The sequence below is a fragment of the Schistocerca serialis genome, chromosome 7 (assembly GCF_023864345.2).
Source record: "Schistocerca serialis cubense isolate TAMUIC-IGC-003099 chromosome 7, iqSchSeri2.2, whole genome shotgun sequence".
Lineage (NCBI taxonomy): Eukaryota > Metazoa > Arthropoda > Insecta > Orthoptera > Acrididae > Schistocerca > Schistocerca serialis.
The window spans coordinates 82,479,978-82,601,873 of NC_064644.1; the positions used below are offsets into that span (position 1 = coordinate 82,479,978).

At 40.8% G+C, this 121,896-nt stretch overlaps 1 protein-coding gene and 1 non-coding gene across 2 annotated transcripts; one reads left to right on the plus strand and one right to left on the minus strand.

The window, feature by feature from the left end:
* Nucleotides 1-14,898: 14,898 nt before the first annotated feature.
* Nucleotides 14,899-14,973, minus strand: Trnas-uga (transfer RNA serine (anticodon UGA)). Its single transcript has one exon. It is a non-coding gene; the product is annotated as a tRNA-Ser (tRNA).
* A 48,536-nt stretch (nucleotides 14,974-63,509) lies between these two features.
* Nucleotides 63,510-121,453, plus strand: LOC126412624 (NEDD4 family-interacting protein 1-like). Its single transcript, XM_050082299.1, has 5 exons — nucleotides 63,510-63,651; nucleotides 63,882-64,013; nucleotides 113,827-114,049; nucleotides 118,069-118,254; nucleotides 120,164-121,453. Exons 1-5 carry the CDS (start codon nucleotides 63,625-63,627, stop codon nucleotides 120,265-120,267), a joined length of 672 nt encoding a protein of 223 aa, XP_049938256.1. The 5' UTR covers nucleotides 63,510-63,624; the 3' UTR covers nucleotides 120,268-121,453.
* Nucleotides 121,454-121,896: the final 443 nt, after the last annotated feature.

A 121,896-nucleotide genomic window follows, 5' to 3' on the forward strand; every position in this document is an offset into this window, starting at 1 on the left:
GGAGGGCGTCGCGCGTTGCAAGCTGTTCGCCAAGGAAATGTCCCATATTTACATATTTCTCAAAATACCGGCGCAAATTGCCGTGTTTAGGATTGAATGGTTCAGGATCCACAATCTGCCTACTAAGTCGTTCCTGTACAGATTGTGACCAAAATTTAGATAAAAAGGCTCTCGCAAATTGTTCTTACATGATGCATCTGTCGGCTTCATTATACGCCCATACAGGTGCGTCGCCTTGGATATAACCGACAACGTAAGTTATCCTCTTTCGGTCACCCCACGCACGAGGAAATGCATTTCTGAAGGCTTTAAGAAAGATGGCAGGATATTCGGTCTTTTTTCATGTACCGGGTGATCAAAAAGTCAGTATAAATTTGAAAACTGAATAAATCACGGAATAGTGTAGATAGAGAGGTACAAATTGACACACATGTTTGGAATGACATGGGGTTTTATTAGAACCAAAAAAATACAAAAGTTCAAAAAATGTCCGACAGATGGCGCTTCATCTGATCAGAATAGCAATAATTAGCATAACAAAGTAAGTCAAAGCAAAGATGATGTTCTTTACAGGAAATGCTCAATATGTCCACCATTATTCCTCAACAATAGCTATAGTCGAGGAATAATGTTGTGAACAGCACTGTAAAGCATGTCCGGAGTTATGGTGAGGCATTGCTGTCGGATGTTGTCTTTCAGCATCCCTAGAGATGTCGGTCGATCATGATACACTTGCGACTTCAGGTAACCCCAAAGCCAATAATCGCACGGACTGAGGTCTGGGGACCTGAGAGGCCAAGCATGACGAAAGTGGCGGTTGAGTACACGATCATCACCAAACGACGGGCGCAAGAGATCTTTCACGCGTCTAGCAATATGGGGTGGAGCGCCATCCTGCATAAACATCGTACGTTCCAGCAGGTGTTTATCAGCCAGGCTGGGGATGATGCGATTCTGTAACGTATCGGCGTACTTCTCACCCGTCACTGTAGCAGTTACAAAACCAGAATCACGCATTTCCTCGAAGAAAAAAGGCCGGATAACGGTAGATGTGGTAAATCCAACCCATACCGTGACTTTCTCGTCGTGCAATGGAGTTTCCACGACAGTTCTAGGATTTTGTGTAGCCCAAATTCTGCTGTTGTGGGCGTTGACAGACCCTCGGAGCGTGAAATGAGCTGCGTCGGTCCACAACACGTTACTCAACCAATCGTCATCTTCCGCCATCTTTTGAAACGCCTACACCGCAAATGCCTTCCGCTTCACTAAATCGCCAGGTAACAGTTCATGATGCCGATGGTTTTTGTACGGATAGCATCGGACGGTATGCCTAAGTGCCAACCAAACAGTAGTGTAATGGAATGCCGGTGCGACGTGCGACTGCACGAGCGCTCATTTCCCCGTGCATAGACGAACCCGCTACAGCAGGGCCGGCCAAACGCTGCACAGTGTGCAGACGTGCGGAAGTGCTGCACATGTGCGCACGTGTGCGACAGCGACATCTGTTATTAGACATGTGTCCTAAATGAACGGCGACGGCTCCACTTCCCTGTTTATGTGGTACAAGCAAGAGGAAAATTGGTCATTAAACCGATTGTTTCAATGTATACTTACATGTAGGGTTTTTTTTTTATGTGTGAAGGGCTACGCTCAGCTGAAGGCGATGAAACATAACATTCATCTAACTGTCGGTTATTATGTAGATTTCAGACGGAACTGATGAAAGATGTAGCAATAATGGTATTGAAATAACAGGTGATCATCGAGAGATCTGCGGTTATCATTCTGTTCAGAGGTCAGTGAGACTGAAATTATGTGGGTGTAACTGAGAGCACCGAGAATTAGTTAAAGAAAACCTTGCATTAGTTTAATGTTATTTGAAATCGTGAATAAGGTTCGTTAGAAGTCGCTAAGTGCTCTCTTTCTTAAATACTAGCTCAAAAACATTACGCGTATTTACGTGCCGTCAGTCAAGCTGCCTTCATAAAAACCCACGGTTGTTAACTGTATTACATGTCTTACTGGGTTAAACTGTTAACATAAAAGTAAATGTCTCAATGAGTAGACTGTGACAGTATTTTAAATGTTTAATGGCTCTGAGCACTATGGGACTCAACTGCTGTGGTCATAAGTCCCCTAGAACTCAGAACTTAAACCTAACTAACCTAAGGACAGCACACAACACCCAGCCATCACGAGGCAGAGAAAATCCCTAACCCCGCCGGGAATCGAACCCGGGAACCCGGGCGTGGGAAGCGAGAACGCTACCGCACGACCACGAGATGCGGGCTTAAATGTTTAATACGCGAAATACCTTCCCATGGTTGGCTTGCAAGCTGTGGAAAGAGCACTAGAATGCGCCGGTACAGAGTATCCCAGCATGTGGATAAAGCGACATCTGTGCGTAGAAACATGCACTACGTGAACGCTGACGGCTGCGGCGTGCACGCTGTGACCCGGAAGTTGCGCATGTGCAGGAGCACCGCACGCGTGCAGGATTTCTGGCCGGCCCTGCGCTACAGTCTCCGGCCGGCTGGAGTGGCCGTGCGGTTCTAGGCGCTACAGTCTGGAGCCGAGCGACCGCTACGGTCGCAGGTTCGAATCCTGCCTCGGGCATGGATGTGTGTGATGTCCTTGGGTTAGTTAGGTTTAATTAGTTCTAAGTTCTAGGCGACTGATGACCTCAGAAGTTAAGTCGCATAGTGCTCAGAGCCATTTGAGCTACAGTCTCCATTTCTTCCTGAACTGTCTCAGCAGCATTACGCCTTGTGCTCAGTCCGCCACTACGGGGTCTATCGTCTAAACAGCCCGTGGCCTCGAACTTCGAAATCATTCTCGCCACAGCTGCATTTGTCAACGGACCTTTACCCATTCGATTCCTCTTCCTATGGCGATAGGATCGTAACGCTGAACTAGCACATTCCCCATTCTGATAATAGAGCTTCACTAAAAGCGCCTTTTCAGGTAACGTCAACATGTTGCGACTGCTGGTGCATCTGATTCTCTCTCTTATTACAGCTTCATTTATACACGATTGTCATGTGCAGTCACTGACGTTTTGCTATCCAGCGCCATCTGTCGGACATTTTGTGAACTTTTTTTCTAGTAAAACCCCATGTCATTCCAAAGTTTTCAAATTTATACTGACTTTTTGATCATCCGGTATAAATGGCTGAAATTTTCTGTGTTTTATGAGGCTCTCCTCTTCCTTGGCATTATAGTAATGTTTAGTTTCAGAATGATTACTGTAAGGTTCAACTGGCGAATGGCAAGGAAAATGTTGATAATTATCACGACTGCAATGCAGTGTGTCATGTAGAGGTGCGTACTGTTGTGAGTACGTAGTGTGCGGTGTGTATGCGTCATAAATGTACTTGTATTCATTGCCAAACTGTGTGTTTTGGTTGCTGTTGCACACTGGTTGTACGTAATTGTCAAACTGTTTCGAGTGCGCAGACTGTGCTGCTTTACTGAATACTTGTTTGTTGTTATTTATAAATTCCGCGACAGTGTCGTGGATAACAGCAGGTAATTGTAAGTACTCGTCAAAATGTCTTTCTGCTCTACCCAACTGTGAAATTCTCAATTGGTGCATGAGAAATTATTGTCAGTGCGTAGTCTTACTTTATCAGAAAGCTGTTTTGTCAATGGTGTCAACTTGTTTTCGACATCGGCAATACACGTTTTTATATCATCATGCACTGCCGGATAAGATTTAATCTGAGTAACTACAGAATCGCATGTTTTACTGAGATTGTTTACTTGTGCTTGGATATCTGTCACATCTTCATTAGTGTTTTCTTGTTGTAATGAAAGCTCTGAAAATTTCGCCTAGAGGTCTGACACTTATCCAGTCATTCTGTTATTTATCTCCTCAACGCGGCTACACAAAGTGTGTTTGACGTTTTAAGTGCAGCTAAATCTGATTTAATTTTATCACGTCGTGTTTTTATCTCATCATGAGCTGTTTTCAAAGTGACGCGTATAGACGTCATCTGTTGGTCGATACGTGCGTCAAAGTCCTGTTTATGTTGTGTCATTTGATTCATAATAGCATCGAACATTCTGGCAATACTAGTGATTTTTATTTATTTACTTACTCATCAAGTTCCGTAGGACCAAATTGAGGAGCAAATCTCCAAGGTCATGGAACGTGTCAGTACGTGAAATTACAACAAAAAGTAATAACATATGTGCATATGTTCCGCCCCCGCCAAGTCGTTAGACATGACGTCAGACACCCAAATGGGTTCAGAACTAGATTTAGGCATATTACTGGTAGACGAATTTCATCATTTAATGGCATGTCAGAGTCGGATTGCGTCTGTGTTTGCAGTTTCTGGTTCTCCATCTTTGCTAATTGTTTTCTGGTCAGTACCACGCCACCCGTAATGTATGACGCAATGCAAATTTAAACTCGTTTGAGTAATCAGAATAAATGTAGAAATTAATCTCGCTGTGCGATAATGTTTGAACAAGAAAATTAATTGTCGAAAGTAATGGTGGAATTTTGAATACAGATGGCTCCATGCCATATTACGTCGTACAAAACTAAAGTCGGCCATATTGTGAACTGATAAAACTGTATTGTTGCACTGTATGAATAATGAAAATAATTTTTGAAACCACGATGTAGCTTAAAATCACTGCTACAGAAACGGAAAATTGTGATAGATCTACCAAGCAAGCTACGGTAATACAAAACGCTTGGACAAGATTGCTGATGTTAAGATGCTGTGCCTTACCTCGTATCCGCGACTGCAGCATAATTTCAGGTGTCGACATACAACCCAGTAATTTGTCTTCAATGTATTCCAGTCTCGAGTACCGTTTGTAGTTTCCAATAAACATGTAACAAAAGGAAGACAATATAGTACATATAACAATGCGTCCAGACACGAGTCGCCAATTTAATTAATTTTTTATTTTATTTATTTATTTATTTTTTTACTCATTTGTTCCTGGATCGAGGCCATACAATGAATTATAGTAATGAATATTAAAAATAGAGATCAAACAAGTTTACGGATTGGTAAGATATGTTTCATACAAACTCTCGGGGCTTGAGCAAGTCTTTTTCTGTTAATGGTCCATCCATGTAATTTTAACCGTGTTTCTTCTCTCTGTGTTTTCACTAAAATCCGACTTCGTAATAAGACAGCACCCGAAGACGACGGTAAATCGAGCTGGACGAATTTTACTTAAAGTGCGGAACCTTCTGCCATGCCAAGTCACCCAACAATCTTACAATGACTAAAGATACAAAATAAAACATACATAGGTTAGTAATAACAATATATTCTGAAATAAAAACACAATTTAAATTATAACACGTTATGCAATTATGAGTGTCGTTTGGTTGCAACTCGTGAATAAAATAATGAAATAATGCAGTATTAATAGCGGTGTGCCACGTAAGTCCAATCTGGACAAGACCTAGAAAACAAACGCTGACTCTTCCTCTTTCGTCAATAATATGACGATCAAAAATCTTCAAATGTTTCCAGCGGCCGCATACAATATTTACACAGCGTGGATTATATCTATGGCTCAAATTTTTCTTTATTTCGTTACTTATAATTACGTTTTTTGCTAATAAAAGCTCAGCATGCAAATGTGCCTTTAAACGTTGAAATTGTGTTTTTATCACGAAGAAGTATCCTCGTAACCTGGTGAATGTTGTAAGTGATCTATTTGACTCCTGTAAATTGTTAAATAATTAATTTGATAGGGTAGTTCAAATGGGCTATTTACATCTATTTTTGATATCGAAATTGCTTCAGCTCTCTCTTTACCTCCAGCATTAGACAACTGGAATACAATATTATGAGGAGAGATGAAAACTTCTGTCTGCATGTTTGGAGACGTTGGTTCAGACACACAAACAGGAAGTAGCCTCTTGAGAGGGACAGTGACAGGAAACGAGTCTGGAATTTCCCGATAAACATAATGCTGCCACTTGATGTTTTGTTTGGGGCCGCGACATCAAAGGACGCCAACATCCTATCTGTGGTCGGTGGTATTTAGCATCATGCTCTCTAATTAGGACACTGATCGGTTTTTGACCTCCGTGGCAGCGCCCCGACTACAAAGACACGCGTAGGAGACCCAAACGGTGGGGAGTATACCACTCTTCATTCCATTCCTCATTGATAATTACGTCATGGGAAGCAGGGTTGGGGGGGGGGCAGTTCTACAAAAGTGGGGAGGTCCTGTCTCCTGCAGATCGATTAAATAAAGAATATGCATCAGTATATTTTTGACACTGATTTGAATTTCGTCTTGTGAGATCCTTCTTCTCCGGCACAGATCAAGAGTCTTTTTCCTGCCAATTTTTTCTTGGTGGTGGGGAGGGAGGGGGGGGAGGGGGGTGGTCGAAAGTCCTCTGGTAGTGGCGCTGGGCACTAGCTCAGTAGATCCCTGCATAACAAGGTGAGCCCACAAACAGAAATTTCCCCACAAGACAACATCTCCAATCTGCAGAAGTGTGCAGTTACATAATTAGGACATGTAGTTGTTGGATGTGAGCTTTTCAAGTCAAATAAAGAGATAAAGCCCCTGAAAATAGAGTTTTATAGATAAACAGTAACTCCTTTACTTTGTAATTAACGATGACTTCAATGTCGTATCACCAGATCTTTACTCTCCAGCACAGACTGAGTCTTTTCCCACCAATATCCAGATGGAGGAGGTGATAGAGAGTGGGCAATGAGGGATTTCCCAGAGGGAAAGGGTTTAATTAATTTATCAATTTAATTGATTGGTCAATTAATTTAATACCAAAAGTGTGCTTGTATCGGTGAGGGGGGAGGGGAGAGGCGTTGGAGATTTCCCAGAGGGGAGGGAGGGAGGAGGAGGAGAGGTATGGGGGGTTTCTTAGAAGCTTGGATTATCCCCCCAGGGGGTCATAAACAACCCTCAGGCGGTCATGAGATGAACCACATAGTAGAGGAGTAGGTTAAGGTCATAGATCAATCAACTGTCACAATTTATTTAATTTTCGTATCAATTGATATCAAAAGATCACCAGAAACCCCTAATCCCACCACTAGCGCCCACTCTTCACACCAAATCAGGGTTTGGAAATTATACTATACTCCCATCAGTCCTTTAAAATGACTGTCAGCAACGGAAAATGCATGAAACAGCTACATTTTTATGAGGAAACAGACAAATGCATAGCAGCTGTACTTGGCATGTGAAATTACACACCACTCTGCACTAACTCCATGAACAGAACACAGTCTTTTCCAAGCACACGGGGGACAATCATTGTTCGCATCCGTGACACACCACAAGTCGTAAGTCACACATGTCCTCTGGTTGGTGCTAATGAACAGTCACTTTAAGGCAAATATCTAAAGCCAAGACGCAGAGGCAGCCAGATAATCTCAAAGATCTCCTGGCTAAAATGAATCTGTCACAGGACATGGAAATACACGGTTCTTCTCAAGATCCTCCAGCTATAAACCTTGGACCGGTCATCATGATATGTCAAATCAACACTGAAGGCATAAGTAAATCCAAATGCCAAGTATTTCAGAAGATTTTATCAAAATATAACATCGATGTTGTTGTTGTTCAGAACAATCATACTGAAAATGAAAAGCAAATGAATGAGAGAGGAAAAATTCCTGGCTTTGAATTACTAGGAGCTATGTACCACCATGCTTATGGAGTGGCAACATACGTGACGATCTTCAACCAAGAATGCACATCTATGCTCTGTATCTGATCTCAATGACACCCATGAAGTTACTGTAAAAATAGAAGAACTAATAGTAACTAATGTATACAAACTCCAAGCTATATCTTAGCCTCCAAAGGTCATTCCAGTATCACAACACCCCGCCATATACCTCAGAGATTTTAACAGCCACCATACTCAGTGGAAGTACAAAGAAAGTGATAGAAATGGTGAAGCCATTGTAAATTTGGTAGAAGACAATAGCTTACATTTGGTGTTTGATGCAAAGGATAAAGGAACGTTCGTTTCAGCAGCTTGGAGACAGCAATACAATACCGAACTATGCTATGTAACAACTAATGAAAGTAAATTACCTCTCCAAAGTTCGCAGTTTGTATTACAAGCCTTTCCACACAGTCAACAATGACCAATCTTAATTGAAATAGGGACAAATATCCCACCCGTTTCATCCTTTCCACGACCTAGATGGAACTTTAGGAAAGCAAAGTGGGATGTATTTGCTAAAAATCTGGACAATTGTCTTGGCTGGATTCCCCTAAAAGCAAAAACCTATGAGAGGCTTACTGGAGCTATGATAAGTGCAGCAAAGAATGCAGTCCCTACAGGCTACTGGAAGCAATATACTCCAGGTTGGAGTGAAACTACTGAGAAACAATATGATGTATCCAGAATGAGATTTTCACACTGCAGCGGAGTGTGCGCTGATATGAAACTTCCTGGCAGATTAAAACTGTGTGCCCGACCGAGACTCGAACTCGGGACCTTTGCCTTTCGCGGGCAAGGGCTCTACCATCTGAGCTACCGAAGCACGACTCACGTCCGGTCCTCACAGCTTTACTTCTGCCAGTATTTCGTCTCTTACCTTCCAAACTTTACAGAAGCTCTCCTGCGAACCTAGCAGAACTAGCACTCCTGAAAGAAAGGATACTGTGGAGACATGGCTTAGCCACAGCCCGGGGGATGTTTCCAGAATGAGATTTTCACTCGGCAGCGGAGTGTGCACTGATATGAAACTTCCTGGCAGATTAAAACTGTGTGCCCGACCGAGTTCGAGTTCGAGTCTCGGTCGGGCACACAGTTTTAATCTGCCAGGAAGTTTAAGATGATGTATTTTTAAAAATCAGAGACCCAGAAATAGCGGATAACCTTCCTCATAACGATACAGCCAGGTGAATTAGGTGGACAGAGATTGTTGAGTCACTCAATGTTCAAACGTCAAGTCGAACAGTGTGGTCTCTACTAAGGAAGTTGGATGGAAATAAAGTTAAAGTAAGATCAGATAATAGGATTGCTCCACACCTACCGTCCACATCAAGAGCACCAAGGGATAAAACTCGTACAAGGTACATCGGATGCAAACTTAAATTGCTCAAAAATAACACGAAGGAACAATCTGACTTCTCAAGAACTTTGTCGATATCTGAAATTTCTGCTGCTCTTAAAGCTCTAAAACCTGGAAAGGCACTGGGAAGTGACAGAATCCACCCAGAATTTCTTTTGCGCAGTTGGAAGTATGCTAAAAGATGGCTGGCGGATTTCTGCTCTGATACTATGATAGCTGATTCAGTCTCACAAAAAATGAAGCAACAAAAAATCATAGCAACACTCAAGCCCAGCAAGACACCATACCAACCTAAGAACTACCACCTAGTCGCACTATTGAGCACTATTTATAAGTTCCTTATAAGAATTCTGTGAAACTGGATTAGTCCAGTGATCTTCCAGAACCTTCCTCTTGAGTCAGCTGGATTCCACCCAGGACAGAGCTGCGCTGATCAAGTCTTATCCTTAACAACATTTATTGAAGCAATACCAAATGAAGCAGAAAACATCGGTTTCTTTCATCGCTCTAAATGCAGCATATGATACAGTTTGTAGGCACTGACTGCTTTATAAATTATTGCAACTTGTCCCAATGCAAAAGGACAACAAAACTAATTGACAACATGTTAACTGGCAGGACATTTACTATAACTACAGGAAAAGACGCTAGCTGCCCAAAAGTATTGAACTATGGCTTTCCCCAGGGATCTGCCATTGCTCCTCTCTTGATTAATCTATATATAACTGATATCCCTCCCACACAGTCCAGGAAGCTTCGTTATGCAGACGACTGCGCAGTAGCTGCCCAACACAAAACTTCTGAAGAAACTGAGGAAATCCTAACTTCTGATCTACATATCTGAAGCCACTATTTCCGCAAATGGATGTTACGTCCAAACTCAAATAAAACTGAAGTTCCATGTTTTCATCTGTCCAATAGATTGGCACACAGAGCCCTCGATGTCTGTCTTGAAGGATACGAACTTCATCATAATATGCACGCATAATACCTTGGCATCACATTAGATAGGACACTTGCTTTTATGGAGTACTTGACATGAACGTCTGCTAAGGTCAAAACCAGAAACCACATTCTCCATAAACTCTGCGGCTCTCGTTGGAGATCGTCACCAGACACTCTCGTGGTATCAGCACTCGGTTTGGTATATCCAGCAGCAGAGTACGTGCGCCTGTCTGGCTTAATAGTGCACACGTAAGAAAGATAGACGTACAACTTAACGAAGCCATGCACAATCTTAGTGGGCCAATATAATCTCCCACAGACTGGCTACCTATCTTGAGCCACATTCCACCTCCTGATACCAGACGGGAGAGCGTGCTCTTGCGTGAATACCAGAAGTTTGCTAATAACACCGACCTTCCAATAATGGACGACGTATTCCCTGCGGAGCGCAAAAGACTAAGATCGAGACATCCCATTCTCATCACAGCCAGGACTCTCGTGGAAACTGAATTCAATCCCATCGATGAATGGAAACGCTGCTGGCAACAAAACTGTTTCCCACAATGCCTAAAGCAGCTCTGCATCCAGAAGACCCCCCTGGATTCGACAAGGCTCAGGCAATTTGGACTATCTTGAACCGCATCTGAGCAGGCCGTGGACAATGTGCCGACACTCTCAACAAGTGGACCAGATCTTCATCACCATCCTGTGACTGTGGAGCCGAACGACAGACAGTTGCTCATGTTTTATCGATATGTCCCGCACGTTCCTACTAGGGTCCTTTCGAAGATTGCCTCACAGCGACGAGTGAGGTTATAAAATACATAAAAGACCTTGATATCCATCTATAGCTGTTGTTATTTGTGATATTTTGTGCTGGAGAGCTGTGCTTAAATGTTGATGTATAGTAATTTGTAATCTTTATATGTGTATTGCCATATGATAAATAAATCCAAATACAACAATTGTGTAGCAAATGTATACACAGTGTTTGCAATACTTCACAAACCCTTGTCACTAACTTAGAAAAGAAATTTGAAATATTTTATGTAAATGACATGTGCTAACAATTCTGAAGTATTTATCCAGCATATGGTATCCATACCAAGAAGGTATCTTAAAGAGAGAAATGATCACTGAACATAAACACATTCCAAGGATTACACGGTTCTGCGTTTAACCATGCTATAATGCTAGAGCTGTACAGTTTTCGACCTATTAGCTGTGTGGAATGCGTCGTTGTTAATATTCCAATGCAAGAAATGTATTTCCAGCGCATGACATACATTTTCCCTGCAAGTTTCTCTCCAATAAACTGTAGTGACAAACTGTAAGGTGATAAAACAAGTACCTTGCACACCAAAGAAGACATCGATTCTTTAAAACGCAAACACTACATAGGCTTCCGGCGGTGCACGACGTCTGCTGTTTATGAAGTTCAAGCCCGATTATGGTTCAGAAATTAGATATGTTCACAATAGTCCTATAAAATGAGTGTCAGCAACTGAAAATGCATATGAAGAAACAGCGACATCTTACGAGGAAATAAACAACACGACCAGTAGACAGAGGAGACGTAGCGCTCTTATCGCAGTTTACCACTGACCCTGGTAGCCTTCCTCTTGCACACACAAGTCATGGTCCGATGTTAGTCTGTATTGCTGATGTGCGGGATAATATGGTCCTTTCGCCTTGACACCACATCTCTAGAATGTCTCCTCTTTCCACTGTTAAGGTGTGTATGTGTTGCATGAGTCCACTCCAGAACACGCAATTTTATTGATTTTGATCAGTACTCATTTCACGGTATTTTTTCTCTAATTTCATGTACTCGTATCCTCAGTCAGTTTCCCTTATTTTGCTAAGTTTTCGTGGTTTTACATATTTCATCGTATTTCCCTCAATTTTACATATTTCACATTAATTTTTCGTGATAATACCGGATCTTCCTCGAATTTTAGCAATTTTGTGTCTTTTTTCATATTTTTTCGACGGTTTTCCATATGTACGAGGGATATTCGGAAAGTAAGCTACGATTGGTCGCGAAATGGAAATCACTGTGAAAATCAAGAATGTTTTCTTTGTAATCGTAAGCTATGTCTTACAGCTACTTCTCTACATAGTCGCCCCTCCGACTTAGACATTTGCCGTTGCGTTGTACCAATTTCCCAATACCCTCGTCATACAAGGCAGCCGCTTGTGACTTCCGTCAATTCTATACCCTCGTCTACAGCTCGTAGTCTATGCCAAAATTTAGTCCTCATATCCAGCGGTTCATGTCAACAGAGATGAAACTCAGAATGAACCAATAACGGGCTGTGTTGTGGTTGATCAAACACTTCCCGTCGAAAACGCTCCAGGAGCATCTTCATCGCCCAGGCAGAGTGCGGTAGAGAATTGTCATGAAGAACGAAACGCATGACAGCTATGTTATATGGGCTGCACGCCATCAGGCGAAATCTCTCACTACCTGGCGGAAAGCACTGTTCTCTAGGCATCGTTACGTGTTCACTGTGCGCTCAGAATTGAGAAGAGCAACGTGCTGTGATCGACGGGTATACTGGAGACACTACCCAACATTTCTGTACAAAACTTCGTCTGATTTTCAGAGTGGTTTCCATTTTGAGACCGCTCGGAACTTACTTTTCCAATAGCCCTCGTATATGGTCATATTGCTGACATACTCTTGTATTGTTTAATTTCGTAGGGGAATAGTCACGTGTCTTATACACCAACCTACTAAAAAATCCTAAGCTTCCCCTCTTCTCGATGATCCAAATGTTTGCATTTTGGATAGGAAAATCATGAAAAGTATAGTAACAGTTGCTTCATACCTATATGAGGCAGATGGTGGATGTTTTGGAAACTCGATGTCTGGAAACAATTCCGTGAACTGCTCCAACCCATAAGAGAGCTTGTCTGCTGCACTTGATGGAAGAAACTCAAAGTCTGGAAACAGTTCTACATGTTCATTTGACTTCCACTAAATCGTGTAAGAATCTGCAACAGGGAGTTGACATGTGTACATAGTTGATTTCTATTGTTGCTCAGACTTTTCTCCCATAAGTGTATGCTGTTATTGCATGTGCCTCATTATTTCTGTTTATACCTTCCAACTCTGATATACGAGGGTTGTTTTTTAAGTAAGGGCCGTTTTTATTTTTAAAAAAAGATACAAATACTTTTGTAAAAAAACTTTTATTTTCTGATTCTACACACTTTTACCTATTTTTCTACATTGTTGTCTTGTTTATTTAAGCACTTGTCATACCGTACAACTAAGTTTTTAATTCCCACTTCAAAGAATTCGGCCGCCTGCTCCGACAGCCAAGAGTTCACGGCCGCTTTCACTTCATCGTCGTCATTGAAGCGCTGCCAGCCAAAATGGTCTTTCAGGTACCGGAAAAGGTGAAAATCGCTAGGAGCAAGGTCAGGGCTGTATGGTGCATGGTCCAAAACTTCCCAGCCAGAAGAATCAATCAAATCCCGAGTCTTTTGATAGGTGTGAGGCCTAGCGCTATTGTGCAGGAGCAAAACTCCTTTTGTCAGCATCCCACGCCTTTTGTTTTGAATTGCTCTGCGGAGCTTCTTTAGAGTTGCACAGTAGAGATCTGAGTTGATTGTCGTTCCTCGTGGCATAAAGTCCGCTAGCAAAACACTGCGCCGGTCCCAGAACACAGTTGCCATAATCTTGAGCTTTGACAGCGTCTGTTTGGCTTTGACCTTAACGGGTTAGGTTGGGTGTCGCCATTCCATCGATTGTCGCTTGCTTTCGGGAGTCATATGGGATACCCATGTTTCATCTCCAGTGACAATTTGACTCAACATGTCATCCCCTTCTTCCTTGTAACGAATCAAAAAGTCCAATGAAGTGGCAAATCTCTTCCCTTTGTGGTCCTCTGTGAGGAGTCTGCGTACCCACCGAGAACACAGATTCTTAAAGTTTAGGTTTTCAGACACAATTTTGTACAAAACCGATCTTGAAACTTGTGGAAATTCCAAAGAAAGAGTGGAAATTGTGAATCTTCTGTCCTCACGAATCTTTGTTTCGACTGCAGCCACCAAATCATCAGTGATCACAGAGGGCCGGCCTGAGCATTCTTCGTCATGGACGTTTTGACAGCCATTTTTAAACTCTCTAACCAATTGACGCACTTTACCTTCACTCATTGCATTCAAGCCATAAACTTCTGTTAACTGACGATGAATATCTGCAGCTGATAGGCTTCTCGCGGTCAAAAAACGTATCACTGACCGTATCTCACACGCGGCGCGCGATTCAATAATCGTAAACATTATAAAGTAGCACAGCGATGCGTACACATCAGCTACAGAGCTGCAACTTGCATCAGTGTGAATGGGAAGGATGCCGGCAAGTGGCGCGGTGGCTTGTTGCGGCGTCCGCGTGAACTACGGGACTATACGCGCGAACGGCCCTTACTTAAAAAACAACCCTCGTATACCCACAACCCTGTCAGGACATCTACGAACCATAGCGTTCGAGTATTTATTTTTATTAACCTATTAATGAGTTCAAAATGAGATTTTCACTCTGCAGCAGAGTGTGCGCTGATATGAAACTTCCTGGCAGATTAAAACTGTGTGCCCAACCGAGACTCGAACTCGGGACCTTTGCCTTTCGCGGGCAAGTGCTCTACCAACTGAGCTACCGAAGCACGACTCTTGCCCGGTACTCACAGCTTTACTTCTGCCAGTACCTCGTCTCCTACCTTCCGAATTTTACAGAAGCTCTCCCGCGAACCTTGCAGAACTAGCACTCCTGAAAGAAAGGATATAGCGGAGACATGGCTTAGCCACAGCCTGAGGGATGTTTCCAGAATGAGATTTTCACTCTGCAGCGGAGTGTGCGCTGATATGAAACTTCCTGGCAGATTAAAACTGTGTGCCCGACCGAGACTCGAACTCGGGACCTTTGCCTTTCACGGGCAAGTGCTCTACCAACTGAGCTACCGAAGCATGACTCACGCCCGATACTCACAGCTTTACTCCTGCCAGTACCTCGTCTCCTACCTTCCGAACTTTACAGAAGCTCTCCCGCGAACCTTGCAGAACTAGTACTCCTGAAAGAAAGGATATAGCGGAGACATGGCTTAGCCACAGCCTGAGGGATATTTCCAGAATGAGATTTTCACTCTGCAGCGGAGTGTGCGCTGATATGAAACTTCCTGGCAGATTAAAACTGTGTGCCCGACCAAGACTCGAACTCGGGACCTTTGACTTTCGCGGGCAAGTGCTCTACCAATTGAGCTACCGAAGCACGACTCACGCCCGGTACTCACAGCTTTACTTCTGCCAGTACCTCGTCTCCTACCTTCTGAACTTGGTAGAGCACTTGCCCGCGAAAGGCAAAGGTCCCGAGTTCGAGTCTCGGTCGGGCACACACTTTTAATCTGCCAGGAAGTTTCATATCAGCGCACACTCCGCTGCAGAGTGAAAATCTCATTCTGGAACCATCCCCCAGGCTGTGGCCTGTGGCTAAGCCATGTCTCCGCTATATCCTTTCTTTCAGGAGTGCTAGTTCTGCAAGGTTCGCGGGAGAGCTTCTGTAAAGTTCGGAAGGTAGGAGACGAGGTACTGGCAGAAGTAAAGCTGTGAGTAGCGGGCGTCAGTCGTGCTTCGGTAGCTCAGTTGGTAGAGCACTTGCCCGCGAGAGGCAAAGGTCCCGATTTCGAGCCTCGGTCGGGCACACAGTTTTTATTAATGAGTTATTCGTTAGTCTACAGTGTGTCGACTGCAGGTAGCATCCTGGACTGTAAGAGCCTCTCTTCTCTCTCCCTCTCCCTCCCTACAGTGTGTGTCTTCTTGGCAGAGTCATTTATACAGTCACCATCCGATTAATGTGCTGTTCTATCTCGTATATAAGCATGATACTCACGAAGTATTATCTCCCTTCATCCAACGGACATCTAGCACACAAAACAGCGTGATTGGGGTTGTTGTGGGCCATCATCGTGGATGTTTAGAGTATAGAAGGATGTGTGACACGCCCAGTAGATCGCCTTTGATGGTTGTAATCTAGAAAATCTTGTTACAAATATTGGTAATACAATATATCAAGATGTTATGCTCTTCAGCAGGATGCATTTAAATGTGCTTACATCCGCTGCAGGACCGTTTCGCGAAGAGTATTTCGCTATTTGCAGAGCTGTAGCACTGTCGAAAATAACATACAGGTGCTTGAAATCGAGACTTCACGATTGGTAATATGCGCTCAAAGTCTCTATGTGTAAGTGTGTAGAGCTGTCAGCGATGTATTATTGCGGTTTCGACGCATAACTTACTAACTATTCATCTATAAATGATGCTGCCAAGGAGATGCACTGTATAGATAGAGAGAAAAGGGAAGCTCTTATGGTCCAGGTTGCTACCTGCAGTCGACACACTGTATCGGCTAAAAAATAACTTATTACTAGGGTAATAAAAATAAATACCAGAACGCTATAGTTTGTGGATGACTTGACAGGGTTGTGGGTACGTATCAGAGTTCGACGGTATAAACAGAAACAGCGAAGCACGTCTGGTACGCAATAAGAGCACATACTTATGGAAAAAAATCTGAGCAGCAACAGGAATCAAGTATGTACACATTTCACCTCCCTGTTGCAGATTCTTACACGATGGAGTGGAAGTCAAATGAACTTGTAGAGCTGTTTCCAGACTTTGAGTTTCCATCAAGTACTGTGTCTGCAGGTGAGCTCTTTTATGGGTTGGAGCAGTACACGGAATTGTTCCCAGACTTCGCGTTTCGAATACATCCGTCATGTGCACCACTCGTTGAGCCTCATATACATACGAATCAACTGTTAAAATACTTTTCATGATTGTCTTATCCGAAATGCAAGCATTTGGGTCATGGGAAAGAGGGGAAGTCAGGATTTTTTAGTAGGCTGGTGTATAAGACACGTGAATATTCCCCTAGGCAATTAAACAGTACAAGGGTATGTCAGCAAAATGACCATATACGACGGCTATTGGAAAAGTAAGTTACGAGCGGTCTCAGAATAGAAACCACTGTGAAAATGCGACGAAGTTTTGCACAGATGTCGATATTTGCGCCGCGTACCAGCAGCCTTTTCAGTAGTTGCAGGGGCAATAGTCTGGACGATTGACTGATCTGGCCTTCTAACACTAACCAAAATGGCCTTGCTGCTCTGGCACTGCGAACGGCTGAAAGCAAGGGGAAACTACAGCCGTAATTTTTCCCGAGGGCATGCAGCTTTACTTATGATTAAATGATGATGGCGTCCTCTTGGGTAAAATATTCTGGAGGTGAAATAGTCCCCCATTCGGATCTCCGGGCGGGGACTACTCAAGAGGACATCGTTATCAGGAGAAAGAAAACTGGCGTTCTACGGATCGGAGCATGGAAAGTCAGATCCCTTAATCGGGCAGGTAGGTTATAAAATTTAAAAAGGGAAATGGATAGGTTAAAGTTAGATATAGTGGGAATTAGTGAAGTTCGGTAGCAGGACGAACAAGACTTTTGGTCAGGTGAATACAGGGTTATAAATACATAAGCAAATAGGGGTAATGCAGGTGTAGGTTTAATAATGAATAAAAAAATAGGAGTACGGGTAAGCTACTACAAACAGCATAGTGAACGCATTATTGTGGCCAAGATAGACACGAAGCCAACGCCTACTATAGTAGTACAAGTTTATATGCCAACTAGCTCTGCAGATGACGAAGAAATTGATGAAATGTATAATGAGATAAAAAAAATTATTCAGGTAGTGAAGGGAGTCGAAAATTTAATAGTCATGGGTGACTGGAATTCGTCAGTAGGAAAAGGGAGAGAGGGAAACATAGTAGGTGAATATGGACTGGGGCTAAGAAATGAAAGAGGAAGCCGTCTTGTAGAATTTTGCACAGAGCATAACTTAATCATAGCTAACACTTGGTTCAAGAATCATGAAAGAAGGTTGTATACATGGAAGAACCCTGGAGATACTAAAAGGTATCAGATAGATTATATAATGGTAAGACAGAGATTTAGGAACCAGGTTTTAAATTGTAAGACATTTCCAGGGGCAGATGTGGACTCTGACCACAATCTATTGGTTATGAACTGTAGACTAAAACTGAAGAAACTGCAAAAAGGTGGGAAATTAAGGAGATGGGACCTGGACAAACTGAAAGAACCAGAGGTTGTACAGAGTTTCAGGGAGAGCATAAGGGAACAATTGACAGGAATGGGGGAAAGGAATAAAGTAGAAGAAGAATGGGTAGCTTTGAGGGATGAAGTAGTGAAGGCAGCAGAGGATCAAATAGGTAAAAAGACGAGGGCTAGTAGAAACCCTTGGGTAACAGAAGAAATATTGAATTTAATTGATGAAAGGAGAAAATATAAAAATGCAGTAAATGAAACAGGCAAAAAGGAATACAAACGTCTCAAAAATGAGATCGACAGGAAGTGCAAAATTGCTAAGCAGGGATGGACAAATGTAAGGATGTAGAGGCTTATCTCACTAGGGGAAAAATAGATACTGCTTACAGGAAAATTAAAGAGACCTTTGGAGAAAGGAGAACCACTTGCATGAATATCAAGAGCTTTGATGGAAAACCAGTTCTAAGCACAGAAGGAAAAGCAGAAAGGTGGAAGGACTATATAGAGGGTCTATACAAGGGCAACGTACTTGAGCACAATATTATGGAAATGGAAGAGGATGTAGCTAAAGATGAAATGGGAGATATGATACTGCGTAAAGAGTTTGACAGAGCACTGAAAGACCTGAGTCGAAACAAGGCCCCCGGAGTAGGCAACATTCCATTAGAACTACTGACAGCCTTGGGAAAGCCAGTCCTGACAAAACTCTAACATCTGGTGAGCAAGATGTATGAGACAGGCGAAATACCCTCAGACTTCAAGAAGAATTTAATAATTCCAATCCCAAAGAAAGCAGGTGTTGACAGATGTGAAAATTACCGAACTATCAGTTTAATAAGTCACAGCTGCAAAATACTAACGCGAATTCTTTACAGACGAATGGAAAAAGTGATAGAATCCGACCTCGGGGAAGATCAGTTTGGATTCCGTAGAAATGTTGGAACACGTGACGCAATACTGACCCTACGACTTATCTTAGAAGAAAGATTAAGGAAAGGGAAACCTACGTTTCTAGCATTTGTAGACTTAGAGAAAGCTCTTGACAATGTTGATTGGAATACTCTCTTTCAAATTCTGAAGGTGGCAGGGGTAAAATACAGAGAGCGAAAGGCTATTTACATTTTGTACAGAAACCAGATGGCAGTTATAAGAGTCGAGGGGTATGAAAGGGAAGCAGTGGTTGGGAAGGGAGTGAGACAGGGTTGTAGCCTCTCCCCGATGTTGTTCAATCTGTATATTGAGCAAGCAGTAAAGGAAACAAAAGAAAAGTTCGGAGTAGGTATGAAAATCCATGGAGAAGAAATAAAAACTTTGAGGTTCGCCGATGACATAGTAATTCTCTCAGAGACAGCCAAGGATTTGGAAGAGCTGTTGAACGGAATGGACAGTGTCTTAAAAGGAGGATATAAGATGAACATCAACAAAAGCAAAACGGGGATAATGGAATGTAGTCGAATTAAGTCGGGTGATGCTGAGGGATTTAGATTAGGAAATGAGACACTTAAAGTAGTAAAGGAGTTTTGCTATTTGGGGAGCAAAATAACTGATGATGGTCGAAGTAGAGAGGATGTAAAATGTAGACTGGTAATGGCAAGGAAAGCGTTTCTGAAGAAGAGAAATTTGTTAACATCGAGTATAGATTTAAATGTCAGGAAGTCGCTTCTGAAAGTATTTGTATGGAGTGTAGCCATGTATGGAAGTGAAACATGGACGATAAATAGTTTAGACAAGAAGAGAATAGAAGCTTTCGAAAGTGGTGCTACAGAAGAATGCTGAAGATTAGATGGGTAGATCACATAACTAATGAGGAGGTATTGAATAGAATTGGGGAGAAGAGGAGCTTGTGGCACAACTTGACTAGAAGAAGAGATCGGTTGGTAGGACATGTTCTGAGACATCGAGGGATCACCAATTTAGCATTGGAGGGCAGTGTGGAGGGTAAAAATCGTAGAGGGAGACCAAGAGATGAATACACTAAGCAGATTCAGAAGGATGTAGGCTGCAGTAGGTACTGGGAGACGAAGAAGCTTGCACAGGATAGAGTAGCATGGAGAGCTGCATCAAACCAGTCTCAGGACTGAACACCAGAACAACAACAACAACCATCTTTGGTTTGGTGCATATAGTTTCCACCTAGGGTGTCGGTCGGTTGTTGCGGACGAGGGGAGATATCTCCGCGCGGTGGACTCGGCTGGGGCCGCTGGCAGCCCCTGTGCAGTGTCAGAGCGAGTGTGGAGCTGTCCGATCGCTACGAGCTTCGTGGTTCACCGACCCAGGTCGTCAAAGTTAGGTAGTGGTTTCAACAACACAAGCCACTTCCATTCATGTTGTGGTGGTTCGTTTCGGTGGTTTGCTGTTGGGGAGGCTTTCCTGTGGGCAACACCAAGTGTTTCTAGTGCTGAAATTTAGCCACCATGTGGTGCAATTAACTATTTTGGTCGACTACAATTTGAGTGCACCAGTAGAATTTTCTGTCTTGTGGCCGTTAATGTTCTAGTTACCTACCCTGGGCGCTGACGTAAATTCAAGCAGTTTTCTTTTGAGTGAAGTTAATTATATTACCATTTTTCAAATTCAAGTGTACCAGCAGAATTTTCTGCCTAGTGGCCGTTAGTGTTCCGGTTACCTGCCCTGGCCACTAACATACTTTCAGGCAGTGTCCTTTCCTCACCTGTTTTCGCTGTCCAACATGGTGTGTACCTCTTGAAAGCCACGGGCGTCGGCAGGTTGCAGGGTGTGACATAGGGACCGATTGTGGGTTATCCACATCCATGGGAGTTAGCAGAAGGGAACCCAGGCGTTGTTTCACATGCGGTAGTTCAGCTCATTTGGTACGCTCTTGTGATCAACGTCGTCCTCTTAGAGCTAATAGGTGACACCGGGTTGGTACGTGAACCTGGGTTCCAACTTTTAGGCCTTGGTGTACTCGCATAGTCACGCCCGCATCATCCCCTTTGCCTTTGTTTGTTCTCGGATAGGTGGCAAGCCCATCAGCGCTCTCTTGTATTCTGGTAGTTTCGTGTCATTATTGAATTTTAGTGGTTTTTGGAATTTGGACATCTTACTAGACTTCGTTTGGTCCCATCCCCGGTGCAGAGATATCGGGTGGCCAATGACCAGGTGTTACCTTTGGAGGGTCAGGTCCGGCGGAGTGTATAGGTTGGCGATTTTTCCTGGCCTGTATCTTTAGCCTTGGTTAAAGGATTGCCTGTTAATCTGATATTGGGGTGCGATTTCATTTATAAAACCGGCCTCATTTTGGATTATTTCGGACGCACCTTTTCCTTTAGGTTCTCTCCTGCCGAGAAGTTTGGCCTTTGCAAGTGCGCTAAACCTGGTGCATGGCGAACTGCCAGGACCTTCGGCGTACAGGTGGCAGCTAATCAATTCGATCTGGCCCACCCCTTGCCTAATCAGGCGTCTCAGTTATGCGATTTGTTTCACAGTTTTTCTCAATTGCTCAGCGATAACCTGGGTGTCACCAGTGTTCTTGAATATCATATCCGTTTGTCCGGTTAGGCAATCTCCATACTGCCTCTCACTCCCGAAGGTTAAGATATCTCAGATGTTGGAACAGGGAGTCATCAGACCCTCTACCTCTGCTTATGCTTCTCCAATTTTTCTTGTACCTAAGGATCAGGGGCGAGATTTTAGACCTGTTGTTGGCTACCGGCGTTTGAACGTCAAGGTTGTACTCGAATCAGTACCCTTGCCGGATTTGCTTAATTCTTTTACCTGGTTTGCCGGCGCTAATTGGTTTACTGTTCTTGATTTGAATCAGGCCTATTATCAGATTCCGTTGGCTGAGGAATGTAAAAATGTCACCGCCTTTTGTACTGATTAGAACTTGTTCGAGTTTAACAGAATCCCCTTTGGGTTAGCTACCGGAGCGGCGGTGCTTACTCGTTTATTGGATAATATTCTTGGGGATTTGAAGTTAGTTTGTGTCTATAATTATTTGGGCGACTTGGTTACCTATAGCCGTTCGCTTGAGGATCATTTGGAGCATATCCAGCTAGTTATTTTGAGGTTGCAGCGAGCTGGTCTGACAGTTAAACCTAGTAAAATTACGCTAGCTAGGCGGGAGGTATCCTTCTTGGGCCATATTGTCTCAAGTCAGAGTATTCGCATTGGCCAAGAGTAGACGAAAGCCCGGGCATTGCCTCCTCCTGCTGATAAGTGGGGAATCGCTAAATTTATAGGCACGACGAATTACTTTGGACGTTTTGTGCCGAATTTTGCTCAGTTGGCGGCACCCTTAAATCAGTTACGCCGTAACGTCGTGCGTTTCGAGTGGGGACATGCCCAGGAGCATATTAAGACTGCGACAGCCAACCCGCCGGTTCTTGGGGTACCCGATTTTAGCAAGAGGTTTATTGTGCAGACTGATGCTTCTGATGCCGGTATTTCAGCTGTTCTCCTCCAAGAATTTGAGGGGCTTACGCGTCTCGGCGGTTAACAGATGCCGAGCTTAAGTACTCTGTCTATGAGTGCGAGGCTTTGGCCGTTTTGTTCGCATTACAGAAGTATCGGTTCTACCTTGAGCATCGGGTTTTCCAATTTGAAACCGACAATCAAGCGTTGAGCTGGGTACTAGCGAGGCCGCGTAAGACTGGCCGTATTGCCAGGTGGGCAGTACGTATCTCGGCATTTCAGTTCGAAGTTAAACATGTGAAAGGTTGTGAAAATGTCTTGGCGGATGTTCTCCGCCGGATATTTACCGAAGACGTGTCTAGTCAGGGAAGCAAGCAGGTAGACGGTTACAATATTAATTGTATGGTGTTAGGTGAAATTCCCCTTCTGTTTCAAGACACTGCGCACCATCAGCATCAGGACCCTGTGTGGGCTGCTATTAAGCAACGTGTATTGGCCAGAGAGCGCTCGGAAGAATATGAGATTCAGAGGGGGATTCTTTGCAGGAAGGTGGGCAATGCTAAGCAGTTTAAGATCTGTTTGCCTGCTACCTTGGTGCGTCCGGTCTTTCGTTATTTTCCTGATTCATTGGTGGGCGGCCATTTAGGGACTTATAAGACGCTCCAAAGGATCAAGGAGCATTTAACTTGGCCCTATATGGACCATCAGTTTAGATGAATGGTAGCTCCATGTCGCTTGTGTAGCATAGCCAAACCCAACAATGCCCTTCAACAAGGCTGGTTGAGCTCTGAACGAGAGTCCTCTCCCATGCACAAGCTCTATATTGATCATTTGGGGCGTTTGCCTCGGACCAAAAGGGGTCATCGATATGTACTCGTTATGATTGATGCATTTTCTGGGTTTACTTGGCTCCTTCGGAGCCGCAACGTTGCCGCTACCACCTCGATTAATCAATTGACTAGTGTCTTTAGTGTTTTCGGGCCGCCTAAGCAGTTGGTTAGTGAAAACGCTCCAGCCTTTCTTTTGGGCCCCTTTAAGGCTTTCTGCTTTCAGAATGGAGTTAAGAATGTCACCAGGGGTCCTTTGCGGAAAGGGTCAATCGAAACTTCCAGTCCGCATTGATCATTTATCATCAGAAAACGCCCAGCAAATGGGACTCCAGTCTTCCCTGGCTCAGTTTTGCTTTAATACCGCCATTCATGAAGCCTCGCGAAGTACACCTGCATCCTTGATATTGTATTTTAATCTTGTTGATTTTTAAGATTTCTTGTTTTTAAACATTCTGGCCTTCTGCCTTTAAAGGTATATGGTAACATATTCTAAAATTTTAAAATTTAATTGTGGCCCTCAGCCATTTGTATTGCACTTTGCATATGTTTGCTGTTTTTTTTTAAATTATTTTAATGCTATCTTAACTGGATGTTTATCTTGTTGATTTGTTAAGATTTCTTGTTTGGAGGCCTTCAGCCGTGAAAGAGTTGCAATCGGTAAAGATTCGCTTTGGTTGTACAGGTTATTAAATTATAATAAATGACAATTTGAAAGAGAAACTGACCTCAACCTTTGGTCCTTTCCACTATTCTACTACCTGTTCTGCCCAGTGGGTTTAGTGGGCGTATCAAATAATGCAGAAGTGTTAGCACAAATGAATTACATAAAATATTTTAAATTTATTTATTTATTTATTTATTTAACCTGGCAAGATTAGGGCCATGAGGCCCTCTCTTACATCTAACCAGGCATTCTACTTATTTTACATTCATATGTTTTAGTAGGCATGTTAAACTACATCTAGTACAAAAAGTGAAATAAACAATTAGAAAGGTACACCTGGAAAAATACATACATATAGAGTTTATATACTGTTATAATTAGACATTATTGAAGAGACAGATTTTATATAGGAGTGCTGGCAGCAGGGAGTATGAGGGAGACTCATGGTGAAGGGAGGAGAAGAATAGAGAGACATGATCAAACATAAAGGAAACATAAAGGAAAAGAAGATTGCATGGCTAATAGAGATAGATGAAGAGGAAGGCATCTCAGGAGCAAGATAGGATACGCTAGCTTTGCTATTTGACAGATGAGAGGATTGGCCTTGTACATTAATTTTTGTGGAGAACTTTATGAGGATGATAGTAGGAAATGCTTCAACTTCTTCTTAAAAGCAGCAGGAGATTGAATTTTGTGCAAGGTAAGGGGCAGTTTGTTCCAGAGGTGGACAGCGGTAACTGAGAAGGAGTTTGCAAAAGTTTTTGTTTTGTGAGTGGGCACAGTTAGGATACCAAATAAGAGTGACCTCCTGTTTCGATTATGATGGCATGACAGGTTTTTAATCTCTGAAGCAAGGTACTGGGGTGCTTGCGCGACGAGGAGTCGGTGAAGTAGACATAGAGTGTGGTAGTCACGCAATTTGTCTGGCTGCAGCCACCCTAGCTCGGAGTATGAAGCACTAACATGATCATATCGGCGAATGTTGCAGGTGTAACGCACACAGGCATTCATGGTTAGCTCTAGCCGTCTTTTGTTTTCACTACTCATGCCTTATTGAATCACGTCACAATAGTGGAGGTTCGGTATTTTCGAGTGCTTGCACGAGCTGGCGTTTCAAGTCCTGTAGAAACATGTTCCGAAACTTTTTGAGAGCATAGAGACAAGCAGACGTCTTTCGGCACACTGCGACTGTATTCTCCGCCCAGTTGAGATGCTCATCCAATGTTTCACCCAAGTTCTTCACTGTTTTCTGATATGGTATTGGAGTACTGTCGAGCAGAATAGGAGGTAGCCGTTCGCGGAAATCTGAACTTATTAATTTCTGATGGGCTATTAAGATTACTTGCGTCTTTTTTGCATTTAGTTTAAGCCCCAGGTTTTTCGCCCATGTCACTACTGAAGACAGATCATCATTCATCTGAGCGATTGCAGTGTTTACATCTTCAGGTCTGACGCTTAGGTAGAGCTGGAGGTCGTCGGCATAGAAATGATATTTACAGGTGGACAGAACCGACGAAATATCGTTGACATATAAAGAAAACAAAAGTGGTCCTAAGACTGATCCTTGTGGCACTCCCAAGGAAACATGTTTCCAGGAAGATTTTTCATTTACGCAGACAACACATTGCTGTCTGTCTTTTAAGTAGCTTTCAAACCATCTCATTGCACTATCAGAGAAATTAAGCTGTTGCATTTTTCTGAGCAATATGTCAAAGTTAACAGTGTCAAAAGCTTTGCTGAAGTCCAGTAGCGTCAATATTGTTGCCTTTCGATTGTCGATGGCATATTTCAGGTCATCAGTTACTTTAATTAGAGCAGTGTTTGTGCTGTGATGTTTACGGAAACTGGATTGAAAATTGTCATATAGGCTGAATTCATGCAAGTGTTCAGTGATTTGGTCATGAACAATATATTCAAGTGCTTTGGAAACAGCAGGCAGTATGCTAATTGGTCGGTAATCACTAGGCAGTTGCGGGTTTTCGATCTTAGGGATGGGTCGAATTATGCTTCTTTTCCATGCAGTGGGGTATATTCCGTTCAGGAGGTAAAAATTAAATATGTCAGTTAAGACAGGTACTAAGATATCGGCAACATTCTTAATCATGGTTATACCGATACTGTCGTTGCCTATTGCATCAGAAGAGATTCTCATTATTGCTTTTCTTGCCATATTTGCTGTTACATGTTTTAGATGGAAGGTATCGTTGTTAGTTATCCTGTCTGGGGATTCTTGTGGACTGTAATTATCAGTCGTGCGGGTATTCAGAGGTGCAGAGAAGAATTCATTTAATTCGTTAGCTGACACATGAAAAGTAGTTTCCGATTTTGCCTTTCCGACCCCCAAGCTACGGAGATTCTTCCATAGAGTCGTGGGCGTCAGATCGCTGCATACAAGGGAGCGAGCGTGCCTGATTTTAGCATTGCGAATGCATTGTTCCACTTTGTTCCGTAGCTTTCTATATTCTTCGAAACGCTCGGGTTTCGGATCTGCCTTGAAACGCCTGTGGGCAGCATCCCTATTAGTCATCATCTGACGTAATTCAGCTGTCAGCCACGGAGCAGGAGATTTTCTTACACGGATTGTGTGCACAGGTGCATGTTTGTCTTAGAGGGCAGTGAGTTTATCACCAAGTTCATTAATTTTGCCGTCGATTGTAGGTTCTCTGATTATTTGATGCCATGAGATTTCTGAGCAATCGGCTGTTAGAGTGTCAAGGTCAATACGTTTCATGTTCCTACAAGTTATGTAACGCGATTTGATCCTTTGGGGCTGCACAGAGTAGGCCAGGAATATTACATCATGAGCTGAGAGGCCAGGGGCCGATGTTTGACCAACATCTCTTACTTTGTCAGTCTGTTTCGTTGCGATTACGTCTATAAGAGTGACAGTGCGCCGTATGGTGTGTAGGTTGTAATGGAAGAATCTTCATGCTATTGCAACTAAACAGTCTTCTTAGGTTTATTGCGGAGGGAGTGTCTCTTAGCAGGTCTATGTTCAAGTCACCCATTACGATGAAATGTTCATATTGACACTGAAGTGAATGTAATTCCGACTGGAAGGAACTCATTGAGCTTATTTTTGGCGGCTTCTACACGACGCCAGTCAAGAATTTCCGACTTTGTATATTTATTTCAATGAACATGAATTCAGCCTCTTTTTCTTCAGCAGGATTTGACGTACATAAGAGTTTCACTTTGAGATCTGTTCGTATATACGCGCCGACCCCGCCACCTCGCTTTTTTGATCTGTCTGCCCTAAGAAATGTGTACCCTGGGAGATGAATAGATGCAGAGGATATGTGTGGTTTCAACCACGTTTCGGATAAGAGGATTACGTGGTAGTTTAGTTGGTTGAAGAGGAGGCTAAGTTCTTCGTAATGTGCAGGTAAAGACTGGATGTTGCAGTGAGCTGCTAAAAGCTCTGACGCATTCCGCTGAGCAGCCTGGAGTAGGGTGGCAGACTGGTTTGTCCCTTTGTTAGGCACTACCTGCCGCGAGGGGCACTGGCCGCTGCTTCCGCCAGGTGACATAACACAGGGGTGTCCGAGATTTTGCGTGCCCTGTTTGTGACTCCGCGAGTGCCGAAAGAAAGGCGACTGCAAGAGATTTCCTGAGGTTGCGAGAGTATAGAAAATGGATTAGTGGTATTCGGTGCAAGGAGAATATGACCAAAATAGTGACAGCTGTGTGTCACTGTGTACCCTATGTTGTAAGAGAAGAAATGTAATTAGCGTATTTGAAACAGCTTAGGGTGGAAATAAGGGAAAGGGGAGTGATTTATGAGGCCGATGCTGCCAGCAGAGAGAAGTAAGCTTAATAATTAATAGATTATCGTAGGAAGCTAGAATTAAATTGAAATGTACTAAAGTGATACTGGTGGAGATTATCGTAGGAAGCTACAATTAGATTGAAATTTGATAAAGTTATACTGATAGTGATTTTTGTTATGAACAATTTAAACCGAAGAGATGGATGATTAATGAACTAAAGGAGAGACTAATAATTGCAATAGAAAATGAAAAAAGTATTAGCAGTAACTAAAATTAAGTAACGGTTAGAACTACAGACACAAAAAATAGTAAAAAGTTAATACAGTTACAAAAACAATTAGTTGAAGGTACAAATATGGGTATAATTAAAAAGTTAATACAATTACAAGACTATATCTGAGTATAGGGCTGCTACAATTTTAAAATGGTGTTAAGTTTGCACTTTTGGCTCGAGTAGCTTCACTTAATACTATTCAGCTCTGTCATGTTTGTGACTGTCTTCTTTCCGGCTGCTGTCTTAATGATTACTCTGCCATCCTGAGTCCACACATTCTAAAGACCGAAATGGGATATGGCACTGTTTAAAATCTTTAGCCGTTCGTGTGTCAGATCTTCCCTTATTGTAACCCCTGTCCTTGCTAACTTCCTCTTCTGGGTAAAGATCTCTGCCCTTTTTCGGTATGAGACAAATTTAATTATTATTGGACGAGGTTTGGTAGCACCTGGTAGTTTTCGTCCCAGCCGATGGCTCCTGTCAATGTCTGCCTTGGTCACTTCAACGCCTAATTTTTCACGCGCAACCTGTATAAGCAGGTTGTCTGTGTCTTCTTCCATGTTTTCTGCTACTCCAAACAGTCGTAGACTATTTCGCCTTTGGTACTGTTTTAACTCGTTTGTTGCGGCAGATAGTTTCACTTCCAACTCTCGTGCCTTTTTCTCGTATTCAGACACAGACTTTTTTAGTGCTGTAATTTCGGCAGTATTGGCCTCAACAGTTTGACGCATTTTGGCCAATACTGCTGCCGTTACAGTATCTGATATAGTGCCTGCTATCAGATCGAGATTGTTTTTATCGCGAAGCGCAGCGTTTACCTCAGAGCGGACCAGCTCCGCTAGACCGGGAGCCGCGGCCGCACCTTCCGCCAAGAGCAGACCCGCCGCACCTGCTGCTTCCCCGCTGCTGGAGGCGCTGCTGTCGACTCTTCTGTTTACCATTTTCTCGAAGATATTGGCGGAGCACAGAAAAAAAATAGCACTACTGCACAGAACATTGTTGTTTACACGATTTCCACTTGTACTAGACAACACCACCTGCGAGAACACCTTCAAATTCGACTAAATTTCGCGAGCCGAACTTAACACGTGTTACACTCCAGCCGCCATGACACTCATATTTTTATTGTATAGGTTAGTGACTGGGGTTTGTGAAGTACTGCAAATCCTGTGTACACATTTGCTTGACAGCTGTTGTGTATGGAAAAGACTGTGTTCTGTTCATGGAGTTAGTACAATGTGGTGTGAAATTTCACATGTCAAGCACAGCTGCTACGCATTTGTCTGTTTCATAATAAAATTTAGCTGTTTTATGCATTTTTCGTTGATGATGATCATTTTAAAGGACCAATGGAGTATAGCATAATTTCCAAACCGTAATCTGGTGTGAAGTGTGGGCACTATACACCTCCAGAAATCTATGTAGCGCATGTATAGCAATGAACCTATTTTATTCCTTTGGTCTAGAATGTAGTAACTTTTTCACCTTAAAGTTTTTCACAATAATGATTGAGGTACAAAACTTATGGGGTAGCTATATGTGACATGTTGGGAATATATGTATTTCCGTACGAGTAATGTATCAGAAACCCGCACTGCTTTCACATAATAATGTGTTTAATTGCAGAACCCTGTTGTTCTAGCATAACAACAAGCGACAGCATGAAGATGAAGAACGCAGGAGCAGAGAAGGCTGTGAGACGAAGTCAGCCAATAGTCTGCTGACTAGGACCACATCACAACCGGACAGCCTCTATCCGAAGAGAATATAAGCGCCACTCCAACCAGCCTTGGCTGGACGGTAGTAAATGGACACCAGTAGACCCGGACAAGAAACCACATTGTACACAGCAAAAGACATTTATTATTTGCATGTCGCCCAATGATTGTGACAACTCGTTGTAAACCAAAGTTAAGTATTATCAATCTACTTTATTGTAATGGAAACCATTAATGTGATTTGCTTGAATTGTTGTGTAGCTATCTGAGAAGGCAGCATCCTTTAGTCACCCTGTAACAGTGTTGACAACTTAGGGGTTTTCCCCCAAATTTACGGAGAAGATAGATGGAAAGGGTTTTATGTAGGGGCTTCATTTTTATGGGAGAATTTTTGGGGGTCCTCTGATAGAAAGACAGAAAGTGCGCGCGAACGACAGCGGTTGAGATCATGGAGACTAGAGCAAAGGAGTGTGCACAGCATGCTTCAGCACTGGACACGAAATGCCTACCTCTTGTGGTCGGCAACATCTAAGACGTATATATATTTAGACGGGGCTATGATGGGAAAGGTTTACTCTATCTCCAAGGCAACGTGAAAGAGCTTCGTACCGCGCAAGCGCTGAACGGTATTGTACTGCTATTGGTGGATGTTGCCCATCTTCGCGCCGCTCGCGGTAGAACACGGATACAGTAAAGCTTCACTGGTGCATCGGAATCTAATACTGGTCTCGCAGGAGCCGCTCAAAACACAAACTCTTAGAAGATTCACTCTTCTCGTACTGAAGTCGGCATTGTCCCCTTTGTATTCAATCCCGATGCAATTTCCAGTATGCTGGTGCCACGTATTCTCCTATCCTGTGCACACTACTTCACTCTAGTCTCCTTCATTCCATTCTACTCTTTAAAATTACAAAGTAAGTTATAATTGTCTTCCTAATGTACCACGAAATGAACAAGAACATCAATGAATAACAATTGGTGCTTATATTCATTCTAGTATGCCAAAAGAAACACGAAACGATATCAACAAAAATATGTGAAATGTTGGGAGACGGATACAGAAATCAAAGGTTTGTAGCCAAGCTTTTTTAAAATTGGTATAAAAATTGTATGTAATATATCGCATTCTAGTGGAAATATTATATTCTCCTCATCATACTCTGTCCGAGGAAAAGAATAACCGAATGTGATCACGGAAAATCTAAATTGAAAAGTAAAATGAGGTTAGGGACATAACCTAATTTCTGCAGTCAGATTGTTTCCTTCGCTCATTGTTTTGCAGCAATACGTAATGAATAGTCATGTAAATCTTGATTCTTTCAATAAATATTTATTATGCAAGAATTTCTTCAAAGCTTCCAGACCAGAAGACCGGCCAAGATTTGCGCAACATTTTCTTTAAAAAGGTAAAATACGCTACTGGCCATTAAAATTGCTACAACACGAAGATGTACTACAGACGCGAAATTTAACCGACAGGAAGTAGATATGCAAATGACTAGCCTTTCACAGTATTCACGTAAGGTTGGCGACACCTACAACGGGCTGACATGAGGAAAGTTACCAACCGATTTCTCATACACAAACAGCAGTTGACCGGCGTTGCCTGGTGAAACGTTGTTGTGATGCCTCGTGTAAGGAGGAGAAATGCGTACCATCACGTTTCCGACTTTGATAAAGGTCGGATTGTGGCCTACCGCGATTGCGGTTTATCGTATCGCGATATTGCTGCTCGCGTTGGTCGAGATCGAATGACTGTTAGCAGAATATGGAATTGGTGGGTTCAGGAGGGTAATACGGAACGCCGTGCTGGATCCCAAAGGCCTTGTATCACTAGCAGTCGAGATGACAGGCATCTTATATGCATGACTGTAACTGATCGTGCAGCCATGTCTCGATCCCTGAGTCAACAGATGGGGACGTTTGCAAGACAAAAACTATCTGCACGAACAGTTCGACGATGTTTACAGCAGCATGGACTATCAGCTCGGAGGCCATGGCTGCGGTTACCCTTGACGCTGCATCACAGACAGGAACGCCTGCGATCGTGTACTCATCGACGAACCTGGGTGCACGAATGGCAAAACTTCATTTTATCGGATGAATCCAGGTTCTGTTTACAGCATCATGATGGTCGCATCCGTGTTTGGCGACATCGCGGTGAACGCACATTGGAAGCGTGTATTCGTCATCGCCATACTGGCGTATCGCCCGGCGTGATGGTATGGGGTGCCATTAGTTACACGTCTCGGTCACCTCTTGTTCGCGCTGACGGCACATTGAACAGTGGACGTTACATTTCAGATGTGTTACGAGCCGGGGCTCTTCCCTTCATTCGATACCTGCGAAACCCTACATTTCAGCAGGATAATGCACGACCGCATGTTGCAGGTCCTTTACAGGCCTTTCTGGATACAGAAAATGTTCGACTGCTGCTCTGACCACCACATTCTCCAGATCTCTCACCAATTCAAAAGTCCGCCCCCAGTAGCTGAGTGGTCAGAATGTCAATCCTAAGGGCCCAGGTTCGATTCCCGGCTGGGTCGGAGATTTTCTCCGCTCAGGGACTGGGTGTTGTGTTGTCTTAATCATTATCATTTCATTCCTATCGACACGCAAGGTATTTCAAGATTGTGATTCCGCTGGAGAAAAGCGTTTTGGAAATGTAGCCAAATTTTCAATGGCACTATTCGCGATACAAATATCAAACGCAAGTGTCGAACGTGCTTTTGTGACATACAGTGTAATTAAAAATAAATTACGCAATAATCTGTCTCCTGAAGTACTTCAAAGCACCGTGATGGTACGATTTACATTGCAAAGAGACTGCGATTCATGTGTCAAATTCGTTCAATCCATTTGTATGCTCGAATCGTTCTACGTCAATATGTATGATCACAAACGCCCAGGCAATAGTAAAACGCAACATGATACTCAAGCCTTTGACGAAATATTCGATGTTTTGTAAGTCGAAATTGGAACACATTTTTATCATTCCCCAAATATTTTTGTTTCATGTTTAATTAGAAAAACTCGTACTGTGCTTTTTTTCCATTATCATTACTGTCTTAACTTTCAGATTTACAAACCTCAAAGTTAGGTAACAAATAGCATTACTAAGTTTTTCAAATAATAAAAATCCTTGCACAAAAATCAGTTAACATCATCACAACGCTTAAGAATTAGTCGAAAAAATTCGCCAGTGTCTGCTTATCATAATAGGGTATTTAGATTATAAGTTGATTTGTATAAAAAACAACTACATAGATAAAATCACCATTTCTTCCTAGTCAAATGTTTTTATTAATACTTCAAAGTTTCTATCAAACACAGATGCCTATTCGGAATTTTAGGGGGTTCGAAGAAAAATTTATGGGGATTTCGAATTGATCCTAAGGGGAACGTTTTTTAGGAGTTGGCAACACTGCCCTATAAGAGACGAGTGGACAGGAGCCCACACCTGTAGCCTTTGGAATGTATGTGTTCTAAGATCACTTCTTTCCATTACTGTCTTGATATGGGCTCCAGACACTACGACAATGCTCGGAAATTGATAAGATAAGTGATTTACATAAAGTGTTCAAACTCGGTCAGTCTGGAGACCCATCATGCATAAACCACACTTTTCTTCTTATTATTAACCTTCAGTTATATCACCACAACATTGTAAAATGTTTCTGGCTCATATCTGTTATACCTCATCAGTAAGCATGAATCTAGAGAGATCACGTCTACTTGGATGGATGCCATGAGCATGACTGGTATCGAACAGTCTCTGCTGAGTGGTAGTTACAATACTGCAATGAGAATGAAAGTCTGTATCACTGGCTTCAGTCGGTTGTGCCTGTGTGGAACACGCATTATGCTCTTTCGAAAGCAAAATATCAGACTGTATTGATTACCTCTTCCAGTTTCCACATGTTGTAATATCATCCACATTTTTGAAAGATGGCAGGCCTTCTGGTTCCTCCACAAGATGCGGAAAAGTCATATAACCCGACCCATCTTCCATATTTAGCGATAATCGAGTCTCTTTGCATATCGATTGCATAACGCAGTTGGGTCAGCGTGATAGGGTAAGAGCAATGAACAGAGGCTCCGAATTTGCATTTGAGGAGTCTGTATGTGAATGTGTAAGAAAAACCATTTCTTGTTCACAAAGCTATATCTTCTGGCTCTCCTGCAAAGCTGGTGAGACGAGACGGGCAGACTACTCAGAGAAAGTACCACGGGGCCATAATTCGAACATGCACGCACCCTGTAGCCAGGCAATTGGCACTGGCACCTAAGTATCGGCCATGTGGCGAGGGGACTGTGAACTCACCCACCCACCGGCGGTTTCTTCTCAAGGTTCCGAAGCTCAAAATCCTGGCGCCTCACAAAATAGCTTCCATTCGCACTGCAGACGCTGTGAAACCGCGGTTTGTGTTAAAGAAGAGGGACAGGAAACGATACTCGAGTCAGCAAGACACTGTGATACGAATTCTAGGAAGTCGATCCCACACCACGGTGTCGCGTAGAACGTACCAGAAAAAGAGAAGCATCCCACTGACTTACACTTCAGCACTAGAATAGGGCCGCCGACGCGAGGGGCGGGAAGAGTATCGACTGGTAGAAAATTTGTTGCAGAGCAACGATTGACCCCTCTCTTGAAAAAACAGAGTAGCTGCTGGTTGTGCTGAGGAGAGAAGTTTAGGTGAGATCTATCATGGTCGTCACAGCAACCGGTTGTTTTCTGTACTCTTGTGTACTTTGCATAAGGGTTTGAATTCTCAGTTTTGGTTGTCCGCATCTGCGGACTATCGATTTCCGTTGCTAATTGTCTATTCCAATTGATAGTGTAGGTGTGATAGCGCCATACTGGGCACTCACAATCTTCATACTCGACCAACTAGAAGTATTGCCAGCATATTTGATGTCTCAAGTTGTCAGTGAATGAATTTTCTTTCTGGAAAATATTCCAATCATAACCAACTTAATGTACAGTTTATGAGAAAGTATCATTTAGTCGATAAATCATTGTTTATTAATGAATTACGGCATTTCTCCAATCTGTATACACTATTCCCTGCCACTGCCCACCTGCCACCTTCTGTCTGGAGGGGAGAATCACTTAGGTAGGCAGTAAGTAAATGGAAATAGTCATACTTGTTGTGTTAAGTTAACCAACTCACCCAGAGCTGTGCTGCGGGTTACTCGATAGTCCAGATCACCATACACAACAGAGGTGCACTCTAAGTGAGTGTGGAAGGTAGCTCACAATACTAGCTTACACAGGCAAGTGATGGCAGACGCCAACCGTAGACCAACTTACGAGTACATTTTGTCAATAAGAAACATCGCCTCTGTCTTTTGTTTCTACAACCCTGTGTGCATTGTTTGAACACCTTACCTTACACTGTGTAATGTCCGGATTAATGTGATAGTCAATGGATCTTAATGTCAGTTTAGCACAGACCTCGAAATAGTGGTGGAAAAGAAAACAAATTGTCTGACTCTGTACAAAGCTGTTGTTGTACACTGCTTGGCTGAATTACAGCGAAAAAACAGTGCACGAAAGCGCTTACAAAGCTATAACACAAGAAACCTCTCATTTAATGGGATCACAACATATGCTCGATGCCAACACACTCACTATATTTGTTTTCGACGTATCGGAAAGAGAGACGTGGTAAAAGCTCATCGAGTCCTCTACCAGACGACGTTAGCGAAGTGCTACTACAGTGCATGGTATGGAGTTTCAAAGTTTGGTTGCACATAGTTCGTAGTTTCTCTGTTGGATGGTAAAAAATAACAAGGGGTGGGTGAGAGAGAGAGAGAGAGAGAGAGAGAGAGAGAAAGAGAGAGATGTTTGGGTGACGGATATGAATGCACCCTGAGAGATGCCGATTTCCATCAAACTGCAATGCTGTAAGTAGTTTGCAAACCCACTGCAATGCAGCAGCAAAACTCTGGTCCTTCATTCAGTTCCAGTATGATGTGAAGTCTTCCTAATTTCCCCGATAAGAAACATCACCATAGCTGCCCATACTGTCTTTTCTTCTACCTCATGTTGCAGGAAAAAGCTTCGTTTGGCGCTAGCATTACACGTTTTACGCGGTTGTCAGAACTATGACAACATGTTCCCATCTTCATTGAATGGTCAAAACATGGTGCTGTCTCATTGACTCAGCTCTTCCTGTTTCTCCACAGGATGAAGAAGGTGGTAGATATAACACTCCCCGACTTCCGCTCAGTTCCAACATAAATGGGAACGATCACATGGGCAAAGCTGGGGAAATGGCGGAACAGAGACTGAGGAACAGTTACAAGATGCAGAGGGAGTGTCTAAAACAACGCTGGAGTTTTGCTGCATGTGCTCCTTCGTGGATAGGTTCGAGAAAGGTGACCCGTTTCAGATATGAGAGTACCATGAATATGAGTTACTAGTGCCTGTAATCATTAAAAGACATCTCTATAAGATCCAACACTATTGTGTGGTTGAATGGAGAGACTTGATTCCAAATCGCAGACAGCATTTCTACCAGAAAGCGTAACACTATAGATCTGAAAAACCAGTGTACTGGACATAGGATTTTCTACATTTCTTACAACTTCAATCTAGCATTGCATTTTTAAGTGATTACTCAGCTAGCACACCATCTACTGTATGTGATCATTCTCGGTCAACCATCGCCCTCCGTCGCCTATAACCCCGTGGATATATCGTGGAACCTCTGTTACACGGTCTGCATGTCATTGAGATAGAATGCATTACAAATACTGTTTGTTGGTGAGAGGAATATCTAGCAGCTGCGTGAGGGAGTTCCAAATATCAGCTTAACACCACGTTCCTTCGCTGAATCAGTTTTTAAATCCGGTGAGAATGGTGATTTTAGTGAGAGCTTACACCGCTGGCGACGTCTGTTAATACAAACCGCAGCAATCACCATCTGTGTTCAATGTCGTGGTATTTGTATGGAAGACCACTTCATTTGGAAGCAATACCATACCTCTATTTACAAAGCATGTATAGATTTTAACATGGATATCGTAAGCAATACTTGTGTGTGCCTGTAGAACAACGACCGCTTTTTATGCAGGCTGACAGTTGACATAGTCGTTTGCGATCGTGTTTTTAATAGCTGGTCGCTTATAAGGCAATTACGTCTCTCTTCCTAAGACACATTTGTACCAAATGTTTTTTTATTCCAGTCTTCGATAACAGTACCAGTTCCGTGGATAAAAAATATTTGACAGTGTTGGATCACTGTTTGTATACGCGACTATGTCGCAGCTGGTGAAACGTTGGTACCACACGAAAGTAAAACAAACAGAGCATGTCCTTCCATCGCGGAATTTTCGCTCAGTGTTATTTGGTGCCACCAGCATTCAGTTATTGGCGAAGTATTATATATAGTAGGGAATGTGTAATAGATTCGCTGTGATCAGCAGGCTTATAGAGTATGTATTGGTGTGTAAAGTTACTACGGTCAGTGTTCCGACTTGTGCAAAGAAAATTACTACTTCTGGTCTTAAGGGAGGTACGGATCTGACTTAGAAGATTGCAATTTCAGTGCATCGATCTACATCTACATACATACTCCGCAATCCACCATATGGTGCGTGGCGGAGGGTACCTCGTACCACAACTAGCATCTTCTCTCCCTGTTCCACTGCCAAACAGAACGAGGGGAAAATGACTGCCTATATGCCTCTGTACGAGCCCTAATCTCTCTTATCTTATCTTCGTGGTCTTACCGCGAGGTATAAGTTGGCGGCAGTAAAATTTTACTGTAGTCAGCTTCAAATGCTGGTTCTCTAAATTTCCTCAGTAGCGATTCACGAAAAGAACGCCTCCTTTCCTCTAGAGACTCCCACCCGAGTTCGTGAAGCATTTCCGTAACACTCGCGTGATGATCAAACCTACCAGTAACAAATCTAGCAGCCCGCCTCTGAATTGCTTCAATGTCCTCCCTCAATCTGACCTGATAGGGATCCCAAACGCTCGAGCAGTACTCAAGAATAGGTTGTATGTGTTTTATAAGCGGTCTCCTTTACAGATGAACCACATCTTCCCAAAATTATACCAATGAACCGAAGACGACTATCCACCTTCCCCATAACTGCCATTACATGCTTGTCCCACTTCATATCGCTGTGCGATGTTACGCCCAAATATTTAATCGACGTGACTGTGTCAAGCGCTACACTACTAATGGAGTATTCAAACATTACAGTATTCTTTTTCCTATTCATCTGCATTAATTTACATTTATGTACGCTTAGAGTTAGCTGCCATTAATTACACCAATGACAAATCCTGTCGATAGCCGTAAGGGGGATGGAAGATTTTACCCGGAAAATTATTTCCAGTCATAAGAAGGATATAGATTTACGTGAGCAATTGATATTTCCAGAGCCACAGCAATCAGGCGGAGGTATTTGTGACACTTCGATAATTGTCGAATATCACCAGATTGTAGCTGCAGTCGTAATATTTAATTGTAATTACACTGTAAATATGTGGCTGGTTTCCTAGGATGAATCTGCCGCCATCCGGGTGCGTGTAAGGGGTAGCTGGTGACCGGAACGAACTGACATTTCCAGCTTAAAGTGTGAGCCGTCACTGAGTCTCCCAAACCAGGGAGGTGGGAAACAGGAATGCAGTTGACCTAACCATGTCACCCTCTGGGCTCGTGAATAGTGAACTAATAATCAGTATGTGTTGGGCTCCTTCGTGATTGCGTGTGTCGCAAGTATTCTCCGATTTTTAGTGGGTATTTGAGAAGATTCAATATCAGTCACTGACAAGTGTTGCCACTGGACGTTTTGATAACATCCGAATTCCTGCCGCTGCGGTCAACGTGGACGCTCTCCACGACCGGGCGGTCCTCTCTGGCGGCTGCAGACCTGGCGCGAGACACGCTTTCACAGCAGCAATTAGCAGTGTGCGACATCTGGCCTGGGGCACTGCGTGTGGACATAGAGACATGAGCATGCAGAATGTGCGAGTGTCTTAGCGACCTCTGACATCCAGTCCTGAAAACTACCGCTTCTCAATACGGTCTGATGGACTCTGTCTTCCAGCAGAAAAGTGGGACTGGTATTCATTGTTGTTACTATCCAGTCATGAGATAGATCTTTCCTCCTTCTCTTCCTTCTCACTCTTCGTCCTTGTGTAACTGAAAGAATAAACTTAAGAGACTATATAGTGCTTTAAAAAGCCAATTGCACCATCAAATTCCCGATTGATCAGTTTATTGTTACCGATATTTGTACTGTGAGGACACACATCAATCCAGTCCCTCCACTGTTTTTTTAAGGACTTAGCATGCAATTGGCCTGAAATTTGAAACTCTCAGATATCTCCAATACAATGGACTTCCTACTAAAGGACCCCCAACCCTCATGAACCATGGACCTTGCCGTTGGTGGGGAGGCTTACGTGCCTCAGCGATACAGATGGCCGTACCGTAGGTGCAACCACAACGGAGGGGTATCTGTTGAGAGGCCAGACAAACGTGTGGTTCCTGAAGAGGGGCAGCAGCCTTTTCAGTAGTTGCAGGGGCAAGAGTCTGGATCATTGACTGATCTGGCCTTGCAACACTAACCAAAACGGCCTTGCTGTGCTGGTACTCTGAACGGCTGAAAGCAAGGGGAAACTACAGCCGTAATTTTTCCCGCGAGGGCATGTAGCATTACTGTATGATGATGATGGCGTCCTCTTGGGTAAAATATTCCGCAAGTAAAATAGTCCCCCATTCGGATCTCCGGGGGGGGGGGGGACTACTGAAGAGGACGCCGTTATCAGGAGAAAGAAAACTGGTGTTCTACGGATCGGAGCATGGAATGTCAGATCCTGTAATCAGGCAGGTGGGTTAGAAAATTTAGAAAGGGAAATGGATGGGTTAAAGTTAGACATAGCGGGAAGTAGTGAAGTTCGGTGGCAGGAGGAACAAGACTTTTGGTCATGTGAATACAGGGTTATAAATACAAAATCAAATAGGGGTCCATGCAGGAGTAAGTCTAATAATGAATAAAAAAAATAGGAGCACGGGTAAGCTACTACCAACAGCATAGTGAACGCATTATTGTGGCCAAAATAGACAAAAAGCCCATGCCTACTACAGCAGTACAAGCTTATATGCCAACTAGCTCTGCAGATGATGCAGAAATTGATGAAATGTATGATGAGATAAAAGATATTATTCAGGTAGTGAAGGGAGATGAAAATTTAATAGTCATGGGTGACTGGAATTCTAGAGTAGGAAAAGGGACAGAAGGAAACATAGTGGGTGAATATGGATTGGGGGAGAGAAATGAAAGAGGAAGCCGTCTGGTGGAATTTTGCACAGAGCATAACTTAATCATAGCTAACACTTGGTTCACGAATCATAAAAGAACGTTGTATACATGGAAGAATCCTGGTGATACTAGAAGGTATCAGATAGATTATATAATGGTAAGACAGAGATTTAGGAACCAGGTTTAAAATTGTAAGACATTTCCAGGGGCAGATGTGGACTCTGACCTCAATCTATTGGTTATAAAATGTAGATTAAAACTGAAGAAACTGCAAAAATGTGGGAATTTAAGGAGATGGGACCTGGACAAACTGACTAAACCAGAGGTTGTACAGAGTTTGCAGGGAGAGCATAATGGAACAATTGACGGGAATGGGGGAAAGAAATACAGAAGAAGAAGAATGGGTAGCTTTGAGGGATGAAGTAGTGAAGGCAGCAGAGGATCAAGTAGGTAAAAAGATGAGGGCTAGTAGAAATCCTTGGGTAACAAAAGAAATATTGAATTTAATTGATGAAAGGAGGAAATATAAAAATGCAGTAAATGAAGCAGGCAAAAAGGAATACAAACATCTCAAAAATGAGATCGACAGGAAGTGTAAAATGGCTAAGCAGGGATGGCTAGAGGACAAATGTAAGGATGTAGAGGCTTATCTCACTAGGGGTAAGATAGATACTGCCTACAGGAAAATTAAAGAGACCTTTGGAGAAAAGATAGCCACTTGTATGAATATCAAGAGCTCAGATGGAAACCCAGTTCAAAGCAAAGAAGGGAAAGCAGAAAGGTGGAAGGAGTATATAGAGGGTCTATACAAGGGTGGAGGATGTAGATGAAGAAAAAAAACAGGAGATATGATACTACGTGAAGAGTTTGGCAGAGCACCGAAAGACCTAAGTCGATACAAGGCCCCGGGAGTAGACAACATTCCATTAGAACTACTGACAGCCTTGGGAGAGCCAGTCCTGACAAAACTCTACCATCTGGTGAGCAAGATGTATGAGACAGACGAAATACCCTCAGACTTCAAGAAGAATATAATAATTCCAATCCCAAAGAAAGCAGGTGTTGACAGATGTGAAAATTACCGAACTATCTGTTTAATAAGTCACAGCTGCAAAATACTAACACGAATTCTTCACAGACGAATGGAAAAACTGGTAGAAGCCGACCTCGGTGAAGATCAGTTTGGATTCCGTAGAAATGTTGGAACACGTGAGGAAATACTGACCCTACGACTTATCTTAGAAGCTAGATTAAGGAAAATCAAACCTACATTTCTGGCATTTGTAGACTTAGGGAAAGATTTTGACAATGTTGACTGGAATACTCTCTTTCAAATTCTGAAAGTGACAGGGGTAAAATACAAGGAGCAAAAGGCTATTTACAATTTGTACAGAAACCAGATGTCAGTTATAGGAGTTGAGGGACATGAAAGGGAAGCAGCGGTTGTGAAGGGAGTGAGACAGGGTTTTAGCCTGTCCCTGATGTTATTCAATCTGTATATTGAGCAAGCAGTAAAGGAAACAAAAGAAAAATTCGGAGTAGGTATTAAAATCCATGGAGAAGAAATAAAAACTTTGAGGCTCGCCGATGATATTGTAATTCTGTCAGAGACAGCAAAGGACTTGGAAGAGCTGTTGAACGGAATGGACAGTGTTTTGATAGGAGGATATAAGATGAACACCAACACAAGCAAAACGAGGATAATGGAGTGTAGTCGAATTAAGTCGGGTGATGCTGAGGGAATTAGATTATGAAGTGAGATACTTAAAGTAGTAAAGGAGTTTTGCTATTTGGGGAGCAAAATAACTGATGATGGTCGAAGTAGAGATGATATAAAATGTAGACTGGCAATGGCAAGGAAAGCGTTTCTGAAGAAGAGAAATTTGTTAACATTGAGTATAGATTTAAGTGTCAGGAAGTCGTTTCTGAAAGTATTTGTATGGAGTGTAGCCGTGTATGGAAATGAAACATGGACGATAAATAGTTTGGACAAGAAGAGAATAGAAGCTTTCGAAATGTGGTGCTACAGAAGAATGCTGAAAATTAGATTGGTAGATCACATAACTAATGAGGAGGTGTTGAATAGAATTGGGGAGAAGAGGAGTTTGTGGCACAACTTGATAAGAAGAAGGGACCGGTTGGTAGGACATGTTCTGAGGCATCAAGGGATCACAAATTTAGCATTGGAGGGCAGCGTGGAGGGTAAAAATCGTAGAGGGGGACCAAGAGATGAATACACTAAGCAGATTCAAAAGGATGTAGGTTGCAGTAAGTACTGGGAGATGAAGAAGCTTGCACAGGATAGAGTAGCATGGAGAGCTGCATCAAACCAGTCTCAGAACTGAAGACAACAACAACAACAAACAAAGGACCTAACTGCATCAGTATCCACTAATAGGAGATCAGGGAATAAATTCAGAAGGATTTGGAAAGTTGGTGGTTGCAGGATCGAATCCCACCAAATGTACCAGTCCTATAATCCACCAATAGGATGCAAGGAAAAACTGCCTGCACACTAAGGGTATCAACTTAATGCATTAGTCAACCAATCTGATAGAGTGACGGAATATTTCCAAGACACTACAGCTGGGGAATTACCAGATATCGACTACTTTGATCAGGACAAAAGAGGTTTAATGCAGTACACAACAGACGCTCACTAGGTAGGTAGTAGCCACCTGAGAGAGAGAGAGAGAGAGAGAGAGAGAGAGAGAGAGAGTGAGAGAGAGAGAGAGAGACAGAGAGAGAGAGAGAGAGGGAGGGAGGGAGAGGAAGAGGGAGAGAGAGAGAGAACACGTGTTTCAACGGGAATTTCTTAGGTATCAGTATCAAAGAGTGGCCGCCACCCGATGCTTTGTTCAGGAATAAGAGTGCCTTCTGGTGTGCATGCTGCACGAGCCGTCCGTCCTGTGTGCACGCCTCTCTCCTGATCTGTGTGTGAGGCAGCCAGCACATCTGTCTTGCAGTTGGTGGGAAGATGTGATTGGAAAACGTTTAATAATGTAATTATGTGTAGTGTGAGGCTTCAAGATAGTATACCTTGTGCAATCAGAAAAAAGCACTGCAACTGTTTCAATATTTCATACTGCCTTGTCACCAACAAATTGTTTAAATAGACAGTATTCCATACACAGTATTTAATTTCAAGACAAAACCTTTAAATAAATAAATAAGCCATGTTCCACACACTGCCTTGTATCCCATTTATTATTTAAACAGACAATAGTTGACACATTGCCCTGTCTACTGGAAATTGTGTAAACAATATTTCATACACTAGGTAGCCAATCAGTCAATATTTCCAGTAGAGGGCATTATCCTCCAAGGAAAGCTGTCCCACGTAAAACGTTATCGATTTTGTTAATTAGTCAGTAAAACTGATAGAGTAGCAGAGGGCTAATCGAATAATTCAGTCCTGAAAGTGTGGTTGTACCGATGAGGGGGGCGGGGTAGGGTTGGAGGTTTCCCAGAAGGGTGGGGGAGCTGGAGGGGGAGGGTTGGTGGGGCGTTCTCACAAGGGAACCTCCCCATCGCACCCACCTCAAATTTAGTTATAAGTTGGCACAGTGGATAGGCCTTGAAAAACTGAAAACAGATCAATTGAGAAAACAGGAAGAAGTTGTGTGGAACTGTGAAAAAATAAGCAAAATATACAAACTGAGTAGTTCATTGGAAGATAGGCAACATTAAGGACAGTGGGACCGCAGGAGCATCGTCGTCTCGTGGTAACGTGAGCAGCTGCAGAACGAAAGGTCCTTGGTTCAAATCTTCCATCGAGTGAAAAGTTTAATTTTTTATTTTCAGTTTATGTGACAAACTCTTATGTTTTCATCACTTTTTTGGGAGTGATTATCACATCCACAAGAAAACCTAAATCAGGCAATGTAGAAGAATCTTTTTACTCATTCGCCGAGTGTACAAGTTAGGTGGATCGACAACATATGCCTGTCATGTGACGCACATGCCCTCACCAGTGTCGTATAGAATATATCGGACGTGTTTTCCTGGGTAGGAACCTGTTGACCTATGACCTTGCGATCAAATGTTTTCGATTCCCATTCGAGAGGCACGTCCTTTCGTCTACTAATCGCACGGTTTTGCGGTGCGGTGGCAAAACACAGACACTAAACTTAATACAATGAACAGAGACGTCAATGAACGAACGGACAGATCATAACTTTGCGAAAATAAAGAAAATTTTTTCACTTGAGGGGAGACTTGAACCAATGACCTCTCGCTCTGCAGCTGCTCACGCTAACCACGGGACCACGGCGTTCCTGGGCTCGGATTATACTTGATGTTGCCTATCTTCGCATGGACTACTCAGTTTGCATATTTTGCTTATTTTTTCATAGTTCCACACAACTTCTTCCTGTTTTCTCGATTGGTCTGTGTTCAGTTTTTCAAGGCCTATCCACTGTGCCAACGTATAACTAAATCTGAGGGGGGTGCGATGGGGAGGTTGCCTTGTCAGAAGGACAGTTTATCCCCTGGTGGTCATAAATCAAGTAGCATAACAATAGGTTTGCCCCTGAATGTATGCTTGCTTCTGAATGTATGCAGCCAACAATATGGGTCGATACCCTCTTGCCCTACTACTCCTGTGGTCATCCACTGTACACCTCATTCCAAAGAAAGAGGGAGTTTGGCGTCCATGTGGTGATTGTCATGTACTCAATGTTAGAACTGTACCTCATCACCATCCCAGGCCTTTGGTATGTGACTACAATTACACTTTACATTGAGCTACAATATTCACCATTTTAGAGTGCACCAAAGCTTACATGCAGTTTCCTGTGGCGGAATAAGACTTTTTGCAAACAGCAGTTATCACTCTGTTTGGACTTTTTGTGAGCATGTTCATGACTTTTGGTTTACAGGAGGCAGCTAAAATCTGCCAAAGGTTTATCAATTCTGTCCTGTAAGTTCTATCATTTTGCTTTGCCCATGTCAATGATGTACACATGTAGTCATCTTCCAAAGACCAACACCACCAGCATCTTAAAGAGGTATTTAAACATTTGGAGCAGTATGGTGTGGTGCTGAATGCGACCAAATGCATGTTTGGATAACCTGAAGTCGCATTCCTAGGCCACCAGATATTATATGCAGGCTCCTTACTATTAACAGAGAAGGTGAAAGCCATCCCGTAAACACTAAGACCGACCCCCATTAAATAATTACCGCAGTTCTTAGGGAAGGTAAACTTCTTTTACTGCTACAGTCTACCACATGCTGTGGAACTGCAGATACCTTTAAATGTGACACTTACCGTCCCAAAGGTCAGAGGGGGTACCCCAGTAGTGGTATGAGAAGATGTGCTCTGCTTTTGAGGCTGCAAAGCAGGATATGGCGAATGCAGCACTCCTTGTACACGCAAAGCTTGATCCACTTTTGGAATTGGTGGCAGACAGAAGCCAAACAGCTGTTGGCGTGGTATTACAGCACTTGTCAGATGGCTCATGGCAACTGCCTGAATACTTCAAGTGGAAATTGTCACAATCATAGCAGCAGTGGAGAGCATATGACCATGAACTACTGACTGCATACAAGATGGTTAAATACTTCTGGCCACAGATTGAAAAGAGAGAATTTACGGTTTACACAGACCACAAGCTGCTAATCTATGCTGTCAGGCAGAGTAGCATCAAATGGTCTCCTAGGCAATACAATCACTGGACTTTATAAATTGGAAATTTGTGATAAGTTCCTGTGGGACCAAACTACTGAGGTCATTGGTCCCTAGGGCTACACACTACTTAATCTAACTTAAACTATCTTACGCTAAGGACGACACACACACCCATGCATAAGGGAGGACTCGGACCACCGACAGGGGGAGCCGCACGGATCGTGGCAACGTGCCTTAGACCGCATGGCTACACCCTGTGGCTAGAGTTTATAAACCAATTTACTGTGGACATTAAACACATTTCTGGCATCGACAATGTAGTAACCAATTGTCTCTCGCACATTAAGTGTGACAAGAACTGAAGACTTTTCAGAACTGTCAAAGGCTGAGTGGGACGACCAGCAGCTCCAGACCTTTATCAGAAACGCCGCATCAGGTTTGGAATTACAACTTTTCAATGTTTCTGGTGACAATGACCAAATATACTGTGATGGTTTGCAAGGAAGATGGCGCCCATACCTGTTGACCGTGATTCTACAGCAAGTTTTCGACAATTTTCACAATCTGTGCCATTGTGAAACCCATCCAACCTTCTCTCTAGTGTCGCAACGTTTCGTATGGCCTAGGATGGAAAAAGACTGCCGGGAGTGAACACAGATGTGTCACTAATGTCAGCATTATAATGTGACCTGCCACGTTCACGCACTACACTCCGCGTCATGTTAAAAGGCGGCCCAAATTTCAGCCGTTCTGCGCATCCCCCTCCACCAGCCACCGGCAGCCAATAATATTCACTTTCTTTCCGTGCGGCTAGCAGCGAGTTACAGCCAGACAGCGAGAAACTCGCGCCTACGTGCTGCACTGTTGCTGTACTTTGTGACAACTGAATTATTCATTCAACTAACAGTTCTTTTTTGTATTTTTTCTTCTTGTAGCAGTATAGGTGTGAAGGTGTATCTGTGAATGTTTAAGTGGAATTTAAAAAAGTCAGGTGATGGCAATAAATGTGAAGTACTCACAAGCAGGCGAGGGGGATTATTTACCGCATTTATGCCTTTTTCAAACGTGAATTTGAAAGCAAGTCTCCTACTGTTGACATCTGAAGACGCAAGAATGGACTCCAGAACCAAGAGAACTGTAAAAGAAAGTTTCAGAGCTCTAGGAACCATAGAAAAAGTTGGTTTCCTGTCTTCTGGAAAGCTTTGAAATCGCAAGGAACCTGTAACACAAATTGATAGTTTTAATAACGATGTTTTAAAATGCTCCATGTGACTGATGGATGCTCGACATCACAAAAACGTGTTACAGTTATATAGGAGAAAATTACTTCAATCGTAAGCGCTTCTTCAACGTAAAGAATTAATAAAAAACGTGTGTTCCTGATATGTTAAGACGAGACTTTTAGTTCAAAGAAGTGACATAGGTGCAGCATGAACTACATCCCATATAAAGATTCATGATACAAGAGAAAGACATAATTCAACAGTATATTACCTTGAACAAACATGCTCAATTAAAATCATTCCGCCCGCATCTCGTGGTCGTGCGGTAGCGTTCTCGCTTCCCACGCCCGGGTTCCCGGGTTCGATTCCCGGCGGGGTCAGGGATTTTCTCTGCCTCGTGATGGCTGGGTGTTGTGTGCTGTCCTTAGGTTAAGGTTTAGGTAGTTCTAAGTTCTAGGGGACTTATGACCACAGCAGTTGAGTCCCATAGTGCTCAGAGCCATTTTTTTTAAAATCATTCCAGGAAGATCTGCTGGAAAATGAGTGATGATTTTGGCAGTTTTAAAGTTTTCATACAAATAGGTTCTTCGATAATTATTCTGCATGCTCATTCTTCTTCTGGTTTTGTTTCTGAGAGTAAACTTGTATTTACATGTAAGAAAAAACAGCAGTGACTACCATTCGAAAATGAAAGCTGTCAGTTTCGTGACGTGATTCACAATTCTTGTCATACCTTGCTTCGAAGTCGGTCAAGGCCAGATATAATTCTACTGCTACAGAGAACACATCAAGTATAAACACCAGAAAAGCGGATATTTTTCCCTAGCTTAAAAATAAAAATATTGAATACAGTATAAACCAGACTCGTGCATATCCCTTGCAGCTCGTTAATTTATACAAGTCACATGCAGAATGTACAAACATGACTTCCTTGCACGTAATGGGGCCACAGAGTTTTGCGTTTAGCCATGTGTCACTGTCAGTTTAGCCCTATTGAATTAATTTGGGCAAAGGATAAGGCTGTATTGGAGGAAAAAAACCATCCAAGAAAACATTCGCTGAATCGCTTGTGCATGAGGAAATAAGCAACATCCCACCTGTAGCGTGGGCACAGTCTGTGTGGCATGCTGAAAAGCTTCAGAAAGAATAATTTGACAGGGAAGTGATGATGGATATAAGCCTTGAACCTATCATCGTAAATTTACAGTCAGATTGTTCGGAAACAGATTCATATAGAAGTGACGATGGTATTGTGATGCAGACTTTGGAACAAAATAATAATATATCTTAGTTTTAAAGACTTATGGTTTAACAAATGTGTTTGTGAATATATCTGTTGCGTGTATAAAAATGAGAACTCCTAGCCTTTTCGATTGGGACTTTGTATCCTTTGAATTATGCAGATCATAATGTTCAACATATTGTCCAAGAAGACGTTTCCCACTATGTTGTATGCTCTATTAATGTGCGAGAATGCAGCTGGATAAATTTGTCAAAAGTCCGATATTTCCACATGTAAACCCCTGTCATTTCCAAGGCACAAACTGGATAAGGCCCTAACTTGACAGTAACTGTTTATCGATGGTTTTCGATGTTATCAGTCATCATTCCTCCAGAGTTATTCGCAGATGATGGTTAATTGTTTGCTTGTTCAATAGAGTATAACTTTGGTCTCTCACTGTAACGTCGGACCAGATAGTTTACACTCATTATGCCTGTTGATAGCAAAAGTATGACAATTTACTGACCATTTTTATGGCAGACTTTTCATTAGTCTTTTCTACCACTAATTATTTTTTATGCGTGGTGATTACACTAAACTACAGTCAAACACATCAACACACACATCTTACACACAGTTTTAAAAATTCTATTGAGTAGAAGCAGTTGTCAAGCAAATATAATGACTTCGGTTTGTACTTGAAGTTAATTTTGTTGTGCATTAAATTTTTACTTATAATATTGTACTTGAAGTTAATTTTGATGTGCATTACATTTTTATTTATAATAAAGTTCAAATCGCAATAAATGATAATTATTACAAACAGTTTGAATGATCTTGTAGTTAGACAATTGTCATTTTGAGAAAAAATTTATTTCACAAAGCTGTGTCAGCTGTTCACGCCTCCCGACTTCAGGCACACCAAATCTCTGGAGCAGTGGATGCAACATTGTCACAATGCCAATTAATATTTCTCTGATGACGACTGATCGAAATTGGTTTTAATATTTACTGTTCCCCTCATAGATTTGATCGTAGAATACGATGTACCATAGGCAAATGAGCCTGCCTGTTGTTCACAGCAACGCAGTTTGGCAACATGGACTTTGTTCGCCCACTATCTTTAGCCACACATGCGCAGTTCACGTCCCTTTACTGCTCCGCCTCTCTACACGGAAGTGTCATCTTATGTGATGCATGCTATAGTCAACGATTTTCTGGAGGGAACTGTATGTTTTGCATATGAACACCTTGACATTGTAGGTTTGCTTCCTCTGTCAGATGGTTAGTGGTTTTTGGTGACCACGACTGATCACTTCACAAGACAAACACCTACATCCTGCCAGTAATACTATTACTGTTAGCATCGTTCCCTGAAGGCGGTGCTCATGTTCCATCAAACCACCTGGACGTCTGACCATCTGGCAGATCTCCTTGGCCTACAAACCACATGTAAGCCGGACATTGACTCCTTGGCTGTGGAACTGGCCTATGGCGAACCGTTGCTCTTTCCTGGGAACTTTTTCGATGCTACTCGTAATTCTCTACAGACGTCAATGCAAGACCAAAAGGATTCTCTTTGCTGGCTAAGAGACCACATTGCTCAGATCCAACCTCCCAAGGCCTCCAGACATGCTACGCCAACCACTTACATGCATCGCGATTTAGACAACTGCTCGCACTTAACGCTCCAAACTGTCAGTTTCACGCCACCTCCACAACCCTCCTCTCACTGGCCCATATCGTGTCTTAAGAAAAAGAAACGCAGACGCTCGACATCGCCATAAAAAACAAGTCCACAACTGCATCAAGACCGCATCATCTCCTGCACTAGCGCCATAGCCTCCACCAGAGTTGCAAACACTGGCAGCTAGCTGACAAAGAACAACGACAAGTTCGCGCAGCCCAGTCCTGGTGACATGTGTGTTTTCCTGTCCATTTCCAAGACAATGCACTGCTTACACGAAAGAGGGTGACGTAGCGTCTGCTACGTGGGTCGGAGCGTCAGACGAGATTCACGCCAACCAGCGACGCTACGTGTATTCAGTGGTGTAAAGTCACATGTGCACGGCGACAAGTAAATAGTGACGAGATAAATCTCGCGCGAACAGCCTGGTGTGAGTGTACAAAGGTGGCATGTGCGTTTTCCTGCACAACTGATGATGGCTACAAGGTCGATTGCCAAAATATTGTGTCCTTTGTACACTCACACCAGGCTGTTCACTCGAGATCTATTTCGTCATGAAATACGCCTGGATAAATTGAAGAATCACAAGTGAATCGTAGATATCAGGCAGTTCCGCGCCTGCAGCCAGGGGAACTGTGTTTTGTATATGCCTTTATGATTTCCGCATGTTGTTAATTCCTTGATGTGTGAATTTTGACATGCTTTTGTTTGTTCCATGTGTAGTTGCTCTGTACTTATTATTTGTCGTTCCTCGTTACAGTAGTAACAACTCTCCTGCTTTTCATGGAATATTCTTAAGCTCAGGAACGTTATTGGTATCACTGAATAGTTTGTGATCTTCTGATGACCTCCTGTTGCGATTGTTTTTCGAGTTAGTAAATATATTCAGTTATTCATCAACATAGAATTTTAATCCAGCTCAGTTACTACTCTCAGAATGAATATGTCATTTCAAAGGCCAGTCGGCCCAAATTACATTGACCCTGACAAGGTTTTCATATATCTCCAGCTGATTAGGGAATGTTTTGTATTGAATGTCCTCTTATTCTGAATGCAATGCAGTAGATCGTCTGGGAATAGAGTATTTGTATGTATGTCTTACAGCCGCTGCTGAAAGACTATATGTATTATGTGTTTATCCATCATAACCAGAGCTAGTTTCACTTTGACTGTAACTGTTGAACATTAACAGCTGCATTTTATTTTGTAGTTACTTTGGACATTATCTGCCACTACCTTATACCACGACCATTTCTCTGATGATGTAAAACATGTCAGAAAGTTGTCTGGTTTGCTTCTGTGTTGCTTCAGTGTTGTCTGTCTGTGGTATTCTATTTCTTTGGGTATATCAATTGTGAATTAATCTTGGGTCAGTTGTTGCAGCATATACCTTGGCTCCTCTTGGGGACAGAGGTAACATCATACTGTAAAATCTACAGCAGAGTCGTTTAGCTAAGATCTTAAACTACAGTATGGCATAAAGGTATTGTAGTACATGTATCACTTCTTGTACAAAAAATGCAGCATAGACAAAATAATTTTCGTAATGAAAATTTGTGGGTCATGTGTCTTTTTGGACGAGTCATCACTACCTCAAAATATTTTACCACCTTATTGGCATATGGGAGGTATTGATAGAATATAAGAACACTTTTAAAGACAAATTAAAATATCTTTGTTTGACAACTGTTTCCTCTTCATACAAGAAGTTTAATTTTTCAGTGGATAGTCGCTCTTATTCTTAATTTATCTCTCACTCTTTTTCACGCCCCTAATATTTTTATAAGGAAAGCCTGCAATCAAAGCAATTGTGTGCAGAGTATGGAAACATTTTATGGCCACAAATCAAGTGAAAACAAATTGCTCCTAAAAAAGTAGACAATAGACTTACAGATCACAGTGCATTGCAGTTCAGTGAAGTGTGTGTTTGTGTGGACAGTGAACAGTGTTGTGATACAAATGAATAATGTTTGAGGATTTTTATAGGATAATATTCTTGTATGCATAAACTAGATTTTTTAAAAATTGTTTCCATTTTTAATTAAGATAACATGTTTGACATCATTTTGTACCGAGTGAGGTGGCGCAGTGGTTAGCACACTGGACTCGCATTCGGGAGGACGACGGTTCAATCCCGCGTCCGGCCATCCTGATTTAGGTTTTCCGTGATTTCCCTAAATCGCTCCAGGCAAATGCCGGGATGGTTCCTCTGAAAGGGCACGGCCGACTTCCTTCCCTGTCCTTCCCTAATCCGATGAGACCGATGACCTCGCTGTTTGGTCTCTTTCCCCAAAACCAATCAATCAACCAAACATCATTTTGTAAATCATCTATGGATGGATTAACAACTAACTAACTACAAGAAAGCCAAAACAGACTTTCAGTGTGGTTTTCGATGCTGTGTTAATGTATTTATGGAGAATCTCTGATAGTTCTACGAATGTGATTGTAACATTTGCTATTTTTGAGTTTTTTATCAAGCTCTCGACACATATATGGCTGAAGCATCAAGTTGCAGAAAGCTATTGAATCTTAAAGTAGAGATCTCATCACTGAATAATGCTAGCTGTTTGGATGTAGACACAGTGCTAGACTTATCCGTATGCAGCTACATAATGGTACAGTAATTCCAAAGACTTAATTCACTAAAAAATGTATACTTTAGTGCTGATACAACTGTCAGTGTGATTATTTTAATGCTCTATTTGGAGAAGGCACATGATCATAAATTGTACGAAATTCAGCCACATTAAAAATTATGCAAGAAAAGGAAGTCTGAAGGGATTCTTCCAGTGATATTGGTTGGTGTATCTGTGCTAAGCTCAAAGAGATAGAGAGTCCATATAGAGGCTGTGGCGTGTTATTTAGCGCTCCCTGCGGTGTCACATGGTACTACTCATAGTCATTTTTCAGGAAGCCATTCTGCGGGTGTTTTAAATGTTAGAGAGTTCGTTTATGGTTTCATAAGCTACACAGTTGCTGAGTTTCTTTTTAGAGTCGCGTGTGCAGTGTGCACAGAGTATAAATGGACGCATATATATATATATATATATATATATATATATATATATATATATATATATATATATATATATAAAGATTGAAAATTCGAGTCATTATTCTTATGATTGTGCTCTGTAACTTCTGATTTCGTGTACAGTGATGTATTTGTTTACTTGTGCAATAAAGGTCGTTTGATCTAAGTTCTTCAAAGCATATTCCGAAAATTTTGTGATGTTGGAGAAGCTAACAAAGGCCTGAATCATACTTAGTAACATTGCTGATCCATCAGGACCATGAAATTGTACCGGTAGGCATTTTTGTTTTGTTTTTTGTGACTACTAACTTAGTTGCTGGTTGGAAAGTGTGGTCAATTACGTCCGTTTTACGTGACTCAGTTTCTTGGCAGTTGCAATGGGCATTACTGCAGTAACTATTTTTGTTGCTTTCTGAAAACTGAAACATGCTTTCGAATTAGAAAACATAGATTACAGGAGGCAAGCTCTTTAATTCCCTGTGAACAAACAGTTATTTGTTTTAAATTATAGCTTCAGCTTATGATAGAAGCCCTTCATATGCAAGTATAAAGTACAAATTACTCCATTAGTAAATATTGGTATGACTTTATACAGTGATAGTTGTTCTCCAACGCTTCGATCTATAACAGGTAGCTAGATATTTTAATTTATAGCTTCCAATCATTATGTAGATAAGGTACAATGTGCAATGTGTAAATTAATCTGGTACAGAATCTTAGAAATCGATATGTGGAAGGGTAGTCATGGGACTAAAGTACGATATTCGCCCCTCACCCTCCCTCCACTTCCCTCCCTTATAGTGAGACTGACCTGTAGCAAAGCTTGATTTTACATTCACCCCTTATTTAACTGCACTTTGCCTTATTTAACGCATTTTCCTCATAACAACTAAAACTGCCATGCAAGTACGGAAAACATATATTAGATAATGGGCAAGTTTCCAAGTGTTTTGCTGCAATTATAAAAATATATCAAAAATAAACTACGAAAAATATAAGGGGAGTCTTCTACGCAACTTCGCAAAATTTGGTTGTTTACGTAACTTCATGTAAGCAAAGTAATCTGATTCATGGGAAAGAGAAAGGCGTAATTTGTCTATTATTTTAGTAAATATACATTCAACTATAAACTTCATTGCGTATTCGACTGCCTGTGTGGCTTAGATCGCAGTATACCTACAGTGTGGGGAGGTGCCTCCATGCTCAGTGCAACACAGTTTTTACCGTGAAAGTGAAGTGAACGACACATACGACCGAAATTAACGTAATATTTCTGTAGAACGTCCTTCTCTAAAATGACTGTTATTCTTCGAAAGTTCTCTGTAGAAAAGGGTTCACTGAAGCACATGGAGATGGATACTAAACTAAATTTTACAGACCGCATCTCCTACTTGTAAATGCTCTGCTAGTGACCACCTGGGTTTACAGTATTTAAATGCAAGTTACAGACACTGATAACAGATGATTTGTATAAACTGTAATTGCGCTATACGTAAAGAAAATACTGTTAATAAACGCTAATAGATGCAATGTCGTAATTTCCTTACGCACTGTCATGTACCATGCCCTTTCATTTGACTTCCAGAAACATGGCGGAGCCTTCATCAGTTTTCTTCATTCTGGTCGTGGCATTGCCTCTTTACGGTATTCTATCTCCATGGTTAAGGTCTACTGGAAAAATATTGTTTCAAAGACTGGAAATTCAGACCATACGAATCTTCTCTAAGTCACAAGGTGATTTTCATACCGGATATTAATTCTCGACTGTCTTCATACGGAATTCCATGAACATGATTTATCGCTTTGGAAAAGATGGCGGCGAGTGTAAAAGTAATTCGTGTATCCCCACGAAAAAAAGTAAATTTCGGTAGTAAAAAGAATACGAGTGTAAATTGTAAGGACGAGATCTCGAAGCTAAACGAACGAATATCCAGCTTACAAATTATAGTCGGTGCTTTAAAGCTGGACATAAAGAAACTTCATGCGGAAAAATGTGAGTCGCTCAAGAAGCAAGGGGACTCGACCTCTGCAAACAAGTGGCAAACAATGACGGGAGACAACTGCACTCAGAAAGTACAATACCAAAATAGCAGTGAAACTTCAGTATGTATAAACAGTGGGGATAAAAACTGCACTTAGAAAGCACAATCTCAAAGCAGCAGTGAAACTTCAATGTTATAAACAGTGCAACTTTAATGCATAAAAACTGTCAAACTAGAACGTATAACGACCTTGTGGGAGTATTCACTACTGAAGATGCAATGAACACGCCAGCCGAAGTCGAAAAGTTACGAAGTGAACCACAAAAAGTAAACAAACCGTTGCTCGGTGAACTTTCGACTGCTAACATTGTAAAATACGGAAAAATATATGTGTTAGGCGATAGCCACGGCCGTGGAATTGCCGCAGTGCTGACGTAAAAATACAATTACAGGGCAAACGGTTTCGTGAAGCCTGGGGCTCCATTAAGTGAACTGAAAAACCTTACAAAATTACGTGAAGTAAATAGTCTGTATAAGGATGGCTTTGTTGTATTACTGGGAGGATGAAATGATGTATATAGAAATGAGTCGTTCAAGGCTAGCACAGAATCGAGAAAATGCCTCAATAATTTATCTCACACGAATGTACTCGTTGTAAATATCCCGTATCGTCACGATTTACGGAGGTGGTTGTGTGTAAACAGTGAAATTCATGATGCAAACAAGAGTTTCAGTGAAACATGTACTCACTTCGTAAATGCAGACGTTATTGACGTAAACAGTTTGGAGTGAAGGCTCCACACAGTTCACAGTCTTCTTTTAAATGCTTTAGGAAAGGAGGTACCTACAGAAAAAAATTTTACTCGTATTTAGCGGTGCAATGGAAGTACCCAGGACAAGTGGAAATCGATCACAAGTAACAAAGCGTTCTTTTCATGCTGCGAACAATATAGCCATCAATCAGTGTCAAATCACAAAATGGTTTAAAACCAATAGGCCAGAAAGTAACATTCAAGCTGGGAAACAAACTCAAATTATGAAATGGTTCAAGGCAAAAAGAAATGAAGCACAAATTTTGCAAGCTCCAAAAATACTTAGAGACAAACAAGCTGCTGTATGTGTGTCTTCCAGAACAAGGAAAGCTCCAGAGAGGAACAGTGATTTTTTTTATGGCTGGCACCAGTGAAATCACTTCAGCACCATCCAGATCCAGTGCCATCAAGAATGTAACTGTGGATGTAAGTACACAATAGCAAAGTGACAAAGAAATGTACAAGCCAAGTGAGCAAGCTGATGGGCTGCTACAGAAGAATCCAGACCTACCCTTTTGTGAGGATGGCTCGTTATTAAATATTAGGTCTTTAAAAAATAAAATTGATGATCTTAGTAGTAACTATATAATGTATTGTAATATAAATGGTTTAAGTGCTGAATACTCATGTAACAGAAGCTCTAAGTTTTTATCTGAATTTCTAAATGTTAAAGTAATTTGTTTAAATGATCACTGGCTTAGTAGTGATACCATAAAAATCTTAAATAAAATTGAAAACTTCAAGGTAGCTACCAGCTTTTATAGGATAAATAAGTCATGAGGAGGTTCATGCATACTCATCCATTCTGATTTAGATTACCATGTAAGATGTGACTTCAATTGTTTTAATGAAGAGTGTATCTTTGAGAGTTGCTGTGTTGAGTTAAAGGACTTAAATGTTGTTATAATATCAATTTATAGAATCCCAGGGAAGAGTGACAACTGAGCATTTCCTACGTAAATTTCAGAGTTTGTTAGAATACCTCAGTAAAGAAAAGAGGAAAAAAATTATAGTTGCTGCTGATTTCAACATCAATGTGTTGAATGAAACATGTGAGTTATCAAAATTAATAAAAAAAAATATGGCTTCAAATTAAATTTTTCTGAATCTACAAGAGAGAATGCTCCGTCAGCTACATGCATTGACAATATTTTAATGAATTACGTATTTGAAGATGGATATAAATTTTGTCTAGATCTAGGAATTTCTGATCATTCAGCATTATTCATTGAGCTACCCAGAGCAGGTAGAGAAGTCCCATGTAAAAAAGCTTATGTAAAAAGGATCTTCAACCAACAAACTTTGACTCTATTCGATTATAAGCTGAAGGAGACAGAATGGCACTTTGACAAAAATATATTGTGCACAGCAAATTTTGAAGCATTTCTAAGGGATTTTCTAAGTGTTTTCAATGAAATGTTTCCACAAAAAACTTATTTTAATAAAATGAGAAAATTAAAATGGATCACTAAAGGTATAAAAATCTCCAGTGCTAAGGAAAGACAGCTACATAAAGAACTAAGACACAATGAAAAAATTGAATCTATTGAATATGTTAAACGATACAAAAGTACATTTAAGAAAGTTGTCAAAGCAGCAAAGCAAATGACAAATAATAATTTAATCTTAAAACATGAGAATAAATCAAAGGCATTGTGGTCAGATATAAAACACAAATTAGGTATCAAAGCCTCTAGACATGGAATTAGTATAATTAAGCTTGAAGATGAGATCAGTGTAAATCTGGCTAAAATTTCAGAATGATTCAATGACTTCTTCATTAATGTAGTGAAACCAGAGCCTAATGTTGCAGATTATGAGAACAATGTATGTCCATTTGAACTAAATCATAATTCTGAATGCCTCACAAAATTCAAAACAGTTTCAACAATAGATGTAGAAAAAATTATATTAAAACTAAAAAACAAAAATTCTGCTGGTTGGAATGGAATACCAGCAAAATTCCTTACATTTGTGTGTAAAATAATACGATACCCACTATCTAAAATAATAAACCAATCCTTTGAACAAGGAAGTTTCCCAGAGGTGCTGAAGTATGCAGAAGTAAAACCGTTGCACAAAAAAGGGTCAAGAGAGGATATGGGGAATTACCATCCCATCTCCCTCCTTCCAGTCCTATCAAAAATCTTTGAAAATGCTGCTGCTATGCAGATTAGAAATTTTATGGAGAAATATGATATTATTACATAAAACCAATTTGGTTTCCAGTGTGCCAAAAGTACTATTGACGCAATTAACAAGTTTATCGACAAGATCAGCACATCATTAGACAACCATAATAAAGTTGAAGGAATCTTTTGTGATCTCAAAAAAAGCCTTTAACTCTGTAAATCATGCACTGCTCATCTACAAGCTGGACAAGTATGGGGTCAAGGGTAATGTTCTAAATTGGCTTACTTCATACTTATCAAATAGGAAATAAAGAGTGATTGTCTCATCAAATGCAGCAAATTACTATTCAAAATGGAAAACAGTAGCCCAAGGTGTCCCTCAAGGCTCGGTTCTAGGACCTATTTTGTTTTTGTTCTATGTTAATGATTTTCCAAACAATATAAATACTCCATCGATTTTATTTGCAGATGACACATCTGTATTAATTGAAAACCAGGAGCCAGAAAACATCCCTCTCTACATAATAAACACATTGAACAAACTAGAAACATGGTTCCAACTGAATGGATTAAGACTGAACATCCCCAAAAACCACATGGTCCAATTCAGAACAAAACAGTCAAAGCACCAAGAAATTAAAATAACTCATAAAAATCAAGATATAGAAGAAGTGGATTCTGTGAAGCTTTTAGGGTTAAATCTAGATAAATTTTTTTTGGAATAGGGGATCAAGGAAGGTGCCTCCACGTGTGCATTTTACTTACATGCTACATAGAAGAAAGTAAAATGCCGGCGCTCCCCGGAAACGTTGCCCAATGGGACAACGGCCAAACCTTCCACCACCGGAAACCAATGCAATCAAAAGCCAAAAACAAAAACAGGTCCTCTTCAGGTCCAACCCTGACGATCGTCAGCCTGAACGTCGAGGGAATCACTAAGAATAAGGAGGATGTAATATCGCAACTATGCCGATCAGAAAAGTGGGACATTCTGTGCCTGCAGGAAACGCATAGAGACGAAACAGTAAACAGACCCAATATCAAAGGAATGCGCTTGGCAGTAGAAGCACCTCACAGAAGGTATGGGAGCGCAATATTTAGCAGACCCGAGATGCTGCTCTCTTCCATGAGTAAGACAACCACCAATAACATTGAAGTGTTAGCGATAGAGAGTGGATCATTTACAATATGCTCCGTATATAAACCCCCCGGCCCGAACTTACACACTTCAACGCCAGAAAGCTTCAACAACCAAAGGACACACTTCGTTGTGAGCGACTTTAACAGCCACAGCACCACCTGAGGCTACGATGAGACAGACGCCAATGGTCAGCTGCTAGAACAATGGGCTGAGGCAAATAACCTCTCACTTCTCCACGACCCCAAGCTCCCCTGCGCCTTCAACAGCAAAATTTGGAAGCGAGGTTACAATCCCAATATTTGCTTAGTCAGCCGGAACATCTACGACACCTGCTGCAAAAGAGTATATGATGCAATCCCAAAGACACAACATTGACCTATTGGAATCCAAGTCTACTCAACAATCAAAACAACCAAAATATCTTTCCGTAGGAGATTCAACTTTAAAAAGGCTAGGTGGTCAGAATATTCCCAAGCGCTGGATGAGGAATTAGCCAGACTGACCCCAACACCAAATAATTACCTTACCTTTGTTGAGACTCTGCGAAAGGTATCTAGACAATATATTCCTAGGGGTTGCAGACAACACGATATCCCAGGGCTCTCAAATGCCTCAAAGGGCATCCTGGAGAAGTATCAAGTATTGTTTGTGGAAGACCCATTCAGCGACGAAACCATCACCTGTGGCACAGCTTTAATGTCAGCCCTCAGCGAGGCACGCGAGAAGAAGTGGATAGCAACCCTAGAAAGAATGGATATGTGCCGAAGTAGCAAAATAGCCTGGAACCAGATTAAGAAACTGGATGGTGACCCAAGGCTAAGCAAGGCCCCGGCCAACATAACTCCAAACCAGGTGGCCAACCAACTCCTTCTATACGGCAAGTTCAACTCCAAACGTCAGAAAACTAAAACCACATGCCTACTGACAATGGAAAACACCAACTTCCAGAAACCATTTAGCATGAGAGAGTTGAACAATGGCATAAATACCATGAAGAATGGGAAAGCCGCTGGGTTTGATGATATTTGCGTGGAACAGATTAAAAACTTCGGCCTTGGCGCCAGGGACTGGATACTTGGACTTTTTAACGTGTGCCGTGAAACCTTTCAAATCCCGAAACTGTGGAGGAAGTCAAAAGTGGTGGCTCTCCTTAAACCTGGGAAGGACCTAGAGTCTTCGAAGAGCTATCGACCCATAACCCTTCTCTGCCATCTATTTAAGCTCTATGAAAGATTGATCCTCAACAGAATAGAGAAGATCGTTGACTCGAAGCTAATTCCACACCAAGCAGGCTTTAGACCTGGAAAGTCCTGTACCAGTGAAATTCTAGCATTGACGGAACATGTCGAGAATGGGTTTGAGAATAAACTAATCACCGGGCTGGCACTAGTTGACCTAAGTTCCGCCTATGATACAGTACATCACCGGACACTACTGCATAAAATCTACGAGACCCTGAAAGACTACCACCTAGTCAAGATAATCGAATCCCTGCTCCAAAATAGACAGTTCTTCGTAACGCTTGAGGGGAAAGAAAGTCGATGGCGGAATCAGAAAAATGGGCTCGCCCAAGAGAGCGTGTTGGCGCCAATCCTACTCAACATATATACAAATGATCAACCAACTCCAGACCAAACCAAAACTTTTGTATATGCAGACGACCTGGCAATAACAGTTCAAGGCAACAGGTTTGAAGCCATCAAGGAAAAACTAGAAACCGCCCTTTCTATAATGTCAGCCTACTACAAAAAGAATTCTCTAAAACCCAACCTCTCCAAAACTCAAGTGAGTGCATTCCATCTGAACTCGAGGCAGGCAAAGTACAGGCTCAATGTTACCTGGGATGGGACATTACTAGAACACACAGATACTCCCACCTACCTTGGCGTCGTGCTGGACAGAACATTGACATACAAATATCATTGCGAAAAAACACGCAAAAAAGTAGAAGCACGAAATTCCCTAATAAGAAAGCTGTCCAACAGCAAATGGGGTGCCAAACCTACCGTGGTCAGAACTTCAGCCCAAGCTTTGTGCTTCTCAACTGCCGAATATGCCTGCCCGGTATGGTGCAGATCCGCCCACGCAAAAAAGGTAGATATTAGCCTGAATGAAACATGCAGGATAGTGACAGGCTGCATGAAACCTACCCCCATAGAAAATCTTTACAGGGCCGCAGGTTTCACAAACCCTGACTCACGTAGGAAAGCCCATGAACATACCGAGAAGCTAAAACAAACCTTTGATGCTCGTCACTCAATATTTGGCCTAGAGTGTGGCCCCAGCAGACTCAAATCCAGACGCCGTTTCCTAAGTTGCGCCTTAGATGAGCCCCCCATCTACTATCCACTAAGAGAGAACCCACCAAGCGGCGTTTCTGGTGATTGGAAAACCTGGAGAATGCTTAACCGCATCAGAACTGGGGTGGCTCCTGTGAAATCTAATCTGATCAAATGGGGTTTGTTGGACGAAAATGACGACAAATGCGACTGCGGCACTCGACAGGACATGGAAAATCTCCTACAATGCCCAGCCTGCCCGCACAGATGTACCCTCGACGATCTATGGCTGGCTAAAGAAGAAGCATTGGACATTGCCCAACATTGGGCAAACAAATTGTAGTTTCCGCACACGAAAAAGTAAAGTAAGTTTTTTGGAATAAAAATGTTGACTACCTGTTAAACAAATTATGTAGCTTTGCATTTGCTATGCAAATATTAGCTGCTGCAACAGACATGAATAAAAGGAAAATTGCATACCACAGCTACTTTCAATCAGTTGTAAGGTATGATATTATTTTTTGGGGAAATTCAAGCAATATATTGTGCATATGAAAGTTACAGAAAAGAATAATAAGGGACATGTTTACTGCCCATCAAAGGACATCATGTCGCCCACTATTAGAAAAACAACAGTTATTAACAGTTCCCTCCTTATACATCTATGATATTATCATCTTTCTACATAGCAAATTTTAGTTATTCGAGAAAAACTGTTTCAATCACATGTTTAACATGAGAAACAAAGACAATTTTATGCTTCCCACTCATCGCTTAACCTCTATACCCAGTCTCCTTAGTATATGGCAATGAAAATTCGTACCAAGCAAAAAGGAAAGAATGTTCTGAATATGAACCCAGAGACACTGAAAACAAAGCTATATGATATACTTGTCAAACTCTGCTACTACGCTGTTGAGGAGTTCATGAAGGATGAACTGAAGATTGAGCAGGATAAATTTACATATAGTCTTGTGTGTAAATGTAGCTGTCCTTCACAAAAGCGAGGAAAGAAAAATAAAAGTTTATATTAATGTTAAAACTCTTTATACCAATTAGGCCTAAGTTGTGTGATGCATTTTTTGACGTGTCTCCGGTACACTAATCATATGATTAGAAATTGTATGTTATGAAACGAATAAAACAATATTCGCTATTGTTTATGACATTCGTCTTTTTCATTGCAGTTTTTGATAGTGTTATCAGGCAAAGCTTTTACAGTTTTTTCCATTAAATATTATTCCTCATTGTTACATAAGTCCTCTTGTCATGAGAGTTCTCTGAAAGATCCAATACAGTGTCATCGCAACAGTTCTGAAACAGAGATGACGCTGATGGTCCGTAAACACTCATCAAATGGATACAGACAGTCTGCCTTATGGAGTTGAGGTCTGACAAAGTGAGCCCACAAAAAGACGCATAGGCAATCTGTGCCTGCAAAAAGACTCATAGGATGCAATGTCCTCAGACTCAAGAGTGAGACACAGAGTTTGATCGAACACAATTAAATGGAAGAAGTAAATCGCGCGACTGCTGGGATAGCAGAGCTGGATGATATTTGGCTGCACAGTTTGAAGGGTACCCTTAAACCTCACTACTCACGTGCGGAAACATTATAGAAAATATCGTATTGCCATGAGATTGACCAGGCACAGACATTAATGTGGCAACTCCAGTAGCGTAAAGAAGCTGTGTTCAGGAAATGAATATTACGATTACTGTCGTCAACAAAAAACTTATATTTAATTCTAATTACAAACAAAAACTTCTTAAAAGTGTAATTTTGCGTTCCAAATCTATAGCGTAGCCTCAAATTTATCTTGTAAAATATTCAGTCTGGGGACGCTGGTCACAGTAATAGTGAAATGCCAAGAGTAATATGCCGGCAACGACTGATAGTGACTGCGTCAGCGATTGCAGAGACGCACAAACGGTACAACAGTCACACCCTACTACTGTCACTGCCGAAAACCAGTTATTGTAGTTAGAAACAAATCAACATTTTCAATTAACATCTAGCAGTGCATGATACACTCCATGTGCTAATTTGTTCGAATTTGAAACATTACAATAGGCTACTACAATGCAATTGAAAATACCGTATGACAACGAAGTAAAGGTACAACTCACTGGAGAGACAGTAGAAATGCAGAGAAACTGCATAGCACATTATGGAAAATCGGATTAACTGGTGGAATTTGTGCTGATTAATATCGAGTGCCTTCCGTTAATCGTTTCTAGGACCGGTACATTTTTACTAATATCAGTCGAAATTTGTATGACCTGCGATATCGCTGCATCTTTGTTATTGTATAATGTCTGTGGCTGTCAGCCATCGATTTGGGAAGGGTAGTGATTGTTATTTATAGTTTTGTTTTAGTGTCACTTGTAATAAAAATTAGTAGTTTTTTAAATTAGTGTAGCTAAAGAGATTGTCATGGAAGTAAACAATACATATGGCACAGTGAGTAAATGTTACCTCAAATCCTTATTTCGGAAGCGAAGGTTCATTTATTGAGCTTTCGTGGCTATCAAATATTTAACATATCTTGTCCCCATATCTATATATGAAACATTGTCAACCTATTGTCCGCCCATATAAATGGTTTTCTAGTTGACGTAACTTGCTTGAGCGATGCTTTGTCTTCGAACAATGTATTGTATTGGACACAATTTATTTCTAAATACCAACAGGCTTCGGCTCCTAGCGACGCTCAGCATCCGACAGTACCCATTAATTTGAGTACATCATTACCTACCAGTAATATATTGCATGATGACACCACGCTGAATGCAGCATCAGCACCGCTATACAACGATGATATGGTAAGGTGTCAACCTCTTTTCTTCATTTGGTTATTTTAGCTGCACATGAATCAAGACGTATCTAGTAGACATCTATATAATGGAAAAATATTTAAAAAATGTATCAGCTAAACATATCAAGTTTTCGAAGCACATTGTGTGTAGGAACAGTTCAGTCATTCACCCATCGTGTTCTGTAAATCCTATCATGAAGAACAGTTTTTAAGGGCTGTGGCACAAATTAAGTTATATAGTGAAAGCCAGGCAACTATAGCGTGCTATGTCTGTAAAGTATGCTCACAACAGATGAACTGACTAGTACTTATGTACCCACTAATCATGATAGTTAGGTAGGCCTACATACACTTGTTCGTCTTCGCGCATACCGCCATCAGCTGTCTGTATACTGATAAAGTCAGGATATCGCTAATACAAATATTAGACTTGTAATTATGTTCATGAGCATATTCATCAGTATTCTGATAAATTTTAGGAGTGCTTAATGATCTATTCTCTTACTTTGTTTTTAAATATTTAGGGATATTCAATTTTCTTTCTGATTTTCAGTAGCAACCTGTTATATATGTTTGGGTCTAACTGAAGTGTTGAATACTGCTTCATCAGCCGACTGTCAAACTCTGACGTTCCAACCCAACCGAGACCAAGGCTATTCTATAGATCAGTCTGTCATTAGAACCTGTGTTTCAGATAGTAATATAGATAGACACAAAATAAGTTTAGCCAACGTTCAATTCTCTTTATGTTTGCGCACATGTGGCATCACGTGCCACATCATCGTCATGCTTTGAGACAATGCCATCTTCAGGTATTGGCAGGTTCAGACAACCTAATTTTTGCATCGGGATACAAAACTCCATTTTGAGAAAGAGACACAAAGTCTGTTTGGAAGTTATTTCGACTACTAGTATTGAGGTTGTGAGTTACTGAGTTCATCCTAAATTCACTCTTGTTGTTAAACACAAGTAGTATTGGGGACTTTAAGTATTGGCATGCAAGTGTACAAATCCCTAGGTCACTTAAAAGGCTTCTGCAAGATATTCAGTTATCAGCTGTGCACAATATTCTTATTGCATTCTTCTCTCACATAAAAACTCTCTTCACATCAGCTGCAGTGCTCCAGAAGATTGTCGTAAGACAGAACTCAGAGCAAATATGCGAATACATCAACAACACTGTGTGCAGATCAACAAAGTGAGAGAGAGATTTCTGAGTGCAAAGAGGGGGAACTGAGCTTTTTGGTTAACTTGTCCAGATGCTGTTGCCATGTATGTTTATAACTGGAAGCCCATGAAGAAGGTATATGGAGCCTCAACCAATGTGTGCACATTGATTTCTACTTGTGTTAAGTTTTTAAATCTTTTTCATTTGTTTCATAAAACAAAGGATTAAGCTGTTTTGCTGTGAACCAGTTTTAAATCTGTTTCATTATTCTCATGGCAGTATCAGTTATGATGAGTTCAAGTCCTTTTTGAATATAGCATACCTATCAGCAAGTATTTGAAGAGCCCTCCAGTATCGTGGGTAAATCATTTAAGATGATCAAGAACAGGAATGGACCAAGCACCAAACCTTTTGGCACACCATATGTAGGCCTAATGTTTCCTCGCTCTGAATTGAATCTTATTCCTGTTGTGTCATTTGCTAAAGTGACCCTGTTTTTTCAGTTGTTAAGAGATGACTTGATCCATGCAAGGGCAGACATCTAATGCTATAGGCCTACCATATTAGTTTCATTATCCGAATTCCATGACCTACCAAAGATTTTACAAGATCAAAGAAAATTACTATTTTTATTGATTTCTTTACAGAAGTGAAATTAAGCTGTTGTTAAGAGGTAATTCTCAGAAAGAAGGGTCGGGTCAATCTAAAGTTTTCTGCTTTGACCCGTGATGTAACTGTGTTACGTTGTCATGCCACAATGACATGGTGTTTTTCAGACAGATTGTATTTGTAGATGGCGTGTTGTAGTATTTATGGTGCTCTCTTGTCTTGGATGTTTGTTTCAAATCTTTTTGTTAGGTATGTTGGCGAGTCATTTGGCGTTGAGAGTGGAGTGTGTCAAGTCATTATCAGAAGAGTTAGTGCTGTTTTGCATGTGAGTTGTTTCGATTTTGCATATTATGGCTGATGGATTCGTGTTTGAGTTTGGAATGATCAGTGCCATGTGTTTCTTATGGTCGAGATTTAATGTTTTTTTTTTTTTTTTACTGGTCACAGATACTACAGAAATTAACTTCTAGGTTGGCCATTTGAGAGGTTGTTTTCGTGATGTATTATTTTTGTTATTGTTCTTTTTGCAGGGAAGTTTGCTTGCAATTAATTGTTTTTAGGGGGAAATGGGGAGGGGGAGGGGAGAGTTCTAGTGGAAATAGATGAGTCACAATTTGGGAGAGATGGTCCTTGTATGGATTGTGGTGGGGTGGGGAGCTATGTCAGGGAGCGGGTTTTCAGATGTTTTTCAGATTTAGAGATAGACTAAATGGGTATTAGTGGGTTTGATTGAGGATTATATTTAGAGGGGTAGAACTAGTTTCTGACGATGGTTCTTTTTTTTTTTCCTAGGCATTTAGGGAAAAGAGGGTATCAACAGTTAGGATTTAATCACACTATTCAGTTGAAGGATTGCAGTACTGAGGCTTGTACAAATATATTAGAGGGGTATTGTGGGTCTGTTAAATCCATTGTAGAGAAAGGGAAGAGGCACTGTTCCATCTAGTTGAATACTTTTGGCAGAAGAATGTTACGGATGATTTTTGTCCATTTCATTGAGTACTAAGGACTATAGGGTAAATGTTTAGGCCGAGGGTCATTAGTCAAAGAGCTTTTTGTGGGGGGGGGGGGGGGGGGCGCATATAATGTGGTTAATGTGGGAAGAGGGTGAATTAGGAGTGATTTAGCTCTTCTTTTGTTTGGAGGGGGTTTATTTGGAGAGCATTGGGTTTGGAAGTATGGGTGTAATTATGGATTTCGTTTTGCTTTTTAGATTGGGGTGGGGAGGGGTGTCTTTGGTTGGTAAGTATTTTTGTGATTTTTATTTTTTATGTGGAATGCTATAGTGGGTGTGTTTATACTTGTAGTTGTATGTATACATAGAAATGTGATTATGCAAGTTTTCATGAATTTCAGGGTTTTGTTGTTAGTGTTCGGTAATTGTGTTGGATTGTGGTTGGTAGGTGTTGTGTACATTGGTTATGATCATTGGTTACATTACTTTTTGTCATTATGTGAACGACTTTTGGTTTATTGTACTGTAGACTTCGTTTTAGATGGATAGGTGAAGGTTTCAGTAATGGATTTGATGAGTTAAGTGTGTTGGTTTGTGGTACTGAGGGCTTTGTTTTAACTGTCATGGAAGTGAAGTGAAAATTGCAGTATTGTGTTTTGTGCAGGTTCGCAGTATCAAGGGCTTCATTTGACCTATACAGACAGTCAAATTAGCAGCTCTGGGTTTTTCTGCTGTGTGTGGGTTACTGATATTGTAACCCACATATAAAGGGCATGCGAATTTCAGAATACTTACTCTTTTTTTTTCCAAGAACTTTGAATTTTGTGCGCTTTATTTTTGGATTATATTTGTTTTGCAATTGTGTCACTATTCTTATTGTCATATATTTAGTTTTTTCCTGCCCAAAACCCCCTACTGCCCGCGTAGTTGTCTTGTTAGTTTCATTCTATTGCTGCAGTTAAATATTTAGCATGTTATTTATGTTTGTTCATGGGTGTAATGAGTGATGTCATGTTCATCATATTATATATGTTTCGCACTATTGATGATGTCACGAGTTGAAGATCATGGGTGGTACTGCAATTTTCGGGTTTGCTGAACATTCAGTATTCTCGTGTAAATTTGTGAACACAGAGGGCTCACCACCTGGATAGAAAGGTAACACAAGGGTGTTACTACCAAGTCAGCATAAAATTGTAATACTTCGATTGAGATATCATCATAATCGGTTACTACTCTAGAGTATTTTTGCAATATCTTTCAACAGGTGGCGTGGCAAATCTGATGTTTGGTGATGGAGTATGCATTACATGTATAATTTAGTTTATGGGATCTGCTTTTGATACCATTTTCGTCCATGTGTTATAAATTTCTGTTGGGAAGAATCCACTGAATTTAGCAGCTAGTGATTTGAATTTCATATTACCTTAGGATTGACCATTTCCTCCAGTTCCACTCATTGGCGTTGACCTATGTCATAACTCTTTTGTGTTGTGTGATGCCAAGGAGGTGCGATGTTTTTGAAATAGTTCGTGCTTGTAGAGGGCGTTTTGTAGCAAGCAGTGGTGCATCCTAGTGTGGAATGTTTATCTTTCTAAATCGTTTGCGAGTGGTATTAGGGTGTCATTGGACCTAATGCTGTTGTTACTTGGTGTTTTGGGTGTTGGTTTTTGTTGTCAATGAGTTATTTTAATGCCATTAGTTATTGGCTACTAATGTTTTTCCATTTTGAAATTATTAGTTCATTGTGTTGTTCATTGTTGGAAATTTTTTACTAAGTATGCATCTTACAATAAAGTTTACTAGTTGTTCATTTGTTGCTGCTGCTGGTACTGATATGGTATCTAAAATAAAAAAATGGCTCTGAGCACTATGGGACTTAACATCTATGGTCATCAGTCCCCTAGAACTGAGAACTACTTAAACCTAACTAACCTAAGGACACCACACAACACCCAGCCATCACGAGGCAGAGAAAATCCCTGACCCCGCCGGGAATCGAACCCGGGAACCCGGGCGTGGGAAGCGAGAACGCTACCGCACGACCACGAGGTGCGGGCTCTAAAATAAAATATCTCCAGTTATATTGTCTCTGGTTGGAATGAGTGACATATCATCAGTGCGTGGAAATTGTGAAACTGAGCAAAGTCTTTGCATCTCAAACCAGGAATGAGTATATATCAAGGTGTTCTCATTGAGTTTCAGTAATTATATTTGTGTGTGTGTGTGTGTGTGTGTGTGTGTGTGTGTGGTGTGTGTGGGGGGGGGGGTGCATGCATGCATGTGTGCCCCAATTAGATTCATTTATTAGGTGATTTTGGGTGTAAGTACGTTTTTATGCACTTTTGGTCCTTATTGTAAAAAGTGTATTGTGTTTCTTTAAGTTCATAATTTTCTTTGAGATGAGATGTGGGTATCGAAATTGGTGTTGGAGTACTTTTTTTGATTTTGTGGTTTGTAGCTGAAGTTCATATTTAATAGTTTACCCTGGTGCATATTGTGGAATGTGTTGTTATTATTTTGTCTTGTTAGTTTTTTTTATAATAGCTTTGCTACTTACGGGTTGTTGGTGCGTGGTCCTCATTTGAGCTGAGCTACATTGGTGAAGCAAAATTTACAGTACCAGGTTTTCAAGCTGTGTGGGAGACCCTGGTATCACTTTCACCATTCGAGCTGTATAGGTCAAGTGAAATTTCAAATTGTGTTTCTTGTGCACTCTTTTTTTGGGTTTGTTTTGGAGTGATATTATTCTTATTGATATATTTTTAGTTTGTCATCACACCAAAGTCCCTAATTCCTACAGTTCTCCCTTTAGTTTCGTTTTATTGGTAAACTGAAATACTCCAGATGTTACTTATATTTGTTTGCGAGCATTACGATCTATCTTGTGGTTGCCATCTCAAATGTGCTTGAAATCTGGGTGGCCAGCGTGTTGATGGCATGATGGGACAAAGCATGCAGGTAGATTTGTATTGCAGCTACTGTCAAGTTGGACTTACGTTCATTTGTGTTCCACTGTTTCATGCCCAATAATGTTCCAAAATGCTTGAATTTTTGGTGCATAGTACGTGGTTTTTTGTCTTTCTGATGACATGCTGAATGTTGTAAATGAGAATCTGTGCCTCTGTAAATTATGTATTCTTTGCAGTTAATTTCCATGCATGTTCTTTTTTCTTGTATATGTTCATGTGTTCTGAATATTACATGCATGCATTAGTACAATAAACTTACCACTATTGAAAAGTACCTTTCCCAGCATCCTTCAGACTCCAAATCCGCTACCTCATTCCTCATATACCTCAATGCCTTTATCCTAATTCACAACTACTTCACCTTTGAAGGGAAGGTACACAAACAAATCTGCGGCACAGCCATGGATGCCCAGTGAGACCCTACTATGCCAACCTGTTTATGAGCTATCTAGAGGAGATGTCCCTAGCCTACCAAAATGGCAATCATGTAGTCTGGTTCAGGTTCATTAATGATATCTTCATGATCTCAACTCGGGGCCAAGATGTCCTATCCTCATTCCTTCACAATCTCAACACTTTTTCTCCCATCTGCTTTATCTGGTCCTCCTCAACCCAGCCTGCTACCTTCTGTGACATGGATCTCTTCCTCTTTGATGGCTCCATTCACACCTCTGCCCACATTAATCCCACCATCCACCAACAATACCTGCATTTTGACAACTGTCATCCCTTACACACCAAAAAATTCCTCCCATGCAGCCTGACCTGAATGTCTTCAGTGAAGAACTCCATTGCACAGTATGCTGAGTGTCGCATCAGGGCCTGCACAGTCCGCAAACAGATCTTCTGTGCTATTGCCTCACACACCCCCAATCCTTCCATGAACCAGCTACAGAGGAGTACTCCCTTAATCACCAGGTGCCACCGTGGTCTGGAACAAAAGAACCACACCCTTTATCAGGCCTTTGATTACCTGTCACCACCTCCCCTCCTAAAATTATGTTTTGTCACCTAACTAACCTCGACAACATTCTAGTCCCTATGCCAGTCCCAATCCCTGGCCACAGGGATGACATCCCTGCGGAAAACCCACAAGCAAGACCTGCCCAATTGACCCACCCAGCACTTCCCATTGCACAGTTGGGCGTTATCATTACAACACATTCTCTGCTCCCGAAATTATCACTGCCTCAACCTATGGTAACCTACTGTCCCAGCACCATCCACCTAACAGTTTCCACCCCGTCCGTCCTATCACCTCCTCCCTATTCTCGTACTCCCATACTTTTTGTGTGCCGCCATCATCCAACGCACCCTTCCCCATTCCTTTCCTTTTGCGCTCCCTGTCCCCCCCCCCCCCCTCCTCCCCCACTCCACGCCCCACAGTCTCTGGACACTGCACCTGTTGGCAATCTAGTCACTACATGCTTCGACAAACAGTGCTCTTCTCTTTCCCCGCCCTGTTATCACTACCTCACCCCCTCCAGATTGCTGCTTCCATTCTACATCACAGTTGCACTCTGGTCTGAGCTGCCAGAGATGGCGGTCACATGTGCATGAGGTGTGCGTGCTTCTGTGTGTGTGTGTGTGTGTGTGTGTGTGTGTGTGTGTGTGTGTGTGTGTGTGTGTGTGTTTTCCTTTTCTGAAGAACGTTTTGGCGGAAAGCCATTATGTAAGTGTCTTTTTTTTGCCCGTCTGCAACTCAACATGTCATCTTTATGTGAGTAGCAATCTGTCTTTCCTCATATCATTGATATTCCAACCTGGAGTTACTTTTGTTAGATGCAGACTTAGTAATATAGTGGAAAAGGGACATTTCATCACCACTGAAATGAAACTGTTGATTAATGATAAACAAAAGAAACTATTTGCAACAGCAATGCTTGATAGTGGCATGTACAAATTGGATAAACCAGATAATTGTTTAGTGAAAGTCACACGCATATCACTAATGAACAACACAAACTTGTGGTATAAAAGATTAGGACGTTTAAGCCCTGACAGAATGGAAACTTTGCAAAAAGGTGTGGCTAAGGGCAGTAATTACAGAGTAGCTGTTGCTTTTCCATGTGTTATGTGCTTGGAAGGTAAATAGAGAAGATTACCTTTCGAGCATTCTGCGTTGAGAGCAAAAGGTATCCATGAATTAAAACATTGTGACTTGTGTGGACGGGGGGAAACAATATCAGTTGGAGTTACTAGATGTTTTTATATGCACTAAATGAAAAACATCACGTACCAGAAAGTATTAGTAATTTCAAGGAGCCAGGGAAAAATAGACTGGTTGTAAAATTTACACATTGTGCTCAAACAACAGGAATGAATAGGTGAACCAAGAACTAGCAGACTTCTTAAAGAATGAAGGAATAATTCATCAAACTACAATATCCTAAACACCGCAATAAACAGACTAGCAGGAAGGTGTAACAGAACATTAGTAGAAAAAGATAGGCACTTGTTATTTGTTGCAAGTGTACCATTAAAGCATAATTGAGAGGCAGTCACTACAACTGTTTATTTCATTAATAGATCACCTAGAAAATTTTTAAAAGGCATGACATCAGAAGAAACTATTGTCAGAAGAAAACCAAACCTTCGGCATTTAAGAATATTTGGCAGCAAGTCCTTAATCAGTCTACTTGAAGCAAGTATGCATAAATGGGATAAGAACAACATTGAATGTGTATTTTACTGGTAGGATACTCTGAACGGAGCAAGGCATGTTGGCTATTTCAACCCAACTAACAAAGAGGTGATACATAACAAAAATACTGTACAGAAGAATGATATAACATTGCAAGTTCTTAGGAGCAGTTATTTCTGAAATTAAGCAGAGTGAACTAGAAGTAATTGAATCTGAACCCATTACTGATGAGAATAATGATGGCTCAAGATGTACTTTATCCAATCAAAGCAGCTCAGAAAATTGAAATTCATGAGAGACAAATAAAAATTCTGTTTCTTCGCAGCAAAGTCAAATGCTTAGAAGATTATCAAGAATTCCAAAACCAATAAGAGTGAATGATTACATGATCTGCTATCCTACGGACACAATTGCGTTCAAGCAATTAAAGAAGAATTGCAGTCACCTGCTGAAATTCAGACATGGAAATGGAATTTTTACCCTCAGATATAAAGCTAATCGACGCCACGTGGTTTTTCAAAACTAAAAAGACTCTCCAAGGATACAGTTTCAGGTGTGAGGCACAGCTGGTAGTTCAAGGATGCATATAAACAAAAGGTTTAAGCTGTGGAGAAACAATTGCTCCAGTGCTCCACAATAATTCCGTAAGCTATCTGTTTGGTTTAGGCACTGAACATGACCAAAATATAGATCACTTAGGCATAAAGAGGAAGTTTATATCAAAAGCCAAAGAAATTGATATTAACACTACAACTGTTCATGATAGATGTATCATGAGGCTTAAGAAAACAGATTATGGATTACAACAAGGTAGTCACAACTGGAATTATAAGCTAAATGAAGCAATCTTAAATTTTAACTTTACAAGTAGTATATAATGGAACAGTATTACTTCAAATTGTTCACAACGTGTTATAATAATATTATTTGATTGATTTATGAATATTTGATAATGCTAATATGTAGAGAGAGGTAATCAACACCTTGTGAAACTATAAGATGATTTGATAACATCTGTTTATCTATTGTTCTAGCTGTAAGCATATACGCAAACATTAAATGTATAGCAGCCATTAGGCTGGAAGACAGCCTTCTTGTTGTGTTCTGGAGCACTTTCTCTACAAAGAGAATTATGTAGTAGTTTGACACAGCAAACAGCACTGAGAAAGGGTAATATATAGGCCTTCCCACTTTCAGTTTTGTGAATACCATTTAGGCAGTATGTGGTTTAGTGCAGCCTTGAGCTGTAGGGAGTAGCCTGCTAACAGTGATAATGGCAGGTCATGTGACATGTTTTGAAAGACATTTGAGCTATCCTTGGTACAGTTGATGGCAACATGAGTAGTAACCAACAGTTCTGCAAATGAAAGTTGTCTCTATAATATCATTATTTTGAGTGCAAGAGTTTTCCCAGCAAAATAAGATGTGTCTAATGTAGCACCATATCAAGGGTAGCTATTATGGTTTTTTGATTACCCAGTTTATTAGAGATGAGAAGAATATGCAGGAATATCTTAGCACCATGTCCTCATCTGCACTACATCAGCAAAGGAAAGGTGCAGACAGTTTATGCTATATTACTATGTAGGAGAGCCAGACTCGTGCTGTTTAAAACTGTGTGAAAAGTGATTTTGATTTAAATACATAGATTGTGAACTGTAATGAGTGTTACCATTTCATTTCAAGCACCTATTTCATTTCATTTAAATCCTGTGTTAAAGTTACTAATTTCTGGTTGGAAAGTTGCACCATTTGAAGCAACAGTGTTGGTGTGCATTAATGCGAGAAAATGAGTCTCACAAATTTGATGGGTCACATTGTTTCATCCTTTGCCTGACTCTTATTGGCTTAAATTCATTCACTCAAAGTTCCATATGAAAGTAAATGATGCCTAATGACCAGTAGTAACTTCAGTTTTGCTTTCAAGTTTTTAAAGTAATTTTGTATGTGAAGTAATTTAGTCTGTAGATTTCATTTTGGTACCACAAACATCACTTTCATGAAACAATAAATTCAGTATCGCTTCTAAGTTGAATTAATAAGTTGACTCTACCCAATTCATGCCTTCAGGACTTTGCGACTCTTTGTAGCAAGTGTTCAATTGTTTTTCAGAAGGACCATTCGCAAGGTGAGTCAGTATTGATCCTAACCTAATAGTGTATGATGCACTGTACTTTAGTGGAAAACATCATTTCTCGAAACAATTTGTTTCACAATGACTCGTAGTTTGTCCAATTAACGATTCAGATGCAGCAAGATTCCCTAGTTAATTTTCAAAGAGGTACAAATGCAGTTAATTACAGTGTGAGTGTGCATGTTATATAAAAGTAGTGTTCAAAATGTATGTATTGTTGGTTTAGTTGCAAGTCGAAAGTTATGGGTTAGGAAAGGTAACCGAAATGGTGACACGGTCACACTGCTTTGCAGGAACAGCCAAAAACTCGTCACATAAGACGGTTTTAGAATGCTATCTTTTACAAATAGGAGGAGGTTGGTAGGGTTGTGACAAGATCAGCAGAGCCACATGTTTATCTAAGGAATAATGGAATAATACGAGGGTTGTTTTTTAAGTAAGGGCCGTTTTTATTTTTAAAAAAAGATACAAATACTTTTGTAAAAAAACTTATTTTCTGATTCTGCACACTTTTACCTATTTTTCTACATAGTTGCCTTGTTTATTTAAGCACTTGTCATACCGTACAACAAAGTTTTTAATTCCCTCTTCAAAGAATTCGGCCGCCTGCTCCGACAGCCAAGAGTTCACGGCCGCTTTCACTTCATCGTCGTCATTGAAGCGCTGCCCGCCAAGATGGTGTTTCAGGTACCAGAAAAGGTGAAAATCGCTAGGAGCAAGGTCGGGGCTGTATGGTGCATGGTCCAAAACTTCCCAGCCAAAAGAATCAATCAAATCCCGAGTCTTTTGAGAGGTGTGAGGCCTAGCGTTATCGTGCAGAAGCAAAACTCCTTTTGTTAGCATGCCACGCCTTTTGTTTTGAATTGCTCTGCGGAGCTTCTTTAGAGTTGCACAGTAGGCATCTGAGTTGATTGTTGTTCCTCGTGGCATAAAGTCCACTAGCAAAACACGGCGCCAGTCCCAGAACACAGTTGGCATAATCTTGCGCTTTGACAGCGTCTGTTTGGCTTTGACCTTGACGGGTGAGGTTGTGTGTCGCCATTCCATCGATTGTCGCTTGCTTTCGGGAGTGATATGGGATACCCATGTTTCATCTCCAGTGACAATTTGACTCAACATGTCATCCCCTTCTTCCTCGTAACGAATCAAAAAGTCCAATGAAGTGGCAAATCTCTTCCCTTTGTGGTCCTCTGTGAGGAGTCTGGGTACCCACCGAGAACACAGTTTCTTAAAGTTCAGGTTTTCAGACACAATTTTGTACAAAACCGATCTTGAAACTTGTGGAAATTCCAAAGAAAGAGTGGAAATTGTGAATCTTCTGTCCTCACGAATCTTTTTGTTTAGACTGCAGCCACCAAATCATCAGTGATCACAGAGGGCCGGCCTGAGCGTTCTTTGTCATGGACGTTTTGACGGCCATTTTTAAACTCTCCAACCCATTGACGCACTTTACCTTTACTCATTGCATTCAAGCCATAAACTTCTGTTAACTGACGATGAATTTCTGCAGCTGATAGGCTTCTCGCGGTCAAAAAACGTATCGCTGACCGTATCTCACACGCGGCGGGCGATTCAATAATCGTAAACATTATAAAGTAGCACAGCAATGCGTACACTTCAGCTACAGAGCTGCAAATTGCATCAGTGTGAACGGGAAGGATGCCGGCAAGTGGCGCGGTGGTTTGTTGCGGCGTCCGCGTGAACTACGGGACTATACGCGCAAACGGCCCTTACTTAAAAAACAACCCTCGTATATTAATTAAATATTTTTGGAAGGTGACTATCAACAACCATCAGGTAATGTATAAAATGCATGTTTGACCGTCAGCTGCTTTTATTTTAAACCCAAATATCAACCAATTTCAGTCAGGGGCCATCTTCAAAGATAAGTGTTAAAATGGTTTAAGCCACAACATTACATTTGTAGAAGCAAACATACAAACACTAGTGTACACAGAGCAGACTGCTCTGTGTACATCTGCTGATTGGTTTGAAGAACATTCTGGACAATTCAAGCAAATGATTTGGCCACCCGGATTGCCCAACATGAATCCCATCGAGCATTTGTGGGACATAATTGAGAGATCAGCTCATACACAAAATCCTGTGCTGGCAACACTTCCGCAACCGAGCGAGGTGGCGCAGTGGTTAGCACACTGGACTCGCATTTGGGAGAACGACGGTTCAATCCCGTGTCCGGCCATCCTGATTTAGGTTTTCCGTGATTTCCCTAAATCGCTCCAGACAAATGCCGGGATGGTTGCTTTGAAAGGGCACGGCCGACTTCCTTCCCCGTCCTTCCCTAAACCTATGAGACCGATGACCTCGCAGTTTGGTCTATTCCCCCAAAACAACCCAACCCAACACTTCCGCAACTATGGACGGCTATAGAGGCAGCATGGTTGAATATTTTTCCAGGGGACTTCCAACGGCTAGTTGAGTCCATATCACATCGAGGTACTGCACTTTTCCGGAGAAAAAGAGATTCAATACGATATTCGGAGGTGTCCCATGACTTTTGTCACCAGACCAACTTATGGTAAGAACGCTAAATGAAAACACAGTTGCAAAAGCACAGGGCTTTTCATGAGCCATGGTGAACTCTTACTGCATGCAAGAACAGTGCTCACCATTTATTCCTGTGTCCCCTGTGGGAGAATTAAAGACAGTGTATGGGGCCAGGTCCACCAATCAAGGCAGCAAGAAACAAGACCTAATTGAACTCCAAAGTATGACCTGATGCTACAGAGGCAGATGGAAACTGTGACACTCTAGTAGGCGTAGGCATGCTCTACAAAGTTGACATCCACCATCCAAATTCGGTGAGTTGACCTACATGGCTAGCAAACTGCAAACTCAGACTACTATCCAGACAGACACTTTCACTGATGGTCAACCCACAACTGACCTCTGCCGCCACCTACCTTGACACCACAGAAGCCAATGAGAATGCATACATGGCTCATTTCTCCCCCCCCCCCCCACTTCCCCCCTCACCCCCCCCCCTCACTCCACTCTCTCTTAAACGAAAATGGGGGTGGGAGGGGGTGATAGTGGCAAGACCCCAAAATTTGAAGGTCTACCTTTGTTTCAGCATCTCAGTTACTGGGACTACCTCTGCGCTAACTTAAATGTGCCATGAACTGTCTCTGACCTGAACAAGAAATCTGATTGAGCAGATCACCTTTGATGGTGTATGCCTCCACAAAGTGAGGGTGCATCTTAGTAGTAACTGTACTACTTTGTAGGAGCCCAGAAATTCTTTAAGAAAATAACACCAGCCTTTAATGAGGAAGGCTGCCTGCCCGTCATACCCGATAGTCTCCCTCTGGTTTGCAAAACAAATGTTGTTCCTTGCAGCATCCCAGTTTTCTCTAATGACATTGGGATTAATGTCCTCAGGAAGGTGGTCAATAATTGACCACAGGGTTTGATATAGGTGTGTTAACTGGAAGCAAAAACATTAATTTGGCAGGTGCTGTTTTGTGGGTTTCATGCATCTCTGTATTAAATGTGAATTTAAAGCTAGTTGATTGACTGCTCCCACTTCACCTGAGACTGTGCACGGAAAATAATCGGGGATGATTTCGAGATACAATAACTTGTTACACAAATTATGGCTGTGGGTAGTAGGTAATAGGCGGTGATCATGGTGTGAGAAATCACACTATTAAAAGAAAAACCATCTTAATTCCGAGGACAAAAAGATTGGCACAGCTCTAGATTTCACATTGTGTCTGTTCTTTTGGACATATCTGAGAGAACAGATGCCACACATCCATGTAAATCGTCAGCAGCTTATCGCTTACTGAACTGAAAATATTTTGGCCAGGTGCTGAATAGTAACTGCAGATTTCACAGATTGAGTTTAAAGCAACCGAACAAAATGAGTAAATGCATCAACCACAACAAATATGTATCAGTTACAGTTTTTAATATGGGGAGAGGCCCCAGATAGTTGATAAACACTTTATCCATAGGGTTTAGGGTTTTCTAGCTGACTAGAAGCCAGACGGCACCAGCAGGTACAACAATTGGGTTTAGCCATTCTGCATTCTTGATTGGGTGATTCAATTCCCTATGTCAGCATTTAAATTCGGCCAAGTTAAATGCCCTGTAATGCTTATGACAATTTTTTGGTACCTAGATGTCCCCACATACAGAATAGTGAAAGCACCTAAAAACTGCTGGTACCAATTCCTTCAGAAGACAAATCTTCACTTTACCATCACAGTGGGTATGGTAACACAAGAAGCTTTTAGTGATGTGATATTTTGACACCTGTTGACTGTCAAGTTGTTGCTTTGTGTTATTTAATTGAGCATCTTCATCTTGTTTCTGTGTTAAGTCGTCAAATAATCTAGGTTTCTCACCTAGGACTGCAGAAACACAAACGTGTTGGTGGTTAATTTGTGGGGGGCTCAACAATTTACGGGTCCACTGGAACATGCAACTAAGAGCGTCAGCAACTTCATTGTCTGCTTCTCTGACATGCTTCACTTAAAAATGGAAGATGGAATTTCTGACTGCTTGGTGGACAATACTGCTTGTTTTACAAGGCCTAGCCAGTACCCAGGTCAGAGCCTGGTTATCCGTTTCGAGCTGGAATAGTTTGTGCTCGAGGTAGCACTTAAATTTCCTGAGTCCAAACAAGACAATCAAGGCCTCCAGCTCATATAAAGAGTACTTAACTTCGCAGATAAGGACTTTGAAGCATAGGTGACCGACTTCAGCTGTACAGCACACTCTTGGAGTAACACAGCAGCAGTCTGCAAGATAAACCCGTGACTAAAATCAGGAACAACCAAGTCAGGAGCACTAGCCAAGGCCATTTTTAGTGCATCGAACAAAGATTGGTGGATGTTGGTCTAATGAAAATTTTTTGCCTTTTCTGGGCAAGTGATACAAAGGTGTGGCAAATTGGGCAAACTTATAAGGGAATGGTCAGACTAGTCATGCCGAAACATGTATTGCTTTTTTTAGCACTGTCATTTAACTGTGCAAAAGGTCCGTATGCAAAATTGTAGCTGCTGACATGAACTGGAAGTCACCTAAAAAAATCACGAACATGGCTGTTTTTCCTGCTTGGCGCTTGCAGTGACGGCTGGCCACCCCTGGAAATGGCGAGTCGCGAGCGTTGTGCGCATGGTCGGCAAGTGCGGCCGTCTTATCGCGGCGTTCACTAAGGAGGAATACCGCTGCAGGGTTTTGGTGGAAAGGGGAAACGAATATTCGTTTCTGTCGCATGCGCGTCCTTTTAATTTCTGGTACGTATTTCGAAACATACCGTCCTGAAACTGGTTAGATATGTGAAAGATGTTCTGTATATGTTCATCTATACTTCGCAAGCCACTTTACGGTGAACGTCCGCCCTGGTAGCTGAGTGGTCAGCGTGACAGACTGTCAATCCTAAGGGCCCGGGTTCGATTCCCGGCTGGGTCGGAAACTTTCTCCGTTCAGGGACTGGGTGTTGTGTTGTCCTAATCATCATCATTTCATCCCCATCGACGCGCAGGTCGCCGAAGTGGCGTCAAATCGAAAGACCTGCACTAGGCGAACGGTCTACCCGACGGGAGGCCCTAGCCACACGACATATTTTTTTTTTTTTTTTTTTTTTTTTACGGTGAACATTCAATCTTCCCTCACAGGTGATGGCGAACCCTGTAAATGTTTTGCTGCTTGCCATGGAGATATACCACAGACGCCAAATGAAGCAATCAACAGAAAACACGCGTGAAGACTGTGTGTTGTGCGACATGGTTGTTAAACTTCTAGACGAGCATGTAAATGGCGCAGACACCGACGGAAGTTGCACTCATGAAGATTCTTCGAGTGGTAGTGCCACGTACCATCATCAATTATCTCCGAAAGTAACACCAGCAACTACAATTACCTTATCAGACAATGAAAAAGCGATGACGTATTGGTTGAACGAAAGTGATAAGAAACGCCTACGTGTCACTACTGTTCAAAATAAGTATCACTTTATCCGTTCTGAATGTGAATTGTATAGATGGAGAAAGGAAGTCGCTGGACGACGTAAGAGTCAACTGGAAATTACGACGGAGACAAATGCGTGACTTTTTGGGAGGATGCTAAGTTCACCCAACCTGGATTTGATGTGACGTCATTATGACGTGTATACGCTTTAGTCGATTAACACACCTATCGACTTTTACGAACGTTCGAGATTCTAAACTGTCGTCAGCTAGTGGTTTGTTTTGACACGTGAGATTCTGAAAACAGCTCATTGTGGCAGCGTATGTGTATTTCGCCAAAATAAAAGAGCTGGATATTAATAGAAATATTCCTGACCGTGGCCTTGAAAACACAACATAAAAAAGTGAAGTCTTCTTATGTCCCGACCAGATTAGATTGTGTGATTGTTGTATTGAATGCTTACGCCGAAAATAATATTTATTTATTATCAACATTTTAGTATGGTTTCATACAATTGGTCTTGTCAGTACATATTAGATTGTAGCAGCATACTCTCGCTGACTTTCTTTTCTTAATTTATATAGCTGAAAGAGAACTCGTGCAAGTTTGTTAGCTAAGTAATTTATATGTCCATCCCAAGATAGTCTTTTATCAACCATAATTCCAAGCAATTTTACACTCGGACCGCAGAGACAGGTACCTTAGTTTCCAGTAATGACTGATGTGCAGAATGATTGAATTTCGAACTTAAAAAGAAAAATATGAGGCACTGTTGAAGAAAAATCGTCGACCGGAGATGAAATACGAGGGGAAGTGGATTTCTCAATGTAATCTTAACCAAAGGTTAGTGTCTAGTACTGATTGACGTATGAAATGATTGCAGTGTCAAAGCATTCCATGGTGGTATGATAGTGTCAAAGCATTCCATGGTGGTAAGCTTTTCTCTCATTAGTCTCTCGAATGCTGAACACATAATTAGAGACGAGCAAACGAAAAACAATGCACAGGACACAAACACAGTACAATACACGATTTAAACGCAAGGAACGCAAAACACATTTAAACAAATGGCACTGCACAGCTCTACCCTGTCACAATCTCTCGAAAGTTCACAAAAGTCGAATAGTCGATATACGGTTTCTATCGTTTTCGATGTAGCGTGTATACGTCATAATGACGTCACATCGTATCCAAGTCCGGTGAACTTAGCATCCTCCGACTTTTTGAGGTATTTACCGATGCCAGACAACAGTCATTTAGTGTCAGCGATACAACTTTGCGTGACTGGGCGTTAGAGATTGCCAACGCGATAGGAGCTAAAGAATTTACAGCTTCTCAAAGTTGGATTAGTCGCTTCACAAGATCACATAAAATTGTGGCAATAAAAATAACAAAATTTGTATCGAGAAACAGGTCGGAAAATGAAGTGACACAAATCGAAATGATAGAAGCTTTTCTTACGAATGCAAAAAATAAGATCGCTAGTTTTAGTGAATCGTACGTGTACAATGCAGATCAGTCAGGTTTTCAAAAAGAAATTCGTGCGAAAAGAGAACTGTCATTCAAAGGGGAAAAACATATTGAGGTGATTGCGCAATCCACGACTGCACTCACCCATTCATACACTATAATGCCCATAATTAGTCTGGATAGTTCATTGCTGCCTAAACTATAAGTGTGTCTTCATGAACCAACTGGACGTTTTGGACCACGTGTCAAAAGAACAATGTTCTACGCAAACAATCTTCTCTAGACGCATCGAAGTCTGGAAAAATGGGTAATGAAAACGTTACACTTTTCATGCGTCATGCTTTTCTTCCGTTCTGCGAGAACAAATCTCTTCTCCTTCTAGATTCGTGGTCAGGTCATGAAAGGTTTGATTCATTAAAAGCTGTATTTCGAGCCCACCCTGACAAAGAAGTAGAGATACTTCAGATTCCATCCGGCACGACGAACGTAATTCAACCTTTAGACAGAGTATTTTTCCGTCAGTGGAAGGCATTTTACAGAAAACAGAGAAAATTATTGTGTGCAGATCACTGCAATTTCCTGTCTATCAACGTGACAATATTCTTAAGCTGCAATCAGTAGTACATTATTAATTTTCCTCCCCACGGTTTCAGAATTCGATTAAATATGCGTGGCACTCCTCGAAATATACTGATAATAGGCCTGATTCATTCCTAACACCAGCCCAGTTTTGTCACGGACAACATATCCGTCATATTTCTCAACGAATGCTGAATTATCATACGATCGGTTTCACTGGGGAATCAGCTCTCACTGCTGTGGCAAGAGAGCGGCGCATAGCTAACGCCACCTTGTCCCTTAGTATAACGTAGCGAGAGAGGTCAGGGTTGTACAAGGGGCAGTTATAAGCTCGGAAACCATGCGACAATAATGTCTTACTTCATAAAATTGTTTACAGACTTCCAGGTCATGTCAGCAGCTAAAATTCTGCATACAGACTTCTTGCAATGTTAACTCACAGTGGTAAAAAAAGCAACACAGGTTTCGACATGACAAGTCTGACCATTCCCTTGTTAGTGATAAATTTGTGTAAAAAAGAACTTTCCTTTCCTATAATCCTAGTCACACACTTCTTGTGTCTAGGTGGAGTGAACTGACAGCCTTAGTGCAATCCTGATCAACCCCGATTCCATTAGACCTGATTTATCCCAAAAAGGAAATCTACTGACAGTCCAAATTTGCCGTGGAGGTTCTGCAGTCAGTCCAGCTTTGGGTTAATGGCATAAGACCTGGGGTAAATAACAAAGACATTCAAAGAATTTCAAACTGTATATTAAATTATCATCTACATAATTGTAAACACATTTAACGTTAACTCACTTAGCTTAGGATCCAGCAAACACACAACAAACAAACAAGCCATGGTGGCCAACCCAAAAGGGACACTATTATATTCAAACAGTTTGCATTCAGCACAAAACGCAGTGAGAGGCTTTGACTGTTCGGCCAGTGCCACCTGATGATAGGTCTTATTAAGGTCAAGAATGGTAAAATAACAAGCTCCTGAAAACTGGGTTAAAGGCGCTGCAGTCTGGAACCGCAAGACCGCTACGGTCGCAGGTTCGAATCCTGCCTCGGGCATGGATGTTTGTGATGTCCTTAGGTTAGTTAGGTTTAACTAGTTCTAAGTTATAGGGGACTAATGACCTCAGCAGTTGAGTCCCATAGTGCTCAGAGCCATTTGAACCATTTTTGAAAACTAGGTAAAATAATTATGAAGGGCAGATAAAGGCGTTGATTCTAATACCACCTTTCAAGTAATGGAACGCTAATCAACCACTGATCAATAACCATTGCCACTGAGCCCAGGAACTAGAAAAATAGACAAGGCATATGGTGACACTGATGCCTAGTCACACCACCCTCCAAAAGTTTATCAATAATCTTACGTAGCTTCTTCATTTTAAGAGGAGAGAATCGATGGAACTGTGGTCACCAAACTTTTTTTCACAGCAGGCCAGATAACTGACAAAATTATGAGCATGTGTCACATCATCACCACGTGTAAAATACTTGCAAGCCTAAAAGAAAGCTCTCGGAAAAAGAAGAAAAACTGAAGTTCAGCATTCCATGCTAATCATGGGTGAAGTGGCACGTAATGCACAAAAAACAACTAACATATTTATTTACTAAAATAGTTGTCAAATAAGGTAAAATAAGCAAAAGGATAGTTACATCAGACCTAGTATATGCATATTCGAATCTCACAAACTATCCAGCAAAAAACGTTACTGAGATTTATGAACCTGTGTTTAGCTTTTGAGATGTCATCAATGGTTGGTTTGGTATTGGTGCATCCAGTCAAGAGAATTGCTCTCAAATCTTCATCATCAATTTCATTCAATGTGCCGAGTTCACATACTTCATTTTTGAAAATGTTTGCTCAGAGGCATAACTTGTTCCAAACACTGATACCATACCAGCAGCAAATTTCTTCAATTTCGGAAACTCGGCATCAGGTAAGCAGCGATAAAATTCAACAACAATAAGTTGTTTGCTTGAAAATCAATCGGCTCTACCTGTAGGTAAACTGGCACATCAAACTAATTGTGGAACAGAAGAATGTTATTCTCAATTTTGTTAAGGTCTAAAAAGTCTCCAAATGCTTCTTCAAGCTACATGTTTTTTAAATTCAAGATTGACATATTTGAGGAATGTAGCTACAAACTCTTTGAAACAGTGAAAATAGAAAAGTTTTCTCCTTACAGTTGTTTTTCAAACAATGACAACGTTCTCCTAAAACCTTTGATAATTCTGCTGAGATCAAAGATGGCATTACCCTTTTATAAACGAACCCACCAATATCCCAATTCAGCTACCTGTTAAATTCTTACTAAACTGATCATGTGGAGCCGAACACACAATTTTGTTGTAATTGGTATTAAACTTTTTAATTATGAAATAACAAGTATGAGTTAATTGGAATGATATGCTTTTGCTTGCAGCAATGTTTAAATATTGCACAGGATCACACTGTTAATGTCTGGAAACCACAGTCTATCTTGCTGGCTGTGGCTTGCAAATCAGTTGGGACAACGTGTGGTTCATCTGCATGTGTGTTGTAACAAAAACCACTGTTTGTGACATACACTGTCCCTCATTTCAGGGCTTATGATAGGTCATCAGAACCCTGATGAAGAGCTTTGATTATCTATCATGGTGTCCTAAAATGAGGGATCTCCTACCCAAGATTCTCCCCCCCCCCCCCCACCCCTCCTGAAGCGGTGTACTGTTGCCCACCTAACCTGTGAAACATCCTAGTTCATCCTTGTGCCAGTCCCAATCCCATCCTCTTACTGCAGGGATCATATACCTGTGGAAGACCCATGTGTCAGACTTGCCCAATCCAACCAGCCAGTACTTTCTATTCCAGCCCCAATATAGGCTTATCCTGCCCCATCAGAGGCCATCCGCTTGTGAAACCAGCCATGTCATATACCAGATCTACGGCAATCATTGCAGAGCTTTTTATGTTGGTAGGACTTCTGCCAAGCTGATACGCTCAATATCAATAGCTGTTTCACAATCTGGATCCTCCGCTCCTCCACCAGGTTTCTGAACTGTGCAGATGGGAATCATCCTGGCCTCATACAATTACCTAGTGTTTCCACACCAGTTACTGTTCCCACACCTTTCACCCAACAGTTTTCACCCCCGTTTCCTATCATCACCTCCCAATTCACGTCACCTCACCCTCATTGTGGGCAGCTCTCTGCCAGTGCACCCAGTGGTCTTTTCCTCTCCTTTCCAGCTCCCCCTCCCTCACCCACAGCTTTCTGACACTGCGCCTGGCAGCCTTGTCTTGCCACCTTCTACTCCCTATACAGTCTGATGGGAGCGCTCGCTTTTCTCCTCCCACCTGTTTCCTGCTATCTCTCTCACTTTCCCTCCCCACTCCAGACTGCTGCTCCCGTTCAACACAGTTGCATTCTGAATGGAGTGGCTGGAGGTAGTGGGCATTTGTGCGTGAGAGGTTTTTGCATGTCTGAATATATGTGCATGCTTTCTGAAGAAGACTTTGGCCAAAAACTCAATGTGTAACAGTCTTTTCATCATTCCATGGAGGAAATTCAAGTAAATCTTCCACTAGCCTTTTTGATTTTTCATTTCTCAGTATCTTTTCTGGAGTAAAACCTGTACTCTCATTGTTTAAAATATATTAATAATAAATCTATAAAACTGTCGTGTCTGTCTTGTCTGTCTGTCTGTCTTTGACATGCTAATCTCCAAAAGTACTTGATGAATTTTCATGGCATTTTTGCAGGTAACTTGAGTGTAGTTTGTGCACCATTTACCAAAATCAGATCAGGGAAAGAAAGGTATTCATATATACTATAAAAATGTATATATGTTCCACATCTACCCAAAACCTCTGGTCTTATTTCAGTCATATGTGATGCGCATATCACTTACTGTCTGGAAAGAATCACTGTGGTGGTGAGGACCACCTACTTATCAAAGGGGTAAGGGTGGGGGTGAAAAAGAAGTGTAGGCCACGGCACGTGAATACTCAGGTTTCCTGCATCCAGTATTTGAGAATGAGAGCACTTGGTAACTTGTAACAAACACTACAAATATTTTTGAACCTTTACAAAACTTTTTTTCATGGGTGCCACCACATAATGATGAAAGGAAACAATTCTATCAGGTACTACATTGAAACTTCCTGGCAGATTAAAACTGTGTGCCCGACCGAGACTCGAACTCGGGACCTTTGCCTTTCGCGGGCAAGTGCTCTACCATCTGAGCTACCGAAGCACGACTCATGCCCGGTACTCGGGCACACAGTTTTAATCTGCCAGGAAGTTTCATATCAGCGCACACTCCGCTGCAGAGTGAAAATCTCATTCTGGAAACATCCCCCAGGCTGTGGCTAAACCATGTCTCCGCTATATCCTTTCTTTCAGGAGTGCTAGTTCTGCTAGGTTCGCAGGAGAGCTTCTGTAAAGTTTGGAAGGTGGGAGACGAGATACTGGCAGAAGTAAAGCTGTGAGTACCGGGCGTGAGTCGTGCTTCGGTAGCTCAGATGGTAGAGCACTTGCCCGCGAAAGGCAAAGGTCCCGAGTTCGAGTCTCGGTCGGGCACACAGTTTTAATCTGCCAGGAAGTTTCATATCAGCACACACTCCGCTGCAGAGTGAAAATCTCATTCAGGTACTACATTGTTCGCATCTGGCATGGCATTTTAATTTACTACTTCTTTACTATTAAATGTGTTCATGATGCAGTATGCAGACAGTGTTCGCATATACCACTGAGTGTACCTTCAAGATTATATTGTTATATCAGAATAACACAATAACATCCAAAATACTTAAATGATTTATTCACAATGATACCGGTTCACAATAGCACTTCTCAATTTGTAGCAATTACACAAGTCCAGGGCACTCCAGTTCACACCCAAGATAGTTGAGACAGTATCCTGAGTTCCACAGGCTTTGTAGTACGTGGGTTCACTAGTCACAAGACGTAGGACTGCCTGTACGGTGCTGCTGCAGTGGCCTATGTATCGTCCTGGTAGTCTAGGAATACGGTATGTGGTGGCACCAGGGGCCGAGTGGAGGCTAGCTTCCAACTCTGCACGCTGGCCTTGTAGTGCTCATCTCGAAATGGACTACACGGCCAGTCGTGGAATCTTTATGCCTGGCCCGCGTGTATTATTTTTGCAGCTGCACGGCTGGCCTCGCGTTGGCACCTGCCGCTGTCGGCTGAGTGATGGTGGGTGGATACCATATATATCATTTTAAGACACATCGTTCAGGAAACAATAGGTCATAAACAGTGAGATGCGTGGAGAACTGCTGCATCATGCATCATCTTTAAATTTATTATTACTAACTTGCTCAACCAATTTTGATGATATTTGGTAAGGAGATAGCATGAACCCTTAGAAACTTTATAAAGTTTGTGTCACAAGGTATTCATTGAGTTAAAGAATATTACATGAACTAGAAAAAAAATGCTTCCTCTTTGAAAAATATTTACTCTTTGAATTTTGAACTTCATTATATTTGTAAAAATGCTTTTCTTGGTTGATGTGTGCTGTGTGATATTATTCAAAATAATAAATACAATGCTTACACAGTCTTCAGTGTATTTAATCCATGCTTTTACAGGGAGAGTTCCACACTTATTTGTTGCATAATGTAAAAGTTGCACAATGTATAGCTACTACACAAGCTACCTAGTATTTGAAAGAGAGGCTACTTAGTGACTTGCAATAAACTACACACAATCTGAAATCTGTAGGAAAATTTTTCCCCCTTACAACTCGCACAAAATGATTAAAGAAAAAAATTGTATCATATATTACATTTTCGCTCTTCATGCAGTAAAACTGTTGTATCATGCATGACATTTTAATTTATTACTTCTTTACTAATTACTGCATTCACAACACATTTTGCAGACAGTTTTCGTATATAGCACTGAATATATATGCAAAATATCATTGTACGGCGCATAGGTCAAGCTACATGATCTAATAAACATGAACAGTTTGTAAAACTATCGCATCATGCATGACATTTGAATTTGTGACTTCTTGGCTACGAACTGTATTCACTACACATTTAGCACACTGTATCCACATATGCCACTGAATGTACCTACAAAGGGGGGGGGGGGGGGGGGGGACAGAGAAAGGGCAGAGGAGGAGATAAACTAATAGAATTGAAATAAATAAATAAATAAATACATACCTGGGCAACACTGGGTACGCAGCTAGTGTGTTCATAATTTTCACGACAGTCTTCTTGTCTTCCGCATGTATCTCTCTGCTGTGTTATTTGAAGGACAGTAAACGGATATATGAACAACCTGTACATGGTTATCTGCCTTTCCATCTTTTAGAGCAAACTTGAGTGCCGTTAACAGATAACACACACTGAATTCATGAAGTAATCCATGGCTATTTTACTACATACTGCTCTATCAGTTGCTTTTGTCAATGACTACAGTTTTATAAATTTGGAAGAGAGCTCCAGAGCTACTAAAGTATATGAAAAGTTACCCAATGCCTTTGTTAATGGACTGAAATTATCCAAGGTAACCACACACACCATCATCATCTAGTGTAAATTGTTTGCATTGGCCATCTGTTGGTAGCATTTGACAGTTTGGCCTTTTTAACAAGTGTTGCATGATCTAATTCTTTGCACGTTCTCATCAAATTGTTAAATGTTACGTACTCTAGAACTTTTTCAGGGCATTTTTAGGCACCACAGTGCCTGTACGCCAAATGAAAATGATCCACAATTTCATTAACAAACTGTGAAGGCCATCAAATCCCCTATGTACCAGAATCAATTGCACTCTTTAAATACAACCCCCCCCCCTCCCTCCCCCGTATAAGGTACTCTAATATTGACGGCATCAGCATTGTCAAATTTGACCTTTACCGGTTTCAGGTCCTTTTCTGCATTCTGGTATCATATCACATTATGACAAGAATCCATGATGACATCCAGCCATTCTATAACTTTAAATTAGCTAAGCTGGAAAGTTCTGTCATTTTCCTCAATCTTATGTGGCACTTCAGCATATTCCAGTAAACTTTATAATGCATAAGGTACATAATTGTCAATACTATTGTTATATCTAATTTCCGCATCAAATTGTTGAAGAAACAGTGCCCATCTAGTGAGTCTGTAGCACAACAGTCAACAATCCTTTAAAAAAGTCAGAGCCCTGTAGTTGGTATGTATGATGGTCTTATGCCCCATGAATTATTTATGAATTTGTTGAATCCCCACAGTATAGCTAAAGCCTCTTCCTCAGATCCTGCGTAAATCTTTTTAAGATTTACTAAGGATATTCTGACAAAAGCAATCGGTTTATGTTTTGCCTTTCCATCTGTTTCGGTTTCCTGAAATACTGAAATTACCAACCCATAATCTGAATTGTTTGTAGCCAAGTGAAATGGTATCCTTAAATCTGGATGGAATAATGAAATACCCTTAGCCAAACTATCTTTCAACTTTTTGAAAGCTACAGTGCACTACTGAGTCCATACAAATGCACTGATCTTTCTGAGAAAATTACTAAAATTTGGATCGTGAAATACTTGGTGGTCTACTACTTGTGATAAAATGAACACATGCCTGAAAAGTTTTACTGTTGGTTTCGAGATTTTTGTCTCTGACAGTTTTATATGGCTTTCATCTTTTCAGGACTTTTTTCAGTACCTTTGATGGTACCAATGTATCCCAGGAACTTTCTCTCTTTCCTTATAAAATCACACTCCTTTAATCTGTGTGTCATTCCCCCTTCTATTAGTGCTTTAAATATCTTACTCAATAAAGTTACATGTTATTTCCGTGTGTTTATTGCAGTTCTCAAATCACCAATATACATGGAAATTTGAGAGTTTATTTCACTATCTAAAATTTGACTCTATGCTTTAATACACACAAATAGGGATTTTTACCTTCAGCTAGTAGTGCCTTTTCTAATATGCCTACAAGCCACTTGGCACTTGTAGATCATCCAATCAGTTAGATGTAAAACCCGAAATGGACCCCTGCCTTCCATATGTTTCATCAAAAAAGAATATTAATACATAATTATATACCCATGAACCATAGATCTAGCCATTGGTGGGTTTCAGTAGTTTGCAAGGGCAACAGTCTGGTTGATTGACTGATCTAGCCTTGTAACATAAATCAAAATGGCCTTGCTGTGCTGGTACTGTGAATGGCTGAAAGCGAGGGGAAACTACTGCCGTAATTTCTCTTGAGGGCATGCAGCTTTACTGTATGGTTAAATGATGATGACGTCCTCTTGAGCAAAATATTCCAGAGGTAAAATAGTCCCCCAATTGGATCTCTGGGTGGGGACTACTCGGGAGGATGCCATTATCAGGAGAAATGAAACTGGCGTTTTATGGAACGCCCTGTGAAATGTCAGATCCCTTAATTGGGCAGGTAGATTAGACAATTTAAAAAAGGAAATGGGTGGGTCAAAGTTAGATATAGAAGGAATTAGTGAAGTTCGGTGGTAGGAGGAACAGGCCTTCTGGCCAGGTGAATAACAGGGCTATAAATACAAAATCCAATAGGGGTAATGCAGGAGTAGGTTTAAAAGAATAAAAAAATAGAAATGCGGATAAGCTACTATGAACAGCATGATGAAGGCATTATTGTAGCCAAGATAGACACAAAGCCAACACCCACCACTGTAGCACAAGTTTATATGTTAACTAGCTCCACAGATGAGGGGGAAATTGAGTAAATGTATGATGAGATAAAAGAAATTATTCAGATAGTTAAGGGAGACAACAATTTAATAGTCATGAGGAACTGGAATTCAATAGTAGGAAAAGGAAGAGAAGGAAAAGTAACAGATGAATATGGACTGGGGAAAGGAATGCGAGAGGAAGCCACCTGGAAGAATTTTGCACAGAGCGTAATTTAGTCATAGCTAACACTTTGTTTAGGAATCATGAAAGAAAGTTGTATATGTGGAAGAGACCTGTAGACACTAGAAGGTTTCAGATTGATTATATAATGGTAAGACAGAGATTTCGGAACCAGATTTTCAATTGTAAGAAATTTCCAAGGGCAGATATGGACTCTGGCCACAATTTATTGGTTATGAACTGCACAGTAAAACAAGGAATTTAAGGCGATGGGACCTGGATAAACTGAAAGAACCAGAGGTTGTCGAGTGTTTCAGAGGGAGCATTAGGGAACGATTGACCAGAACAGGGGAAAGGAATACAGTAGAAGAAGAATGGGTAGCTTTGAGACATGAAATAGTGCAGGCCGCAGAGGACCAAGTAGATAAAAAGATGGGGGCTAGTAGAAATCCTTGGGCAACACAAGAGATATTGAATTTAATCAATGAAAGGAGCAAATATAAAAATGTAGTAAATGAAGCAGATGAAAGGGAATACAAATGTCTGAAAAATGAGATCAGCAGGAAGTGCAAAATGGCTTAGCAGGAATGGCTAGAGGACAGATGTAAGGATGTAGAAGCATATATCACTAGGGCTAAGCCAAATGCTGCCTACGGGAAAATTAAAGAGATCTTTGGAGAAAAGAGAACCACCTGTATGAATATCAAGAGCTTAGATGGAAAACCAGTCCTAAGCAAAGAAGAGAAAGCAGGAAGGTGGAATTATATAGGGGCCTATACAATGGATATGTCCTTGAGGGCAACATTATGGAAATGGAAGAGGACACAGATAAAGATGAGAAGGGCGATACGAGGGTTGTACCAAAAGTAAGTTTCCCTGTAAGCTACAGCCTCAAGGGAAGGTGCTAGGCTAAATCCGACAACAGTTCCGTGTGCAGTGGTTCCCCTACTCGAGCTTGCCCATCCACAATTTGCTATGTTTCTCAGTGTTGGATTGGCAGCCATCAGAGATGGAAGTGTTGATTGCTGCTTCCTCCAAGTGTGAGATTCGAGCAGTAATCTGATTTCTCCACGCAAGGAAGTTACCACCCATGGAGATTCATCAGCAACCAACTGTGGTTTATGGTGAAGAGCGCAGGTCCATTCAACATGTCCGCAAATGGTGCAGGGCATTTGCTGAAGGTCGCACAGAAGTTCAGGATGAAGAATGGAATAGAAGACAGCCGGTTTCAGATGCGATTATCCAGAAGATCAACATTGAGCTGCTCAAAGATCGGAGGGTCACTGGGATAACAATGAACTCAGACAGATATTGTGAAACATTGACCAAACTCCGGCGAGCAATCCAGTCACCAGAGAGAATGACTGCAGGAGGAAATATTGCTTCTTCACGACAACGCTTGACCCCACGTCGCTCGTCGAACACAGGAGCTTTTGAAGAAATTTGAGTGGACTGTTATCCCCCGTACAGCCCGGACTTAGCCCCCAGCGATTATCACCTCTTCCCCAAGCTAAACGAACACTTACGTGACTAACACTTCAAAAGTGACCCTGAAGTCCGTGCAGCCGTCACTTGCTTCCTCAACGGGGTTGAGCAAGATGTAAAGTTCAGGGTGTATACGACCCGGGAGATCCGGGAAAAACCCGGGAATTCTTTAGAATTCCCGGAATTTTTCGTTCTTTTAGTTTTCAGTTAAATTTTTGTAATTTTGACCTGTAACTACTGTATCCCGCTACTGCAGATAATACTGCAGCAATAAAACACGAACGAGAAAAAAAGAAAATAAAACATAATTTGAAAAGGACGTGTGCCATCCATATACAACAACAAAACACAGTGCTCATACAAGTGTCTGCCAACAGTGAAATGTGTCAAAGGCTTTAGGAAGACTACGCAATGCTTCATAACAACAATTTGGCTCCGATTAGCGTGACGTCACAACTGTTTACATTAGATTCGTTTTAACAGTTACGAGAGGGCGCATGCGCAGTTGAGTCGCGTATGAGTAGTACCCTTTCCCGCTTCTGGCTACTGGAATGTGGCTGTTGACTGTGTAAGCAGCTGGATACAACCGGGAAAATTTACTGGCGCGCCCAAGCTACCAGATTCACGCATGCGCAGCAGGCCCGTATCTATGAGGGCGGGAGGGGTAATGCGGGGGGAGGTGCCAAATTCGTATTCTTGAGGAGAAAAAACCTTATTTCACAAAGCGCCTAGCATCAAGCGCACGTTGGTCTATCGATTGGTCATATGATTTTTAAACGCATCCCTATTGGTTTTTGAACACACACTGTAAGTTGATTTCTGAATTAATCATAAGTTGATTTTTGAATGCGTGCATAGTATACGTGATGTCCCTATGAGGGGAATCCTCGTCGCATCTAGAAATAAATTTTTCCTGCAGGCAAAAGGCGGCCGGCTATACGAGCTGAGCGGAGTAAATCCGAAAGAGTGAACGCCAATCGCTGTCTGATTATGTGGTTGAATGGGCTTGCGAATGATCAGCGTTGTTATAATTATTAGTGAAATCCGTAGATTCAGACTACCAGAGTGGAAATAAACGACTAACAGGAGTAACAGGTAAGAGAGATTACGTATTATCTTCTCGGTGTATCGAAAAAAATGAAATTTTGTCAGAAATTTTTTGGGCTGCCGCTATCTAGTATCGTCTCGGTTCGGAAATATCGTACATTCGGGGCTGATGCGCAGAGCAGTGAGAGTTATAGTGGGGAAATGTGTAGTCTCCACGTGACCCCTGTTTACATTTAGTGATTTTGCTGTTTCCTCTTCGTTTACTGCCCTCACGTCAAATGAAAACAAAACGGATTTCTGTGACCGGGAGCTATCAAGTGGATTAAAATATAGTCACATAATTACGGAAGGCTAAGATATGTTATTAGTTTCAGATTTTATTTTATCTCCACGTTTCTGACAGTGATGGATTTATCGCCTTGTAGAACAATGAAGTTATTTTTGTCGGTTTGCTATAGAAATCTGGTTTTTATTAATCTTTTACGCTGAGGCAGTAAATGTATTTGAAACGAAGTGTTTAGTTCCACACTATTGGCTAATTTCAACTGCTCGCTGCATTCCAAGTGCACTTTGTCATTTTCTAGCAAGTATGGCATAATAATCAAAAATGAGTTAATACAGTACTGGAACTCCAATAAAATTTACATCTCGAAACCCACACTGAAAAGCATAATATCAGGTCGAGGCCTACTTCATACGGAATCTGGAAATACGAATGTGCTCTTTGAGTATGCACTTTAAATGTGCCATTTTAGTATGTTTCACGAAATTCCGATGCTCTTGGATGATGTCTTTTTTCTTTTATGACGTAAGACCTTTTAATGCTTTACACGTACGAACATACGGGCTTCCTGGGTCATAGTAGCTCTTAAAGCGCGGTGGCACCTGTTACCTAGCGCTCCCTTACAACTACCGAAACGTATCTATTTCTAACTGGGCGCGGGAAAATATTGCGAATGGTGGTTTGAAAAGCGTTACTTTCAAAGTAAATTTCCTTTTACGCAAATTGAAATATGCCTCGAATGTACGATGAATTTCTTAAATCACAGAGCGTTTGATGACTAGCCATTTAGGAGTATTTAGAGCCCAGAAGATAAGACATTCAGGTCGTTATTATGAGCAAATTGATGTAGTGCTGCGGGAAGCTCGCTCTCTTCTGCGGTAGCTAATTTATTTGTGGAACGCTTTGAGGACAGGTCCCTGGACTCGGCTAAAGATTTTACTGGCACATTTGTGTGACTTATCTTTAAGTGTAACGCCGGCCTGAGTGGCCGAGCGGTTCTAGGCGCTACATCTGGAACCGCGCGACTGCTACGGTCGCAGGTTCGAATCCTGCCTCGGGCCTGGATGTGTGTGACGTCTTTAGGTTAGTTAGGTTTAAATAGTTCTAGGGGACTGACGACCTCAGAAGTCCCATAGTGCTCAGAGCCATTTGAACCATTTTTTGAAGTGTAACACGCGCAAAGAAGATCAACATTATATGTGAAAGCTTAGCTTCTCTTGCAGCTTATTAACCTTAGAGACCAATATTATATCTGAAAGCTTTGCTTTTCTTGTAGTAAAACTGTGTATATGAATTTAAAACATTAACTTTTCCTGTTTGTGTGTCCGCGCTACCTAACAGTGATGTTGCTATTAGCTGACTACATCACCTGTCCTGTGGTCTGAATATCCTCTGTCATCGTCTGGCGGGATCACGTGACATGAGCTACGATTGGCTTACAAAAGCGGATCGCAATCTCGATTTCAGTGGTTCAGAAAGTAACATGTGGTGTTTGGTGGAATTCTAATTTATGCTTTCGTAATACGAAAATATGCAGCGTACATGTTGCTGCATATCAAAAACCTTTCCAAAAGGGGTTTTCTTCCGTGAGTTTCGTTTTCTAAATTGACGGGAAATTCTACGCCCGTGTATAAAAACATAACCCCCTGATAAGACACGTAAAATACCCTCAGACTTAAAGAATAATATAATAATTTCAATTCCAAAGAAAGCAGGTGCTGACAGACGTGAAAATTACCAAACTATCAGTTACAAAATACTGGCTCAAATCCTTAACGGATGGATGGAAAAAACTGGTGGAAACTGACCTTGGGGAGGATCGGTTGGATTCCGGAGAAATGTAGGAACACGTGAGGCAATACTGACCCTACGGCTTCTTATAAAAGATAGGTTAAGGAAAGGCAAACCTACATTTATAGCATTTATAGACTTAGAGAAAGCTTTTGACAATGTTGACTGTAATACTTGCTTTTAAACTCTAAAGGTGGCAGGGGTAAAATACAAGGAGTGAAAGGCTATTTACAGAAACCAGATGGCAGTTATATAAGAGTCAAGGGGCACAAAAGGGAAGCAGTGATTGAGAAGGGAATGCGACAGGATTGTACACTACATTATTCAATCGGTATATTGAGTAAGCAGTAAAGGAACAAAGAAAAATCTGGAGTGAGACTTAAAATCCATGAAGGAGAAATAAAAACTTTGAGGTTTGCCGATGACATTATAATTCTGTCATAGACAGCAAGGGACTTTGAAGAGCAGTTGAATGGAATGAACAGTGTCTTGAAAAGATATAACACAAATATCAACAAAAGCAAAATGGGCATAATTGAATGTAGTCGAATTAAGATTAGGAAATGTGACACTTAAAGTAGTAGATAAGTTGTGCTATTTGGGAATCGAAATAACTGATGATGATCGAAATAGGGAGGACATTGTGTATGGATGTAAGTGTCAGAAAGTTCTTTCTGAAAGTAACTGTATGGAATGTAGTAAAGTATGGAAGTGAAACATGGATGATAATCAGTTTGTGCATAGGTTGGAACTTAAATAGTGGCAACACTGCTGTGGAGACACTATGCAGCGGAATTTATTATTGTCGCCGATAGCACATGACATTGACATACCTACCTCACCTCCGAGCAAACGGACTCACGCGTCCCATGTCCCCGGCATTCTCACAATCGAGGGAAACACAGTCACTTATGAGCGAGCTGTTTTAACGTAGTGAGTCTCACTATGTTTTCAAAACAGGAACAACGGAGTTGGCTCATGATTGAATGTGCCACAGCAGATCGTCAATGCAGAGTATTACTGTTCATTTTTGGAGCATCACCTGCGACCAGCTTTATGAAAGAAGTGGCGACACTTTCTGTGCAACCCACCCATCATATTGCATGACAGTGTGCGGGCGCATACAGCGCAAGCTGTGGCTGCTCTGTTTGGTCAATGGGACTGGGAAGTACCGTACCATCCACCATACTCCCTGGACTTAAGTCCTTGTGACTTTGATTTTATTCTGAAGATGAAGGAACCACTTTGTGGCATTCGCTTCAGAATTGTTCCAGAGATTTGACAGGCAGTAGACCGCTCCATTCGCACCATTAACAGAACAGGCTCTGCTAACAGTATACTACACCTCCCACGCCGCTGGCAACAGGTTCTACACAACACTGGTGACTACTTTGATGGACGGTAGCAGGTGCAAACAGGTAATTCTTTTGTATTGGTTGTGAATAAATAGTTGCCACTATTTAAGCTGCAACCCTCGTATAAGAGGAGAATATAAGCTTTTAAAATGTGGTGCTACAAAAGAATTCTGAGTATTAAATGGATAGATCACATAACTAATGAGGAGGTACTGAATAGAATGAGGAGAAGAGAAATTTGTGGTAGAACCTGACCAGAAGAAGGGATCGGTTGATAGGGCACATTCTGAGGCAGCAAGGGGTCACCAGTTTAGTATTGAAGGGAAAATTGCAGAGGTAGACCAAGAGATGAATACAGTAAGCAGATTAAGAAGGATATAGGTCGCAGTAGTTACTCGGAGATGAAGAGGCTTGCAGAGGATAGAGTAGCTTGGAAAGCTGCATCAAACCAGTCTTTGGATTGAAGTCCACAACAACACGAATACAGCAACAACAACAAAAACAATGTTAGTGATACATACTAAACTGAACATTCATGATATAATAGTTATTACCAAATAGTTGTTTATGCACCTTCATTTATGTGGTATTATAGACCTTAAACTGGTCTGTAAAGTCGATATTTCTTTGTCAACTTTCGTGTTTGCAGATTTTTTTAAATATATTTTAGGCTCAATTTAATCTGTTACCTTGCACTTTCCCTGAAGTTTCAAGCATGGTTCATTCATGTGGAAGCTGGTATCTAACAGGTGTGCACCAGCTTTATCTTTTTCAGTGAGAAAAACACGTATTTCATTTCGGACCTTATAAAAATGGAACAGGACTTTGTGGCAGCTGAGCCTCCTCACTGCATCATGATAAGGCAAGTCACAGAGTTCAAATCAGTTTCTTCAAGAAAGGCTTGGAACTGATGGTGATTGAGTGCCTATTTCTGAATGTAGTTCACCACTGAAACAACTGGTTTCACTATGCAAGAAATATCTCAGGCCTTCTCACAGAGTGCTTGCTGATATATGATGCAGTGTATGAACAGACAACCTAGAATTTACAAGCCTTCCAACTGAGTTCTGATCTACCCCACCAGACCCTTCCTCATGACAACCATTTTTTTGTTCATCAACTGTAACACCTCAAAGCTGATACCTTTTAATTTTATAGTTTTGCATATTTTTTTCTTTTCTTCCTTAAAAATGTTGTCATCCCACACATGCTGCAAATAGATGCCAATTCTTATATTATCTGAAATTTAAATTGACACCATGAACACGAGAGGTTGTGACATACTTGAGAGGTCAGTAGACGTAAACAGTGTCAGAGAATATCCAAGTAGTTCCTAATTTCCTCGCATATCTGTAGCATAATGTTCTCTCCAATTTTCTGTATTCTCCAAACAAGTTAACTTGCCAGAAGCTGTCACTTTCAAACAAACAGGCTTTCTTAGGACACACATGTTCTGCTTCCACCACACACTCTTTGATGAAGCTGTCATCAGTAAATGGTTTTCCTCATTGTGCCATCTTGTGCACTATTTTGTAACTTGCTCAAGCAACGGATTCGTTTCCAGCATCTTTTTCATCAAGAGAATTTTTTCTTTTTTAGTTTTGTTTCATAGAAGACATACATTCCGCAAGGCATAACTTTTGAAAAAACTTTTAATATTTTGATAGATTTTTTTGGTAATGATGCCAAAGATTCTTCAAAGCGGCAACACTTGTGCTGCATACCTCGTAAATAGTTTTCTGGTCCTTTGTTTCCTCAAAAAATGACTCCATTCATCATTCTTCATTGAAACAGCAACACTTGGTGCCCACTTTTCCTTTCTTAGGAGCAATAGTGAAGGATGAAGTAAATCCAGTCTGAACATGCAAAATACATTGCATGTAATTAAAGTCTTGGGAAGGAGCAAAATAAGCAAACAGTTCAGTGAACAAGAAAAAGTAGATATAGTAATTAAAAATGTAACACTGTAAGTTTAGGCATGTAGCAGCTGGGAGGTTCTGCTTGTATGAAGCTCTCCTAGTATTTTAAATGTTATGTTTAAATTTCAGTTGTACCACATTATCTCATGTTCCATACATTTTATTAAGCAGATTAAAGTACCATTTCAGGTTGTACTTTGGTGATCCCTTTCACTAGGGGAGAATGGTGACAGGTAATTGATCAGTGAGCTGAATTTTGACTGAGTTTTATCCTTGACCCTTAATTTATCAGTAAGGACTTCAGTAAATTTTCCAAGCACTTGAAGACATTGATGGGCCTCAGTTTTGCTTAGATGAGCTACATTAAAAGTAACAACTCCGTCTTTTAACATTACACGCCATTCAATAGAAAATATCTTTCATTAGGCTGAAACTTGAAAAGAAACTCTGTACTTGGATAATCCAAAATGAATTCTGTCTTCTTTCAAAAATCATAACCAAACAGTACATTAGTTGACAGATCCTCCTTGACAACAGTTAAACATAGTGGCTGTGGCGGCATGTGAATCCCTAATAAACATGGATCTCGCCTAACACAGAAAACAACTCACCAACAACCATGCAACATTTCTCAGTTACTTCCTGTGAAGAAGGAAGTTTACAAATGTGAAGATGCTTGCTATACCAATGATAATCTAGCAAAGAGATAAAAATGGAAATGAGCGTGTGGCATTGTTGGCCAGGAGGCCCCATCCGGTGAAGTTCGGCTGCCGAGTGCAAGTCTTGTTTCCGTCGATGCCATATTGGTTGACTTGTGTGCCAGTGATGAGGATGAAATGATGTTGAGGACAACACAACACCCAATCCACGAGTGGAGAAAATCTCCAACATGACTGGGAATCGAACCCGGGCCCGCTGCATGGGAGGCAAGCATGTAACCAACTAGCTAAGCAGGCGGACTAGCAAAGAGATGTTTCTACCAGAGTCAAGTAAAGCACATGTTGGATCATGATTTACAGTGGTACAAACAAATGGTAAAGTTGAGCTAGAAATGCCATTTACCTTATTGCAGCTCTTGAGCTGCCCACAGCACTTCTTACCGAGAACCACCATCCAATAGTGTCAGCTCCATTTGACCATGCTTATGGTACTGGACAGTCTCATACTAGGTGAACTGGTTCATTGCACCAAAAACTAGTTGTACTGTCAGATGCCACATGTTTTATCATCAGGGTGCATATTTTTGCTATAAAGATCTCCAACCTAGGTTCGCGAATGCTGCACTTTCATCATGAACTGGGTGTTTTCTATACTCGCCACTGCTTTATCTAACCCAGCAAAGGTCTCCAGTTTATTAGTGAAGGTGCTACATGGCTAGACTTCTGAACACATACCTGTAGAATATTATTTGCTGCCACCAATATTGAAACCCTAAAGCAAAACTTATTTTTAATTCTACTTGAAAAGTTTCCCTCTAGCAATTTTTTTACAGAAGCCAACAAATGGCTCACCCATATCAAGGGGCTCAGCTACTATTCTGCTTCATTTACCACAAGCTAACAAGAAAATAATTTGAAATATGACAGAATAGGTAATTTGCAGGACTTCTGCCTGATTTTACAAACAAATGGTTAACCACAAAATATCTACAATCTCACTGTTCATGTCTATTAATAACTTATCAATGCTCTGTACTATTGGCTGAAGTGCATTATTTAATTTGTTAAAGATTTTCCATTTACCCAAACAATTCCTACCTGATGTTCCTAACCTCTCACCGAGAGTCAGGAAGCGAACCATCTTCGTTCCACGTAGAAGTATCTTGCCAACTCAGCAAACTGGCATCAAGTTGTAACTGAATGCTTTTACTATGCAGCTATTCAATAAGAGGGACTTGTTTAGAATCTGTATTTATCATACTGAAAGCCTGATTGTGGTTACACAAATAGTTCCTATAGCCCTGAATTCTAAAGACCTGTGAACAAGAAGGTACAGTTCCCTGCAGTAACTCAATATTTGCCTGCACACCAGGCAGCAAAATACCACATAAAGTTCAGGCATCACCCACCTCACCAGTCTTGAGGTAGTAGTCCAGTGGACTGTGCAAACATCGACTTAACTTGACCACATTGCCTTGTACAGGTAGGCAACATGTCGTGAGCTCGTATTGGATTTTGCCCTTGATCAGGTAAGGTATCCCCAGTACAGTTCTCGTGTCCACAGCCAGTACCACCTTAGTCATTTGAAATCAACCAAACAAGAAGTACACTTTGCCAACACTGAACGAAATTATTCCCCACAAAAAATTGATAATTTATTTTTCTAATATCAGCACACTATCTGCACTACATTCTGCTTTCATTGAAATGGCATGGTGCTTGGATCTGGAAGTGATAAGGTGCTGAGAATTAAGAAAGTGATCATTTTCAGTGTTTTTATTTGTCATGGAGGCTGAATTTAACATGAACAACGACAAGCTTGCCACGGAGGCCAAATGTAACGTAAAAATGGTGAACAGTCAAGCTCAAGGAAACACCACAAAAAGTTAGCAAAACCTTAAATTACTGTCCTTTGTATATTCCAGAGAATTCCCTTTTTATTTTATAACAAATCAGATCATCTCAATTTGAAAAGCATCATAAAATCAGGCACTCAGTGGATTTAACAATTATTTTGGCTGCTTGAAAATCACTTCAGACATTTAATAAAAAATTTCATGAAAGCAGAACATGTAACTTTTTTATTATTGACCAACAAAGGATAAATTCAAAGCAAATAAAGGAGCTAAAATGCACGGATTAGGCAATGCAGGATAGCCAGCTTTCGCACCCAGGCCCCAAATGGTTGGTCAGTTCAGTACAGATTTAAAATACACACATAGAATATATTAGATTTGCATAACAAATAAATGGAAAATAGCACATGGGCCTCCAACCATGACAGAGAAAATCAGGGTGACAACTGAGCGTGCTTGACCTTCAGATACTTTTAACAGAGTTAAATTTATACAACAAAATAAATTACAATATTCACATGTGACTTTTAATACCGATGGAGGAACTCAGAAATAAGTAACTAAGCCTGTTTTTCGTACAAGTTTTTAAAGTCAGCTGATGATGAAACATATTAAAGATGCCTAAACATAGAAAATATGTGCATCAGTAATGCAGATAAAAGCAAATCTTCCTGGATCAGGTACTCACAAACCAGAACTAGGTAAAATGCAAGCCCTGTTACAATCAAATCCATGTTTAACTTAGGTATGTTCTTAATGCTGAGATGCTGATCCACATTAAGAGCATTGGCCACAATAGTGGCCGGTAGTATACTAATATTTTTGGAGCATCTTTCATATAGTACTTCATTATAGATAACTGCATTCTCTGCAAGGTATTTGATTTTACTATTAAGTAATAGGTGAATATGGACAGGGGGTGCGCAATGAAAGTGCGTGGTAGAATTTTGCACAGAGCATAATCTAATCATAGCTAACACTTGGTTTAAGAATCGTGAAAGAATGTTGTATATGTGGAAGAGGCCTGGAGACACTGGAAGGTTTCAGATAGAGTATGTAATGGTTAGACAGAGATTTAGGAACCAGGTTTTAAATTGTAAGAAATTTCCAGCGGCAGATGTGGACTCAGACCACAATTTATTGGTTATGAACTGAACTGTAGATTAAAACTGAAGAAACTGGGAAAAAGTAGTAATGTAGAGAGTTTCAGAGAGAGCATTAGGGAATGATTTACAAGAACAGGGAAGGAAATACAATAGAAGAAGAATGGGTAGCTCTGAGAGATAAATTAGTGAAGGCAGCAGAGGATCAAGTAGGTAAAAAGGCAAGGGCTAGTAGAATCTTTGGGTAACAGGAGAGAGATTGAATTTAATAGATGAAAGGAGAAAATATAAAAATGCAGTAAATGAAGCAGACAAAAGAAATACAAACGTCTCAAAAAGAGATCGACATAAGTGCAAAATGTCTTAGCAGGGATGGCTAAAGGACAAATGCAAGGATGTAGAGGCTTATATCACTAGGGGTAGAAAAATTAAAGAGACCTTTGGAGAAAAGAGACCTGTACGAGTATCAAGAGCTCAGTTGGAAAACCAGTCATTAGCAAAGATGGGAAGGTGGAAAGGTGGAAGGAGTATATAGAGGGTCTGCACAAGGCCGATGCACTTGAGGACAATATTATGGAAATTGAAGAGGATGTGGATGGAGATGAAATGGGAGAGTTTATACTGCGTGAAGAATTTAACAAAGCACTGAAATGCTTAAGTTGAAACAAGACCCTGGGAGTAGACAGCATTCCATTAGAACTAATGATAGCCTTGGGAGAGCCAGTCATGACAAAACTCTACCATCTGGTGAGCAAAGTGTATAAGACTGGTGAAATACCCTCAGACTCCAAGAAGAATGCAATAATTCCAATCCCCCCCCCCCCCCCCCCCCCAAAAAAAAAAAAAAAAAAAAAAAAAAAAAAAATAGGCAGGCATTGTCAGGTATGAAAATTACCGAACTATCAGTTTAATATGTCACGGCTGCAAAATACTCACATGAATTCCTTACAGATGAATGGAAAACCTGGAAGAAGCTGACGTCAGGGAAGATCAGTTTGGATTCCATAGAAATGTTGGAACACGTGAGGCTTATCTTAGGAAATTTATTAAGAAAAGGCAAACCTACATTTCTAGCATTTGTAGACTTGGAAAAAGCTTTTGACAGTGTTGACTGGAATATTCTCTTTCAAATTCTGAAGGTGGCAGCGGGGGTGAATTAAGGGAGCGAAAGGCTATTTACTACAATTTGGTCAGAAACCAGATGGCAGTTATAAGAGTTGAGGGGCATGAACGGGAAGCAGTGGTTGAGAAGGGAGTGAGACAGAGTTTGTAACCTATCTCTGATGTTATTCAATCTGTATATTGAGCAAGCAGTAAAGGAAACAAAAGGAAAATTTGGGGTAGGACTTAAAATCCATGGAGAAGAAATCAAAGCTTTGAGGTTTGTGGAAGACATTGTAATTCTGTCAGAGACAGCAAAGGACTTGGAAGAGCAGTTGAACGGAATGGTCAGTGTCTTGAAAGAAGGGTATAAGATGAACATCAACAAGATTAAAACGAGGATAATGGAATGTAGTTGAATTAAATCAGGTGATGCTGAGGGAATTAGATTAGGAAATGGGACACTTAAAGTAGCAGATGAGTTCTGCTATTTGGGGAGCAAAATAACTGATGATGGTCAAAGTAGAGAGGATATAAAATGTAGACTGGCTACAGCAAGGAAAGCGTTTCTGAAGAAGAGAAATTTGTTACCATGAAGTATAGATTTAAGTGTCAGGAAGTCCTTGTATGAAGGTATTTGTATGGAGTGTAGCCATGTATGTAAGTGAAACATGGACGATAAATAGCTTAAACATGGAGAGAATAGAAGCTTTTGAAATGTGGTGCTACAGAAGAATGCTGAAGATTAGATGGGTAGATCACGTAACTAATGAGGAGGTACTGAATAGAATTGGGGAGAAAAGGAATTTTGTGGCCCAAAATGACTAGAAGAAGGGATCGGTTGGTAGGCCAAGTTCTGACTCATCGAAGGAACACCAGTTTAGTGCCGGAGGGTAAAAATCGTAGAGGGAGACCAAGAGATGAATACAGTGAGCAGATTCAGAAGGATGTAGATCGCTGTAGTTACAGAGATGAAAAAGCTTGCAGAGGATAGAGTAGCATGGAGAGCTGCATCAAACCAGTCTCTAGACTGAACCCCGCAACAAACAGTGTATGCAAGGTCATTAATATATACAACATGAACTGCATGGGTTCCTACACTCTTCCCAGGGGCACACTCAAAGTTAATTCTACATTTGATGATGGCTCGCCATCCAAGATAACATGTTGTGTCCTCTGTACCAAAAAAGGCCTCAATCCAGTCACAAATTTCACTTGATAGCCCATGTGCTAGTACTTTTGGCAATAAGTGTAATTGTGGTTCTGAGTCAAATGCTTTTCTGAAATCGAGAAATACAGCATCTACCTAATTGCCTTGATCCAAAGCTTTCAGTATGTCATGTAATAAAAGTGCTAGTTGGGTTTCACATGATCAATGTTTTCGAAATTCATGCTGGCCGGCATTGACGAGGTCATTCTGTTCAAGATATGTTTGAGCTCAGAATATGTTCCAAGATTATATAACAAGTTGATATCGTGGATATTGGACAGTAGTTTTATGGATCACTTCTAGTCCCCTTTTTGTAGATGGATGTGACCTGTGCTATTTTCCAAGAACTGGGTATGGTTTTTTGTTTAAGGGATCTACGATAGAATAGTTAGAAGAGAGACTAACTCGGCCACAAATTCAGTATAGAATCTGGCAGGGATTCCATCAGTGCTTGGAGCTTTGTTCAGTTTTAATGATTTCAGCTGCTTCTCAACACCACTGACACTTATTTTTTTTCATCTTTTCAGTAGTGTGTGGATTAAATTGGGGCAATTCTCCTGCATTTTCCTTTGTAAAACATCATTTGAAAATTGAGTTAAGCATTTCAGCTTTGCTTTAATACCTTCAATTTCACTTTCTGTCTCATTTGCTAGGGACTGGACACTAACTTTGGTTCCGTTAACAGCCTTTACATATGACCAGAATTCCTTTGGATTCTGTGAATGATCACGTGACAGTATTCTGCTACAGTAGTCACTGAATGCATCACACATTGCTCTCTTGAAAGCCAAACACATTTCATTCAGCATCCCCCCCTCTATAGCCCTAGGCTTTGTTTTACACCTATTGTGCTGTAATCTCTGTTTCTTAATCCCTGTTTGTTTAGAAATTTCTTTACTGTGATGTATACCATGGAGGTTTGCGACCACTATGAACTGTTCTACTGGGTACATATCTATCCACTGCATGACCAACTATTTTAAACTTATGCCTGAGTTCCTGTAAATGCTCCTGCCCTGAGCTGAAATATTCAATTTCCTACCATATTTTTATCTAGTTTACTGAATATATACATCTTTCTGCTTGTTTTAGTTGTACTTTGGTAATCATTGTTGCCTCATCCGCAACATGGTCACCGATACCAGTTTCGATGTGGACATTCTGCAAGAGGTGAGGTCTATTTCTTGCCATTAGATCAGAAATACTTCCATCATGAGTGGGGTTCCTAACTATCTTTTCTATGTAGTTTTCAGAAAAGGCATTTAGTAAAGCTTCACAGAATGTCTTATCACACCCACCACTAACAAACTGTTAATTTTCCCAGTTAATTGTTGAATGATTAAAGTGTCCACTGGTAATTGCAGTGTGATTGGGGAACTTTCGTACAAGTGAAGTGAAGTTTTCTCTAAAGTTTTCGGTTACATCAGGAGATGAGTCTGGGGGGTGATAGGAGGATCCGGTTATCATACCCAGTCCTGATACTGAGTCTTGCCCAAACAATCTCATATGCAGCTTCAATTTCTACTTCGGTGGATTTGTTGTCTACTGTGACAAAAACACCATCTCCATTTCCCATTTGTCTATCCTTTCGATGTACACTTAAATTTTCCCAAAAAATCTCACTCCTATCAATTTCGGGTTTCAACCAGCTTTCTGTACCTAATATTATGTGAGCTTCACTGCTTTTCATGAGAGCTTCAAACTCTGGCACTTCATTGTGAATTCTTCAGCAGTTTATCATTATGATTTTAATAGTCTCGCTTATGGGAGGTATTTCTTTCAGTCTTACACTGATACTTCTGGGTTTCCTACAGCTATTGTTATCTGGATTGGATGGTGAGTCGCCTGATCTAAGAAACCCTTGTGTGCACCCCCCACACAGTCAGCTACCTGAGTAGCAGCCTCTGATGTGCAGTTTGCATCTGACCTATTTTGAGGGGGCTGTACAATTCTCAACACTATGGCGCAAGTCAAAGAAGTCGCAGCGTAGCTTGTCACAAAACCTTCAGAGTCTCTGATTCAGTCCTTCCACTCAACTCAGAACCAAAGGGCCACAATTAGTTCTGGCAACAATGCTGCTGATTGTGAGCTTCATTGAAACTCGATACACAAGGCTGGGCTTTTCAGCCTTCTCTGCCAGTCGCTGGAATGATCCAAGAATGACCTCAGAACCCAGACGACAGGCATCATTTGTTCCAACGTGTGCCACAGTCTGCAGTTGCTTGCATTTTCCAAAAATGGCTGCTGTTCAGCATGTTGAATCATGGCCTCCGGCATGCAGACGGAAGTTTCTTCAAAACAGTGTTGCGATTTTTGCTTTGGACCACAAAAAGTTACTAGTTGGTGGTACTTTGTCATTTAAATATTTTATTATGTGGTTGCAAAATTGATAACTGAGCCTTGAAGTGGAAAGATCTTTCAGGACCAATTGCTTGGTCTCAAATACAGTGGTGTGATGGGCTGGAGTTTATCATATTATTTGGGATGTTGGCTATAGTGACAAACTGAACTATAGTGTGGCACAAGTCTGGATTATGTTGAAAGGAGGTAGTTTGGGTGGGAGTCAGCAAAGCTACAAATCTGTTGATGGGATAATATCTATATTATTTTTATGGCATCCATTTTATGCACAGTGAATTTCAGTGAGTTGTTCAGGTCACTGTAATATCAGTTAGAGCAGATGAGTGGTGTTGGCAGATTCTACATTCACTTAATATATGAGAATGAGCATGTACTTCGTAGACCTAAAAGAGAGTTAAGAGTCAGGGTGAAATAAACTTTATTGCATTAGCAGTGTTACTTTATTTGAAAATATTTTACTTCTGTTCCAGATTTTTATGTGATAGATTGCTTTTCACACACTAATATTGTGATAGTTATGTGTAGCTAAATGTTTAAGTGTCAGAATACAAATCCAAAGATGAGATTTGATCATCAGTTGGCCCTGTTCTTGCACTCCTCCCTCCTCTTTCTGCATATTGCTTCTTTCCCCTCTGGAAATGACTTTCATATGTGAAAATGCTGAGTTTTATTTTGTTTAAAGTCCACATTAAACTGTAGCTCTCTTTAACTGGCTGAGTGAGTCAGTTTTAAGGTAGAAATATGGCTACATCAAACCACATAGCCTACAGCAGGACCATGCCTGGTGAAGCACTGGGGTTTTCAGGCCAGCTTTTGCCTTGAAGACAGCCTTCCCTTACTAGTGTTGATGACTGTTTCAAAGTTGTTGGTTCCCAGTATACCAATGTGAAGAACAGGCAGTAAAGTGTGGTGCAAAAAGAACACATGGATTTCAAACTAGTATAATTGGCTGTATTTCGCTCACATACAATATGTACTCACATTACTACAGTTGGTAATGTACCCAATGTACAAATTGTCACTTTTTCACATTTCAAAGATAATGGGAGGCAGATAGAGACCTTCTTCCTGAATACATGTTAACAGTCTTTCTTCAAAGTTCACCATCACTTTCGTCAATAAATCATGTGAAACAGCAGTAATTTTTTGATGTATTGTAACTTTCACGTCATTGCATGTGTGAGGTTTGTTGCAGTACAGTACCAGCAGATCTGGTATGCATGTTGGCCAGTGGACATTGCCTAAACATGAGATCATGTATTGGGGAAATGTTTCTCGAACAGCTGCCATCAAATCATTAACCATGTGAGTTGTGGCCACACAAAATTGTGTAGCATTGCAACATAACATGCAGCACTCACTATTACACTAACACTGCCTACTTCAAAAACATAACACCCAACGATTCCCAATTTGGACACTCCACACCACACTGTCACTTTTGCAGTGTGCAGTACTTTTTACTGCACTTGTTGTGGGTTGTCTGCTGCCCAATAGTGACAGTTTTGTTTGTTTACATAACCACATACATGAAGGTGCACTTCATTGCTCATCATCAATACATCATCAGCAGTAAGAACAACAAGCATTCTCTCACAAAACTGTCTCTGTTCATCATAATCACAGTCGTGAATCTTCTGCATGATCATAATTTTGTAAGGATGAAAATGTAACTCATCCTTCAGGATGTGCTGCACTGAGCGACGAGACGAGCCCAGAGTTGGAGCTCGCTGCGTAGTGGAGCAACAAGGACTTTACTCTATCGACATTTCCTTGCATTCAAACCACGTGAGGATGTCTGCTTCATTACTGATCCAGCTGTGCGAAAAGAGGCAAGCCAATGCAGTATTGTGTTGCAATCAAGTATCGAACCATTTCATGGAACATGTGAAGTGCGTATGGAAAAGCCATTGAACTGTGATCGTAGACTCATTACTTTTGAAGAAATGTTCAACAGCAAAGAGGTGGTGGTGAACTGTTCATTACGCCACTGTTACTGAAACTGGGCACTGTAGCCTACAAAATAAGATGTCGCCCACCCTGCCATTCCACTCCCACCACTGGTACTACGCAAGACAAATTCGTGCATTCTTTTTGTGCCACCGTGTATTTATTTGTAGTATGAGATCTGCGGGAGAGGACATAGACTTACTAATTTTAAGTTCTCTTTTGTATAATAATATTAATTTTTTTATGGAATCATTTTTGTCAGAACATTCACTCTTAAGAAGAGTTACTGCACATAGGCTAAGGGAAGTAGCTGTACCAATAGAAGTCGAATTGCCTTGGTCAATGCTGCCAGCGTTTTCGGTGCAGCCAATGTGGTGCAGCCAATGTAGTAACACATATTTAACAGATATGATAGTGTTTCCAGTATGTCTGTGTACTCTTAAATAAAAGTGAAAGTCATACGAAAAAATCACAGAAGTGTTGCATGTAATTGAGTTTGAAATAGTTTAAATTTATTGATATGTATAATGAAGTCACTATTTGCCCACAATATTGAAAACTAATGTTGGTAGGGAGCAGAAGCAAATGAATATTGATCTGAAATAAAGTCTTTCAACTTTTATCACAACATCTACTACCATCAGCCACCACATAATGGCAAACAAAGAGGAATGTGTAGTGTTAGTTGGCAGCTTTGACCAGTGACACAGGAAACATGCAACAAATGTTGTAAAGAACATGGTTATATAATATGATATCAGTGGTGATTTTTTCAAACGGGGTAAACTGCAGATCAGTCTGTCACCGTAACTAGGCAATTGGTTTTCACATTTATTGGCTTTGCCAACTAACAACCGAACTGTAAAAGTATGCACCAAGAGATGACTTTGCCACATTCGTTAACATTACATCACAGGTCAAAGCCAGTGCCTCTTATTAGATAATCCTCTTGACCCTTGTGGCTATTGTTAGTGAACAGTTAATAATTTCTTCTCATTGCAGTCTGAGCTCAGCCTACATTAATTGAGCTTTTCTTAAGGGTCCGAAGGTTAGGTTGACCCAGATCTCGATTCCTCACATTTCTCAGCTAACCTCTTCACAACATAACAGCAGTATCCCACATCCTTGACAATTTGCTGTGTGTACTCATATCACAGCCTGCTCCTAATATTATATCAACCATTCCTTCAACTACTATTCTGTCTATCCATCCGATCTTTAAGTCTCCTGTAAAACTATATTTCAAAGGCTTATAATTATTTCATTTATGAATTTCTCACTGTTCATGTTTTAAACCCATGCAGAACTTTGTCCCTAACACAATATTTCAAACCGTTTGTTGATTATGTTTCTGAATGGTATGAAGATATGCAAGGGAGACATGATGAAAATGAATGAAGGTAAGTTATCACTGAAGAAATAAAGTCATTGGAACTTAATGAGGTGAAGGGGTTGACTGAGTGCAGAGAAGAAACCAGTTGATAACAAATGGGTCTTCAAAATTAAACATAATCAAGGTGGAGATACTTAAAGGTATCAGGTAGGCTTGTAATCAGAGGCTGTCCTGAGAGAGAGGGTTATGATTATGATGAAATGTGTGTGCCTATTTCACATTTGGCTGCATTAGAACACTGGTGTTAACCATTGTTGAAGAGGATCTATATATACACCAAATGGATGTCAAAAATGCTGTTCTGTACGAGGAACTAAATAAAGATCCCTCAAGGTGTCGCAGATCGAAAAAAAAGTCTTCACACATTCAAAAAGGCCATATATGGTTGAAACAGGTTCTTCATGCATGGAATGCAACATTTGATAATTTTGTCAAGAGAATTGAACTGTTTGTGTGTATACAGCTTGGAAGATATAAGAGTGCAGCTTCCATTATATGTATGTGCCATTATAATTGATTAGATTAGATTCAGTTTTCATTCCGTAGACCCATAAAAAAAAATGAAATTATTCTCATGGGGTGTGGAACATTGCGGTGGCCCAGTGTAATGTTACCGTTTTCGTGGACTTACTTGATGAAGAATGCTGGTTCTGCTTTCTTGCAGCGCCGATGTCTTCTACTAGCACCGGATGCTTCTCCGAAGATTTCACTGCTAGGAAGGGGAAATTTTCACTCTCTCGCTCTCTCTCTCTTCTTATTTAAAAAATGCGCTACTCTTGGAATATCCTTCAATGCAGCAGAACATATTTATTTCCACTTTGTACAAAAAACAACTAAAATTTATAATGTAAGCCCACACGTTACCGGGCACCCAGAATCAGTTAATTACCCATTTTTGAACACAATTAATACATAAGCTTTAATCGTGGCTGACTACCCACATCCGGTCCACGTACTCTGAACAGCAGTTCAGTGTCTAATGAACAGTCTATCTCGAGTCACTCCATTTGCTTTTCAATGATACAAAGCTACATTACTCTTTGCAGCCGGCCACGGACCTTCCGGGCCGTATTTAATTATTCTTGGCAGGTCGCGCTGAACACTTGCCAGCGCCAATGAGTTATCTCCCTTCCAGTTTCGCCTGCACAAGCAATAAATGGGTGCAGTATCCCATGCTCATCCTTACGCCCTACTTTAAAATAATGCGTGTTCGAAACGGCTGGAACACAAGTGTCTCCAGACTTTCGTAAAATTCTGGGGGCACTACAACATGTCAGAAAGTATAACATAAAAACATAAAACATTTGAATATAATTCTTACTATCCTGATCGTTTGTCAGGAGATTGTCAAAATAGGTGAATACTATGCGGTAAACTGGAACAGCTAATATTTAGAGAGTAAACATGCCGTCAGAACAAAACATTGTTATGCACTATTAATAAATCTATCATACACAAAATACCCGTTGTGACGAAGTGCTGTCAAAACTGAAATTTTTACTTAAGCTGGCTTAACAGTCTCTGTTAAGGTATTCATCTATAGAGTAGAAGGAGTTGCCTATCAGAACATCTTTCAAACTCTGTTTAAACCATGCTTTATCTGAGACCAAGTTTTTAATGGTTGCCGGCAATTCATTAAAAATGTGTGTTCCTGAATATTGGACCCCTTTTTGGACCAGGGTAAGTTATTTTAGGTCTTTATCTACATTGTTCTTATTCCTAGTATTGACACTATGTATTGAGGTATTGGTTGGAAATAGAGATATATTACTTGCAACAAATTTCATTATGGAATAAATATACTGAGACACAGTGGTTAGATACAAAGTTCCTTGAACAGGTTTCTGTATGATCATCTTGAATTTACACCACAAATTATTTTTATCACATAAAATTGGTTTGATGAGTTACCCCAGAATATGATCCTGTACAACATAATAGAATGAAAGTAAGCAAAGTATTCGAGTTTTTTTTATATTTATGTCTCCTACATCTGACATCATTCTCACTACAAATACGGACTTGTTTAGGTGCTTAAGCAATTATGTAATATGCCCTTCCCCAACTGAATTTATTATCGAGTTGAAATCCCAGAAATTTAACACTTTGAGCCTCTCTGATCTGCACATCTTATGTTATACACATGCTGGAAGGAAATTTCTTACAGATTCTGAACTGCAATAATAATGGGTCTTTTCAAAGTTTAACGACAGTGAATTATCTTCAAACCCTCTAATAATGTTAGTGAAAAATTGATTAGCAGCTGTTTCTTAATCCGTGTACTTGAGTTGCTACTTATTTCAATGTTAGTGTCATCTGCAAGTAACTCTGATGAGAGAAACCAGATTAAAAATGATCTGGAAAATCAGTTTTGTGTGTGAGATAAGAGGTAACTTAAATCATTTATGTAGTTTATTGTTGGTTGTCAAGTGTTAAAAGTTTCTTGAGCTCATTCAGAAATCAATAAATTTTATCAGAAGTTCATCATATAAATCATTATTACTAAAAGTAAAATGGTAATTTGTGTGCTGGAGAGCTGCCTGCAGCTTTCTAAATTTTATCAGTGTCTGTATTGAGTAGTGTAAAATTTCTTATTTGTTACATAAAGAAAATACATGCCTGAAATTTTTATATTTCCACATTTTTAGGAGTACTTTCTAAATTTGTGATCACGTGAGAGGAAATATCAGTTGAACAGCAACTTTTGGTTCACTTCTCCCAATATCATCAATTGTTGTAGGTAACTGTTTTGTCCAGCCATCTTTTTGAGAAGCTTCTACCACTGTTTTCTACAGGGAACTCTCACTGCAAACAAAACTAGAGCAGTACAGTTTATTGTTAGCAAGTTCATAAATTTGCTTGTGTTACATTATCAAACAGGTGTGATTATAAATATACAAAAGTGAAGATTTTGTACTCTCTTGTCAGGAAGCAGTATGAACAATATTCATCTGTTTGTACCTTATATTTGCAGTGCAATTATTATTCTTTTCAGACTGATGACATCCCTCCACCAAAGGCTGATTTCTCTGCGCCTCCTCCGTATGATGCAGGAGCAAAGCTACCTACATATGAAGAAGTTCAGCGAGAGAAAAGTTTACAGGGGGAATCCAGCAGAGTACCTTTGGCATTTCTTGCTATTGACACTGAAGCAGCTGACAACGAAAATGGGTCAGGTCTTCTTGGAACAGACTTCATGTTTTTCACATCATTCTTAGGTGAGCTGTACTTTTCATTGATATCTTAGACATAGCGCTTGCATTTTGATTAGTAGTTGGAGACAGCTGCGAAAAGGCTGAATATATTGACTGCTAGACTGCTAACATCATCGGAAGTTACCGTACTCTTGCTGTGCTCACTTGTGTTATAGTAGTGGATATCATGCTTTTGTCTCTTCATCTTGGTTTTGTTCATAAACGATACCACAAATTGCTGAAAGAAGTTTCATTAAATAACCTTTTTACCAATAAGGATTCAGCACTGTTAAAGGAGAGTATTTCGATACAGCAGTTCATGATATTATTTGATACTTAGAAGTAAACTAGGAATAAGGTAAAATGGTTCTTTATATTGCCTTCCAAATATTGTTTGCAGTTTTTGTGTGTCTATATTTGGACAATATTCTCCCTGTTTGTCTTCTCATCCATTAATGATACAAACTTTGTAAAGAACATCCATTTTTAAGTTTTCTTTGGTCATTAAGAAAGTGTTCTTATTTGTTTCATTATATTCGGGCTTTTGGTGCTGTGGGTGATATCTTGTGATGTTACTGTCATCATTTGGTACTGAGCTAAACAAGGTGGCATCTTGTTGACAATTCATCTTGTATGAGCACACCTCCCTTTGATGATGATGTTGCCTTTCATTCTGTTCTGTTGATATCCAGAGTGAGCTGACATTTAGTCTTTCTGTTTATCATAGTAGAATGCAAACATTACCAGTTCCACTCTCAGCTAGTCAGTCTTCAGAGTAGCTTCAAGTGCATACTTACCATTGCAAAAACAGTGATGACATCCATATCTCTAGTATGAAAATAGTTTTATTTCACACTTTTATTCTAAAAATAAAACAAAACACTGAGCATTACTTATGGGATATCTACTATAATTTTGACAGTTGTTTTTCAAAATTTGACTTCCTATATCTTAATCATATTTCCTTATAATTTTAATATTAATGATCAATCAAAAGCGTGATAACCCTACTGATATACATTTGTTTTGGCACAACCTGTTTCATTCAACAACATGAGGTAACCTAGTTATGTCAATATCATGTCATGTATAGCATTAGAGGCAAAATCTGGAAAAGACGATCACACAAACATTCCACCAACCTGCTGGCAGAAGTATAGCAGGCTCACAGAGTCTGGTGTATACAACATGCCGTGTCACACGCACCTACTGCTCGCCATGCTTTTCCAGGCAGTCGGCAGAATATTATAGGTGATTGTCACATAGATTTTGTCTCTGATGTTACACAAAAAGGCTAGACCTCTTAAAACATGGTTTTGACACAACTTGGCAACATGATGACATGGTGATGATGATGTAACCAATGAAAGCAGTTGTGACAATAAATGTGTATTAATATGGCTATGGTGTTTCTCATTAATCATTAATATTAGTACCTGTCAGCTGTGGAGCTCAAAATGATCAAGATTATTACTCGTTTTATCATATAACCAAACAAAATTCAAAAAATGGCATGAAATGCTCCTGCTTGCAGAGATATGTTAACTTGGATAATGCAGCATCTGGTTAATGTGAGGATACTGATCTTACAAATATCTGTATTTCTTACTATAAGACCAACATTCCTAGCATCATTCTAAAGATTTTCTCTTCTGGAAGGTAGGTAATAAACAGTGCATGGTGCTATAGAAAACAGTTTTCAGAAAAATGAAAAGGAGAGTAAATGCTTGAAAGTAATTGGCATTTATGCAAATTATAGGCACACACTCTATCCACAGCTCCAGGACATAAAAATTGAATTGACTGACTGTTTCCCTTGAGTCGTCCTAACAAGAAACTGTGTGAAAGAAACTTTCAGCTGCTGCACAAAACTGAATCTGACCATGATTTTCATTCTTTTGATAGAGCTTTGCATTTTGATTGAGACATGTCACCAAACTTTTGAGGGATTCCAAGTCCTGGGTATCATGATGGTCCAAGATAGAACAGCCAATGTGGTTTATGCTCAGGTCACTGGTGACATCTTTTATTTGTGTGACACAATTCAGGTACTGTCTGAGATAGACCATTCTGCAAGCCATTGGACATTGTTGGTATCCAGAATGAAAGTTTCACTCTGCAGTGGAATGTGTGCTGATATGAAACTTCCTGACAGATTAAAACTGTGTGTTGGACCGTGACTCATAACTGGGACCTTTGCCTTTCACAAGAGGGTGCTGTACTGACTGAGCTACTCAAGCATGATTCATAACTTGTCCTTACAGCTTTACTTCCACTAGTACCTTGTCTGCTATCTTCCCAACTTCACAGAAGTTCTGCAAACTTGCAGGACTAGCACTCCTGGAAGAAAGGATATTGTGGAGACATGGCTTTGCCTTAGCCTGGGGAATGTTTCCAGAAATGAAGTGTTCATATAGGCTGTGACCAATTTAGTAAAGTTGTTAGAGGCAGGTTCATAATCTCTAACATGGGTGCAAAATGAAACATCCCACACGCTGTGGCTAAGCCATGTCTCCACAATATACTTCCTTCCAGTAGTGTTAGTCTTGCAAGTTTTGCATGAAAAATGGAAATGAGCATGTGGCATCATCGGCCAGGAGGCGCCATTCAGGAAAGTTCGGCCGCCAAGTGCAAGTCTTACTTCAGACGATGCCACATTGGGCGACTTGCGCGCCAGTGATGAGGATGAAATGATGATGAGGACAACACAGCACCCAGTCCCCAAGTGGAGAAAATCTCCAACCCACCCAGGAATCGTATCCAGGCCCGCTTGCATGGGAGGCGAGCACTTTACCACTCAGCTAAGCAGGCGGACTGTTTTGCAAGAGAATTCTGTGAAGTTTGGAAAGTAGGAGACAAGGTACTGGCAGAAGTAAAACTGTGATGACAGGTTGTGCGTGGGTAGTTCAATTTGTAGAGTACTTTACCACAAATGGCAAAGGTCCATAAGTTTGAATCTCAGTCTGGCAGACAGTTTTAATCTGCTAAGAAGTTTCATCCCCGGGCTGATGTAAAAGACATCTGCACAATATCAGTGACTTTTAATTGGAGGGGAGTACACCCAGCATCATTATCTCATACTCTGCATCAACTTGCTCTCTCTCTCTCTCTCTCTCTCTCTCTCTCTCTCTGTGTGTGTGTGTGTGTGTGTGTGTGTGTGTGTGTGTGTGTGTGTGTGTGTGTGTGTGTGTGTGGTTTTTTTTTTTCTAGTAGTGGTTACACACACACTGAAGGATTCTGTGACTCCTGCACAGACCTGAGATTTCATTATGTTAATCGTATGGATGGTGAAACAGATCTGGTGTCAGGTAGTGTGCTGTGTTCTTAGTCCTTGTCCTTACAACCGATGCGTCAGTGTCTGTTCATCTATTCCATGGGCACATTTCCTTGTTTGGTTTTGTGTGGTTATATGTACTATTGTATCCGGTCAATTTTCATTTTAGTTACTCTTTTCTGTATGTTATGATTGGATAATATCGATGATAGTCTTACTGTTTTGTATGTGGAGAAAATTTGAGAAGAAGTGTTCAAATAAATCGTGACCAATGTAGTAAAGTTTTTAGGAGCAGGTTCATAATCTCTAACATGTGTGCATGTTATTACATAACAGTACAAGCATTTCCGTTTCAGAAACCATTAGTGGCTTTTTCATTAGCACACTGAACTCGCATTTGGGAGAATGAAGGGTCAAACCACCTCCATCCGGCCATCCAGATTTGTATTTTCCATGATTGTCCTAAATTGCTCCAGGCAAATGTCAGGATGGTTCTTTTGAAAGCACATGGCTGATTTTCTTCCCCAGTCTTGTCACAATTCGAGCGTATGCTCTGTTTCTAATGACCTCGATGCCATTGGAACATTAAGTTCCATCTTCCTTTCATTTTTCTTTCCTCACAACTGTTATTTCTTTCTTTCCCATATATCTCATTCTCCTCTTTCCTTTCAATCTCGTATATGCACTTTTACACAGTATCAAATGTTTCTTTATAAATGTTTATGCAGTTAATGGATGTTTATTGCAACAGAATACTTGTCTTTTTCAGTTGCTTTTTTATTCAACTGGATTGGATTTTTGTTGCTGATGTGCTTCTGTCACACAATTGCTGCAAGATATGGAGCTCTTTCCGGTTTTGGTCTTTCACTTGCCAAGTGGACCTTGATTGTGAAACACTCAACAGACTTGGCTTCACGTGAGAATAGTTGGTTGTGGTGGATAATCATGACTTTTGGTAAGCTGCTTTTCGTATAGAGTTTGAATCTTTCTGTACTGTTAAATAGAATATTGTAGAAAAACTGTAAAATTCTTTGATTCCATTTAATAGAGAGGGGTGGAGTAATTTGTAGCTTGTATTACCCAGGATTTGCAGTGCTTCAGATACAGTAACTGACAAAAAAAAAGTGGAGCACCCAAAAGATATGGCTGGATGTTAACATAACTTCATACAAGTACACACTGTTGTCTAATATGTAAATGATTAGAATTCAACTCTCTGTGACAGGTAGAACATCCACTGGAGTGGATTATTATTTCTAATGTTTAGTGTTGTTACCAGATCTGGTAGGGTATATGAAAGGCAAGAACAGTGTTAGATGTTGTGTGGTCATATTGAATGACATGGAGATGCCACATATTTGTGTAGGATATAGATAGTGAAGTTCCAGATTCTGGTACTAGACAGGCAAATCTGGCCCGTGTCATCCTCTGCCAATGGCATCATCGCCATTGGCATCATTGGATAAGGTGTGGAGGTGTATGTTCAGCACACCACTTTCCCAGTCATTGTCAGGTTCCTTGATGTCAGAACTGCTACTGATCAGTCGAGTAACTCCTTGTTGGCCTAACGAGGCTGCATGCACCCCTTCCCACCAAGGAAAAAATCCCTTGTGGTATGAGGAATCAAACCAGGATCCCCCATATGGACATGTTTGTTTATGACTGTGTTATCAGCACCTGAGAGAGTTTTAGGGGCCCTCAAACTGTGTCTCCAAATGGTCAGAAATGGTCAGCTGGTTGAATCATGAAATATGCCGATCTGTGGGGCATTCAGGTGTGACAGTGGTATGGTAATGTGAGGACAGGCACACTCATCATCAAGGTTTTGGTCGACCTAGTCTGATCACCAGGAGAGAATCGCCTTATTGTGCAGCAAGCACATTGTAGGCCGTTCACATCATTGCTTGCCATGAAAGAACAAGTAATAGACTCCGTCCAGTATTCTGTGTCATCCCACACCATTAGTCAGTGACTGTCTGTAACCAGACTAGGGAATTACTGCCCCACATGTAAATTGCCATTGACAACCCAACATCAATGGATACAGTCGGAGTGGTCCTGTGACCGAGAAGCAAGGACTGTTTGTGTGTGGCGTGTGTTGAGTTCAGTAACAAATCACAGTTCCGCACTACCCTAGATAACCATTTTCAGCAAATATGGCAGCGATCTGGGGAGAAATCCTATTTTTCTAATGTTTTGGATAGGTGCAGCGGTATTACTTGTGGTGTAGGGAGACATAGCATATGACTTCAGGTCATGACTGGTAATGACTGATGGTGCTCTGATGGCACAACAGTACATCACGGACATCCTGTGTCCTCAAGTGTTTCCTCCCATGCAACAATGTAGTGTCATTTTTCAACAGGACAATGCTCATCCACATGTGATAGTTGTCTCTACGAGCTATCTGTGTGATGTTGAGGTACTCTCGTGACCAGCAAGGTCCCTAGATCCGTTCCTGATAGAACACGTGTGAGACCAGATTGGACGTCATCTCCATGCCAGTGCCAGTATCCAGGATATCGAGGACCAGTCACAATAGTTGTGGGGCCAACTTGCCTCAGAAGATGATACAACAGCTTTATGGTACCCTTCCCAACCAAATCAGTGTGTGCATCCAGTTTAGAGGCATGCAACGTCATAGCGATAAGTTGGCTCATACTGCCAAGTTCTTTGTAAATTTAACTCAGTTTTGTAACCACTGAATAACATCACATATCCTGTCACAGATGAAGTTTCATTTTGTGCCCTTTTCCCCTTCTGGGTGCTTCTGTTTTTTTGGTCAGGCAGTGTATTTTGCAGCCACTATTTGAAGTTTATGTGGATGTATCGTTAAGTTCTCTGTATTTATTAATTTTTTGCAGGTTTGTTGATATGCGTACGTGCCATAATTCAATATCTGAAGATTAAAAGAGGTTGGCGACTTTTGTCTGGCAGTGCGCAGGAACGGCTGCTCTTCTTCTATTAATTTTTAATTTCTTTTTAGCTCTACGTAAAATCCTTCACTGCAGCATCTTTGCCTCAGTAATGATTATAATTGTTCCCAGTTTTCGTGTGAGTGTCGTACAGTTCTAGTTTCTGCAATGAGCCATACTTTTTTTATTTTATGTTTAAAGGAAAGGGGCAACTGCTTTCAATAAATTAAGTGACCCAAGTCTCAGATCAACAATATGTTGTGCTGCAGTAATTATTCTTGACACGCTATGGCTTTTATTTTGCTATGAAATATTGGAGCATAATTAAAGTCTGTGTCACAGTATCACACAAGGGTCACACAGAAAGCATACAGAAACTGTGTGCCATGAGTAAGAATTTTTTAGAGGTGCTTTTTAAGTAGAAAAATTATCCTCCACAAAAAAAGGGAAACAGCTTGCCTATAAATGTAAAATGTGGTTTCAGGCATCATAGAATATTGGCTTTAGTGACTGTAGGCACAACACATGAAATAAAAATTTGTGGTGATATTTAGATGCTGGGACACTTTTGTAAAATGAATTTAAAAAATGCAACTTTAGTCCTATAATAAGGTTGATTTCTAGGCTGTAAGCAATTTATATCTAAGGGTATGACTAAAAGCAGTGACAACATTTTGCACAGTTGTGTTGTTTTTGTGCACCATGCTCTTATTGTGATTATTTTTCAATGGTACTTAACAAGTATATAGGACTTTTTTGTTAGTATTTGCACACAGTGTTAAAAATGCTGTGTGTTTGGCGCTTATTGTCAAGCATCTCCCGGTGTTTATACTTAAAATACATTCCTCTAAGTAACCATGAATGTATAAAGTAGATGATGTGAAGGTTGCAACAACTCTCACAGTATTTGGGGCTAGGCCTAAAATTAAAATTTAACTTATGAAGTTTGAAAATGTGATTTGTATCTCCAGTCATATAATTTTAGGGAGCACTTTTTGTAAGTAATAAAACAGGTTTTTTTCTGTTTTGTTAGTTGTCACAGCAGTCATAAAGTTGTACTTAACACGTCTTATTTTTAAAAAAATTTGTAGAGAAGTGTAATAGGCTTTTCCTGAAAGGAAAAATAAAAAAAACTTTGTTTATTATTAGTCATGAAAAATACACAATTGAGACATCAGAGTCTCTTCTAATAATGATGTGAATATATTTTATTGTTCTCATTAAACTCTTTCCTCAACATTTTGTCTAAGAGTAATGACTTTTTACTTATCACATCTCCATACCTTTTCCCCTCAACCATGTATAAATGATTCATAATTTGGCTTGTGTGCTGTTGATCCATGAAGTTGCAAGTGTAATAGTTTCATGGTGCAATGCACGGTCATCTCCAAGAGCTGATATTGATTTCAATATGTGTATATAACATACCCTTTCAATAGATATACAAGAAGCACTGAATAAAGATAACACCTGTCCAAAATTTGGGTTTTTCAGGCTTCATTAAAAAAACGGTAGAGGAGATAAGATGCTGTACATTTTGTCGTCACGAGTTATCACAATGGATATAAAAACTGAGATGAGTGTTCTACAGTTTGAAAAATACAAAATTGATTATTTGGAATATATTCATGCATAGTTGCATGCTTGAATAGAATGTAAATTAAGCCATGAAATAAAAATAC

Bases quoted from the DNA above. Each gene is read 5' to 3' on its own strand.
- LOC126412624 (XM_050082299.1), top strand. From the start codon at position 63,625: ATGGAAGTAAACAATACATATGGCACA. The intron at 114,050-118,068 runs GTGAGCTGTACT...TGTCTTTTTCAG, and splicing joins GTTTTTCACATCATTCTTAG to TTGCTTTTTTATTCAACTGG. The intron at 118,255-120,163 runs GTAAGCTGCTTT...AATTTTTTGCAG, and splicing joins GTGGATAATCATGACTTTTG to GTTTGTTGATATGCGTACGT.